The 144179-nt window shown below is 36.1% G+C and overlaps 2 pseudogenes across 2 annotated transcripts; both read left to right on the forward strand.

The window, feature by feature from the left end:
- The first annotated feature begins 52383 nt into the window (after positions 1-52383).
- Positions 52384-60029, forward strand: LOC311601155 (protein DBF4 homolog A-like; annotated as a pseudogene). The gene is made up of 5 exons: positions 52384-52497; positions 52937-53085; positions 53200-53971; positions 54932-55156; positions 59949-60029. The product of its transcript is annotated as a protein DBF4 homolog A-like (transcript).
- Positions 60030-82520: 22491 nt separating this feature from the next.
- On the forward strand, positions 82521-86334 carry LOC311601156 (small ribosomal subunit protein eS17-like; annotated as a pseudogene). Its single transcript has 2 exons — positions 82521-82559; positions 85946-86334. The product of its transcript is annotated as a small ribosomal subunit protein eS17-like (transcript).
- The last annotated feature ends 57845 nt before the right edge of the window (positions 86335-144179 follow it).

The following is a 144179-nucleotide window of genomic DNA, read 5'->3' on the forward strand; positions in this document are numbered from 1 at the left end:
TCAGATTGCATCTTAATTGTTGTCCCTTCACTTGTATCTTCCTGCTTTCCCCTCCCTTCCTCCCTTTTCACCCTCTTCCTCTCCCCTAGGCCTGCTACAGAAGGGGACTTCCTCCCCCACCATATGATCATGGCCTATCAGGTTTCATCCAGGTACCCTGCTTCCACTTCCTCTGAGTGCATCATAACAGCAACAGAAAAGCAAGCTAGAATTGATGGTACTAACCTTCATTCAGGTTGAGTCTTCCCAGTGCAGGTTGAAAACTAGCACAAACGGTCTGCTCTGAAAGCTTCCTTACAAGAAGAGCCAGAAAGAATGACTTGCCATATCTCTAAACCCACCCAGTCAAGTTGATACTCTCAAATTAATCACCATTGAGACATTAAAGCAGCAGAAGTTAAAATCATACTGGAAAGAATGATGGCTGAGGCTTACCATCTATTTTATCCTCCCAGATTCATTCTTTCTTCATAATCCTTCTAAGCCATTATCATTAGTATTTCATTCCATACTTCGAGTTGATGAGAAATATCCCATATAGGGTCATGTACTTGAACACTTGGAGTCTGTAGTGATTTGAATAAGAATGGCTTCCATAGGCTCATCTCTTTGAATTCTTGGTCACCAGTTGGTGGAACTGTTTGGGAAGGATTAGGAAGTGTGGCCTTGTTGGAAGAGGTATGACACTGGATGGCTTGGAGGTTTCAAACTCCATGCCATTCACAGTTAGCACTGTCATTATACTGGTAGATTAGATGTGCGTTCTCAGCTATTCTTCACATACCATTCCTGCCTGCCTGCTGTAATAGTCTCCTTTATGATGGCTATGGACTTATTCTCAGAAACTGTAAGCCCCTTATAAACTTTGCTCTATAAGTTGCCTTGGTCATAGTGTCTCCTCACATAAATAGAAAAATAATTGAGACAGTGTGTCATTGGTGGAACTGTCTGGGAAGATTACATAATCCTTAAAATATGAAATCATGTTAAAGAAAATATCTCACTGGAGATGGACTTTGAGAGTTTAGTCTTTCCCCACTTTCAGTTCATTATCTCTATTTTATGTGCATGCTTTAAAATGTGATCTCTAAGCTTCCATCTCTGGGCCGATGCCATGTCATTCTTACCATTAAGAATGAGCAGGGGCTATCTCTTACATAGACTTTGGTGACCAATATTTGATCACTTCCTCCTGGGTGGGCAGTCTTGCCAGGCCACAGAGGATGGGGATGTAGGCAGTAATAATAGGACTGACAGGCTGGGGTCAGTTGGTAGGGGAGGAGGGCTTCCCATTTCAGAGGACTAGAAGAGGGTGACAATGGGAGGAGGCACAGAGTGGTTACAATCAAGATATACTGTGAATAAATTATAAAAATAATTAGAAATAAAAACTCACCCCTCTGGAAAAATATAGCAAAATAAAGTTTTTCTTCTGGAACTTGCTTTCAGTAATTGTATTTTATCACAGCAACAGAAAAGTAACTAATACGGCATGCAATTGATTAAAAGATCCTGCCAGCTCCATTTCCATAATAAAATAAAAGTCTTTCTACGCTGCAAAGCTTCGAATGCACAATAAGCATCAGATTTAGATAAGAAAAATTTCCATATTGACCTATTTATATTTCTTGTGCACCCTCTCATAATTCTTTTTCCACAAAAGAACAGCAATCAGTGCTTTAAAATATCTATTTTTTCTCCAACATCTTCATAAAGCACTGTGATAAAATGGACACTATGTGGTCTTCAAGGCACTAGATAATATAATACCTACTTTACTTCTTCATCTTTAAGCTCCTCACACTCTTATAAGGATTTGTTAGGCATGAATTACTGGTTCCATTTTTGTTTCTCCCAGCTCTTCATATATTTACCTTCTTGATTTTCTACTTAAATGCTGTATTCTCAAAAAGATCTTCATGGTTGCATGTTTAAAGTATTTTATAAAATCCTCCTCACTTTTTAAATTTTTATTTGCTATATGATATATAATAAAATACAAAATTGTGTATAAACTTCTTTTTTTACCTATTTTCTAAGAAGAAGAAGCACTGTTATGCCTTGTGTACGCCAATAGTCTCAGAATTTGGAATAGTACATGGCAGTGAATAAGTGAATAAAGTAAGCTCATGGGGAAAACCAAGATGGTAGTGACAATAGAATAGAAAGAAAAGTTCCTTGTAAGCTGAGAAAAGTTGAAGTTAGGATGAATACATTGAGTTCTCCAGTCAGGATTTGATACACTTGTTATTAGAAGAGGTGCCCTGGTCATTAGCAGAGCACACATTCACACTGCTTTCTGGGTAGCAAAATACAAACTATTTGTAGCATTTTTCTCATAGCTAACTTTTGTAGGAATTCTATTTATAGATCCTCTTGTGTTAATTTTCCCTCAAAAATGAATAATGCCCTTTATGTGTGTTATACACTTTAAGATCAAGACCCAGCTATTCCACTCCATGAAATATACCCAGAAGATGCTTCAGCACACAAGAAAATTTGCTCAACCATGTTCATAGCAGCCTTATTCATAACAGCCAGAACATGGAAACAGCCTAAGTGTCCATCAGTAGAAGAATGGATAAAGAAACTGTGGTACATATACACTATGGAATACTACTCAGCTATTAAAAACAAGGAGTTCCCGAAATTTGTGGATAAATGGATTGAGCTAGAAATGATCATAATGAGTGAGTTAACCCAGAAGCAGAAAGACTCAAAAGGTATATACTCACTTATATCTGCATATTAGCCCAAGGGGCATGTCCCATGAAAGCCTTCACTTACTAGGAAGCTGGGACAAAGGGGAGGACATACTATTGGGACTCTAGATGAGAGAAGTATGGGAGAATAGCAAAGAAGAAGGATACAAAGGATCCTAGAAACCTACAAGTAGAACATTATGATAGGCAGATTTGGGCCCAGGGGTCCTGCTCAAACTAAGGCACCAGCCAAGGACAATACAGGCGGTAAACCTTAAACCCCTACCCAGATCTAGACAATAGACAGAACACTCTCCACAGTAGAGTGGAGAGTAGGATATGACTTTCTCACATACTCTGGTGCCTCACCTCTGACCATGTCCCCTGGAGGGGGAGACCTGGTGGCACTCAGAGGAAGGACAGCAGGTTACCAAGAAGAGACTTGATACCCTATGAGCATATACAGGGGGAGGTAATCCCCCTCAGGAACAGTCATAGGGGAGGGGAATAAGGGGAAATGGGAGGGAGGGAAGAATGGGAGGATACAAGGGATAGGATAACCATTGAGATGTAACAAGAATAAATTAATAAAAAAAGGAAAAAAAGATTTACAGAATATTTTCCGTAATGAAGAAGATGACAAGTGGCCCAAGACAAGATTCTTTCTCAGGTATCACCTAAGAATATGCTGTCTAGCTCATGCAGGAAGACTAATCGTTTCCACCTTGTATCTGTGAGTATAGAAATGGCTGACTTCCGTGTATTTGGTATTGTAGGTTGTACTTATTCTGGACTTTAATCCTCATGAAAATCCATGCACTCATTGAACAATTTCTTTGATTACATTATTATTTACTGTCACAAATAACCTCACTGTGTCTGTTATTTTCACATTCTCTTTATCTAACCTCAAGCATCTTGTTTTTCCTTTCTTCTCACAGTGAAATAATTTAAAGTTTTCAGAATTTGCTATACTTTTGGAGCCATGTATTGTCTGTGACTTTAGTCATGGCATAATACTTATCTTCTATTTAGCTTTTTAAAAACCATTTTAGAGTCCTTATTATTTTAATCCTTATACCATCATATTTTAATACTGCTTATACAAAAGTAAAGTCCATATTTCCAAATTCGTGTTCTATTATTATTACTACTGTATGTACTAGACAAAACAGATAGTTATTTGATCTGCTTATAGATTTTCTTTTTTAATTAAACTTTTTTATTTTTTACATATACGTTTATATTATTACACATATATACATTAGATTACCTATAGCAAGAAGAACAATGACATGATCAGGAATTATATAAATGTTACATTCTTAGTGTTTTAGCTATTTGTATTTGGGAGCCTTGAAGAAAACATCTTTCCTATCTTAGTGCATCTAAAATTCTGAATGTAAATCAACCTCCATCACATCTTGTGATTATCAACTTAAAACATCTATCTAGATCTAAAATATCTTAACCCCTAAACAACTAAGCTTCATTATAAAATTAAGCTACCTGGTCTTCAACTCCATCAGAGACTTGAGAAGGAATAAAAATCTAATCTAATCTGCCAGGAGTGCAGATTAGTAGCTTTCCAAATGAGAAGACGACAGAGACAATTCGCTACCTGAACAGTCACTGAAAACTCTCTATAATGTTGAAGCATCTTCTTCAGCCTTCTGATCCAATAGTTGTGACAGACATATTTGTCACAATATATCTGACAGGCATATTTGTGAGGCAGAAACTATTGAGGACTTGCTTACCCTGTCTTGGCAGAGTTTGGCCATCAACTCTGCCTCCATCCAATATGCCCTTTTTAAGGCAGGATTTTGTCTGTGGTAAAAATGAGGACATTTTGCCCAGTGGCTTGTTTGCCACATTTGAAGCCATCTCCGTAAGGAGGTTCTTTGATGCTCATCATTCTCCTTCAGGTAGGTTGGTTGTTGCCAGTAGCTAACTTGTCTGGTTGTCAGTGAATCTTTAAAATAATTTTTTAAAAATCCCTTTTAAATCCCATGTTCTGCATGTATCTGAGGATTTTGAAAACCCTATCTAGCTATCCTATAGTATTCAATTACTTTTTTTTATGCAAAGAATCTATTTACTACCTGTTCATAGTTTGCAGTTTCTGAGGAAAAAAGATTAAAACAGACATTTGTAAATAAAAACAGAGAAATTAATAGATGGTAGATAACATACATAACTGATAGAGATATCTGAGGATAGATAGGTAGATGGATAAATACATAGACAAATAGATAAATAGATAGATATAGCAAAATATAGATAGATATAGCTAAAGAGAGATAGATTATAGAGATAGCTAAAGATAGATAGATAGATAGATAGATAGATAGATAGATAGATAGATTTATTTCACATTTTGTGGATTCTACACCCACTCATAAATTTAATGATTCTCTGGAAAGGTTTATATGACACAACATAAGCTTATCTTCCTGGCCAAGATTTATTACAGCAAAGGATATAGTGCAATTGTACCAGCAAAAAATATATCTACAGACAAAGCATTGAAGATAAAAAAAAAGATTTCTTATTCTCCTACTGTGGGGATTACATATATTGTTTTCTCTTGAACTGAAAACTGCAGAAAAAATAGAGATATACTTTTCATCTGGAAAAGACACTTCCGTCTTAAAGATTACAGATGCACCTCTCACATGACCAGCTCTGGACTTTACCAATTAGGTACCCTTTGCACAATAATTTGAGCCACTGCTTCAGAAGTATAGAGTACATATATTACCCAGTAGTTTAATTAATATACTAGCAGTTTTGTTTCCAAAGTTATTGCCAATTTTTAAAGATTTATTTATTTATATATTTTATGTATATGACTGCCCTGTTCATATGCACACCAGAAAAGGGCACTAGATTAGATTGCATTATAGATGGTTGCGAGCCACCATATGGCTGCTAAGTATTGGATTCAGGACTTCTAGAAGAGGAGCCAGTGTTCTTAACCACTGAGCAATCTCTTCAGGCCCCATTGCTAATTGTTAAAAACAACAAAGTAAACAGAATTATAAAGCAGACCTCTGGGTAACTCAGAAAGTTCAGTGGTTAATGCCATTTGTTCTTTAATTATGAAAACTGTACCTCAAGTTCCACCACCTATATCACACAACTCACAAATGCTTATAAATTAAGCCCCAAGAGATTTCTCCTCCTCACTTGGGCTACTAAGCACATGCATATACATTTTCACAAACACATAGAAAATTAAACAAAGATACATGCTCAAAAGTATAATACAATAAAATATAGTTTAGAAAAATCTCTAAACTAACTCCTTCTCATAAGTTTATTTACATGAAAAAATTAAGTCAAATATGTTTGAAAATTATATGTAATATATTGTTAAATGAATATTTAATATACAGCACATCTCATGACATATATAGTATATTACATTGATATGTATATGTATATGATACTTTTAGCTAATAATATTATAAATACACCATATACAAATATTGAGTTTTATGAGCCTCACATTCTTCATATTAATATTAATTCTTACACAATTCTTCAATATCAATATAATCATTCACATTTAGAGATGAGAAACTGAAACACAAACAGACTAATGCTTAAGTGTCTTAAAGTCTTGTGTTTTAGAACTGAAATCCCTGTTTCAAGGTCACATGACTCAGAATAGACAGCAGAGTACAAACCAAGTTGAGATAGAATTACTCAAAAGCATCTCAAAAGCTTACTTGATTTTGGAATAACATGCTACTCTAAGCCACTCGTAAATGATAAGATAGCTTTTATAGTAGAGATACCCAATGCATCCTTAAATCTTCACTTAATTAGGCTACTCCAGGAAAATACCAAAAGTGGTCCAACCTTGAATATCTCTACTAGAGTTGAACATGCTCTGAAACTATGTAAAATTTTCATTTTACTATAAAGAATGAATGGAGGCAAATGGGGTTGAGACAGCTAAACAAAATGGCTGATTTGATCAGGTAAGTGGAAAAATTGGATTTCATGATGGATATATCCTTGCTTGTTTACTGTAAATTAGTGGTTCTATATACAAAGTTAGTTAGCTCCAGCCTAGACCAAATCTCATTAAAGATTGCTTTACAAGCAAAGTCTCACTCAAACACAATCACATCCATTTGGTTTTTCTTTGTCTGTGGCTATTTCCATGCTACAATCTAATGAGAAAGTGGAGTAGTAAGGGCAGGGATTCCAACAAATTCTAAAAATGTATATTGCTCAGAAAATGTTTCTAATCCTTCAATGAAAGGTACATGATCTCACATTGGGTATCTCTGTGACACTACCTCCTGCCCTCAGGCCTGTGAAGTAAACCCTTCAAATGTTTCAAAGTGTTCTTTCTAGTTCTTGTTTGCCTAATTTTACCTAGCCAGGCTTTGCTAAGGAGTCCTTAGACTCATTTTAAGATATTTGGTGTAAATTAAAATGTACTTTAATTGTTATGACACATGCCCATTATCTCAGCTTTTGGAAGGTAGAGACAGGAGGATCAGTAAAAGTTCCAAGTTAATCTAACCTACATAGGGAGTTCTGTATCAGATAAGGCTACATAATTGGACCCTTCATCAAAAGACTAGGAACAAAAATGTACTCTTATTACTTGACATCATATAAAATTCATTGGAACCTTTAAACCAAAATTTACTTTTCTCTTATTTGTATTACTTTTAAAAGGGACATGAGAAGAGTTCTATAGCTTTATCAACACCACTCGGCCCTTGAGTAGTTCTGTACAAGTGTCTTAGCTGTTCTGTCAAAAACTAAAATTAATCAGTATACTCCATTTAGAGAAAAATGTGATGTATTTAATGATGTCTTGGAGTTCCTAAAACTCAATATGCTTATCCTGATGCTGACCACACTCATTCAGAGTTCACCATTGAAACTAATGGTTCCCTTGTATGCCTAAAATTTGGATTTAATCCCAAACACTGAACAAAAGAACAAGGATCACTTTCTCCTGGAAATTACATATGCCCTGATCTGTTGTCGTTAAGATGTATGGCACCAGAGCTGCCTATAGTTGTTTTGTTGTTTTTGTTTTGTTTTTTCTCTTTTTATTTTGTCTAGGTTTAAAGTTCTATGAGAGTTCCCCTGTTCACATTAGCATGTCAATTGATGTCTTTGCTCAAATCTTGCTTAAGCAGCCATGTTGGTGAGTTTTCACCAGTGTACTTTCTCTGGTATTTTTTGAAGATACATCTCATAGCAAAAATACTGTTGTTCATGTTCATACCTAACTTCTTGAGTTGTGTTGGAGAAGTATCAGTTGGGGCTGAGAGCCATTAAGTCACTTGTTCTTTGCATCTTGATCAGCTGAGGTTTCCTCTAAATGGTCTGTGTCTGTTGCAAGGTGACATTTCTTTGATTAGGTGAGTCCTACACTTAACTGTGGTATAAGGATAAATATTTACAATGTAGTTAGGAATTATGCTGGCTTATTCAAGTGGCAGTTATAGGTAAGTAATAAATACTGTAAATGAGAGTAATGATCTGCCCCGGGGAAAAGTCCTCAAGTTTGTTAGTAAATACCAAGTGTCAGCCCTGAAATCGTGGCCATAAAAGAAACATTATCATTATAGTGACTGATCAAGTTTTATTTCTACATATAGGAATCTGTGTGTGTGTGTGTGTGTGTGTGTGTGTGTGTTTGTGTGTGTGTGTGTGCGCGCGCGCGCATGTGCATGTGCATGTGCGTGTGCATGTGTGTGTGTGTGTGTGTGTGTGTGTGTGTGTGTGTGTGTGTGTGTGACCACTTTATCTTTACAGATTTGGTGCTGACTTGTCAAAGCCAAAGTGTTTTAAGTCAGTTATAAGAATCAAGAAGTACTCTGTATTCTATATTCTACTAAAAACATCCATGGACTCCTAATATAAAATGCAGTATATTTTTTCATCACTCTCTAAGAAGCAACTTTCATACAGGCATGCCTTTTGTTGGCCTGCAGTCATTTTCCATATCCACAGGCTTATCATTCAGCAGAACAAACACTCCAGACAGTTCCTTGTCCTTTGGCAACCATTTCAGGAAGGCTATGAATTTCATCACTGGAAATCACTGCTTCTGATCACTTGAAAAACTTGCAACCTATACTGCTTTAGGAATCAACAAGTCAAGAAAGTTATTTCAGAGTTTCTAGACCCCTTTGAAAAATATACATGCACTTAAAGTCATGGCTTCCAGTATTAATAACCTTAAAAATGAAGTTTAGATACTAATCATTCAATCAGAGAGTGAAAAGAAATCAGTATATAAATTACAATTAGGAATGGCCTTATAATGTAATCTTCCATGTATTTAGTTCTCGGACATTGCTAAAATGAACTTTACCATTTTATAAGACTCTGCATGGAAACTCAATGAGGTACCAAGATAAAGCTTCTGAAAGAACCCTAATTCAATCGATCAACTTTCCATCAAGTAGAGGCTTCAAAATTCTTATTTAAGTTTTTTTATTATTCTTCAATTCTTTCCTTTCTGCTAGGGCTGCTGTCTTTTCTAATTAATTCCAACTTTCTATGTGATAAGGATAGTCAGCCTTGTAAAATGATCTCTTTACAAGAGATAAAGGTAATTCTCACCCCAAGCCCTAACCTACAGAATTCACAAAGATGTAAAATAAAGAGTCTCTTCACTTTGTCTATAATGAACTTTTGCATTACTTCTGGAGAAGCTGCCAAAGACTGGTAAGGGGATACTAGGAAAGGGCTCTTTAGATAGAATGTGTACGTGGATCCAGCTACTGACCGTTTTGAAAAATGCAGTAGGAACTGAATCAATCCAAATAACTTTTATCAAACTGGACAGTTGATTCAGTTTTCCTTTGCAATTCAAGCTAGTTCAGGTTAGTAGCATATTGCTCTTTAGAGACCAACATAGCTCTCCTAATTTCCAGAACATGAGCTTTTATGGGGTAAAGTCCTCTCATTATTAGCAGCACTCATTATAAGTGCTTTTCATCTATTTATTTAGCATGCAAGAAAGTGAAACAAATATCTTAAGAAGACTGTATTACAGCCATGTACAAAGCCAATGAAACATACAAAATTTTTAATTTCTGACCTTTTTCTATCAAACCAAACTCAAAATCAAGCATGTAAGTTCTAGTAAGTCTGTTTCCATAGCAACTAAGAAAGACACAAGTCACACAAGATCATAATGTCAACATAAGAAAGAAAAACATAAAATCTTCACATTAGCACATATTAATTCTGAAAATAGCGAAAGAGAAGCTGTAACCACATTCTATCTTTATATTTGTCTTCATCTCTTTGTTCAAATCATAAAAATATAACAAAGAAGTCCATTTCAATGTTCACAATAATAAAAGATAAAGCAATTTTAAATATTTATCCTAAGAATATATTTGATGTTATTGAAACTGTAACAAATGTAGCTCAAAGATTTTATTATGGAAGAAGATAAAAATTTCCAACATATTTTTAATATGTTAATATTAGCAATATATCTGACTAATGTGATAGTAGATTTAAAGAATTTCTCGGTATACAATTTTAAGAGGTGTGTCATTTTCTCTTTGATGACTATGACTTCCTGTTTTTAAAATATGTGATGCCCATGTATTTAATTAGTAAGATTTTAATTGTATGCCTGTATGTGGCTAGAGAAGACAAAGTGTCTACTTGACTTGGAAGGAAAAAGAGATTTTTAAAGGTGAATATTTGATACATGAAATCGTAGTTATACACATCAAAGTGATAATACACTACAAATAAAGATATGATAGGTATTGATTTACATTCAGAAAGATGTTTTCTTCAAGGCTGCCAAATACAAATATCCAAAACCCTATCAATGTAACATTTATATAATTCCTGATTGTTTCATGGTTCTTTTTGCTGTAGGTAGTTTACTGTATATATTGTAAAGATATAAGTGTGTATTACAAATCAAAATCAAAGATATAAAAATCAAAAAAGAAATTGCCATGGCCCAAAGGCACTTGCATCTTTCTGGAAATGTTAAGATTTTGTTAAGAGGCATAAATAAGGACTGCTGATTTGCTCAGATTTTCAAAACAATCATATTAAATTAAATGGAAAAAAGGAGTTATGTAATATTTTAAGTGGTTAGAGTTTTTATAGTTATAGTTCTAAAATTTGAGAAAAAAAGAAAACCTCATTGGTTTCTCATTAAAGCTCTGACATACTGCTATTTTCCCATGTAAGAAAAAGACTTTAGGTCACATCAGAAAACGTTACCTTTAGAGGATAAAGCTACAATTTTTTTATTTCATATTTGAGAATAATTGGGAGGCAAATTTAGCTTGACATTAATTTTAGTGGCAATCTCTGTCACAGAATCAGAAAGTTAGAAGCTTGTCATGAGATTTTTATTGCATTTATACATATGATATTATTATTATTAATTTGCTTAACACATTACTTTCTTCATGGTGTATATCTAAGAGTTTGGAATGATGGCTCATGCCTGTAGATTCAGTACTTGGGACACAGAAGCAAGAAGACCAAACTCAAATTCAAGGACAGGGTGATCTACATAGTAAGTTTCAAGCCCACCAAAGCTACATAATGAGAAAACCATTCTTAAAAAAACAAGCAAAAAAAAAAAAAGAACCAGAATTTATGAAATAACTTAAAAAGAGCAGAGCTGAGAACAAAATAAGATTTACCTTACTATACTCCTTAGGATTAGCTTGCTAATTACTCTTATGGTCACCATTGTTTTTATACATTTAAGAAAGAGATGTAAATAGTTCCATAAAACGTAGAAAGCCATAAAATGACATTTTTACCATCCCGATGATTAAAAGAATCAAATTCTCTTGTGCAATAGTAATTTGGGAAAAAAGCATCAGAGATTCAAGGACAGCAATGAAAGCAAAGTACATAACCTCTCCCAGATGACAAAAAGTTACATGAGACACAATTTGTATATACCTTAAGCATATGTAGACACAAAGGCACAAGCAGAATCTGACAAAATGAAAAGAAAACTTTCAACTATTTGACAGGCATAGCTAAACAAGATGGCTGAGACTTGTTTGTAAGGAGCAACAAACATTACAGAACAAACTTGCAGTCATCACCAATTCACCCACAAAATCTTTATCATGTGCCTTTACTGATAGCACAGATGAACTGTGCTAACAGCAGACACCAAAGCCAAGAGAAAGAAACCACTTGGATGCACTCTGGCTGTCAGTGAATAAACGGAAGGGAAGGCTGATAGTAAAAGAGACAACCCAAGAGCTCCATAGCAATGAGTGTGATGAGGGCAGCTTTAAAGAAAAGAAAATGTCCCATAAGCTTGAAACACTATTAGCAAAGATAAAATGTGTTTGGCAGGGAAGACATATGCTGAGTAATATCAGTGCTCCTATATCAGACAATTCTCAGGATACAGACATGATTTTACAAACAGAACCTAGATATATCTGAAGCAAAGGCCAAGTACCATGTAGACTGACAGAAGTTAATATACCTGTACCTTTCTTGTGCTTCTTCCTTAGTTTGGTCATTGATTGTTTTGGAAGTTATAACACATAGTAACCAATGAGTAATTAAATCACACTGAAAAGGAATAGGAAAAAGTGGTATCTGAACAAGATAAACTGCTAAAAATGGCAAACTAGCAGGGCTAAGGTGATGCATACCCTAAATTCCTGCACTCGGAAGGCAGAGGCAGTCCCACCTCTGTGAGTTTAAGGCTAGTCTGGTTTATAGACTAAGCTTAAGGACAGTTAAGGCAACATGGAATAAATCTTGTCTTGAAAAACAAAGCAAAAATAAGAATGGCAAACAAAAAGATAGCTATGGAGTCAAATTAACACAAAATACTTCTGAAATAAATATTGTATCAAGGGCTCTTTTAGACAGGGCAAATAACATAGCATCCTATACAAGAAGATATATTTCATTAGATATATGTGTAGAAGAACAACACAAAATAAAATATAGAAATGATACGTTAAAGAATGTAAGATTAGTGTGAAAGAGTGAATCTGATTATACGTGCCTGCAACAGGCTGCCTATAACAAAGGAAATCATCATGAGAATGCAGCAACAGTGGAAAAAAGGAAATGATTGACATCTATTGGAATAACATCATATCATATATGCAAGATTAGAGACCCCAGAAATAGAGAGAGAAGAAAGATTTTGGGAGAACATGCCTGAAAATATTTTTTAATTAATTGTAAGAAAATAAAATAAAAATAGTGACTGGTGCCAAGCCTCAAAATGAACAATTTCAGCAACTTATGTCAAATATATGTCCAAAAAAGTACATACTTAGGCAGTCTATGTTTGAGATGCTTCCAAACCAGAGAAAATCCAGATTAAAATTATACTTATGATTAATGCAAAATAATTGTGATGCGTCTCCTTCCCTGCTTTGATGACTATGCATGAGCAGAGTTCTAACTTATTTCTTGCTAGGAATGACTAACCAGAAAACAAAGGGCCCATATTTTTCAAATACTCTGGATGAAAAAGTTACCCATCAAGAATTCTACATTCAGCAAAAATGTCCTTCACATATCACAGCAGAATAAATACACTTTAGGTAGACAAGAGCTTTGGCAATTCATCTTTACCAGACAATATAAGCAATACTAAAAGCAATAGTTGAGGCTGAATGAGAATTAAATCTCATGGAAGGCCAGAGCTGTAGGAAGGACTGCAAAGTAACAGAAAGGGTAAGAATATAGAGAATTACAAAAGATACTTGAAGTTTTCCTGTGCTATGTGTATTTTATTTCTTTAAAAAGAATGTTCATTCAATAAAAGGGAAAAGAATCTATGTATTGGGGTTTTATCTAAATAGAATTAATAAATAAAATAAAAATTTTAAATGCATGACTTTGAGAACAGAAAAAAGGAGAGCTAAATGGAGTTTTCGTGTTGAATGCTATCTGAATTTTTCATCAAATTGTAAAAATTATTTTATTGGATCCTGAAGAAATTAAAGATCAATACTGTATAGTAATTCTAGCCAGTATAAAATAATACAGAACCACACAATTTATTGAGGAGAAGAAATTGTCAGTGAAATACTGTTTAAACCACTGACAAATGTCACAGAAAGAAAGGCTACAGAGGAACTAGCAATGCATAAACAGTCCTCACAACATGCTCTTAGGTTGAAAAACAAAGATGATTTAGATGTACATGAATTAAGTGATGTAACTGAAATGACAATATTAGACTCACTAAAATGGAGACCATAATGCTGATGGTAAAAGATGCAGCCTTCAAATATAAAGCCATCAGCCATACAAAAAGAAAAGAAAATTTATAAGACACTAATACTGAGCCAACATAGTCAACATACTAATTAGCAGACAAGTACACAGAAAGAAAAATAGCATTCTCAATAAATAATCATACACTTCATAATGACACCACCCAACTATCATTAGCATACAATTCTGTGTGTGCACTTAATAACAAACAGGGCTTCAAGAAACAGGAGCAAATGCCAAACAGTTGATAAATCTAAAATCATATCAATTTGTGTTGTCCTTTTAGTAAAGTGCTATAACAAATAAATCGCAATGGTATAGAATATTTTCACAATAATATTAGTAAGATTGAACTATTTGATACCAATCAAGCCTTAGAATTTGTTGCAAAATAAATGTTGTTTCAAAACAATTTGTAGCCCAGCATAGGAGCTCAGGCCTCTATTCCCAGCATTCGGGAGCCCAGGGTAGGAGGATCAAGAATGAATTCAAGGCCAGCAACACAATCTCCCCAATATAAAATAGTGACTAAGATAATGCTATTGTTTTGATTAATGAGCATGAGGTACCTATCAAGTTGCTTTCTAAGTATTTAGGTTGTTGTACATATATTAGTGCTGCTTTGCTCAGAGAATCTTTTTCAGTATCATGAAGCAGTTGCTTGAGACTCCTAACTGGCCAGAGTGTAGAGAATGTTTAGTGCTCAGCGCTAAGCTAGAATATCTATTTACTCTCTTCAAGACCCAGGGAACATCACAGAAGGGGATTCAGAAGACGTTTCCTAGCTTCAGTTGGGTGTGGAATGTTGTAGAAAGCAAGGAAAGTCATGGCCATGGCACAGAAGCCTTGCTTACCTGCACAAGACTGGGCCCCTCTGCCTTCATGGAAGGGAGAGTGTAATTGCAATGCCCCCTCTTCTGTGAAGATGGAATAGTTACTTATTGTTGGGCATGGGAGGAAAGGGATCATCAGGAGTGGGAGGTAGACTAAAGAGGATAATGTGAAATAAATATGATCAAATTATATCACATATATATATACATATATATATATATATGAAAATCCCATATTGAAACTCATTATTGCACATCATTAATATTTGTAAATAAAAAAGCATAAAATGTCTCCTCACAGAGATATATGGAGAACTGTTTTCTAATCAGCAGGAAGACTCCTTAGACTTCTCTTCTAATTTATTGTCTTTTTCCCCTCAAAATGCTTCTCTTCTACTAGGCTTCACTAAGAACCTATTCTTAAAGCCTCTACAACTTCTTACCTGCATTTAAATCTCTAACCACCAACAAGCTCTCAACCCATCCAAGTGTCCTGCCACTGGAACCCTTGGCATCCTGCCTGTCTCTTTGAAGGCTCACCACCTCCTGATACCTCTCTCTTACCTAGTTGGGCATGCATAATCCACAAGAACTAACAAAATCCCCACATGGGAAGCAGAAGATGGCAGAAAGAACACCAAAACAATCCAAAAGACTTGAGTTCTTTCTTTCTACTCTCATGCCATCATTATTTTAATGCTTCTGAATCTCAGTTTTCCTGACATGTAAAAATAGTTCCCATTACAATGTGCTTGAAATCTTTCAACGCTTTAAATGAGTGTCCAGTATATGGATTCATAAGCAGGGAAAAATGAAGTAAAATTACAGATGGCTTCAAAAGGCTATTTGTGCCCTCTGGTGTTTTCCCATAAAGCAATTTCGTATTATCTGAATTTACATACCTGAGAGAAAAAGTACAGAAAAGTATTCCATTGTTCTTAAAAAGTGTCCTTTTACGGCCTGTAGCAGATCAGGGAATGATGGTGATGCCTCTAGATCTCAGAAGGGATGAAGTTCTGTTAAGTTTCCAGACAATGCTCACAGTAATGAAAAGGGAAATGTTGAGTCATAATAAGGAAAACCGGATCTATCTTTCCCAGCCATCATTTTTCACTGGCTGACATTTTGTCAGTTAAATCTTCTTATATATTTTTGATAATTCAATTTTTATTTGTTTTAATTATTCAAAAATATTTTATTAATTCTTTGAAAATTTTATCCACTCATTTTAATCATATGCATCTCCTCCCCCCCTCTCTGAATCCTCCCAAGTCCACTTCCTTTTGTATCCATCCATATTTCTGTTTTCAGATTTTAAATTCATTAAATCAAATGTATGATGTAGATACATTCTTGGGTGTACAAGTTTTTATTAGAGCATGATGGACCTAGTTAAACCCTTAAAGAAAGTTAACTCTTCCTTTTCCAGCAGCCATTAGTTACATCAGCTCCTCAGCTGGAGGCTGGGCTTCTTCCCCACCTCACCTTCATGCTTGGCCTTTGTCTACCTTAAGCTTGCCCAGGCACTGCACATGCTGTTTCAGCTGCTATGGGTGTATAAGTCCAACTGCCTTGTTGTGCCTGAAAAGCACTGTTTTGTTGTTGTCACCCACTGCATCTGGTTCATAACTCTCTACCTCCTCTTCTGTAATAGTCCATGAGCCTTGGAAGATTATAGTATTATATAGCCCTTCCATTTAGTATTTTATACATGTGGAGAATGAAATATGATTATACTGATCTCTATTTTCTCCCTCTGTACTACCCCAACACATGTCCTCTAACATTCATGTCTTTGTTTTATAACTCAACTAAATCCAGTTCCTGCTGCCCATACTCTTTTACAATCCAAAGGGACCAAACTAGGTGCCTGGAACAAAATCTGCTGCATATTAAGCATTTAATAAACATGTAGGAGCCAGAATACCAGGAAGTCTATTATGTGACTGTCTTTCTTAGAAACAGTGTCATAAACAAGACCTGGAAAAATATATTATCAGCAGACATGTTAACAAGGAGGGAAATAGTCACCCTTAAGTTATGAACTATAGTCAACTAATGACTTCTGTGATGAGGAGAATTAACCTCCCCCTGGGATGATCCTCTTTATTGGTTATCGACACAATGCTATCAATCTTGAAACTACACACACACACACACACACACACACACACACACACACACACACACACACACACGCACACACACACTGATTTAACAAACAGTAATCAAACAAAATTTGGCTATCAATTTGAAGTAGAGAGAGCATGAGAGGTGTTAGAAAGGAGGTATCTAGGAGAGTTTGGGGGAAAGATAGAGAAAGGGAAAGTGATATAATTTTATTTTAATTAAAATATAGTAAAAACAATCCACACAAAGCAAAACAAAACCAAAATAACAATTCTATAATATATTCACCAAAATCACCATATAAGTGGTAAATTAATGTTATTAATTTGTTTTGAAATACTAAAATGATAAACAATAGCTTGTATGATCCCAGGTATCCTAGACCAGAACTGAGGGAAAGTGATAATGTCAGCAGATTAATAATGTCAGCAGATGTGACAAAGTAAAGACTTGGAAATTACTCTGCCCTGCCTAGGAGAGCAATAAGATCATAGATGGAAATTGTCAATATCAACATTTTCAAAATTAACAAGAGATGATTTTGAAATTAACAAATCCAGACATCTCAGAGGTATTTGTTCAAAACAAGAAGCTTGGCAAACATGTACCACTTTCACTTTCCTTAATCTATTGCTTTCTCTTTGGAAGCCTCAGAAGTCAGAATAGCATCTCTACCATTGCTTATTTTCCCATTACTGAACATGATTAGACCCATCTGTAAGTTACTTAGAAACCCTGCTTGAAGAATTTTTCTTCACTTGGCTTGTCTTAAAGCTGCCTGATAATAACTTTCGTTTTCCTAGAATATTTATTGAAAACCGTCAGTGCCTGTTGCTTAAATTTTGTATCGGCCGAAGGTGGTGATAACAGTTTGAGCAAACCACTAGTAAGAAATTTTGAAATACTTGAATTACAATTTTATCAGTACACTGGAAAGTGTTAGCCTATTTTTGACAATCTGCATAGCTACACATGTGCGTAACTACATTGCCACACACAGTTGTGTGTGTGTGTGTGTGTGTGTGTGTGTGTGTGTGTGTGTGTGTGTGTGTGTGTGTGTGAAGAATAGTAGACTAGTGGATTCTAATAATCGAAAGACTGAAATTTTTGCCAGGAAAGAAACCTCAGGAGAAACAGATTTTATTGGCAGCTTCACTTTAGGCTCTGTGCCTCAATGCCTATGGAAAAATTTATTTGTTAAGTCACCAAGTCTGTATTGCTGTCCTCTGTCAGCATGAAAAGACCAAGACAGGCCACACCAATGATTTGTTGTTGCTGCTGTTGTTTTAATTATTGTTGCTATCATCATTATTATCATCATCTTTATTATTTTCCATTTTATCTTCTCTTGGGGGGAGGACCAATTAGGGTTCAACTCAAGGACTTGCACTGTGCTAGACCCCAAACCCCATATGTTTATGTTCCAGTTTCTATGACTTTCAAAGAATTTATATATTGTTTTGTTTGCTCTGTTTAGTGAGCTATTACTTTTATACATTATAAACACACATGTATATGTATATGAGTGTGTACATATGTATATATGCATATATGATTTCCTTTATGTATTTGAACATACATACTCCATTTATTATCTTTGTCCAGTAAGTCCAAAAATATAAGAAATAATTGCAATTACAAATGTCATCCTCATCACTGTATATGGACCACATGTCCTTGATTGTTCCATATTTGATATTTTTAGGTGAAAATTGTGAGTTGTAAGCAATGCAACCACCCAGATATGGTGTGCTAGTCCAAGAATTTGGAAGGCTGAAGCAGTAGGAACATCAGTTAGAGGTTAGCCCGGTGAGATTCGATCTGAAAATAGTGGGTAGTCAAATAATGTAATCTGGTAGCTTAGACCCTGGTTTTGTGGCCAAATAAGTGTAGTAAAATGTGGTATAAACCTGGGAATAAAAGGACCAGTTTAAGTGTATAGATGTATTTTGTTGTTTCGGATAGATATAGGCACTGCCAGCTAATTCCCAAAGTTCCTTCTGACAGAGATGAACAAGGTTAGTTTCCATAATGTCTGAGGCTAGGGTAACTATATTATTAAGGGAAGAGTAACATTTTTTCACTCTCTCACATATTCTAAATCATGCTTTTTTGTAATTTGAGTATGAAATGTTAAAATCTCACTTTGTATGTAATTGCCAGACTTTTGAGAAGTGATTGGACCATGAAAGATCTTACCTAAGCAACTGACTAATTAATTCTTTGATTTACTCACACTATGATGCCATTACTTGGAATGCTAACATGTAATAGTTGGGGACAAATTAGAGGAAGTAAAACTTTTACAGCATGACTTTAGGGCTATCCCTTGCTCAATTTCCTCCTTATCTTTTCTTTGTGACCTTTCGATCGCAAAATGAATAAGCTCCTCTACTTAATGCACACTGTGCTGCAATACTTTTTGCTAAAATGCTTTGGTCCAAATAAACATGGACTGAACCTTATTAAACTGTGAGCCAAAAATGCTTCTGTTTTAAAACCAGTTATGGAATGTATTTCATAATAATGATTATTGTAGAGGGATTTTAATCCAGAAACATGGCTGCTCTGTCAAGGGATGATTTCCAATGATCTAGGTCTGTGTGATCTGGTTTGAATATAGACATGTCTTTAGCATACACCTTTAATCCCTTTGGCTAGAATACACACACACCTTTAGTACACAGCTTTAATTACAAACAATGATATCTAACACAGGGACAGACAAAATGACAAATAGGAGAAAGATTTGACAGAATGAATCAGAGATAGGATATACCCAACTCACCTGAGAACAGACAAGAAAGAGAAGCAATTTAATAACATCAAAGAGAAGGTGGGGTTAGGGGAGGGAGAGAGAGTTTGTGAAGTTGATGTAGTAAAGTTTGAGAATATAGTAGTTTAGTGCAGTTCATTTGAGTGCAGTTGAGTTCATACGCTTTAGTTTGTGGTGTTCAGAGGCAGTTTTTCCAAGCAGAGGAAGTCAGTGAAAAGCCAAACATAGCCAGTTTGAATTAGTCATCTTGGGAAGGAATTCTGAGTCCGAACAGCTGAGTTAGTACAGGCAGTGAGAGTTCAGAAAGAACTAGAAAGCATGAGATTATTCAGCAGTAAGTCTTGGAGCTGAAAACACTCTAGGCCTAGGTGCGCAGATGGAAGCTGGAAGCTAAAGTCTTCAAGGTCTAGACTTGCCGAAGTTTAGACTGTACTAAGGTTAGAAGCTTCCAAGTCTAGTTCAAGTGAGAGTTAGATAGAAATGATCTGGGCTGAGGCCAAGCCATGCATTCATAGAGCTTGAGTATGACTCTAATCTCATCTGCTCATCAGAGGGAATAAAAACATTAACAGATGATTAAACAAACTTCTTCCAGAACCTCTATTGGCACTATAATATAAATTTTACTGGATGTTGAATGTGTTATTTCCTCTGTCAATAAACTTTCTTTATTCCTAAAGAGGTTTTGAGCACCTACTACGTGTCAGGAAACTTCAGAAATAAGAAAGGTAAATAGTTTTGGAATCTTGATATTGAGGTTCCTGTATATGAGGGGAGAAATGTATACTGAGAAAATTTCACCCACGGAGTTTGAGTAGAAGGGAATAATTATGTTTATGTCATGTATGATTCCTGCCATATTTTTGTAAGCATAAGAGCAGAATACAACCCCACATGTATAATATTTGCCCAGAATTTTTACTTCTAAGCCCTGGTGAATGGTGCTGTTATGAACATGGACATCCACTTATTTCTAAAAATTATGGATTTTACACCTTATGTATACATACTAGAAACAAGAATTCCTTGTCATATGATAGTTGTATTTCAAATCTTCTAAATATTATCCATATTGTTTTCCATAATTCTTGCATCAGTTTATATTCCTGACATTAGTATAAAATAATTTGGTTTTTGTTGCACCTTTGTCATCCCATACTATATATCTTTTGATAACAAGCAATCTTCTTTAATTTCCTTTACCTGACAGTCTTCATTAGAGACACATATACCACTTTCAGTGTATGAAACAGCCATATTCTCTCTTACCTAGAGGTTTCTACAGTCAATCGTCCTGCAACTTCAAATGTTCTCCCTGTATCTTTATACACTCTAGAGCAGTACTTCTCAATTGTCTTAAAGCTGCGACCCTTTAAATCAGTTCCTTATGTTATGGTGATCCCCATCCGTAAAATTATTTTCATTGATACTTCATAACTGTAATTTTGTTACAGTTAAGAAACATCTCTGTTTTCTGACACTATTACATGACTCCTATGAACATGTTACTAGAAAGCTAAATGCATCCCAAACTACAGGCTGAGAAATGCTGCTCTATACTGTTAGATGCTGATTACGCAATCCCATCACATCCTGACATTCCCTTAGCTTTATAGTCATCATATGGATAATTGCAAACATATGTGTATTTCTGGGTTCCACCAGCATGTGTAAACTCAATGAGATTAGATACTATAAATGTATTACTCACTCTTCAACCTCCAATATCTATCACAGTACATTGCATATCATATCACTAAATTAACAAGTGAAAATGGTAGGATTATATTAACCCAACAAAATTTTCCCATGTCAATACTAGTGATTAACCGCTCAATACAAATTACTGATGAACAATAACTTCACACACATAATCACAATTTAATAGCTTAAAAAGCACTTTTTATCTTTTATGTGCTTATTTATTTCTTTATTATGTATGTCGGAAGACAACATTCAAGAGTCAGTTCTCCTTCCATCATGTTCCTGGAGATTGAATTAAGATCAGATCATCAGGCTTGTGAGCAAGTGTTCTTACTCATTGAGCCATTTCACTGTCCCAGAAGCTTTTATTTTTATTTAGAAAATGGTTCATATGATTAATGGTAATATATTAGTATATTTGTATATATGTTTCTCCTAAGTAGTTCTTTTCAGTTCCTTCAAACACAAATGCAAGAAGATTCCAAAGAAAAGTTGATATTCTTGCGAATGGAATTCATTTAGGCTCTATTATACCATAAAGCACGACACAAGCTGTGAAGAATTATTGTTATTATTTTTGTTAAACCTTCTAAAATTTCCAGAGGTACCATGATGGGCAATTCCAGATGGTCTTTGAAGGCAATGAAACAAGCTAAGGGTGGAATGAAAGGAAAAGGTACTACAGTTTTCCACCTTTATTGGCCCCCAACTGGAAAAAACGCTCTTCTAGGAGTGTTCAATTTAGAAAAAGCCTGGCACCCCATTGTTCTTGTAATTAAGAAATTAAGAGTAACTTCTGAGAGCTTCTTTTGGGATGATTAACCAAGACTTCAAATTATATCAGAGTCCATGAGATTTAGGGAAAAAAAAATCTTACTTTCTACTCATATTAGTTCTATTCATAATAACTGAAATAAATCTACCAAGTTTTCTTTCAATTCTTATAATGTAATAAGGGGCCTTGCTTTCCATTTTAAAAGTATTTAAAGTATTTATAATGGATACAGATGAAATGCATTGCAAAGTGCTTCAGGGAAATATATTACTGTCATTGCATTCCTCCAGATAAAAGATAAGTACTTAGCAGAGCTGAAATGTTTATCTACCTTTTTCACAAATCCCACTGAAGATATTTTGTTCTTGGTGGACATTCATGTAAAGTTTGCTGTGCAAACAAATTTACCCAGAGTCTAGGAAGACTAGCTACTTGGTATAATGGAGAGATGATGTTAACCTAGAGGCATACAAAACAGCCTGAAACCACATGAAGCATGTCTGCATACCAGTCATCAAAACTTTTATGCTTTCCTGGCTAAATCAATGTTATTATCAGAAGTTGGAAGAAGAAAACATTAATTCAGTACCTTGGTGAGTTAGTCTACCTAGTTAGAACAAAAGGGCCTGTGATTTAAGTGAGGAAACAGAAGCAAGACAGTAATTGTTCAATGGATTCTTTTTTTAAAACAGATATTTTCAGAGGCAGCATATTAAGGCTAATTTTAGCCAGGTGAATTTTAATAATGAATATTAAATGTGATAAAGTCTGTGACAATGGCAAACAATAGGTTTTTCTTTAGGTTCCAGGACCTGTATATGAGCTATAAACCTATGTTCCATAGAGAACTATTAATTTTTTGCCCCCAAATACAATGTTATTTTAATTCTGTATATTTATCTTTAAGTGTGGGATGGCAAAGAGAAAGGCCTGAAGTATTGCCCAAGTGAATAGCAAGCAGTGGGAGAGAATAAAGAGAAAGAAGAGTGAAAGAGGAGAAGGAAGATGAAAAGACTGAAAAGGGAAATAAAGTATGGGTCAGAAGGAGGAGTTCATGTAATGGAATAGAAAGAAAATGTAATGTTCTCAATCCCTACTTCAAACTACCTTCAGAAACCAGGCTTCAAGAAGAGCACACTACTATGACATTACTCTAATCAGAAAATTCCAGAAACTATTGCTTCATACCACATCTCAGAATGACAAGAATCATGGTGAGCTTCCTATACTTGTACCAGTTTAATATTGTTCAAAAACCAGCTGCAGAAATGCCTTTTGCCATACCTTTATTCCCCTGGCATCTTTCATTTCCCCTAATTTTCATACTAATCAAAAGGAACCAATTTTATGATCCATTCTATACCTTGTGCTATTAATGAGAAATCATATACAGTAGTAAATTACTGGGTATAAACTACACTTTTGTATCAATTACTTAATCTCACTTTATAGCATAGGAGCATACTATAGCACATTATGCCTTCTGAAGGGCTAGAAAGACAGATATATGATAGTGATTAATTTATCATTTTTATGCCTTCCATCATTTTATTTACAAAATGATTCCCTGAGCATTGTTGTAAAGCCACTAAAGTTTCACCACATTCTGCTAAATACCAAAGCTTATATGCAGTGTTGCACATGATGTGCAAAACAGAAATATTCTATCTTAACTTGTCAAGATTGTCAAGCTTGTAATTAACAAAAGAAACTAAAGATTCACCCAGGAAAATTATCTATAAAAGAACTTGGAGTGAAAATTCTATATAGATAAGAAAACCTTTTCCTTGAAATACTCAAAGGACTAGCATTCTTTGGTTTTGGGTTCATGCTAAAAACAAAATAGTATTCCATTGATGTACAGTAGGTGGTATAACATTGTTCCTTGTCTTTTTAGATTCTCACTTTCATGTACCCCTCAACACATACTTATTATTAACCTCTCTGCTCCATTGGTGTTTGTTCTGTCTTGCTACAATCTTTCTTCACCTCTCATGCTAGATCATTAGCCTAGCACACATGTTTCATATTCTATAGTGAGCAGTAAAGGAAAGGTTAAATGTGAAACATGTTATATTGTCTGAAAAAAGTCAGTTCATAACAATGTAATTTTGACAATTCCTAACATTAATTACAACACCAATTAGCAGGCCAATGTGGATGGTGAAAATCTCTCGGCTTTATCTCTATAAAGAAGAACTACAAAAAAAAATCAGAGAGAAGGAGAGTCAATATTTTCAATGGATGAGTCCCCTAGTAAGTGGCTCCAGAAAGTGGGGCCAAGTGAGAGGAAGTCGGTAATTTCCTTAAATGGTATATAGATCTCTCCCACCTCTCTATTTTTCTCTCTTCCTTCCTTTCTTCATCACCCATCTTCCTCCACACAAAAATCCATAGTGTGCGCAGTCTTGTGCTATGAAACTCTTTCCTGTTGTGAAGATTTGAGTGAGAGCTATCCCCTGTAAATGCAGACATTTGAAAGCTTGATCCCTAACTGGTGGCACTGTTTGGAGAGCTTGCGGAGATGTGTAGCTTTAATGGATGGAATATGCCACTTTGAAAATTTCAGCCTTGATCCACTTCCAGTTTACTTTCTGTTTCATGCCTGTACTTGAAAGTATGACCTCCCAGCTTCCTATGCCTGCCATCTTGCCTTCCACTTGCTGCCATGACTTCCTGACATAATGTAATTTTACTCCTCTGGCACTGTAATCCCAAGTAAATTCTGTCTGTAAATTGACATAACCATGTTATTTTATGAAAGCCACAGAATTATAAGAAATATAGCTGGAAGAATGTTTAGTCTCACTACATAAACAAGAACAACCAAGACAAATGAGCATGGACAGAAACCTCTGGAATACTGAGTCAAAATAAATCTTTTTTCCTTAATGAAACTAGAAAAAAATCACAGTGAATGAGATAACCCAGATCCATATAGATAGATAAGGTTCATATTTACTTCTATGTGGATATTAGCCATTGACTGAATGATAACCAAGCTACAATCTGTAGACCCAGAGAGAATGATTATAGATGAAGGTATTAGTTGGGAAACATGGATTTCCTGAAAAGGAGCAAATAGAATAGATTTTTTTTTCCAGTAGACTGGGGATTGGGAGGACTGAACCAGGAGGATCAAGTGGGGAAGAGAAGGAAATGTAGAAAGATAGCAAACTAAGGGGCAATTGAGCAGTGGTATGGAAACACAGTTCAGTGGAAACTTCCTAAAATATATGAAGGCAATCTTAGTGAAGTCTCCAAATAATAGGGGAGATAGAGTCCCAACTGGTGATCTCTTCTTAGCAAATGAAGCTTCTAGTACCAGGACTAGGTTACATCCATTTGAGTTGTTGGACAAAAGGGTCCCATGGAAATGCTCAAACAACCAAGGCTGTTGCCAAGATAATAGGTTGCTTTCCCCAAACTGACAGTAAGGCTTCATTGCTCAAAACAACACCTACAAAACAAATTGAACATGGAGAGGTCGATCTGGTACCTACATAGAACCTTCATCCCTACATTCTAGTGTTTCTATGTGGGAAAGTACTCTGCAGGCTACCAAAAGAGAAACACAAAAGCAAACCCAGCAAAAAACCTTTGATTCCTGCCTGAAAAATATGCTAGGACAATGGTCGTACAAAGGTTGCCAGAATAAGCCACCGATGTTTAATTTGAAGTAAGGCCAATTCCATGAAATGCAACCCATGCCCTACATTCCTTGGGTGACCAAGAACCATTGGAGTATAGATATCCCAGAGACCGAGGGTAAAAGCAAACTCTACCATTCTTAAAAAACTAAGTAGTGATAAAATAAACCATCACAAATAAATATTTCTAAGTAAATAAAAACAATTATGGATAAAAAAGCCTTCATTCCTTCAGCTTGATATATGTTATATATTTTGTTATAGTAGCAGAAATCTATGAAATCATCTGTAAGAGAAATCATCACCGCTATGTCTTTCTACTTTCATAACTCGAGCTACCTAATTAATGTTTCCAGACAGCTATCAAAGTTATTGTGATGAAAAGTCTCTTACTTTTCTGATTATCTAGTATAAGATATTAAAAATAGAGATTAGCTATTAATTTGGTGGATTTAGCAAAAAATGTATAGACATGGTACATATGTGTATGTGTATTTGTGTGTGTGTTACATATGTGCGCAAGCACAGTATATGTTTTGTTTGTGTGTTAATAGGTTTTTTAAATTTATAGTTTAACTTTCTTAATAATTATGAATCTACCTAGTTTATCTAAGGACTTCTTTTCTGTTTTGCAAATAAAATTACTCAAATTCTCAAATTCTCATTTTTTATCTTTATTTAATTAGTTTATTCAGATTACATTTAAATTGTTATCCCATCCCTTGTATCCTCCCATTCTTCCCTCCTTCCTGCTTTCCCCCTATTCCCCTGTCCTAGATGTGGGACCGAGGGGGGCCTCCTCCCCCATGAAATGGTCATAGGCTATCAAGTCTTTCTTGGTAGCCTGTCTCATTTTTGTAAATGGATTGATATGGTGTTATTATGAGTATCAAATGGTTTCATAATCTTTTATGCTACCTAAAAATGTTATTTTTGTGTTGATAAGAACATTCCTTGACTGGAATGGAAATTGTTTAATGAAATAGTTTCTTTAATCTTATTTTGTTTTCTTATTTCATTTATTTCAGCATTAATTTATTATTTACTATTTTTGTTTATACTTTTGGAAATATTTAATAAGCTAAGAATTTGGTTCATCTATACTATATTTTATAATGAATATTTCTATTAATATATTTTCTAAACATGTTTTATATATAAATATCTGAAGTGTACATTATAATTTTAGATTATAATGATTAAAAGAGAAATCTCCTGATACTTCTTAATAGTTTATGAAAACATAGGAATGACTTTGAATGAAAGTTAAATTGTGTTTTATAAAATCCCTAAAATTTCCTGTTTTATTTAAGTGAAGTCAAGAGATGAAGATAAAGTTATCATGGTAAAGAGAGTTTATGACTCAGATTTACTTGAAATTATTGTTATCTTAAACAACACTTATTGGTAAAGTTTAAATTAAAAGAGTATGTTTTCTGAACTATCTGAAGGTTTTATGACATCATTTGTGAATTACAAAATCTCACCTGTCCTATATGCATAGAAGCTAACTAATAAAAACCTTGGTACTATAACTGTTTTCAAACTGTGCATTTAGCATCTGTTTACAAAAAGTCAAGATTAAAAATGATATAGCAAATAGAAAATCAATTCTTTTAGGACTGTGGTATATTCTATTTATATGCCTGGCATATACCTTGTCCACACAGTTTCTCAGATCAAGGCATCAAATCAATAGCTAATCTCTATACTAATCATCTTATACTATATAGTCAGAACGGTGAGAAGATTTTCATCACAATAACTACAATAGCCATCTAGAGATAGATATATTTAAGGAGGTAGTTTAAGTTACGAGGCTACAAAATCAGTAAATAGACAAATGGACACATTCCCATACACAAAATGTAAACATGATGAGCAGTCCAAAATCTATTCATGCCACTTGCTTTTGTTATCATTTAATTTCATTTATGAAAACGTAGTTCCTCTATAAATACATGCAGTCTACATACAGTATTTCACAATACAGACTAAAGTGACTCAGGAAGTTGCTTCATGTGTCTTTTATTGGTGACATGATTTAATAAAGTAGAATTTATAACAAATGTTGTTTGAGAGAGTTGAGTCAGCTGCACTATTCTCATATCTATGACTCTTCATTTCTCTCTATCATATCAATAGATGTTCATTAAATTATAAGAAATGGCTCAGGGTTTTGCCACATTCCATGTGTTTATAAGAATGATACCCTATGAGCATATACAGGGGGAGGTAATCCCCCTCAGGAACAGTCATAGGGGAGGGGAGTAAGGGGAAAATGGGAGGGAGGGAAGAATGGGAGGATACAAGGGATGGGATAACCATTGAGGTGTAACAAGAATAAATTAATAAAAAATTTTTAAAAAATAAAAAAAGAATATAGATTATCTAGAAAAAAGAATGCTTCCTATACTAAACAGAGAATTCTCAATAGAGGAATATCAAATGGCTGAGAAACACTTAGAGAAATGCTCAACTTCCTTAGTCATCAGGGAAATGCAAATCAAAACAACTCTGAGATTCCATCTTACACCCATTAGAATGGCTAAGAACTTTTAGTTCCAAGCCCCATTTCTTAGTTGGGTTATTTGGTTTGGTGGTGTTTAATTTCTTAAGTTCTTTATATATTTTGGATATTAGACCTTTGTCAGATGTAGGGTTGGTGAAGATCTTTTCCCAGTTTGTAGGCTGTCGCTTTGTTCTCTTGACAGTGTCTCCTGCCTTACGGAAGCTTCTCAGCCTCATGAGGTCCCATTTATTAATTGTTGACATTAAGGCCTGGGCTGTTGGTGTACTGTTCAGGAAGTTGTCTCCTGTGCCAATATGTTCCAGGCTCTTCCCCACTTTTTCTTCTAAGTGACTTAGTGTCTCTGGTTTTATGTTGAGGTCTTTAATCCACTGGATTTGAGTTTTGTGCAAGGTGACAAATATGGGTCCAGTTGCATTTTTTTACACATAGACATCCAGTTAGACTAGCACCATTTGTTAAAGATGCTATCCTTTTTCCATTGAATGGATTTGGCTTCTTTGTCCAAAATCAAGTGACCATATGTGTGTGGATTCATATCTGGGTCTTCGATTTGATTCCACTGACCCACTGGCTTGTTACATTAAATATCCAAGAAAAAAACAAAACGGTGACCATTTTATGAGGAGGAAAAACAGGTCTACATTGGAAACAAAGACAGAAAAGCAACAACTGGTGCTAGACCAGTGTCAGCCTAATAAATAACTTCAGGACAATGGAAGTGATGAGCAGGCCTTGAGCTTTACAAGTTCACCAGAGATTCAGAGTACCATTGTTATGCTCACAGGATAACTCCCAAAAGGAAGAAGAGAATAATAAGGAACATATGTCAGGAGTCTCTCATCCATTTTATTATGTATATCAACAGTTTTCTCATAGAGGCAATCAATAAAGCACCTTTACAAATCATATGGACATATCAAAAGTACACGGAGGGGTGATAAGATGGAGAGCAGATGAAGGACCCACACACCAAGCCTGAGGATGTGTGTTAAATCCCCAGCTCCCACATGGTCAAAGGAGAGAATCAATTTCTGCAAGATGCCCTTTGACCTCTATATGTGCTGTGGCTCTTGGGTGTGAGAACAACACACACAAGTGCACAAACACACAAACACAAAATATAATTTAAAAATTTTTAAGTACATGGAAACTCCAGAAGCACATTGTTACAGACTACAAATTTTGCCATCCTGAATTAAGTGGGAATTCAACAAGAAATGATCAGAGAAAACCAATAATAAGGGAACCACTGATAATTGTAATGTGTCCAAAAAATAAGATGGCTTTTTGTTGTTGTTGTTGTTAAAGCCATAGGCATGAGAACAGAAAAATGTACAGACCACCATTTAAGGATGCTTACAATTAGAGTTGATTTTTAAAAAAAGTCTTGAGCTGGTTAGTGTTTTGTTTGTTTGTTTTATTTTGTCTTGGTTTTGTTTGTTTGTCATTAGACACTATGATCACCTAGAACCTCTATCAAACTAGCCTATAAGCAAGGCTGCGGGCAGTTTCTTGATTAATCATTGTTGTTAGAGGGCCCAACTCACTATATGCAGTGACCATCTGGGCAGATGATCCTAATTTGTAAAGGAAAGCAAAATGGGCAAGCTATGGGGAGCAAGCCAGTAGGCATCACTCATCTCTATTTTTGCCTCTAGGTTCCTGCCTTGGGTTTCCCTTTTAAGGAACTGTAAGATATAAGTCAAATAAACCCTTTCCTCTTCAAGTTGCCTTTGGTTGTGGTTTTTATTACAGCAAGAGACAAAAGTATATGACAGAGTTTCAGAAAAAAAATCTTAGGAATTAATAATGTTTCAGTTTACTATAAGGACATATTATGAATATTTAAGTGAGGCTATTTACAAAATAGTGTCAGTATACAATAGAAATGCCTTCATATCATTGTTTTTCATGATACTAGTTAATCACAATTAAGTTGCAAAATTAGCTTAGATGTCTGTCACTAGATGAATGGATAAAGAAAATATGATGTACATATACAATGGAATTTCATGCAACCATAAAATATGAAATTATATCATTTAAAGAAAATGGAATGCAATATAATCTTGAAAAATAATCCAGATTCAAAATTCAAATATCATACATTTTCCTTTCATATATATAAGCTATACTACATAATAAAAGCTATAAAAGAAAAAGAGTGACTGTTATATAAGAGGAAATAGATTAGTAGGAGTGGGAAGAAGAACCAGGGAGAGTAATAGGGGTGGTTGTGATCCAAATACATTATACACATAAATGAAAATATGTAACTAGCATTATTTTATACAATTATTATATATCAATTAAAAGAGGGGGAATTAAGACATACAGGATACTAGTTGACTGTGTTAACAGTTCTCTAAGCTGGTCATGTCAAAACTTTTGAGCACACCTAGACCTCATCTTCCATAAATGAATTGCAATGTTTGAAATAATATACATTCTTAAGTCAGTCACTCAGGGTTTGAAGGAAAGCAAAAATATTTCATAAGCTCACTGTGACAATTCTTACATTGGCTCTTTTTCTATTGACTTTGGTTACAGAGCATATATGAGTTAATGTTACCTGCTTTCTACTAAAAAGTTATATATTGGCAGTTTGGAGAAAGAAAATTGCATCATCTCCATCCTCACTCACAATTTTCAACATACATTACTTTATAACTTCAGATGTTATTCTCATCTCAAAGGAGAACAACACAGTATCAAATGATGAAAAAGTGATGCACAGAAGAACTCAGCAAATTTCCTATGCCAGAGTTAAAGTCTGAATAAAAGGAAAAACATCAGCCAGGATTCCAGCATTTGCAAGAAACATGAAATTAGCTAAATCACAGTTACTGATCTACTTTTTACCTAAATTACAGTTTCCATGGCTACTCATGAGGCAGACTTTCATGATATGCCACAAAATGAAAGTGTAAAAGGCTAAGGAAAAAAAGAAAGGCCAGCTTTATTTGCCTCATTTGATGTGTACCACATCTTCACTGTCCTTTCCAGGGCTTTTAAGTAGCTACAATGCTAAGAGCTCTGACTGTGGAAGCTTCACTTAAGAAATTATACTTAAAAGGCTTTGCTTTTCCATTTGGTTAATAAAAGGCCTAAAAATAAACCAAATGTGTTCATAAAAAATATATGATAGGCTACAATACTCACATTTGTAAACGTTTCTTTTGATATGCTACTATTTAAAAGACATACAATAAAATATGAATTCCCTCATGAGCATTCAAGCAAGAATAATGGACCAACTTCAACATGCCTAACTTGAAGAAAACTAGGAGGCACCATTATAATCAATGATCCAGTAAAGTTTAAGGAAGAAATTTTCCTTACATTGTGATATTAGGTATTATAAGCTTCCTGACCTTTTATTTATATTATCCTCTATGCATGCAATAAATAACTTTGGATTTGAATTACTTATCAGTAGGAGAAAAAGAAAGTCAAAACAGACTATTAATGTTCAGATAATGGTGAAGTAAAGTGAATAATAAGCAATGACTTTGGAGAAATAAACGGATGTCTGCAGGAAACTGAATTCTTAAGTATTCACTTAGTAACAGTCATGATATGTTCAAAGATAATGTCTCATCAAAATGAGGTTTTTTTTCTCCAGCAATAGCAAGTAATTTCTCTTGGATGCTGCTGCAAAAACACCACCCTTATCTGCAAGAGAAAAATTAACCTTCCTGTCTACTTGACTTAGCATTTAAAAAGCTATGCCTATGGGGAAAAAAAAAACAAGTCCAGCCTATGAAATAAAACACCACTTTATCTATCCATGATTTCTGAACTTCTAAAATAAATTCCAGGGTAGAAATATACTTTGTAAAAAGGCAAAGGAATAGGAGAGAGAATGTTTAAGAACATTTCTGTATTTGGGTATATAGGAGATTTTATAGTGTTTTAGCAATTTTAAACAATGTATAGCTAAATGTATTAGATTTTTATAAGCTCAAAACATTAGTTAAGTTTTTATTAGCCTCAAAAGTTATTTTCTTCCTTGTTAACAAAATGAGCATAAAATATGTATCTAATAGTGAACACAATTCAATGCTTGTAGTCAAACTAGGCCACTGTCCGTAAAACAAAAGGAAATGACAAATGTGATGCTCAAGAAAGAAAACTAACTAGATTCGTCATGGAACTAGGTGAAAACCTACTACAATTATTCTGCTAAAGGGATATACCAAAAAAAAAAAAAAAAAAAAGAACTTCATCTAATGGATCTAATGGAGTGTTGCTATCTATATTCATTGATCAGTGTCTGTCTCAGCCCTCATTAGAGAAGCTTCTTCTTAAAGTATATCAGAATTCAAAGAGACCAGGAAATGGTAAATGTGCAAAGAGTGCAAGATTTTGGCGCACTCCATTCTCAATAGGATGTCTTCACCAAAGCCCTCGTCTCAGGGATCTATGGGAGAAAAAGACTCCAAAAGATTGTGGGAGCCAGAGGTGATTGATGACTCCAAGGAAACCGTATCTTCAGACACAATAGAGCTAATACAAATAAGACTCACAGAGACTGCAGCAGCATGCAAGGGACCTACACAAGATCACCCTATGCATAAATAAATGATAAGTAATTAAACTCTCAGAAAAAGAAATAAGAACAACCTTGTAGTGAGAGCTTTGCAATAAAGAGTACTTGCTCTTGCAGAGGACCCAAACTCAATTTCCAGAATCACATGGGAACTCCAGTCCCAGGAGATCTAAGGCCCTCTTCTGGTTTCTGTAGTTATCAGGCACACACATGGCCTAATTACATATATGACATCAGAATATCCATACACATAAAAGTAAAATAAATAACTTATTAGAAAGAAAGAACAAAAAGAAAATGCCTATAAAGACAGCGTTGGCGAGGCTAAGAGGGTAGAAGCTGAGTTGGGACTGTCTCGGACTCTTTTGCCTGCTGTTGGGACCCTTTCCCCTGCTACTGGGTTGTCTCATTCCAGCCTTGATATAAGGGTTTGTGCTTAGACTTATTGTAACTTGTCATGCCATGTTCAGACAATATCCCTGGGAAGAGTGTTCTTTTATGAGAGAAACGGAGGAGAAGTGGATCTGAGAGATAGGGAAGATGGAGGGGTAGGAGGATTGGATGGAGGGGGAACTTCAGTTGCTATATAATATATAATGGGAGAATAATTTATTTTTTAAAAACCAGACAGGACTAGAGAGGAGAAAGAAAAAGGAAGTAAGGAGGAAGAGGGAGTGTGAGAACAGGAAGATACAAAAGAGGTGATACCAATTGGAGAGCTGAGAGTGGTAAGTAAAACTTTTTATGGCCTCCATGGTTCTTCTTCCTGGTATTATGTCCTTGAATAATCACTTTTTGAACACACTTCTAACCAATGCGTATGTATAAGTCATAATAAATTAAATAAAAAGCATCTGTCCCTATTCCCCACTGGGTGGAGTCTCTCAGAGGACAATTACTTTGGGTTAATATCCACTTATAGGTAAGTATATACTATCATTTTTCTTTAATATCTGGGTATTATTATTCCATTGTGTAAATGTACTACAATTTCTTTGTCCATTCTTCAGTTGAGAGACTAGGCCTCTGACAGAAGGGGACCTCCTCTCCCACCATCTGACCACAACCTATGTCCCTCAACTGAAGAATGGACAAAGAAATTGTAGTACATTTACACAATGGAATAATAATACCCAGATATTAAAGAAAAATGATGATATTTGCAGGCAAATCGATGGATCTAGAAAAGATTATCATGAGTGAGGCAATCCAGACCCAGAAAGACATGCATAGTATATACTTACCTATAAGTGGATATTAACCCAAAGTAATTGTCCTCTGAGAGACTCCACCCAGCGAGGAATAGGGACAGATGGTAGGACTTGCTGCTGGACTCCAGGTGGAGAGCTGAGAGTGGTAAGTAAAACTTTTTATGGCCTCCATGGTTCTTCTTCCTGGTATTATGTCCTTGAATAATCACTTTTTGAACACACTTCTAACCAATGCGTATGTATTCTGGACAATGACTTTTCTGTGCTTGTATCTGTCCAGATATCTCACTGTCACTATGAACCCCTTAGTTTGCACACTTTTAAGGAGGCTAACCATTAAACATGTCCATTTAACAAATAATTGAACGTAGATCCTAGCAACCAGACTGTGAGATACTGACACCCTTACTTCAAGAACCATGGGAAGATGGAATCCTGCCAGGAGACATTAAGCAAGTCTTTTCTCAGAGAAGCCTATACCAACACCTTGATTTAGGCTTTGAGGGAAACCTTAAAACCCAGAAGATTTGCACATGTTTTACTTCTGCTCATATAAAGAGCAGAGAACCAGCCTTAATTGTTCTGTGCAGCCAGCACACCTCATACATTTTTAATTTTAGGAATGTATAATACTTATTATGTTTTCAGAACAAAAGAACCAGACATTAAAGTTGGATCAGATCTGATAGGACTCATTCCTCTCAGCACAGTGGATGCAGACATCCTGAATGCTTCTTGTTCCAACCCAAGGCATTTCAGTTGCTGTTACTCATCAGAACAGGATAGCTTCTAAGACAGTTTCATAGAAAGCTTCTGATCTCAACTGGTGCAGCATTTCAGACTATCCCACACATGACTCCTTTGAAGCCTGGAATTTCTCAGCATGTAGAAACAGGACAACAAATGCTATCCCTGACTTGTTTAACCATTTTCCCCAATTTTATCTAGGCCCCTACAACGGTATTACTTACCCCAAATAAGCCTGAAGAAACCTTAAGAGAACAACACCCCATTTCCCCAAAGGGGGTTGGGCCTCTTGGAGTACAGATGCTTATTTTCATTGAGAGTTGGTTATAAGTTATTATTGGTCTTATACAGAGAGAAAACGAGGTTGGGCTCAGAGATGCCTCTCTTTTCCTTTATCTTTCTTTCATAGGTATGGAGACGAGGGTTGCAAAGGAAGAGGAGGGATATAAAAATATAAAGGGGTGATAGAACACAAAGTAGATTACTGACTCTACTCCTCAACTTAAGTCCTTAATTGTTACTCACAAATAGGTTTTTTTAAATTCATTATTATAGAATTTTGTATATCGATGCAAAATAAGTTTAATTTTGATACATTGGTATAGAATTCAAATTTAAGATTATTCTTCATATATATATATATATATATATATATATATATATATATATATATATACTCTAATTAGAGGTATTGTATCCATACAGCTCAATTATAATACAAGGTTTACTTCCAATAACTTGAAAATGGTATTGTAGGCTGTTTAGGATAATTAAGTAATACAAGCTAATTGCTAGTTGATCAAATCATGGTCATGTCAATTACTAGTCTATTTTTATCACAAGAATATATATCCTAGGTTTAATAGATAGATACGATTCTATAGATATATAAGGTAAAATGGATAAGGTCTTCAAAAGCCTCAGAGACCTACAGAATATGCTATTTAAAAATGTATTTATTATTTTAAAGATTCTTGGACAACAAGAATTATATAATTATATAGGCAACATCCAGCCTACCTCAAAGAAGATGATGAACATCAAAGAACCTCTTTAGGGAAATGGCTTCAAAGGTGGCAAACCAGCCACTGGGAAAATGTCCTATTTCCTACCACAGACAGAATTCTGCCTAAAATATGGGCACATTTGGATGCAGGCAGAGTCCACAGGCAAACTCTGCCAAGACATGGTAATCAAGTCCTCAATAGTTCCTGCCTCACAAATATGTATGTCAGATATATTTGGCCAGAAATCTGAAGATGATGCTCCAATATTATAGAGAGCTTTGGGATGACTATTCAGGTAGTAAACTGTCTCTGTCATTGTTTTTATTTTGGAAGTTGCTAACCTGCACTTCTGGCTCACTCAGGTAATTAATTTTTATTCCTTCTCAAGTCTCTGATGGGGTTGAAGACCAGATAGTTTAGTCTTACAATTAAGCTTAGTTGTTCAGGAGTTAAGATGTTTTTAGGTCTAGATGGATGTTTTAAGTTAATAGAGATGAGATATGATAGATACTGATTTTTCATTCACAATTTTAGACTCACCTAGATAGGCAAGATGTTTTCTTCAAGTTTGCCAAATACAAATAGCCAACTCACTATGACTGTAACATTAATATAATTCCTGATTTTTTGTGGTTCTTCCTGCTGTGTGTAGTTTATTTTACTTATGTATAATAATATAACCATATATATAAAAAGGAAATATAATTAAAAAATAAAAATATATTTGAGGCCCTTTAAAAAAGTTTTCCTTATTGTATAGGATTGTTTTTGCTATTCTGGGTTTTTTATTTCTCCATATGAATTTGAGAATTAATCTTTCAATATCTTCAAAATATTTTGTAGGTATTTTGATAGTGATTGCATTGAGTTTGTAAATTGCTTTTGGTAAGATGGCCATTTTTACTATGTTAATTCTCCCGATCCATGAACAAGGTAAATCCCTCCATCTTCTGATGTCATTTTCAATCTCTTTCTTCAAAGGTTTGAAGTTTTTTTCGAATAAGTCCTTCACTTGCTTGGTTAAAGTTATTCCTAGATATTTTATATTGTTTGTGGCTATCGTGAAGGGAGTAGTTTTCCTAATTTCTTCCTCTGCCTGTTTGTCATTTGCTCAACCATGTTCATAGCTGCTTTATACACGATAGCCAGAACATGGAAACAGCCTAAATGTCCCTCAGTAGAAGAATGGACTAAGAAACTATGGTACATTTACACTATGGAGTATTACTCAGCTATTAAAAATGAGGAATTCCCGAAATTTGTGGACAAATGGATTGACCTAGAAATTATCATAATGAGTGAGTTCACCCAGAAGCAAAAAGAGACAAACGGTATATACTCACTTATATCAAAACACTAGTCCAAGGGATACGTCCCATGAAAAACCTTACTTACCAAGAAAGTGGGTCAGAGGAGAGGACATCCTATTGAGTCTTTAGGCGAGAGTAGCATGGAAGAATGGGGAAATAATAAGACCCACAGGGTCCTGGAAATCTACAAGAAGAACTTTATGACAGGCAGATCTGGGTCCTGGGGTCCTCCTCAAACTAAGGCACCAGCCAAGGAAAAATAGGCAGTAAACTTCGAACCCCTACCAAGACCTAGCCAACGAACACGATATTCTCCACTGTTGAGTGGAGAGTGAGATCTGATTCTCACGTGAACTCTGGTGCCCCTTTTTTGACCATGTCCCCTGGATGGGGAGGCCTGGTGGCACTCAGAAGAAGGATAGCAAGTTACCAAGAAGAGACTCGATAATCTTAGAGCATACATAGGGGGAAGAAGTCTCCCTCAATCACAGACATAGGGGAGGGGAGAAGGGGGAAGTGGGAGGGAGGGAGGAATGGGAGGAAACAGGGGAAGGGCTAACAATCAAGATGTAATATGAATAAATTAATTTAAAAAAAAAAGAAAATACAGAATATTATATACATACATATATCATACAAACACTTGTCTATGAATGGATGAATAAAGAAAGTACTATTAAAAAAAAAAGTTTTCCTTCCCTGGTCTGGAATATCTTCATCTGTAAAGATAAAATCATTAGATGGTAAATGTTATCTAAATTTCTTAACAGCTCACACATGCTTTATACTTTTCCTGGGTTTCAATATTCTCACCACACGGACAGACCCTCTACTTTATAGTTCTTATATAAAGCATTAAACATGTGATATATTTTTACATGTACATTGTTGTCAGCTAGACAGACAGACAGATAAATAGATCACTGCACTTTTGATAGACATATGGACAAACTTTAGCTTGTAATGAAATTACTAACTTTGGCAACACAAATATCAAGTAATGGTAAATATTATTTCTAGAATCTCAGAATTAATGTACTAAATTTCTCAAATTTTCACTTTTATGATTTTTATCACATAAATAACTCAACTGCATATATATAAGCCTACAAGAGAAATGTATATTTTCAGCTGCATAAAATCTCAACTTTTAAAAGTGAAATTGTTCTTGGGGCTAGAGAGAAGTTAGCAGCACTGGCTGCTCTTCCAGAGGACACGGGTTCATATCCCAGTTCCCACGGGACATATAACAATTGTTTGTAACTCCAGCTTTGAGGAGATCTTATTACTGCTTCTGGCTTCTGAGAGCTCTGTGTACCCATGGGGCATAGAAATACATGCAGGCAAAAGAAACATACATTTAAAATAAATAAACAAATTTTAAACAAAAAAATCTCTAAAATATTTTGAATGTAGTATGTGCTGCTTTGTGAAGACAAGTCTCTCATCACTGATATTTTAGTAAAGACTGAAGGACAAAGACTGGTGGTGTACCGAAGGAATAAAGCACATCTCTGAGGCCCTGGATCAATCTCCCATTATAATATAAAAAGAATGAGTAAACAATGAAAGGAAAGAAGGGAAGGAGGACAGGAGAGGGATTAGGTAAGAGAAAGGAAAACAGAGTGACTGGTATAAAATGATACAAAGCTGATGCATGTATCATATAGAGTAATGATAACAAACTCAAGGGTTCAATGGTCCTTTCAAATGAAACTTCTGTGAATCTATTTACTAAGATTGTACAGAGAGTATCTTATTTTTTTAGGAATCTCTATCAACTAAGAATTTGGCCTTTCTCGGCACATATTTAGTAAAACTAGAAGGAACACGGTTCATGTGAAATTGCAATGGTGAGTTTAGTAGATGATAGTATATTTAGGTAAGTTTTCAATATGATCGTATTTTGAAGGTATTGTCCTACTGATAAAGATGATCAAGCTCTTAAATTTGATCATATGAGATTTTTGCATGGTACAGGATCAGAGGAAAACACATAATGATTAGTTTGGATATTAATGATAACAGTAAAATGATACACAGAAATTAGAGGTGAAGCAAATGTGAAAATATTATATTCCTCTGAACCATAATCAGCAAAGTATAATAATGTGTGAATATACACTTTAGGAAGTATCTAATGAGCTCTGTGTAGATAATGCAGTCAGAAAAGCTTCAGGACAGGAAAACCTTGAGGATAAATGTGATCTCAAGATACAAGGCAGAAATGTGATTTTAATTTACTTAAGTAGTAACATAATCAACTGAATTTTATCTTGTCTTAAACTTAATGAACTGTACAGTACACTATTTAGAAAGACTAGATAAAAAGTAGAGTCAGCCTCAAACATTTTCTAGGATGGGGAGTTTCTGTGGTTCCCTCCCTTTGTGTAGATCCCATATGCATTCAAGTGTGTGTGTGTGTGTGTGTGTGTGTGTGTGTTGACCAGTAGTATTTGATTTTACCGTAGGTTTCTGAGATATCTGGTCTCTGATTCTTGGTCATCCAAGCAGTGTCTGTATATGTTCCATCTCATGGAGTGGTGCGCATGTGTAAAGTATTATAGATATTTTATGCTTATTACATTTCAATAGATATGCATTAAAAGAACAGAAAATATGATTTCACACATGAGCCCTAATGTGTCAATTATTTCCTCATCCCTTTAATAAACATTTAATATATCAATTTTGACTTAGAAACTCATTTTTAACAGAAATCTAAAAAAAAAAATAATTTTATTTGTAATAAAACATTTACAATATCAAGTATGTCTGGGTGTTTAGGAAATTCTTATTTTATTTTTGAGATAATGTATAATTACATCATTTACTTCTTCCTTTCCCTCCCTCCAAACTCTCCCATAATACCTTTCATGACTCTCCTTCAAAACCATGGCCTCTTTAGACAATTTCTCCAGCTACCAGCATTCCTCAGCTTCCTACAGTTTTTTGTATAAGGTTGAGGTCTCATGGGCTTTTTTTTTCCATCAATTGTTGGTATGTCTATTGTCATCCTTTTTGTTCAGCTCATGTTTGGGCAGTCATGTTGCTGAGACTTTTGAATGTAGCGTCCTTATGTTACTAGGAGACAGAGTCTCACAGCAAACTTCAATCTTTCTGTCCCCTTATTATATGAAATAATCCTTGAGCTTTATATGTGGGAGTGTTTTGTAGATGTATCCATTGAGACTGGGCTCCACAACTCTGCAAGTTTGCGCTGGCTGTGCTTTTCTGTACCAGTCTCTGTTGCAATAAGGATTTCCCTTGATAAGGGATGAAAACTACACCTATCTGGGTATAAGGATAAATGTTTATAGACTGTTGTTAGGAATTAAGCTGGATTAGTAAAATAGAGGTTTTAGACTTTCTCCTCTGGTGACCACAATTTCACTAGCACTGACTGATTAGCTAGGTTTCCATTACTAGGCATGATTTTCTATTGGTGTGTGGGCCTTAAGATGAATTAGAGAGTTGTTGGTTACCACCAAAGAAGCAATCATACATATTTTTAAATTTTGAATGTTTGTGCTGACTACAAAAAGAATGTTCCTGGACATCAGGGTTTTGTTTTGTTTTGTTTTTTTCTGGCCTTTTTCCCCCATTGACGATAGTTGGGTTTTGTTTGTTTGTTTGTTTTTCATACAGTATATTCTGATTGTGGTTTCCCTTACTTCAGCTAATTCTGAATTCCCCTAATTTTCTCACCCATCCAAATCCATACCCTTCCCCTCCCTCCCCCCCTCTCTCTCTTATTAGAATACAAACAGGCATCTAGTCTTCTTGATATTTTTTTTTTACTGTGAATAGTGGTTTTAGTTCTTATTTGATTTTATTCTCTTGTTTGATTTTTCTCTCTACTTAGTGAATGTTAATCTAACCTCCACCTCCATACAAACCTCATCAAAATAAAAACTACCCTTCATGTGATGAATCAGATTTCTGAAAGCCAAATTGTGGACTGTAGTGACTTTATTATGGGAAGGAGTCACTAATGAGGCCTTTCATTATATCTAATGTGTTTGAAACTGAGATCTGCAGCAAGCAAAATTTTCTTTTACAGAAACGAGAGAGAATAGAGAAAGGAATTGTTTCTCTCCATGAAAATACTATATGCATTAAGTCATAACTCATCAGTCCTCTGCTCATAACCTATGCCCATATAATTCTAAAACCTTTGATTAACACTTTACCAATTAAAGTCTATGTATTAGAATGAAGGAAAAGATGCTGATCCAGAAAGTGACACTCTCTACAAAGTGACAGATGACAGAACAGAAGGAAACAGAATATAGAAGTGGCAGATGTAACCTCCATTTCCCCTCACAAAGAGAAAAAAATAATCTGTCTTAATTAAGTTGCTTATTACTGAAGTGAATATATATGCGCATTTAATGAAGTCTAAGGGGTGTGGCTATGCTTCAACAGCATGTAAGCTTGATTTCATAATGACAGCTGTGAGTCCTTAGGAAAAGAAGGTTAAATTTTAAGAATATATTCTTTTTAAGATGACAGTAAAGGGAGTCACATACTATAAAAAAAAATATTTGCTACAAAGCTTAGAAGAATGCAAGGAATATGTGCACTCTAGAAGGTAAATTGCAAGAGACCTTCTAAATGACTGCTTAAATTGCAAATAGAACAAAGACTGATGGCAAGCCAAAACGTTTAGACTGCCTGCTTTGAATTAAAGTAAAATGTTATATTTACCAATACATATAAATATATTGGGAAGTATGCTATTTTCTACAAGTATTCCAATACAAGTTTCATAGACCCCTTTCAGAAATAAGATGGTAGGCGATATTTGTGTTGCTTTCAGTTTTGTTTAATTGCCTTCCATGTATGTGATTGTTTTAAGAAAAGAATCTAATACATTGTAATTACTTTACTGGGGAATGAGTAGAAATGCACACTAAACATTTTATAATCTAACATACAAACCTAACATATAGGTATCTATGATACCTGCAGCACAATCCAATTGTGAATGTATAATTCTTTTAAAGTCTTTGCCAATTTTGTGTATATGAATACCAAATTTCTGCTCATTTTTATCCCCTATTGCACTATCTCATTCCCACACTGAAACATTTTTCCCAAGTCCTATTTTACTTTGATAGCTTTCTCTGTAATTTTTGTTTTGATCATTGAGTTTATTTATAATTATTTTCATAAACATGACTGAAGAGTTATTTTTTAATCATATCCAACTTATAAATGCCTATGTCATTTAAAAACTATACCGTCTCTCTCAGTACCTACTAACAGATCACGGCCCATTGGTAGGTGATGTCCTCTCCACCCCCATTCATGATAGAACAGCGATTAGGCCAGTATTGTGCAGCTCTTAGACAATGAACTACAACGAGTTGATAAATGCAATGACTATCTTTTTTCCAGAAGGCACAATTTTTCAGCATCCCTAACCACTGGTTCTTACATTACATCTACCCCCAGTTGTGCATCTTTGATATGACTGTTGCCAGATACTGTAAGAATGATCTTTCATGAAGGGCAAAAGCAGCACTAATCTATGGGTATAAACATAAGCAGTTGGAATTCCTAATTACATTCTAAAACTTACCCTTATACTCACCAATAAATGCAATTGCAATCCCTCATCAAAGATGCTTCTCTTTAAAACAAATGGAGATCATCATAGAAAACCACACTGGACACAATGTAAGATCAATGGATTGAGGGAATCCAGCTTCAATGAATACAATCTCAATACAACTCCTGCACCTAAGGCTCAGGGAACCTCACAAAACAAGGGAGGGAGTAGGATTGTAAGGTCATAGTACCAGGAAGTCTACTGTGAGACTATATATCTTAGAAATGACTGCCTAAACAATACCAGAGTAATGACAATTATCAATGGAGATGCTAACATGGAAGATGAAAAATATGAAGTCTCACCCCTAAACTGACTGCTGGGTAAAGGAGAATTAACCTGTCCTTGGGATGAAACCCCTGAGATTATCCAATACAAATTGGTCAAACATTAAATCATATACACACAAACAATAGCAACAAAACACTCAGAATGTTGAATTTATATAGTTCTCTATATATGTACATAAAATATATATAAGTATATGTACATATATATTAAAACAAAAATTGAAGAAAAGAGCAATTGGTTTGAAAGATGGGGAGAAATAATAAAAGGGGCTGGAGAAGGTAATTTTATTCTTTCTCAAGTCTCTGATGGGATTGAAGACCAGGTAGCTTAGTTTTACAATTAAGATTAGTTGTTTAGGGGTTAAGATGTTTTTAGGTCTAGATAGATGTTTTAAGTTGATAAAGATGAGATATGATAGATAATGATTTACATTCAGAAATTTAGATGCACCAAGATAGGAAAGATGTTTTCTTCAAGGCTGTAAAATACAAATAGCCAAAATACTAAGAACATAACATTTATATAATTCCAATTGCTTTGTGGTTATTCTTGCTATAGATAGTTTATTGTATATATGTGTAATGATATAAATATATATGTAAAAAATAAAAATTAAAAAAAGAAAAGGGCTAGAGAGACAGATAAGGGTAATGGTGGAGAGAGAAAAAGGAAAGAAAAAACAAAATTATATTTTAATTAAAATATACTTAATTAAAAATGATCAAAAATTTTTTGAAAAAGAAATCCTTGTAATGACAATCATCATTGCAATTTGTAAGCTATTAATCAAAACACCAAACAAGTTATAATTGAGTATAAAAACTTACATCCCTCAAGTGTACCCCCCTCCTTCTGCCTCTCCTCTCCACCAGATTCTTTACTTGAGGCATGAGAGATTCTATTCCTTCATTTGAGCACATAATTGACCAAAAAAGACTGCTTGTACATTTCACATATCTAGGTGCTACAGTAGAGTTAAGAATTGCATACAAGGAAAGCACAAAATGGGAAAAATAAACACGTCCTCTAGATTAACCAGGAAGCTATTAATTGAAAAAAATAAAATTTAGACATGAAACAGAAATCAAGAGTAGTTTTCAAGTCAAAAGCCACAGTGATACCAAGCTTCCCGATGTGATTTGGGGTTGGCTGGTTATCTGGAGAATAGAGTGGAGATGGGATTGCAGTATTACTAAGGACATTTAGGATGGCAAAGAGAATGACACTGGGAAGCCACTGAAGATGCAGGCATAATATTCAAGCAGAGACATAATGATAGTCATATTCATATTTTTAAAGCTCTTAAAATTAAGTATCTACAAGCTACCAAAGGGAGCTACGTAGTACACTATTAGGTAGAAAATTTTGAGCTCAGATTGGAGGGCAAGCTACTACATGCTCAGAGGTAGACAGATTCACAAGGAAAAGCCCTTGTAAAACAACACTGGAGTGATTGGGGGAGAAAAAATATTGATTAAAGATATAAAGTTCGAGAATTGTGCCTGAGAGAAAAGGAAGACAGCAAAATGATTGATTAAAGATATAAAGTTAGAAGAAAATTATGTCTGCCATGGAAATAAAAAGTGAACAAAGATAAGAGGATTTCTGTTTGCGCTCATTTGTTTTATATAGATGGGGAAATTTTGGATGAAAATCCACAAAGATGCAGTCAATGAGAAGCTGATGTGCAGCATGCTGGATTTCACAATTTCAATTTAATTATGCTTTTACTTATTCCTTGGAAATTTCATACACTATGTTTCAACCATGTACATTCCTCTCCCACAACTCCTTCCACATCCACCCCCAGCCTCCATACCCTTCCATTCAACTTCAACTTCTTTGTTTCTCTTTTTAAAAACAAACATGTGCTCTAGTTACTGTTAGCTGACATCTCCTGAGTATGGGAACTTCCTTGGAGTGTAGTTGATGTAACCAGTGTCACTCCATTGAAGAAAACCAAATTTTCCTCACCCTCTATCCATTGCAAGTAACTCCTTGGCTGAGAGCCCCTTGACTACTGGTGAGACTTCATGTCTACTCCCCTCCTCCATGCAGTGTATGTTCTCTGTCTAACTCCTTTTAGAAGTAACTCCAGATAAAAGTTAATCAAGCTTAGTTGTTAGCTCTTTTTCACAAATGTCTTGATGAACCACTGAGCCTCTCTCCCCGGATGTAAAATCTCCCTTACAGTTAGCGACATTTTCTAATTATTTCCCATAGACCATTCCAATGTCAATCCTCATAATACTGGGCCCAAAGACCATCTATCTCCTCAAAGCAGCAGAAGTTTCCTGAATATCTAAGGAGATGGTTTAGGTAAGAATTCTGAGGAAATGGAGATAGTGAGGAACATAGCATCCATGTATCTTGGTTCCAATCTGAGTTCTTCTATAACTTTGTAACTTTGAAAGTTCTTGCAGTTCTGTAAGATTCATCTTCATCTGTGAAATATGAATGCCAGTATTACACACTAGCAGTTGTACTGAAAATTCATTTGGTTAATATATGTAAATGGCTCAGAGCAGTGTCCATTGAATTGCCTTTAATAAATATGGATTGCTGACATATTGCAGTCTCATTTAATATGCATAATCAGCTTTGTTCAAAACCTTAGTATTCCATGTCTACACAACAGACCACACAACCTACATTGAAATGTGGTCCACAGTTGCCACTTTTACCAATTCTGTGGATCCTCAATTAAAAGAATTGTTAAGTCTTTACATCACTCTCACTCCAGTAAACACACACGCGCACACACACACACACACACACACACACACAGAGAGAGAGAGAGAGAGAGAGAGAGAGAGAGAGAACTTAGTTTTCCTTTTATTCTTATCTGCCTTACAACTGATTCAAGCTTCACTCTCTTGCTCACCTACAGGTGACACCAACTATTTTAAAGATAATTCAGTTCCTAAGTACCTCCTGTAAACATGGACAAGACCAACTGATAAGTCTTAAGCAAATAGGCTTACTGAGACCACCCACATATGTTTGGTTAGGTTGAAACCAACTAATACTTAGCTACAAAACAAAAAAATATCTTTGATGTTTCTCATCAGTGTTTGAATGAATTTTACTTCTAAAGAATTTTCAGATGAAAAAGAAAAAAAAAACAGAAAGACATCATTCTTTAAGGACTATAATCAATGAAGTACTTTTGCATGTCAGACCATGCAAAAGGTCACTATGATGTGACATGGGTCCAAAAGTTGCCTTTGACTACTGAATAACAAGGGACACAGTGTTTTCTAAAGCTCTAGTGGATTTTAGTGATGAAAGTTCTTAGAGACAGAATGACATTTGCTATTAAAGCATGTGAATTGCCGAAAGAGAATTGTCTGTGTTTGTAAACCAAAAGAAATCATGACCAGGCATCTATCAGTCCCCCCACCCCCTTTTTGACATTCCTATGAAAAGGACAAGGTTTGGTATCTAAAATGTGCTTTCTAACAGGAATAAGATTTATCTTTGTGATACGAGCGGAGAATTTAATCATGGACAGAAACAAATATGCACTTTATTAAACAAATGGCAAAGAGTACATGGCCCTAAGAGTCTAATAAAATGGGTTCCTGCTAACTCACTGCATTTCATGAGTTAAGTTCTACTCCTCGTGATGGAATTTTAATCACATAAAATCAGAGTGACAAAAGCATTCAAATTTTCAAGTATTTTATGAGGAGAAAATTCACGTTTTCTGATGTAGCCTGGTGGAATTACAATTAAGATTTAAATCAAGAAACTTTTAATCTGGGCTCAGTAATGCATATTATTTGAGTATAAATGGGGCTGAAACATAAGGACCCTAAAAGGCAACCGAAAATACATAGTGCACAAAAAGAAAAGGAGTAAAATAATTTCCTATATTTAAAGCCCTGAGTTAGTATGCATGGTATTTGCTAATTTTATTATAATTTCATTTAAATGATGATGAAAGGATAGCTATTGCAAAACAACTCTTTGATGGATTCCATAAAGAATAGGAAATTCCAAATAAAACATAATTATGCTATCCAATTCATAGAAAATGAAAACATAAACTTAAAACATTCATATGGAAGATCTTCATAAGAAAAACTGAGATAATTTCTTTTAAAATCTGCAAAAAGACAAGGGTGTCCACTCTCTATTCTTAAAAACAGTGCCTGAAATCTTAGTTGCATCAATAAAACTAGAGGATGCCATAAAAATATACAAATAGGAAATAAGGAGGCAAAATCATTTTTTTGTTCTGGTTACATGATCCTCTTCTTAAAATATCCTAAACACTTCATGAGAAAACACTTAGTCCTGAAAAACACTTTCATCAAAATAACAAGACAAGGGGCTGGAGAAGTGGCTCAGTGGTGAAGAACACTCAAGGCTCTTTCAGAGGACCCAAGATCAACTATCAGCATCTTCATGGCCACTAACAACTGTAATTCTATTTCCAGAAGTCCAATGCCAACTTTGGTGTCTCTAAGCACTTCACACAACTTCTATACAGACATAAATGCAGACAGAACACACACCCATACATATAAATTAAAATAGATAAATCTTTTAAAAATATGCCAAGATACAAACATCAGCATAAAAGTCAGTGGTAAGGCTGGAGAGATAATTCAATGCTTAAGAAGATGTGCTGCTCTTTCAGAGGATCCAAGTTCAATTCCTAGCACCCACACCAGGGCAACTCAAAACTACCTCTTACTCCAGCTCCAGGAAACCCAACACCCTTTTTGGGCTTCCATCAGCAACCAGACATGTCATACACACACACACACACACACACACACATACACACACACACACACACACACACACACACACACACAGAGAGACAGACAGAGAGAGAGAGAGAGAGAGAGAGAGAGAGAGAGAGAGAGAGAGAGAGAGAGAGATTTAAGTCATATATACATGCATAGACATATATACAGACATATATACATACACATGTATACATATACATGTATATGAATTTATCACTGATAAATTCACCAAGAATGAACATAGGGAAAACCTATTCACAATAGCTTCAGACATACCCAAAAGTAAATATAATGAATGTGGTAAAAGATCTCTCCAACAAAAATTTTAAGACAATGCAGAAAAAAATTAAAGAAGATATTAGAAGACAGAAAGACCTTTCATGTGTATGGATAGACAAAGTATTGTAGCAATGTCTATACCTCCAAACATAGTGTACAGATTCAATACAATCCTCATCTAAATCCCACTGCTATTCTTCACAGAGATAAGAACAATCTTAAAATGCATATGGAAGGTGTAAAGTCCCTGAACAGCTTAAACCATCTTTAACAAAAAGAGCAATGAAGATTAGGTCTAGATAGATATTTTAAGTTGATAAAGATAAGATATGATAGATATTGATTTACATTCAGAATTTTAGACACACCAAGAGAGGAAAGATGCCAATTCAAGGATGCCAATTACAAATAGCCAAAACACTATGAATGCAATATTTATATTATTCCTGATTGTTTCGTGGTACTTCTTACTGTAATTAGTTTATTGTACATATGTGTAATAATATAAATGTATATTTAAAATGCAAAATAATTTTAAAAATAAAAAACAAAGAGAAATGAAGGAGATATCACAATTCCAAATTTCAAATTACATTATACACCCATAATAACAAATGTGGCACAGTGCTATCACAAAACACTGTTGTATACTGATAGAAAAAAAAAGGACATAGAAACAACTTCAAACCATTATAATCATCTAATTTTGGCAATGCTGCCACAAACAAGCATTGGAAAATATAGCCTCCTTAACCAATGCTTCTGGGACAACTGAACTCCCATAAGTAGAAAACTGAAACTTGACACAAACATGATCTCAAAAGCAATCAAAGGACTTAATTTAAGAACTGAATCTTCAGAACAGCTAAAAGAAATCAGGCAAGGCAGTTCAACATACAGGTATAAGCAAGGATTATCTGAACAGAACTCCAATATCCTAGCAAATATCCCTAGGACTTGACAAATTTGATTACAGGAAATAAAGAAGCTTCTGCACAGGAAAAGAAACAATCACCAGTGAAAAGAGACAGCCTAGATATTGAGAAAGAAATCCTTGCTAGCTCATATCAGATAGGGCATTAATATGCAGGGTATATACTGAAATGAAAATTGTAAATACCAATTATTAAATAGATTAGTAGTAATGCAAATGGATAATTAATATTTCAAAAAATTCAACAATTTTAGCCTTTGGGGAAACAAAATTTAAAACCAACTCCAGATTTCAGATTCTGTCTCTTCCAAGTCAAAAATGTCTATCAAAAAAAAAAAAACTCAAAAAACAGAAAAAATGCTAAAAAATTTGTAAGGAAGGAAGAACTTTTGTACACTGCTGAGGGGAATGGGGTCTAGCCTAGAAACTGGTGAATCACTGTGTAGCCTTCTAAGAAAATAAATTACATTAGAAATACATGACTCTTGTGTGTATTTCTGGAGATTCTAAGTCAACATGAGAGAGGTGCGTGCCCATCCATGTTGATTGCTACACTATTCATAATGGTGGAATCAGGCTAGGCATCCAAACATAGATGAATAGATAAAGAAAATGTGCTAAAAATAGAGCTCATCATTACAGAAAACCATAACTGGTAAAAATAAAATAAAATAAAACATCAACTGGTCATGGGCTGCCTAAACCAGACATGCCATAACTAGAAACCAGTGCCCACAAGGTGGAGGCAGTAGGAGCAGTGCATCAAGGTCATCCTTTGCTTCAAAGCAGGTTTGACTAAGAGACCTTTACTCAAAGGGGGAAAAAAGTGACCTCTTCTCCAAACTAAGCTTATTTTTCTAACATCAGAACATAGGGGTTTTAATTTTCCGTAGTGTTATTGAAGCAAAAATTACAATAAAACACTTTTAATTCCTTCCAGAATCCCATTCAAAACACATGAAAATTGTCAACACACTAGAAAGATGACTTAGTGATCAAGAGACCTTACAGCTTCTACAGAGGATGCAAATCAGTCCTTAGCACCCAGCTCAGGAGGTTTATAGCTACCTACCATACTGCCTCTAGTCAGTGGATCACCCATCCTCCTCTGGCTTTCTTGAGCACACATGAAATACTCTCACAGATCACACACATACACAGGAATAGAAATAAAAGTAACCTTAACAATAGAAAATTATCCAAAAATATGGTTGTTATCATGGAGATCTTTTACATCATTACTTAGATTTTAAGCTACTGTAAATGTGATTATTTTCCTTATTTATTTCTCAGGGACTTAATTGTTGGTATATCTAAAAGTTCCTAAATTTTGCATGTTGATATTGAACCCTTATACTTTGCTGAAAGTAATAGAGTGAGTTTTGTGTGCAAACTTTAAGGTAATTAATTTGTTGAAATTCTGATAATTGAACCCAAGAGCTTGGCAGTATTAGAACATATTATAATGTTGAGCTATATCTTCAATCAACATTATTTATAACAAGTTACATTTATTTTTAAAACTAAATAAAAGACCAAGAATGAAAAACTGTGACCTAAAACAATAAACTTCAATTAATGTAATAAATGGCATGGATTATCTGGTACATAAGAGATAATTCATTCCAACAACTTAATAAGCAGTTCTGAGAAGTCAAATTGCTGAGAAATATTTGAAAGAAGTTTAGAGACTCTAAAATAGAATAGGAAGCCCATTAAATATGTGATAGAGGTCATGGGAGTCATGGGAGATAAATGAAGCACAAAGAAACAGAAACAAGTGTCCCGAAGGCAAAGACTCAACTGCTAAACTACACCACAAGTAGGAAAAGTTATATGTCACAGAGTACATAGATCAAACTCAAACTCCAGCAGATCCAAAGCTGTCTTCCGGACTCCATAGACACCTTCGCTCCTGTACACGTACCCGGGTACAACAGATTATGGTTTTAATTAAATGTCTAGGCAGGACCTGAAAGGAGAAGGCTGATGATGAAGGAGGAGGTCAGGAAAAGGAGGTAAAGGAGTACCAAACCAAATGCTCCATATTTTTCTTCAATGTGGAATCTAGGTTTCCATATGTCTCCCTTGGTGCTCTCCTTGTTAGTTATAGGGAATCTAGTGATATTTCCATGTTGATTTTGGATCCTAGTGTTTTGCTGAAAGTGATTATAAGACCAGAAGGATTTCTTCACAGACTTTTAAGTATAAGACAGTATTATCTACACAGATGAATAACTTTTCTTTCCTCTGTATTTGTATTTTTGATATTTCTTTTGCCAAGAAAGAAAATTGCAAGCTAAAGGTAAGATCCTGGGAAACTGGAAAGATGTATATAAAACACATGATAGCAGAAAAAGGAATGTTTGGAAGACAAAGACAGCAGTAGAAAGGGGAGCTAAAGTACAAGGGAAGATGACAGAGGTCAATATGACTAAATTACAACAAGTATGCACATACAGAAATGTCAAAGTGTAGCCTATATTTTATATGATAAAGAAACTGTAAAAATAAACTCTTGTGCCCCCGATTTGATCACTTCCTCTTGTTGGGGATACCCGGGGGCACACAGAAGATGTATCCAGATGAGACCTGATAGGCTATGGTCATATGGTGGAAGAGAGGTACCTTTCTGTCAGAAGTCTAGGGGAGGGGAATAGGGTGAAAGAGGGAGGATGAGTGGGAACAGGAGGATCCAAGTGAGGGGATAACAATCCGGATGTAATCTGAATAAATTATAATAAAAAAGAGGAACGAAACAGAAAAAAATACCTAGAATAAGCCTCAAAAAAAGCATTTGCTAGATTAGCCTTGAAACTCAGACATGAACTCAAGGTGCCCCATATTTGACTACCTCCCCTTGGTGGGGAGGCCTGGTGGCACTCAAAGAAAGAATAAGCAGGCTACCAAGATGAGACTTGATAGCCTATGACCATACAGTGGGGGAGGAGGTCAACCTTGGTCACAGACCTAGGCTAGGGGAATAGTGTGAAAACGGGAGGGAAGGAGGAATGGGAGGATACAAGTGATGGGATAACAATTGAGTTGTAATTTGAATAAATTAATAAAGAAAAGAAAGGAAAAGAAAGAAAGAAAGAAAGAAAGAAAGAAAGAAAGAAAGAAAGAAAGCACAGAACCAAGGTAAAAACAAATTAAGTGTTATAATACCCTAAAGTAAAGAAATACCATTAAAAGAAGAAAAAAAAAAGAAAAAGAAAAGAAACTCAGCCAGTCTATTCTGCCCCTCACTGTAGAGCAGAGGCATGGGCAGGCGAGCCTTGGAGCTTTATGTTCACAGCAGTCACATGAGGCACTCAGTATGGACCCAGCATGTAGGTGCATGATGGCTGCCATGAACCTTGAGACCATGAGGATCCTCAGCAAAGCACCTATTCCGGTTGGCATTCAAGACAATATTAAGAACATCATGACGGGTGGATCTGGACCCAGGGAGGTCTGCTTAAACTATTGCCCCAACCAATGACAACATAGGCAGTAAACATTGAACCCTTACTCAGATCTAGCCAATGGACAGCACATTCTCCACAGTTGTGTGGAGAGAAGGGACTGACTCTGACATGAACTCTGGGGCTCCATATTTGACCACTTCCCCTTGGTGGGGAGGCCTGGTGGCACTCAGAGGAAGGGGAAGCAGGCTACCAGGATGAGACCTGATACCCTATGAGCATATACAGGGGAAGAGGTCTCCCTCAGTCACAGTCATAGGGGAGGGGAATAGGGTGAAAGAAGGAGGGAGAGAGGAATGGGAGGAGCTCAGTGAGGGGAAAACAATTTATCTGTAATCTGAATAAATTAATTAAATAAAAAAGAAAAATAGTTTTTAAAAAAGACAAAATTAAAAGAACAGACCATCTTTGAAATTCCTGAAAACTGATAATCGACTGGAAAAATCCAAATATAAGCCACTTTGGGGAAAATATATATTTTACCTTGACTTGTATTCTATAACCATATTCAAAAACTGCAGAAAGATATAAAGGGTCTTGGAGGGGAGCAGAAATGATTCTAAGACAGCTGCATCACTAAGCCCACCCCTGCATGAGAGACAGCTCACAAAAGCTGGAAACTGTGGAGCACACTGAACAGCCTGCAGGCTGCTCAACAGCGAGTGGAAGAATTTCTCAGCAAAGATATTAGTTGTGTTGTTTCAAATAAAAAGAAAGCAAAGTCTGCACAGACATTGGGTCGAATTTCTCCTGTACTAAATTCAGAATCTGCATACACTGCAGAAAGCACCTCACCTCATCCCAGCCGTGATGGGAGTTCCTGTAAGTCTCCAGAGTGTGTTTGAGCTGAGGAAAGTTATTAGCTGAAAAGCTGTCAAGAATCATTTCATTTCTGCTAATAGTACATTATCAGATGCGTTATCATGGGGAGTAAAGACTCTTCGTATGAAAGACATTAGATACTAGATTGAACTGAAGAAGAAAGAGTTATGTGCATTCAAGAAATCAAGTACTTCTTGATGGATGCGGAGAAAAAAGGTGGTACTAGGACAGAAAAGTCAAGAACAGGGAGCCTCACAAAGCCTTTTTTAAAAGGTTTAAGATAGGAAACGCTCTAAGAGGCCATGTTACCTTCAGCTGACCAATATGCCTTTTATAAAATACTTTATTCAAAAGCCTTGCAGTCCATTTGATGTAGAAAAGCCATCCAGCATCCAAAAGCAAGCACAGCCTGAACTCAGAATTAATGTGGATGGAATAAATATGAGAGAACTCCAATTCGACTCCAGTTGGAGGAAAAGAGAGGAACAAAAGATATTGTGTTGCTTACAGAAATAGGAAGATCTGGAAACTTACCTTCCAAGTGAGAAACACAAAAACTTTGCACAAAGTAACCACTATCAAGTTGTTGATGGTATTGTATTTAAGTTGGTTTTTTTGTTTTGTTTTCTTTTGTTTGTTTGTTTTTTTCTAGAACATGAAAGTGGCACATCTAAATAGAAAGGAATAAGATGCAGTGTTACATCCCTTTCTTCTGTGTCTGCAAGTGTCCTGAGGAACACTGAAGCAAGGGAAAACTACCCTTACAGCCCATTTTCCAGAAGGACCTGGGTAAAAGCAACTGCTCCTGCAGAGTTTTCAGTATGAAGAAACCCTGAAACCTGAACACAAGCTTGTGTTTGCTTCAGAAGCTCTTCAACAGGACTGAAAGGATGTGATGAAAAACCAGTAAACATGTTAAATGCAAGTAAACATGACATAAAATACAATTTTACACAGCTTTCTCCATGTAAAAATAAGCAGGAAAGAATTCTTGATGTTTCTAAACACAAATTAAGTATAAATAGAATAACATTATGATAGGCAGATTTGAGCCCAGGGGTCCTGCTCAAACTATGGCACCAGCCAAGGACAATACAGGCGGTAAACTTTAAGCCCCTACCCAAGTCTAGCCAATGGGCAGGGTATTCTCCACAGTTGAGTGGAGAGTGGGGTATGACTGTCACACGAACTCTGGTGCCCCATATTTGACCATGTCCCCTGAATGGGGAGACCTGGTGGCACTCAGAGGAAGGATAGCAGGCTACCAAGAAGAGACTTGATACCCTATGAGCATATACAGGGTGAGGAAATCCCCCTCAGGAACAGTCATAGAGTAGGAGATTAAGAGGAAAATAGGAGGGAGGGAAGAATGGGAGGATACAAGGGATGGAATAACCATTGAGATCTAATAAGAATAAATTAATAAAATAAAATTAACAAAAAAGAAATGATGTCAAAGAGAGGGTAGGTGCCACTCCAGATGTGCCACAGTCATGTGTACAAGTTTCTTTTTTTCAATTTATTTTTTTTTATTAATTTATTGTGTACAAGTTTCTTATCTCAATACAGAAAACAGTCCACTCAACAAAAATCAATGGCAGACACTACACATTTTTCAGCAAAAGATTTGCAGGGAAAAAAGACCTTCACTTTGTGTTTGGTCTGGTGACATTAAATACAGCAAAAGAGCGCTTAACGATAAAGGCTAGAACTCCATCCTGTCGTCCTCAGGAATCTAATACATATGACATTGAGAATATGGATAATTTGTCTTGTGGTAAGACCCAACAGAAAGTGAGAATACTATTAGGGCAAAAGAAAAAAAAATGAGGAACCATGTGCTGAATTGGATTTTTAAAAAAGAACTGAGTATCTGCCTGCAAATGAAGACAGAACTTATGGATCACCAGTAACGACTGTACTGGTGATCAGACAAGTGGAGAAAAAATCAGAATTTTCAGGTTTTACAAGCTACACTGATAACAGTAGAATATGTGATGTTTTAGATGTTTGAGAGGAAAAAAATTCAAGTAGTCTACTGTCAACATTTTTCTCTTCCCTTTCAACTTCTACATTTGTTGGATTTTAGTATTACATTTGTTGGATTAGTATTTAGCTTTTCAGAAGTGATAGTTATATTCTTGTAATTTTGTAAATACATATATAATTCTTAGGAGTTGTAAGATTGTTTTGTTTTGTTTTTGCTAACTTTGTTTATAGAGTCATCTATAAATATTAATTAAAATGATGTTTGGAATTTTTATGGAATTGAAAAGCTGTTACAAACTATACAATGAAAAGTTGGTTTATTTTACATACTATGGTCATAATTATTTCATGAATATAATTTTCTTTATCACTCAAAATAATTTCAAGTGAGATTTTAAACAGATTAAAAGTTAAGCATTATATATTATGTAGTATTAACCATTGTCCATTAGCATAGATTTGCATGATCAACATGTTATTGCCTAAAAACAAATTTCAGATAGGAAAAATGTACTAATTAGTATATTTGGATTCTGGAAGTTACTGGAAATATTGACTCTAGACACAGACTCAGCTGAATTTTGCCAGGCTTCTGACACTACAAACTGAGTTTATTATTGGACTCAAAATAGTCCTAAAAACCATAAAGAACTAAATTAATTAATTGAATAAATTGAGAATAATTTCTTCAAAAAAGATATTTGTTAGCTATCCTTTGTGTTGTCCTTACTGTTATTTTTTTTTTCAGTTTCATGGACTTCAAAAAGTTAATTAAAAATATTTTAAAATGTATAAAAGGAATGACTGCTTAATAGAAAATGGACTTTTCCAGTACAGCAATGGAAAAATCAATATAACAATAAATTTAAATGGTAAGAGAATTCAAACCTTAATGTATTATCTGACATTGAAATAGTCTTTCATTCAAAATTCTCTTTCCTAGAAAAAAATCAAATAGAACTTAAATAAAGTCGACCTTTTCTGAAGTAAATTTTAAAGGTTTTAATTCTAGAAGAATAAAAACTGTCCTCAAAGAAAGGCTTAAAACACAAAAGAAAACTAACTAGGCCTTTTAGGCCCCTTGTCTAGATATGTCCTGGAGACTTCAAACGCCTGCCTCAGCTAGAAATACAAGAAAATGTCGTGTCTATTAGTCCAGTTAGGTGATGTTAGTCAACCTTAGACTCATTTCTTCTTGTCAACAACACTCCTCCCCCACCTAATCCTTTCACAGGGGACCTTAAAAGAGCAGGTTCTGCATTCCCCAGACAGGTTGGACCTTTCTACATCAGTCCCCTGTCATGCTAGGCTGCCTGCCTGCTGGTGTTCTGAAAGCTCTTGCCTGAAGGATGATTCAACTCAGTGCTTCTCTCTAACCCCCACTAATCCTCTCAATCCCTCAAATCTAACAATTATATGCTTGAACATTGCAACAAGTGAAGTTTAAGTCTTCTCACCACTAAAAGGTTAAGTATGTGAAATAATGCATCTGTTAATGAGGCGCACTTAATCATTTCACTATGTACCAAAACAGCAATTTGTTCTCCATAAATTTGTTATTTAAAACTAGATAACATTCATTCATTGTCGTGTTTGTTTGTGCCAGTCTCTGTGTGCGTGTTCATGTGTGCCTATGAATGTATGTATGTGTGTGTGCGTGTGCATGAGCCACAGAGTTCTTATGGAGGTCAGAGGACAATTTACAAGATTAGGTTCATTTCTACCATGTAGGTCTTGGAAATGATCTCAAGTCCAGCAGAGTTAGCAGCAACTACCTTTACATGATGAGCCATCTTAATAAACCCACAAGCCCATATGGTTTTTATTTCTATATATAAAACATCATGAATAAATTTGAAAAAGTCAGAAATATCCATTTGGAGGGGATGGACTCATTCCATAGAAGTTACAGACATGCATGAGCCTATTCATTGATCAATTTGTGTATCTCCACACTGCTACCACACTGCCTCTATTACTACAGTTTTACTCTAACAAACAAATTCTCCAATTTCAGTTTGTTTTCTTTGTGTTTATTTATTTTTAACTTTTTTATTTTTTATATGTACAGTTATATTATTACACATATATACAATAAACTACCTATAGCAAGAATAATCATGACACAATTGGGAATTATATAAATGCTACATTCTTAGTGTTTTGGCTATTTGTATTTGGCAGCCCTGAAGAAAACATCTTTCCTGTCTTGGTGAAGCTAAAATTCTGAATGTAAATCAGTATCTATCACATTTTGTCATTATCAACTTAAAACATCTATCTAGACCTAAAAACATCTTAACCCCTAAACAACTAATCTTCATTGTAAAGCTTGGCTACCTGGTCTTCAACTCCATCAGAGACTTGAGAAGGAATAAACATGATTACCTGAGTATGCTGGGTTTTTTTTTCTCTCTTATGGGAGTTGGTTTGGCTACTCTCAGTTCTTGAATGAATTGTCACATTTGGTTTTGTTGTGCCCATTTCTACATAAAAATCAAGTTGAAGTTTGAACAAGCATTGATTTAAATACACAGGTCCATTTGGGAGAACTGATATCTTCCTAATTTTGAATATACTGATATATAAATTATAACCATTAAGAATTTTGCTGCCTAAGTCTCCTGTTTGTGGTGACTACTTTGGCTGCATCACCCCATTTGTGAGAAGCATACACTCTCATTCTGCTACTCGGAGCCAAAATTGAAGCATTGACTTCGTTTTGTTAAATACAAGCTTGTTTCTGCAGGATAAAAGTCTTTAAAATTTGGATTCAAACAAAACATATTGACATGTTCAAAACACCCTTATTCTTATTCTTATTCTTATTCTTATTCTTATTCTTATTCTTATTCTTATTGTATTCTTATTGTATTCTTATTGTATTCTTATTCTTATTCTTATTCTTATTCTTATTGTATTCTGAGACTCTATCTCCACAAAGGTCACATTTTCTTTTTTCTTTTTTCTTTTCCAAGACAGGGTTTCTCAGTGTAGCCTTAGCTATCATGGAACTTGCTTTGTTGACCAGGCTAGCCTCAAACCCACATAGATCTTCCTGCCTGTTTTCCTGAGTGCTAGGATTAAAGGCATGGGCCACAGAGCCTAGCTAAAGGTGACAATTTCTACTTCCCCTGCCTTCACTTTGTCCTTGACCCTCCCATTTCAAGTCCCCCTCCTCTATTCACCCATAATTATGTATTCTAAATGGGAGGTCTCCATGAAACCTCTCCCCTAAGGGCTCAAGGAATGATGCATAATAGGAGGCAGAAAGAATGTAAGAGCTTGCAGGGGATGGAGAACACCAAGGAAAGAAGTACTTCTGAACCACTAGAGCAAACCTCATCATGAAATCCCAGAGACTGAGTTAGCAAACACAGGGCCTGCATGGTCTACATGAGATTTTTTTCTTTGTGGGGAGAGGGAGTCCTAAAGTTGAAAACAGATGTGGACCCATGCCCTATCCCTAACCTGGAAGTAATTTCCAATTGATAGCCAATTGAAAATAAAAAAGGTTTCTCAAAGGACTCACACTGGAAGAACAAATTACATACTGAGCAGTAGATGCCCAACAAAAAACAAACTCAACAGCATGTTTAGAGGATCTTTCTCTCATAATGTATGTATGTATGGATGGATATATGTATGGATGTATGTATGGAGGGATGGATGGATTACCCTACAGATTTTCCATATATATATTATGGCTTTTCATTTTGAGCTCTTTATGGAATTCCTGAATGTGCGAACAAGAATATCTGTGTGTCTATATCTTTTTATTTTTGTACATTTTCATGGACTCTTTTGTGTTTGTTTGTTAGTTTGTTTTGTCCTATTCTTATTTGTTTGTTTTTGTTTTATCTTATCATTTTATATTTTATTATTATCCCCTAGATGCTGGTTTGTTTTCTAATGAAAGACAGAAAGGGGTGGATCCACATAGGAGGGAAGGTAGGAAAGAACTGGGAGGTGTAGAGGGAAGGGAAACCATAATCAAAATATATTGCAATAAAAACCTATATCCTCAAAGAGTAAGCTAAAACCATTTTTAAAATAATGAACTATTTAAATGTTACATATTTCCATTGAATAAAATTAGCTTAATTGATTTGAATTTTGTAAAAATATGAGAAAATAATTTAATTTTGTTTTTTATGCTGAATAATATCATTCAAAATTTATAAAAATTTATCAGTAACATTTTCATTCTTCATCTTTGAAAGCAGAACTGAACTAACAGTAGAGATTATGTGAAAATCACAATATTAACAAACTATTAATAATCATTTTGTAATGAAATTTTAAAAATTATTTAATGGCCTAACATATAATAATTTATGGGTTATCTGTGTATTTATTTAATTATAACATTATTGAATTGTATCCAGATATGCAAATATGTAAAGAACAACGAAATTCAATATATTTCATCCTTTTACTATTTTGAGAGTTTTAAAATCAAATTTTTATATGGTTTGATTTTTACCACTAGGAGAGCATAGACACTGATGTTGCATGTAGAATATTATTCACCCTCTACTTAGCTTCCTGTACATTTTTCTGAACACATTAACTTAACTTTTTTATTTCTTTGCAGATATTTATGATCTGTGGTCTAGAAAGGAACCTTTCCTCTGATCAAATGATCATGTTCTTGGAGAGGTTCAGAGGACTCTGAAGAAAAAGAGAGAGAAAAACATGATAAAAATATATTTATTATATGAAAGAGAATAATTTTTAATTGAGAAAAATAAAGTGAAGCTAGTACATATACAAAGCTAGCACTTTACATGCTTTCTCTGGACTCTGGATATTTTTAGAATAGTCTGACTTTCAGAAAGCACATTGAGTGAAAAAAAATGAGGAGAGATTTTTTTCTTCTTAAACAAGAAATCTTACAGTTGGGTTTTCTTCTTCATATAAAAAAAAGAAGATAGATATTCATGAGAGGAAAAATATTGCCCTTTATACAGCCCAAAGTACATAAAAATATGACAGGCATGCATCTTTATATAAAATGTGTATGGATGTATTCTAGTCCTGCATATAAGTGAGCTCATGGGGCCTTTTTATCCATTAAATGAAATTTTCAGTGAGTTTTGTCTTAATCTAAAATTGGAACCCAAGTTTGCCTTTGGCTTTACCATCAGATATATTTCTATTCTGTCTCTAATCAGAATAGGAGCTGCTAATTTTTAGCATGCCTGTGCCTTTCTAACTTCATTCTATTTACTGGTACAGGGTTTTTTAAAATTAATTTTTCACATAATTTTTTTCATAAGACATAATTTGATCATGTTTTTCCACTCCCACAACCTCGCTAACCACACAAACTTTTTATGTTCTCCATCTCTCTCTAAAGCACACACAACAATGAAAATCAAAACAGTAAGATGAAAATACCAGAACAAAACTAAATGAAATGCTATGTCCACAAAAAATAAAGGTAATTTTGTTTTAAGCAACTATTTCTAAGCATGAGGCTTGTCCTGGAGTGTGATTGATATACTCAGTAACATTGCATTGGAGAAAAATGGTTTTTCTTTCCTGGCAAGTATCAATTACAAATAGCTTCTTGGTTAAGACTATGGGCCCCTGTTCATCTCCTCTCTCTCTCAGTACTTGGAGCTCCATCCAGCTTGAACCTGTGTAGGTCTTGTACATGCTGCCACAGTCTTTGAATGTTCATATACAGACCTGTCTTATGTCTGGAAGACTCTGTTTCCTTGGTGTCTTCCATCACCTCTTCCTCAAACAATCTTTCTGTCTCCTCTTCTACATGATCCCTGATCCTTGAGATCCCATTTAGAACTGTGTACTGTAGTTGTTCACTGTTTGTACATTGTCCAGGTGTGGGTCGCTGTGTTAATTCCCATCTATCACAAGATGGGGCTTCTCTAATGAGGGCTGAGGAAGGCACAACGAGTATAGCAATGTGTAACAAGAAGTCATGTAATTTCTCTGTTCTTTTAGAAAAAATAATAATAGTAAGTTTTCTGCTAGACCCATAACCTACCTAGCTTCAGGTTATTGGCTTCTTTAAGAGTATCAAGTATGAGTTCTGTCTCATGAAATGGGCCTTAATTACAATTATTAAAAATGACTTGGTTACTTCTATAACCTTCGTGCTTCTATTGCATCAGCATATCTTGCCGGAAGGTCATTGGGGTAGTTCATGTGTTTGCAGCTGTGTGATATTAATTAATGAGTGTCTTTCTCCTCTGGCAGTGTGCAGAGTACATTCCAGCACCACAAACGCTAGTATTGAGAAATGAAGTTGAGCACAAGTTTGACTTCTCTGTATTTGATGATATAAATAAGTGTTGTCCTCAACGTAGGACCTTGCCATTAAGTTATAGGGAACAACCAATGGTCTTGGCAATAACTTGTGGTGTTTTACTCAACAAGATGTAATCCGTTCCTAGCACAGATTGAGACAAATTCTCACTGTTTAGTATAGGCTAACCTCCAGTTCCTGATTCTTATGCCTCAGCCTCTCAAATGCAAGGACAGGTATTTAGCTGTATATGTAGTCTAATTTATTCATATTATCATTTATATATCTAAATTAGGAAAGATTAAACTCATGGCATATGTGTTTCCAAGAACTTAATTTTTGTTTTCTTTTTAAACTATGGAAGTAGCTTCTGGAAAATGTACTTGTATTTACATCATTTCATGAATTTTCCCACTTTTTATTAGGATCATACTCTGTTGTTTTCAAAATTTGTAATTTGTAAATTTTTCACACATAGTAAATATTTTAATCCTTTGTCATTGTTTGACAAAAAAACAATCCCCTGATTTTCATTTATCACTGAGTCGTACTTTTTGCCCAGTGAGATAGACAATATTTGACTTTATATATTCATTTTTAAATTATAGTCAAATTAAAAGTTTCTTTCATAGTTATTACCTAAATTTTATTCTACTGTCATTATATGATTTCATTTAATGTTTTCCTCTCAAAATAAGGAACACTTTGTTTGAAAGACTTTCAATATCTGCACTTCCTTCAAATAACTGCAAGAAACTATAGCGTCTACCCATCCATTTCTACCTGTAGTGAATATTTCAAAGGCTCTGTAATGTAGATGCATTATTCTGATTCCCTATTTTATGACTAATTGAATATATTGCACAAAACATTTTGCACAACAGCTGGAGAATTAAAATATTAAACTCCCACTGGTGATTGCTAATTATTTTCTTTTTTTCTTGGTGACAGACCCCCAACTTGTCAGAATGCAAAAGGAATGTGTATTATGAATAGAAGTCACCTTACTGTGAATTCAATTTCCACACATCATTATTAGACAAGCCACTAATCATAACTTACTAAAGAAAACACTGTAGCCTGAATAATTTGTGTTTAATCTTGAATGTAAAGAATGCCAGAATGCTCCTGAAGTTTCTTTCTATAAAGTGCTCTCCCCATGTGAGAATTAGCACGTATCTGCTAGCTGGCTTCCTCCCTGAAAAACAAACCATATTACTTGTCTAAATCCAATTGCTGGTGCCTTCTTATGGTGTCTGATTCTCAGCTATATTACCACTTTGAGTTTTCAACATTTTACTGCAGAGTTTCATCCCCAGGTTTCCTTTCCTTTTGGATGAGATAATCAACACAAGAACCGGATTCAGAGCTAGAAATAAAGCATTAGAATCTCGGCAATCAATTTCCAGCTGAGTAACTTTGATCGACTTACATAATCCTTCTGAGCATTAGTATCATCACAAATCTCTTAGGATAATTACATATAAGAACACATGCTCAAACACTAAGACTAGGACACCCTGCCTAATAACAAAGTGGTGTTGATTCCATGTCAAAATTTGCCGCTTGACTTTTCGAGAGCACCGTGGCTCAATATTAATCTTTTCCTTTTTCCTTCTCATAAAATTAATTACTTACATGGTTTTATGGCATGCCTTTTGCAAAGTCTGATACCCATCAGAGGTCACATTCATTGCTACCACTAGTGAGTTCGGCCTTGAATAGGGGCCCAAATTGTTATAAAACCAACCTATATTTATTGATATCTTTATTTATTAAACAATTCCTATTTTGTGCTCATTAAACCAGGTAGCTGATCAGCTTTTGAGAACTAAAGCCATGGCACAAATTTCTGCAGATGTTCTATATGTATACTGCCTTCTATAGCATGTACTTAAATAAATAGCACAGCATTCTCTCAATGTGCAGATTTGATTTAACTGATATCATAGGCACATCTATCAAAACCAATGAGATCATTACTCTTTTATACTAGCTTGATTGATGTAAAAGTATACATTCAATTCTGTGACAAGGCACAAGAAAATCCAGGTAAAATATGCCTAGTGAAGAGCAGTAAGAAAGGAGGTAAGCTGCAGAAGGAAATTTGAAGGACTTCTTATGTTTTCAGTTCGAACAAACAAATGAGAACACGTCATGTTCCTTACCATCAATTTTTCTTCATGAAAATATCTCTCTTGACCTCTATGCACCATTATAGGTAGGCTTGCACCCTGCTGTTTCACCACCTGCTGCTTCAGCTGCTGCTAATAATCAGGTATCACAGCCTTTTAAAAAAACAGGTCAAGAAAAATGACAGAAAGGGACTGAGAGATGGAGCAAAGTATAAGGAAAGGGAATCTGGGAAGGCAGATGGAGGGTAAAGTCAAGGTTAGAAGCCTAGAAACCATGATAGGGTATGGAGTAATAAGGGTAGAGATCTTCCTGGTTGCACTGTATTCAGCAGTTGCTTCCTGGTGTCTTTACAGCTTCTTGTTCTGGATTAAATGAAGTGCCTAGCTCCAGGATCTAATGACACCCTCTTTCTCAGAGAGAGGTAAAATGGCAGAAGGCAAATGAGAATCCAAACACATTGCCTCTCCAGCACACTGCAGCCCTCTTTTCCACCGTACAATCTCTCTCCACTGCTCCTCATTTTCTCTCCAGTTCTACATTTTGTAATTTTCTTCAGGCCTGTCTGCAAGAATGTTCTGAGAACTGCTGAGGCTGACAAGGTTGTATTCTTCTTATTAGCTGGGACTGTTTAGCTATGAGCACTGACTAGGTTAGAAGGTGCGCATAATCATTGTCCAGCTTCCTTCCAACCACTTAAAACACAGGGTTTGTCCAATACAAGAGTAGTATGAATAGTGGAAGAAGGCTTCCCATTTGGAGTATCCAAGTTGCAAGTAATCAAAGAGAGGATAGCACTTACCTTTAAATAACTTAGTAAACACTCATAAAATATGAAAGTAGTAAAACCACTATAACTGGCACAAATAACTGTACTTCCAAAGGAAAAGATCTTCACATTCTCTGTAACAGGACTGTTTGAAGAAATATCATCCTCAAAACTGATACTTCATTTTGGAATGAGAGTTAAGACTTATTTCTTTGTCTCCTAAGAAGCAACTTAATTAGCTGATAGCACATATATATATATATATATATATATATATATATATATATATATATATTCTAATACATAAGTTAGTATTCACATCAAGGAATGGCAATTATCTTCATGAAATACCATATCTTATCCAGAAATGTGAGATCACATCAGTCAGACTTCATACACAAAATACAAATTATCCAAAAAATGCAAATTATAAGATATAAATGTTTAATATATTTTTTGACATGGATCTAGGGTAATAATTATTATGAAATAGTTTATTCAAATACTCCAAAAGGAGTAAAGTAAACATTAATCCATTTTCTCACAATTTATGCAAAAATGTCAAATCGAATGAACTTAAATAATTAGCATACTTGTAAAGTTTTAAATTAAAAAAATGAATATGGATAAACCCCTGGTATATCTATAAAGTAATAATAATTGCAGTCATCATGTACATGGCCTATATTAGACACTCTTGGGGGCACAATCTAATACCATTTCTTTTCCTCAAGACAATCTATATGCTGGACATACTTGATCTCCTTATTTTGTACAAAGAGAAATTAAAGCACCAACAAAGTCTAGAGCAGTGGTTCTCAACCTTCCCAATGCTGCAACCTTTTAATACAGGTCTTCATGTTGTGGTGACCCTCACAACTATAAAATTATTTTGTTGCAACTTCATAACTATAACTATGCTACCGTTATGAATCATAATGTAAATATCTGACGCACATGAAATCTGATATTCAACCCTCACAGGGGTCACAACCCACAGGTTGAGAACTACTGAATTAAACTAAATACCTTATACAAGACAATGGCATAAGTGATAAAGTCAGACACTGATTGTAAACTTCAGTTTCCACATCAGAGATTAACAGAAGACCAGTTTGATGCCCAGGCTAAGGAGTCAAGAATGAGCACCTGAAATAGTGTTGGTTGCAGTAAGAACTTAAATTAGTTAGGCCTGGTGGCACTAAGAGGAAGGATAGCAGGCTACCAAGAAGAGACTTGATGCCCTATGAGCATATCCAGGGGGAGGAGGTCCCCCTCAGTCACAGTTATTGGGGAGGGGAGTAAGGGGAAAATGGGAGGGAGGGAGGAATAGGAAGACACAAGGGAGGGGAAAACCATTGAGATGTAATATGAAAAAATTAATAAAGTATCTTTTTAATTAGTTGTGAAATTTTTTGTAAAGAATAGTAGGGCTTGAAAGATGAGAGTTGTCTTTTCATTTTCAGTAATTTAGTGGGTATATTAAATAGCTATATTCATTTTATTTTTATCACTGTGACCATAGTTCCTGATAGAAAGATGTTAAGGAGGAAAAGATTTATCTGGCTCACAGGTCCAAGCTTTTCAACTCTTCATGGTAGAGAAATCATGGTGGAGGAGCTCAGTCCATAGTGACGGCCATATGAGATAGAGCTTTTGTACTGTGGCAGACCAGAAAGCTAAAGATGAAGCAGAAACCAAGAAGAGTGAAGGTAACCTTCAAAATTCCACCTCTAGTCACCTAATTCTGCCAACTAGGTCTCACCTATGTAAAGTTCTAAAGTTTCCCAAGACACCATTTGGGAAACAATCTTTCAAACATGAGCCTTTGAAGCACATTTCGTAATCCAACTATAGCACATACCTAGGAAAAATGAATAGGAGCTGGTTTTAGGAAAGATGAGTTCAATTTCAGACATAAAATGCTGAAAAGCAATAAGGATGATGTTATGTATAAATAAATACCCAGGATACATAAAAATACAGGACTGAATCCTAGGAAAAGACTAATGATGCAATTCAAGTAGAAAACATGTCTTTATTTATTAAATTATCTGCGATGAACTAAAAGAACTGAGTCAGAGTTAAAGAGAAATTTAAGAAGAAGACCAGGAGACTTCAGTCTTGTAGGAAGCAAGCAAAAAAAGAGCCAGTAGTAAGAGATACTTAAAGGTACATGTATACATGTATGAGAAGGTAGTAATGAGGCCCATTATTATGTATAATTAGTATAGACAAATAAAAATGTAAAGGCACATAAGACTGCAAAGGAATTCAGTGGGATGAGAGCTAAGGAGATGCTGTTGCATTGTCAGAGTAGTTTGAAAGACTGTTTTCATTAAAGTAGTGAGGGCAGAAGATGTATTACAAGTCACTGAGAATGGGGAAATGTTAGCTGTGATAAGAGATGATACACAGCCCTTTCAAGACATCCAGGAAGGAAGATGTGAACGATAAAGTGCAGTTTTAAGAAGAAAAACAAGGTTGAATAAAGACTTCTTTAAGCCACGAACTCTTTTAGCATAATTGTAGACAGAGACAAATGACCTAGTGGAAGGTATTTAAAAAATAAAATATTGAAGGAATAATTTATTTTCTCTCTGAGGAAGACGTGACATGAATATAAAACCAGGTGATAACACCAGGGTTCATGTTTCACAAATGCCAGCTCATGAACTAGAAGCACTGGATCAGAATTATATCAACATCTACCCCCACCCCCAGCTTTATTAGCACATTATTGTTATATGAGTTTAGACATATATATGCACATGAGTTATTACCACAACAACTGAGGAAATAAATATATGAATCACCTGCTAGTGCTTCCTTGTTTCTTTTTTCTTGGTTTCTTTTGCTTTTGAGCTGTGATTTTCCTGCCTGAGAAAATAGAGGGAATGCTGTCTTGCTATGTGTCTTGAAAGTGAATATTTGCATATAACACCAGTAACAGAGGCCACAAAAGACAAAAAGAAAAGCAGAGATTCATCAAGGAAGCTGTTCTGCAGCAAAGGAGAAGCAATATAGGAAGTGGAAGAAAAGATTACAAACCATACATCTAAGAATGGGCTAATTTCTACCATGTATATGAAACTCCTAAAGTAAAAACATTTTTTAAGATAGATTTCCTTGCTCATCTCCCCCGGGATCATATTTAATGGGCTATGGTTGTGATCCACAGATGCATAGCACAGCTATAGAATAGTCATCCTGCCTCCATCAGATCAATATGTCCTTGTCTAAGTAACTATTTTTATAATGCCTTCTGTTTGATTCTAAAATAAAAAGTTATAAAATTATAATCCATCTCCACACAGAGTTTCATAGAATCAAGCATTGAGGCCTGCATATAATAGAAAACTTAATGAAGTAGTCAGGTACTTCTACTTAAAATGAAGGAGTGTGGATTTAAGATTAGTAAGAAAAGACTAATTATCACTACTTACATTTAGATTTAACATTTCAAACATTCTAAATAAGCATATCCACAGAATTATCATGAACATGAAAAATTATCATATATATGAAAACTACAAGTACAGATTTTATTAACAGCTCAAAGATCACAAATGAACATAAACAGTGATGACACAATACTCAGAAATGGCATGTGATCAAAGACAAAGTTCAAACTAAACAAAGTGAAAAAGAGCTTTCATTGGTTTACAAAATAGCTGAATTTTTGCAAGGTTAAAATCACACATATAGACTTTGCCTTCATTGGAAATGGTGCTACACTCTAGGTCCAGATAATTTTATGATTTCTCTCTCCATTTTAGAGTTTCCCTCTGAGGGAACTACATGAAAGTCATGTACATTACAGGGAGTAAATGCTGCATTGTAATGGTTTCTGTGTAGCCAGCTCTGGTCTTAGGTTTCCAGCGTGGCTCTTTAGCTAAGTTTGAGAGAGAAGCCATAAAGAAGCATGCAATTCCATTCAAGGAATGGAGCTCCATCAGGAAGAACGCCATGCTGGAAGGGTTCTAGGACTGGCTCCTGCAGGAAGTGAGGGGCTGCATTTTAAAGGCAGCAAACACAGCTTTACTGGTGGCTTTTGCACACTCCTCCGGACTTCTGCCTCCATCTCATCTGACCTTATTGTCTGCACAAGGATCCATGCTCAGGTGAAAGCGACTCATGTGTGTTGGCTTTGCAGATTTTGACTGCTATCTCAGGAAAATGAGAGTGTGGCATTTTGTGAATGTGGAATCTGGAAGCAAGTCACTTTCCAAGCTTTACAGGAACAGGTGGTACAAATAAGCATGTCCAGCAAAAATTTGTTTGACCTCAAACATAGAGGTGAAATTGGTCTTTATCTTGTCACAAGCATATTCTGTCCCATGTATTGCAGGGTTTCTGGCATCCCAGGATTCCTTTTGCCTTGTTGACTGTCAAAGTCATCCCCAAACATTGTGACAAAACTAAAAGCAGTCCCACATACTCCAGTTTTCAACACATACCTTAAGAATGGTACTCTCTGAGGCTGGAAAAATGACTCAACAGTTAAGAGTAGGTGATGTCCCAATAGGATGTCCTCAGGTGAGAGAATCATGGGAGAATGGGGAAATAGAAGGATCCAGAGGGTCCTAGAAACCTACAAGAAGAACATTGTAGTGGGAAGATCTGGGCCCATGGGTCCTGCTCTAACTATGGCACCAGCCAAGGACAATACATGCAGTAAACTTTGAACCCTTACACAGATCTACCCAATGGACAGGACATTCTCCACAATTGAGTGGAGAGTGGGGTCTGACTTTCACACATACTCTGGTGCCTCGTATTTGACCACATCCCCTGGATGGGGAGGCCTGGTGGCACTCAGAGGAAGAACAGCAGGCTACCAAGAAGAGACTTGATACCCTATGAGCATATACAGGGGGAGGAGGTCCCCCTCAGTCATAGTCATAGGGGAGGGGAGTAAGGGGAAAATGGGAGTCAGGGAGGAATGGGAGGATACAAGGGATGGGATAACAATTGAGGTGTAATATGAATAAATTAATAAAATATATTTTTAAAAAAGAGTAGGTGCTGTTCTTACAATGGACCATGGGCCAGTTCTCTGCACCAACATGGCTGGGAATAGAATCCCAGAATCCATAGGGAAATTTATTTCAATTTTTATTTCCATGGATGGGTGTAGGTCTGGATGCAATTCTATTACTTAGGAGTCTGAGACAGTAGGATCGGCACAACTCCAAGGCCTCTCTGGACACACTCAGTCAAGACTAGACTGAGGAGTAATGAAGTGAAGGCAACTGACTACAACATAGTAGAAGACCATTTCCAAAAGTTGTGCACCATGGCACATGTATATATATAATGACACATTCACACACACACACACACACACACACACACACACACACACACACACACACACACGAACATAACATAAAAACACTAGCTGTAATAAAAATTAAACTCATGAATTAGAAGAAGTAAAAGTATCATTATTCACAAGATATATAAGTGACCCAAAATTTCTACGGTTGATAAACACCTTCAGCAAAGTGTCTAGATAGAAAAATTTTCATAAAATCAGTACCCCTCATTTATAGAAATGATAAATGATCTGAGAAAGAAATTAGGGAAACAACTGGGCAAGGTGGCTCATGCTTGCAATTCCAGCACTCAAGGAGACAGTGGCAGGCAAATCTCTGTGTGTTCAAAGCTAGTCTTCTCTACAAAGTGAGTCTAGCATAGCCAAGGCCACAAAGAGGAAACCTTGTCTCAAAACAACAACAACAACAACAAAAAACAAGAAACAAAAAACAAAAACAAAACAAAACAAAAACAAAAACAAAATAAATTAGGGAAACAACACCCTTCACTATAGCCACAATCAATATAAAATATCTTGGTGTAAATCTAAGCAAGCAAATGAAAGACCTGTGTGATGGGAATTTCAAGTCTCTTGAATAAAGGTATGATGAAATTTGTGGACACACATGCTCAGGACCGTGCTTTAAAAATATCACCACCATATCAGATTTACCTAGTAGACTAGGAAAATTAGAATGAATGCAAATGTTTCAAACTTGTACCAAATGTTGTGTTCCCATTCTAGAAATTCTTTGGAAAGTCTAAAACTGTCCTATTTGTATTGGTTATCTACGGCTGCGTAACAAGTTGCTCTAAAACTTGGCACCTGAAAATTGTATTTATTATCGAACAAGATTTCTGATTAGCAAAGATCATTGACTAGCTGAGAAATGTGGTTTAACCTAAAGCTCCCAGAAGGTGGCAGTCAAGCTCTTGACAAGAAAGGCAATCCCTGAAGAATCCATTTACAATCACATGCGACTGTGACCACATTTGGAAGTCTGTCTAATTAGTGTGGTGATTAAATGTAGAGTTTCAACAAAGCTGGCAGTTTCATTCCTATGTATGTAACAAAGAGAATAAACTATATCTCTACAGAGGAACATGTGAATTGATGTTCATAGTGGCTTTTTTCATTCCCTCTCCAAACTGAAAGCATTCAAAATATTTTCTTAGGGATGAATGCTTTAAAAAATTATTGAGAAAGTGTATTTATAGAGAAAGACCAAAAATAGGAGATAAATTAAGTCATTTATGACTAGAAAAAAGAAATAAAAAGAAAAGAAAAGACATGAGTGTTCATAGGTATGGTGGAGGATAGTTTATTGTCGATGTGTGGGAGAGCATAGCCAGAGGCAAGGGCATCTGGGAGAGTCCAGAGTGGGGTCATTACCCTGAGCCAAATGAAGAGAGGGAGAAAGGAGAGAGAAGGAAAGGAAAGAGAGAGGAATCAGGTGCAGCAGTCAGGAGGCACAAGGAAGACTGGTATCCAAAATGGTTGGATTATATAGGGAAGGGCATCTGGATGAAAGGTAGCCCAGGTCCTAGGCTGGAGAACTTTAGGGTACAAGGCAGAGTATGTCAGCCAGAATCCCCTGTAACAGCTGGCACTGAGGGATAGTAGAGAACCTGGTGGCCAGTTCTGCTTTGGTATGTTAAGTTGGCACCTCAGCCATTAGTCCCAGGTTTGAAACCTAACCATTTATAACATAACCTCTGTAGTATTATAATTTCTGTCATGCTAATGGCCACAAAATCTATCCCTTGTATAATAAGAAGAACCATCAAGTATGTATGGAGGTAGGAGTATCTCTGGTAGGATCACTTTTGAAACTGACTGTCAACACTTTTTACTTAAGCTTCATTCACTTGAAATAAAAATCTAAGGCAAGCATATCAAATTCCCAGACATAAATAACTATTACTCTCTGAGTACTGTGAATAATTAAATTAACATTAATATTTTTGAAAACTCAGCAATTTTGTTAGTGATGCATGATTTCAGTTTACTTAATAAATTGTATATCCCTATTAGAAAAATCTTGTACAACCTGAGAATACTATATTTAAAAGAATATATGTATATATTTTATATATTTAAATATATCTTCATGGTTTCTACTTAGTATTTGGCACTTTAGATAGGAAGATAATTCCTCTGGATGTATTTTATTGTATTTTAAAAGTAAAATGAAGAGAGGCATCTTCTTCTGGATATGCAATCACATAATAACAAAGGATTAAGGCTGCAAAAGTGAAGATCAATGAAGGTTTTTGAGTAGCATAAGACTTTTGAAAGATCATACAGGTAGAATGTGAAATGTCAATGTTATTAATGCCAAAACTTTGATAGCAGCAAACAATATATTAAAATAATTGCTAAAAAGATTTTAATCACAATATAAAAAGTGAAGTTCCATAGTTAGATAATGTTAATGAGAAAAAAATAACCAAAAGCAAATTGAAAAATCCACACTCACTCTTTAAAAATTACATCAAGAAAGCAGTTATTTCCAAAGTGTTATGTAAATTAAGAAAATGTTTATAGTTTTACAGGTGTGAGAGCATATGCTCAAAACTTCAGTACTCAGGAAACTAAAGCAAGAAGGTTATAAGTTCAAGTCCATCCTAAGCTCTAGAATGAAATTCTACAATGATGAATAAATATAATAAATACCTTTAAAGTTTATCTTGTTTTCACTATGACTCTGAGGCAATTTATGTTTCTGAACTAATAAATTAGTTCTGTTCATAAGATGTTTTTCTTTGATTTTTTAAATTCATGCCATTATTTTAGAATTTTGTGCTTAAGTTCTATATTTACATCATTCTGTTTCTCCTCCCTCCAACTGTTCCAGTGTTCCTACCACAGCTCTCCTCAAAATCTTGTCCTGTTCATCTATAAATATTGTTACACACACACACACACACACACACACACACACACACACACACCCTGCTGAGTCTTTATTTTTGTCCTTATACACATGAGTCTATGGTTGACCACTTTGTCTGGGAACATTTATCACAGGGCTCATCCCAGAAGAAAGCTGATTCTTCATCCCTGAGCAACCATTGACTATACTCAAAGAAGTTATATAAAGCACAGATGCAAATAAATAGTAATGTGCTGATGAAGCAGACAAGAGGATGAATGAGCCACTGGTACCCTGTGAGGGTTATTCCTAGGCATCTGTGGGCCCACACCAAGTCTGATGGCAAGGTGCAATATATTCTGCGTACAGAATGATCACATAGAGTGACTGAGCAGGTGGAGGAGTTCCTCCAGCAGCTGCTTTCTTAAGGTGAGGAGAAGCAGGCCCAGGACACTGCCCCGAAAGAGGCACTGAACAGAGGCAGAAGCAACAGTCATCCCTGGGCCTTCAACAAAGTGACCGCACAGTTTCAGCTCAGGCTCCCCAGCCAACATTGTGAGTGTGTTAATGATGATGAGAGTAAACTAACTCAGGAAACACCCACAAAACTTTCAGTGTGCTAAAGAACAGCGAGGACAGGTCTGTAAATGTGACAGTGATCTCCAGAGGGGAGATATACCAGTTCACCCTTTCCCAGCTTACTATGCAAGGAAAGGGCCACTTAGGTCACAGCACATTCCTGCTGTATGGTTGTCCTTGGGGATTAGTTTCAGCTTCTTCAACTTTGTCTGGGACTGGGGCCTAATAGGGATTTCCTCATTCTTTTTCATCCTGTATGTAAGGATCTGGAAGAGGTTGGAGGCCTAAATAAGGAGGTGGTGAAAATCCCAGCATCATCCAGTGCAATCAATATGTTGTTAAAAACAGGATTTGAGGCCTGGCATGGTAACCCAGCACTTGGGAGGGAGAGGCAGGCAGATCTCTGTGAAGTCGAGGCTAGCCTGCTCTACAAAGCAAGTTTCAGGACACAGAGAAAACTTGTCTCAAAACAAAACATGGTTTGGGACCATTGACATGGCTCAACATCTGAAGGAACTTTATATTAATCTTGAACACCTGAGTTCCATCAAAGAGAGAGAGTGTGTGTGAGAGAGAAAGAGAGACAGAGACTGAGACAGACAGAACAAGAGAAAATAAATGTAAAATAAGCTTTATCTACTAATGGCATAGTATTTGCAAATAAACTGCAATTCTTGTGTTCACCATAAATCATCTCTATGTTACGTATCATAAGTGTTACAAAGTAAATGACATATAAGGAATCAATATACTGTACTGCTTAAAAAATGATATCATGGAAAAAGGCCCTTATATATCCAGCAAAATTTTTAAATTTTAAAATTAAAATTTTTTCAGTGTTTAGTTGTTGGAATACAGAGATGTCTGTATAGAAAAAGCAATGATATAGGTGATGAGAAAGATCATTAGACACCTACATAAGACTTATCTAAACACAAGTACTATCATGCCTAGAAGGTTAATATCCTATATCACTAAGTAACTAATGGACAAGTAAAATATATTATATAGATAATTGTCTCAATATATGAACATGCACGGAAAAATAAACTATCTTTGTTACAGTATCTACTATCTATAAATTGGTACTGTTTAATGGTATGAAATATGACAAGTTTTAATTCTATTTTCTATACCTGTGTATTTTTTGAAGTTTGCTTTGAAAAGCAAGTATTATATTTTTGTTTAAATTTGTGAGAATGAATACAAATAATTAAGAAAATAATAGGTGTTTTCTCTCTTCAAATATATGCATATATATGGATCTAACAGGTTTTATTATTTAAATAATAGGAATTTGAACAACTCTTTAATATTTACAGAATCTATGTCTTTTAAAAAGATCTACCTTGTACATAAATGAATTAAAAAGTCCATACTTAATATATTAATACTAAGTCATAATCTTTATTTTCAGTGAATTTGTTGATTATAGCACAGTAATACTGGTGACAAGAATGAAATGCAAAGGCAATTTGTGGAGGAAGAACATGACCTCTGCAGCTAAAATTGCAGACATTTAGATTTAGTGTTTAGTATGCCCAGCACTTGCCTCCAAAATGATGTGACAGGAGCACATACTCCAAAGAGCAACAGTGAAAGTCATATCTTCACAGGGCTGGGAATAAGCATGTTATACTGCCACTTAGATTAGTGTAAAAAAAAAAAACGGTGGCTTAGAGGGATTACCTACATGAATTCAGTAAGTGAGTAGTTACACACTATGCATAGAACCCAATTAGAAAAGAGATGGTGCATCACTAATTCATATATCAAAATCAAGGCTAAAATTAAACTGAAGGTGAAAAACGCCATAGTGGGTTACAAGTGGTACCCTATAGAGTGCCCTTGTGAAAATTACTATGAGACTCTCATTCTTTTAAACCATAGTATATAGAAGAATGTTAATTCAGAACATGGCTGTTCTGGCAAGAATCACATCCAAAGGCCTTCTAGGTATATGTGATCCAGCTGGCAAGAGATCACATCCAAAGATTTTCTAAGTGTATGTGATCTGCCTGTAATACACACATGCCTTTTATCCAAGAGAAAGAGACAAACAGATCTGAGTTCAATGCCAGCCTGATATATAGCAAGTATCGGGTAAAGAAAAGCTTAGATCAAGGTATGGTGGTGGTACATGCCTTTAATCCCAAACAATGAAGGTGAAGTTAGTTGGTAGAAGGAACCACTCATGTTTGAAGGCGATGCCTAATTGAGGGGCACAAGAGGTGATGAATCAGGGATTTGACAGAATAGAATGAATATGCCTAACTCTCATGAGAAGACAGAGGAAAGGAAAGCTACTGAGAAGTTAGTTGTTTTTTTTTTTTTCAGAGAGAGGAGGCAGTTTTTACCAGGACAGGAATGGAGTGATGGGTTGCAGAGAGGAGAGAGAACTCAGGTGAAGATGGAACATGACAGAAAATAAGAAGCCAGAAGACTAAGGGAGATTGCTGAGTTAGTTTGAGGCCAAGCAGAGCTGTTCCAGTGCCAAGAGAGAAGTCAGATTAAATAAATCAGCTGGGAGATGAGTTTGAGCCAAAATGGCTGAATTGAACCAGCCAGACCAGAGCTCAGAAAGAACAAGTAAGGGTGAGCTTAACAAACAGTAAGACTCAGAGGCTGAAAACATTATAGGCCTAGGTTAGAGTGTATGGACCTAGAAGCTTCCAGAACTAGGCCTAGGTTAGCAGTAGGAGGTACTAAGCCTCTCAGACAACAATTGGGCTAGGAGAATAAAAGTTACCACTACAATAGGGTCCTTTTCCAGACTGCTGTCCTCCATGTCCTGGCATTTTAAAGCAAATAATAGTCTTTACAGCCAAAGAGACAGTAGTTCTGAGTCAGGCCCAACAACACAAAGAAAAGCTGGGGCATGGGAGCTTCAACATGAAACTAAGTAGCTCTAGTAGGGTCAGCTGTTTGCAAGTGACATTGTACTGAGGCAGCCTGAAGCAAGGTGGTAATAAGGCAGGAGTGCATCTTCTTTAAAGAGATAAGTACACATGAGACGGTATTGTTCTGGGTTGACATGTAAAATTAGCCATCACAAATTCTATCAGAATTAGTTAGGATAATAGCTGAAGGAAGATAGTTCTGTCATATTCACACAGACATGACTAAAATGTCCCAAATGAACTTGGATTGAACCTAAGACTACACAAAAATTTGAAACTTTATAAAGCTAAAAGTGAAGAGAACTTGTCACAACAAACCAAAAGAAGAGTTTGGTCATACTTTTTTAAATATTGCTGATAATGTTATGCTCCTAGGATAAAATTTTCTGTAGCACTATTCATGGTGTATGCCTGATGGTCAATGATGAGATGATGAATTCAATAAAGATTCTCCATTAATCACACATCCTAATGACACATCCTTCAGGACATCCAAACGTCACATTTGCTTTCTCAAATTTTCACATAGTTCCTGTCATTCCAAATCATTTTTCATTCAAGCACTTTGATTAATCAATCATTTAATCAAGTACCTTATGTGTGAGTATATGCTAGATGCTATAGGGAATCACAGGACATTAAAAAAGAGAAATGTGTCATTGTAGCAGTTGAACACTACCAGAGGAACCACAATCATTAAACAACCCCAAATTGTGAAAGTATATATTAAAGTGTTAAAGTCCATTGTTTCAAAGGCAATTAATATGCTAATGTTAATATGATAGTGACAGCAAATACAAGAACAGAGTAAAGGAGAAAGTATTTGCCCAAAAAGTTTTCAGTACTGAAAACACATGACTCAGAGTGAGTCTTTTATTGAGCATCACCTTTCTTCTTCCGTGCTAGAACTTTTTGATATTATAAAATTTGCATAGAAAAGTGATTTTTTTCTTAGTGTAAACTGACTATTAAGACAAGCCTTTCACTTCTGGAAAATATTAATGCATTTCTAGCCTTCGGTAGCAAGGCAAGGTCTCAACTATCTGCAGAGAAGACTTACTTAGGTGCTATTGAGGGAGAATCTTCTCAATACTATTTTGTATATTAAAATCTTAGCTTACTTGTGCTTTATTATAGCTAGATATTTTAAGTAAGTACAGCATTCATATTATTTCTCTATGACCTATTTTTTCTGTCATTTCTGAGGTCATATCACTCCTTTAATAAAATCCTTCTCGATGATTTGAAAATTCAGTATGTATTTTCTTCTCTATATAGTAAAAGCTCTTGTTCACTATTTTATCATAGAGGCAAATAAGACACAATTTGAAAAGCATGGTCCAAATACCCATCCTTCAATTATGACAAGAATGAGCCCTCCTCATTCTCATAGTCTTGCCATTTCAGTAGGAGGAGTGTTCCCAAATTTCCAAGGGGGGTTTGTATTTGATTGTTAGTATTTTTTTAAGTAAAGGAATGCTTACCAGTGCATGTTGGTTCTAACCTTTAATCCCAATACTCCAAAGCATGAGGAAGGTGGATCTCAGTTTTATATCAGAAATCAGACTGATAAGCAGACAAAAAAAACTAGTAAACTGATGAAGTCAAATAATATTCATGCTTCAAAGATTCATTGTTCTGTGTTGCTTGCAAAGAGTAGAATTGCTGGCAACCTAGAAAGTACATTCATTTTTCTCCCAGGTCTTTCCAATGCCATAAGTTATTGGAAACAAATAAATAGAAATTATATATGTTTTTAAACATTAATATAGCAATTAACTCTTGATGCTACTGTAATGTTGATATTCCCCCAAGGCCAGTGTGTAATGGCAGTTCTTTAGACAGGTCCCTAGGCATGGTCAGTAAATGAGTTTATAGAAGATCCACATACACACCTTTCACTTCTGTAAGACATTTGAAAGTATGTTGTTGCTCCCATCACTGCCCAACTTGGGCCTTTCTTCATAAACTATAGAAATTCCACGTCTTTTCATTACTTATCCACAAGGGTGACAACTAACCTTAAAACATATATACATGGCAAGCAATGAATCCCATTACTAAAACTTCGTGTTACTGGAACCAAAACATAGAGATATAATTTATAGTCATATGAAGGCATAAAAACAATACAGATAACTATTTGAATCAGTTGGGGCACCCCTTACACATAATAACAAACTATAGCTATATAATCTTCAAAGTAAAGCAATTTACTTTGGTTAGTGATTATATTTTAAAATAATCCTAAGTGAATATAAGTAAACCAGCTCATATTATGATTTTAGCTCACTCAAACTATTAATTTTGTCCATTATGTTCACTTACAATCTGTGCTTGGATTTCTGAGTTATAATCCAAAGCCATGCTGGGAATGTGCTCTTCCACTGAGGTACACTCCTAGATCAATTTGTTAGACATAAAAAGAGCTACCGCAGAGCAGCATTTGGTCTTGATTTATGGCACACTTCTTTTTCTTTGCAAGATAGGGAAGCAAGAAAGCCATGGGAAGGGTAGAAAACTTCCCGTGCTTTACTCATGGGAAAGGATCACTACCTAGTTCCTGAATACAACTTTGTTAAAGATCACAAATAACAGTAAGCCTCAGGAAACTGTAATCTATGACTTTCCAATGTGACATCTTGGTTTCAAAGAGTAAGATAAGTTGAAAGAATGTGAAAGTTTTCTAAGCTGTAAGGCAAGAGATATGGTAATATTTATTCTGTAGCTATCACAGACTCTTGCATTATGATAAAGTGTACATAAACAATCCATCCAAGAAACCATCGTGAGAGGGGTGATTGTGTTATCTATAGTTTCTCTTCATCTTCAACTACTTTCTCAGGGAATGAGAAATACTACTGGCTGAAAAACACTCTGCTTCTGCACAGCAAGGATTTTTAAAAAGCATCCTTGGAGGGCAAATAAAGTCTTTAATGCAAGCTGTTAAAGCTGTGGAATCTGAATTTTCCCCTTGTTGAACGAGGTTACTTTAGCTCACTTCCCAGGACACAGGATTCTGCATTTATGCTATAAACCCAAGGCAGTGGCCAAAGGACAACAAACCAAGCTCTTTCATAACCTTTTGTTGGCTGACTCATCCATTCATGCAGTCAATAAAATGTTATTGCACAATTATGCTTTGATACACACCAAGCTAGATTTGGGCAATTACATTAACTATGTGGATAGTAGTTTCAATCTCTTGGTAGAGGAATTAATAATACAACATTATCAGGAAGAAGAAAAATGCATTTCATGTTTACTTGTCCTCAGTTCCTCAAATTGGCCCAAGCAACTTAGCCCCGCTCAACAGTAGAAGGATGAAATACTTCCTTCCAGATCTTCCCTACTGATTATTACAGTATACCATAAGTGCAAATACAATTTCAGTGAGCATCATTGGACACAATATTTCCAAAGAGGCAACAGTTGAGTTTAATGCACAATAGTGAGAAGAGGAGCACGATGGGACTCTCTGGAGGAAGACTAATCCAAGCAAAGGAAAAAACAAACTCATAGGCTATGAGAAAGTAAACAGCTGGATGTGTTCAAGCACGTAAAAGGTCAAGAAGAGCATATCCTGTGACGTTTACAAGATAGCAGACTAGACTTTTACAGTCAGTGCTATGGGAGCCACTGAGAGTTTTTAATGAAAACTTCTAATCCTAGAAACAATACAGAGAAGGAAATATTAACCTCACAGGGTCATCACTCACATTTAATAATTGCCAGTGTTTTGTGATATTTACTTTATTTGCCCTTATTTTCCCTTTGCTTACATATTTAAAGATAGAATAAACTTTGTATTATTATTTTAATTATTTCTTTTAGGTTTAAAGATTATAGTATAATTTCATCATTTATGTTTTCCCGTTCCTTCCTCCAAAGCCTCCCATACACCCCTTCTTGCTTTCCTTCAGATGCAGGGCCTCTTTTTTCATTAATTGTTGCTGCTTGCCTTTGTATATATGTACAGTACATATATATTCTTAAATATAATCTGCTCAGCTTGTACAATGTTACTTGTGTGTATGTTTTCAGAGTTGACTTTCTGGTATTGGATAACGATTGATATGCTCTTCCCTGAGGAAGACAATTTTCCCCACTCTCAGCGTTCCTTGGTTGCCTATAGTTCTTTATATGGAACTGAGGCCTCTGGACTCATCACATGTCAATTGTGATCTTTGTTCAGCTCATGTTTAGGCAGCCACGTTGGTGAGACATTATGTATGTAGCTTCTGACATTTCTAAAAGCGACAGTGTCACAGCAAATGTTCTATTCTTCTGCCTTGTAAAATCTGTCTTCCCCCTCTTCTGAAATGAGTCTGAAGCCTTCAGTGCAGTAGATCTATTGTGGATATATTCAGAAAGACTGAGCTCCACACTGTACATTCTGATCAGCTATGATTTTCTGCAAGGGCCTCTCTGTCTGTTGCAAAAAGGAGTTTCCTTGGTGAGGAGTGAAGACCACTTTTGTCTATGAGTATAAGGACAAATATGCAGGATGCAGTTAAAGATTGCTCTGGATTGGTAAAGTACTTTGAGTCTATATACATAAGTTAGAAGACATCTCTGAGAAATGTGAGTTTTTTGTACATAGGCATAATCCCATTATGACACATAATACAAATAATAATGAGTCTTTCTTATTATCTATTTACAAATAAATAATCAAATGAATCCACTTATCCAAATATACCAAAAGTGCCTTTTCATCACTGATGTGTAGAAAACATGAAGCAAAAAAGTTCCATCAAATGCATATTAAATGTATTCTTTTTCATTATACCACAGTAGCCCCTCCTTTTTTCCTTGTCACTATCTGGTAGAAGAGCAAAAATTGTTTTCCTTGGAAAACGTCCAGATGTGCTGGACTTATTTCCTTATAATGACATTCAATTTGTTTCTCAAACTCATATGATTTTTTAATGGAAGTCAGTCCTGACAATAGTTAGATTCAGGTTCAATTTTATAGGTTGTACTGTGTTTCATCTTGAGGATAATATGCAATGCCTCTGTACCATGATAGATCAATGTGTCTTTTGATGACATCGTGTCTTTTCTATTGTAAAATCTCCACAAAATTCCTCAATCAGTGCCTTTAACCATGAATCTGATGACAGTATTTCCCAAATCAATGATTGTATTACCTAAGACACAATAGTAACCTTATAGCTTCTTTCTTCCCCACTTATTACCTGAAAGTTTTCCAAAGAGAATAAAATACAGTTGTTTTTACAAATTAAATATGATTATTAAGATAATAACAAAATGTTTTATGACTGACTATTAAAAAGACATATTGCAGGCTCTGAAGTTATAAGGTGGAAAAACTAGTTAAAAAGCTATTGTCTGGCAAGATAAGAGTATCTGTAGCAATATTTTTAACCCTGGAAGTGAAGGAAGATCATCACAGGAGGAGCAGCTGAAAGGCTTGATTTGGAATGCGAAGGAAAAGAAAACAGTTTAGGGTGGAGGGGCCAGAGAGGTAGTGAGATGAGCAGTGTTTCCTGGGCTCCCAAAGGACTGGAGTGTGTTTCTAGCACCTGTGTTGGTTGGTTCTCAACCATCTGTAACTCCAGCTCCAGAAAATCCAGCACTCTTTCTTGCCTCCATGAATACCCCCACACATATCCAGACACAGCTACACAAAAATATACATAAATAAAAATGAATCACGTGTAAGGAGAATGAATTTGGAACCAGGTAGGATAGATAAAACTCATTAGTTCTTGTTAATCTAAGCAGTTTGTTTTGCCCTTTAAAGTGCTAAGTGGTAGTAGCATTAAGTACATAATGCGAATAGGAGCTCATCAGGGCTGTAGTCATATATTTTTAAAATTATTATATCATGTACACATAAACCAAAATTCAAACATGGTAAGTACTCAATTTCCGTAAACATTAATATGGTCCATAACCAACACTGGCAATAGAAAATTATAGTCAGGCATAGTTGGACATATTTATAATTTCAGCATTATAGAGGCCAAAACATAAGGATCAGGAGTTCTAGGACAACTATGTTATACAGATAGATCATGACTTTATAAAGTCAGGAAAGAAAGGAGAGAAGAGAAATGAAAGAAAGGAGAAAAAAGGAAGAAGGAGGAAGGAAGGAAAGAAGGAAGGAAGGAAGGAAGGAAGGAAGGGAGGGAGGGAGGGAGGGAGGGAGGACAGGCCACAGAGACATATCTCTTAATCTTTCCTAAGTAGTTCCACGAACTGGGGAACATGTGAGCCTATAGGTGTCATTCTCATTCAAACAACCACAGAGACCTTTACTCTATGAAGTAAAAAAGAAGCAGGTATGGTGGCACATGCCTTTACTCTTGGACAACAGAAGCAGGTGAATCTCTGTGAGTTCAAAGATGCATAGTGGTATACACAGTGCATTTCTGGCCAGCTAAAGCTACACAGTGAGGCCCTATCTCATAATTTTCATAAATTTTCAAAGCATTATTTAACATTTTTATTCTTATGTTACATAAGCATGATGGAATTATCAGAGGCTACATAATTGTTAATGTACTACGAGATTGTGCCTGCTCTTGGGGCTCTTTTCCTTGTGTTGGGTTGTCTTGCCCAGGCTCGGTATGATGCTTTATGTTATTATATTTTATTTTGTTGTGTTTGGTTGTGCTCTCTTAAAAGCCTGTTATTTTCCAATGAGAGACAGAAGGGGACTGGATCTGGAGGAGATAAAAGATGTAGAACTGGGTGTAGTAGAGAGAGGAGAAACCATAACCAGGTTAAATTTTTATGAGAAAAGAATCTATTTTCAATAAAAGGAAAAATAAAAATAAAAGATGTTATAGAGACTTTAAGTGTATTAATTAGCAGAGTACTTAATATTCTTCTTGCAAACCACAAGGGAAGATACAGCTGAACATTGGCATCTATGCAGCCTGAGAAGTTTTTCTCATAGACTCTTACAGCTGGAATCCTCACTTATGCCACATAAAATAATTCAGAGCATGTCATTGTGAAGTGGTGTCAAGGTTTATTAAGCAAAGTATGCACTCAGAGACAAAATCAAAGAGGGCTTTAAGATAGGGATGTGTTTAAGTGCTATATATGGTGTATATAAACAAATGCATGCATATATGTATATATGTATCAAAGTCAAATTGTTTAAAAGATACAACTTATATCTAAATTTAAAAGATTAAGTCAAATGTTTGGAATACTTTTTATCTAAACTTTTCTAAGTGAGATTATGTGTTAGTTTATGAAGAAGTTAAGTATGAGTTACAGATAAGAAAAGTGTTGATAAGATAAAACTATAGTTTTGTTTTTAACTCTCACTACCTGTAGATTACAAGGAGGTCAAATTATATGTTTTAACTGTAAACATAGCTCATAATCTTGACTCTGAGGTTTTTCTCAGAAAAGCAAATCCAGTTCTTCGCAGGTGGTTTGGTCTTGTGTGTTAAAATTCTTGACACTCAGCCAGGAAAAGACTTAAACCAGATCTGGGGGAAAGACACTTTTCCTTTCTCATAGTTCTCCTGATTTTCCTTGTCTTTCTATCTTGCCTCATTTCCCTAAATTAATTTTTGCTTCAAAAAGATATTGTTATCCGTGTATATAAATGGACATGTATTCATTTGACCCAGTGTTTATATAAATACATATTGTATTAGTTTCTCAGCTTTAAACTTAATTATGGAAGGGCTGACAGACATAACATACCTAACCAGAAGTCCAGTACTCAAGAATTTTAAGAGTTTAAAGAAAACCCTAATATTAAATGCTCTGTAAATCATTCAGTTAAATATTTACTTAGATTAATTTATAAAATTAACAGAAATTATGATAATGTAAGAAAATTGAAAATATAAAAGTACTTAAAATTTATTACAAATGAAAAAAATAAAGGTGGGTGCAGTGGCACATGCTTGTAATTCCAGGACTCAAAGAGTCAGAGACAAGTGGATCTACAAAGCAAGTTCAGCACAGCCAAGGCTACACAGAGGAACTCAAAAACAAAAAACTGTTTTTAGTATGTGTAGAGATAGCTTAGCAATTAAGAGCACTAGATGCTCTTCCAGAACAACTGAGTTTGGTTTCCAGCACCCACATGGTGGCTCATAACCAACTATCACTCCAGTTCCAGGGATCCTAAGCTTGTTTCTGGCCTCTGAGGGCATCAGAATGGTGAACAGACAATGGGAGAACTTTGATGAATTAAATAACATCATTTGCTGCCTGTTCCAAGAGTGAGAGACAGACAGAGAGAGAAACAGAGACAGAGACAGAGAGACAGAGAAAGACAGAGACAGAGAGAGACAGAGAGAGAGAGAGAGAGAGAGAGAGAGAGAGAGAGAGAGAGAGAGAGAGAGAGAGAACTATATTAATTAAATAAAAGTATCTAAGATTCAAAACATGATAGAATTAAGTGGTTATCTGCAAAGGAGCAAAAATTAAGGAGTTGAGCAAGCACAGCATCAATAGACATGACAAAGTCTTCATGACAAAACTTAAGAGGCCTCCTATACAAAGAACTATAGGCAACTGGGTAAAGCTGGGTCCTGGCTAGGCAGCCCTCCCCAGGAATGCCAGAGAAGAGCACACCACTTAGTTGCCCAGTGCCAAGTGTTCAGCCCTGAAACACACACATCCAGGTAGCCTTATACAGACCAAACACGTGATAATTGAGAATATATATGTATATTCATGTACATATGTATATACATGTAATAGCAATTTTGAAAGAGCTGTGAATTTGAAAGATATTGCAGAGGAGTTTATGAGAGGGTTTGGAGTGAGGCAAGGGAAAGGAAAAATGTCTTACCTACTATAATCTCAAAAAAAAGTATTTAAAATACTCAATAAATTTACTTTTCTGTCTTTTTTTCCATGAATAAACTAGTCAATTTGCATGGGCTTTGATATTATTAAGTCAAAGAACAAGGACAGTTAGTGAATTTAGTACATTGTATAAGCTCTTGATGATGAAGTGCTTCAGAATTTCTTTTAAGTAGCACTAGACAATAGCAAATGATGTAAGTACTCCAAAATAATTATGGTAATTTACTTTGCCAAAAAGATAATTTAAAAAATCAAAATGGCCAAACTATATTAAGACAATCTAATTAAGAAGATTCTTCTCTCTTTGATTTAAGAATACTAGAAACAACTGGGAATAATATTTTAACCAAGGTTCTTTATTTGCCAAATAAAACTTTCTTAGTCTATATTATTATGATTATATATTATTATTTAACCTATAATTTAGGTTTTAACATATAAAATGAAAAGAGACAAGGCATATCAATAGAGAAAAATACAAAGGAAAAATTAGTGGAAAAGTAAAGAAATGAATGCTTTCAATGGTCATAAAAATGCTTTGGTTCTAACAGCCACTATGGCCACTATGTACATCAATGTGACAACTTCTCAAAAATGAAAAATAGATGCACTCTGTGACCTAGTTATATTAATTCTGAACATATAACTAAAGAATTCTACGTACAATGCCAGAGATATTTGCTCAGCTATATTCTTTGTTGCTTTATTCTTAATATCCAGGAAATGGAATCATCCTAGATGTCTAACAACAGATGAATGAACAATGAAAATAAGGTAGATATTCACAGTAGAATTTTATTTGCCCACAAAAAACCATGAAATTTCTAGGAAATGAGTGTACCTGGAAGATGTTTCATTGTTAAAATACTAGGCTCCTCTCTTTTACCAAGACCTGTTACCATGGGCTGAGTTCACACCAAGACTGTGAAGCAGGCAGCCCAGGTCACCATTGAGAAGTTCTACATGCATCTGGGTAATGACTTTCACACCAAGAAGTGCGTGTGCGAAGAGATCACCACTGTCTCCAGCAAGAAACTCTGCAGCAAGATAACTGGCTATGTCATGCATCAGATGAAGCGTATTCAGAGAGGTCCTGTGAGAGGCATCTCTATCACGCGGCAGGAAGAGGAGAGAGAGAGGATAGATAATTATGTTCCTGAGGTCTCTCAGTCCTAGACCAGGAGATCATTGAGGTAGATCCTGACACCAAGAAGATGCTGAAGCTTCGGGACTTCAGCAGTTTCTTCAATCTGTAGGTCACTAGGCCTACAGTTGAGATGAATTTCAAAACACCACAAGGAGCCATTTAAATCTGCTCTGACATATTTTCAAAAAAATTGAAAACAAAACAAAACAAAAAAATCTATACTTAGAAAGGCAAAGCCTCCATACTCTTTTTTATACGTAGATCATACCTTCTCATTTTTACATATGTGTATTTATATGGAAGCATGTGCAGCACCGATGAACCAGAAAAGAGACCAGGAAATGGGGAAAAGAGACTTCAAGGGAATTTAGGGGTAAAATAGTAGAAAGAATGGAATGTAAAAGTAAAATGGAGGGGTTGGAGAGATATCTCAGTGGGTAAGAGCAATGCCTGCTCTTCCAAAGGTCCCAGATTCAATTCCTAGCACCCACATGGCAGCTCACAACTGTCTGTAACTCCAAGATCTGACACCCTCACACCAATATACATAAATTAAAAATAAAAAAATAGAGAAAAGTAATATGGAGAAAATAGGGAATGGAAGACAGTGAAAAAAAGGGTCCACTGAAACTAAGTATACATGAAAAAGACATAAGGACACCTGCTACTTAATAAGCTAATTAAAAAATAAAGTTTTGAAAAACCTTTGAGTGATGGCATTCTGCATTGGTGGATAAACCCATTTCCAGAAGCTGCAAGAGTATTAAACAAAGCTCCCAGTGCTAGGGTGGAATATCTTTCTATAAAATGCTGACCAGTGGGACTCTTGAAATATCACATCAATGCCAGCTACTGCCATGGCTCTTGGTTGTTCTTCAGTCTTGGAGGTAGAACCCTATTGTTGAAGACACCACCCACACAGGAATCGTCTTACTCAGCCATGGACCTTGGAGGCAAAATTTGTCCACTGCTCCTATAGCAGCCTGACAAGTATGGAGTAATCAACTGCTTCCTGGTTAAATTAGAGTTCCACCGCACAGAAAGAAATTCACAGCTGGTGCTGTTAACCTGCTGAAAACCGTGTGGCTGGGTAGCTCATAGGACCTACTGAGAAGCTATTGTTTTGTTAAGTGAACATGCTTTCTAAATATTTGTCTACCCATAAATTAGTACTAATGACAACTTTGTTAGTTACTACAAAATTTCATAACTGGTCAAAATGCTGCTAAAATCTAACTATTGAATATGAAGATTTAAATGGAATATCTATCTCAGGAGACAATTACAGGTGAAGTGAATGGAAACAATGAGCAAGATGGGGGGTGAGGTGTTGTGGAACACTGTCTTCTGGACATGTCATAGCCATTGCACTCTACAACCCACGTTAATCAGGTCAACATTCTGTCACAAAGTGGCAAACAGCTCACAAAGCCTCATCATTCTTTAAGAATCCCTAAGCAGTTAACAGTTTTTGGAGGAGGGAGACATGTTTTCTTCAGTGGTGGAGCCACTGGGAAGTTACACATGTTCCTGTGAGTGAGTGATCCCTCATATGTGTACCTGTAAGCTACCTGAACTTACTTGAGCATGCATGCGTGCGCGTGCACACACACACACACACACACACACACACACACACACACACACACACACACACACACACACACACCATAGTACAGCAGGCATCCCACTCCTCTGAGACCTCGTGTATTCTTCAATATATTTGTCTAGTTGTTTTCCTGAAATTTACTATACCGTGAAGGCCCAAGCCACTTTCATTTGTGAAAATAGCACCAATTTCCAAACCTAAATACTTCCTTTGACTTTTAAAGCCAAGCCTTCCCAGGTATGGAAATCAAACTTGTCCTGCCTTATTAGGTTTGTAAAGTGGGTTGCTTATCAATTACTCCTCACTATTCTCTTTCATCTACCCACCATGCAATTACAGGAGTTTAACACACCTGGCACTCCCGTGAGTTTCATTTACTTCCACTAAAATTCTATGAATATAAATATTAATAAAAAATGTGTGTATTTTCTCTTAACAATTTGTTTAGCTTTCATAATAATTAGACTCTCAGATATTGAACTTAAGAGGACAAAGAAAGCATTTTCCTTGTAAACATGACTAATTCAATTGCTATTTATTCATACAACGTGCTAATATTGTAAATCAAGTAATTTTTAAAATAAAAATACAGGTGTATTGGAAGCAGTGAGGGAAGGGAAGAGGAAGGGAGAGCACGCGTGAGAGATGGAGGGAAGGGACAGAGAGGACAGGGAGGTACGAAAGGGACAAGAGTGGCAAAAATTGGCAGTTAAACAAAAATGGGTGATATAGTGAGTCTCTGAAAGAGGGGAAGCCTCACCCCTAGGTGGAGGGCATGCCATGACAGCAACCCCCAGCACCGCTATCATCTCAGCCCTTTGCTGATAATAAAAGGATAACAGGTGAAGAAATCTGGTCTTTGACTGCTTCCTGCTGATGGCTGGCATAGGGGTGTTGATTTGGGTGTGGTGTGCAGAAGACTGGAATGGTAGCCAAGTCCAGGAAGGACAGACTGGTGTATTTGCTGTTCAGGATCTGTGAGACCATCTATGGCTAAGAAACTGCAGGTCCAGCTGATGCCGTCTGTGAGGTTTAGGCAGGAGCACCTGCGTTCTGGATGCAGTACCTGGCAGGATGCTTGAACATATATATATGTTGAGGGCAGAAGAAAAAGTTAAGGAGTTTATATTTGAAACTTTTAGGCCCATGATCTTCACAGTTTAGAGAGTCTTAAAACCAGGGAATGGGAGAATGCCATCCTTTGCAATAGGAAATACTTATAATCTGGAGTGTGACCTGTGGATTTAAGTGGATTTCCTGAAGCTTACAAAAATCTTTTAAGTTTATAAAAAAAGAGATGAATTGGCTTGTGAGACAATTTAAAATCTGATTAATGTTAAAGCTCTGAGCAGTCTAAATACAACAGTAGCATTGTGGAGAGAAGTTTTTATATACCGTCACAAACCTTAAAAGACCATCTCAGACGCTCAAACACTTCCTTAGATTCTCGGACCTTATATAAACTTTGTACTTTTCTGAGAAGGCAGCTGAAGCCTTCGGTTTTGTTGTTAAACTTATCTGTAAACCCATCAGAGACCAGTGAAGGATAAATTACTGCCAAGAGCATAATCCAAGCGGCCTATGAATTGATTAATATGACAGAGGTTTACCCATTATCCAGAAGGCCTTCCCAGTAGGCTCCTGTGGAGTCAGTGGCTTTATTCTGGGCATCATAGCAGCATCAGTCCTGGCCCAGCAAATCCAAAAGGCCTTTCCATGGAAGAGGAATTTTGGAAAATGACAGATCTTATCTTGTCTAGGCAAAATGGGACAGTCAACTCTCTAAGGTGTCCACAGTTTGGGCAAGGCCTTTGCAGCAGGCCAGTGGGGGCAAACTTACCCAGCATCACACTCCAGGAAATGTCATCTGTCATTGTTCCCAAGTCTACTTGGAGGCCTTGGGGTCACCGATAGAAGCTGGCATCTCTGTCACACTAAGCTTTTTAAATTAAACATTTAAATGTATTTATTCTACAGATTCTCTGACAGGCTTGAAGATCATCATCTCTAAAGGATAGCTGATCTAAAATAATGGTGGTTCCAGGTGAGGAGGTTGAGGCAGTCCTCAGAGATGCCAGGAATGTGGAGGGTTTCCTTGAAGGGGGCAGGCAGGGTTGGAGAGAGGGAGTGGGATTTTATTGGACCTTGTTGGAGAAAGATAAGAGCAAGCTTTTTTTAAAAACCTGGACAGATGTAGTTTGAAATTTCCATGTAGACACCCAGTGGCAGCCCTGTCTTCCAACCTTTGAAAACCACAAGAATATGGAAGTGGCTTCCCAATTCAACATTCTTGGGTTGGTATGTTTGGTAAGGTTAATCCATGAACAGAAGTCTCTGAAATGTGAGATTAGCTTGGAACAAAATCTTGTGACCATATCTTCACAGACACCCCCCCCCCGAAAGAGATACTTAGTGTCTCTCAGCAGCAGCTGGGGCACAGGATAACTTAACAAGTGCAAAGTTGCATCAGGCAGAGAGGGATGGCAGAGAAGCCATCCCCATGTGGTCCTGAGTCTCCAGACTGGGTACTTCTCCCAAATTTAAAGATGATGGGATCAGACCAGGTGGAGAAAGATGAAATATGGAGAGTGGCCTCACGAAACCAGCCTGCCAGGCTATGTGGGGTTCAGTTTCCTTCAAGTCACAGGCACCAGTTGATTGGTTAAATAATCAGAATGAGGTAATGGCAATGAGGCTGTAATATAAAATTGCAGGTTTATTGAAAGCACCATGGGAGGAAGGGCAAGGGAAGGAGAGAGAGCAGGGAGGTGGGAAAAGGGCGAAGGCCGCAAGGGAGACCAAAAGGAACTAAATCAAGTATTTTAAATAATTATTCTGTCTAGACTCTAGGCCATAGGGTCACTAGAAAAATTTGTATTATATGTCTCCAGTGCTTCATAATCTTCTTGAGGTGAAAATACCAACAATGTGTCACTTTTGATCAGAAGTGTGGCATCAGGACAAATGTTCCTTTATCTGCATGGGCATTCAACTCCCTGATATAACCAGTGTCCTAGAAATCAAGAGGGAACAATGTCACAAACTCTAGAAATTCCTAGCATTTTACTCTATTTCACTTTACTCCATCCTACTCTCAAGTGGAATTGTGTTGGTCTGAGATAAAATGCCAAATAAGAAGAACTTTTCTCTATAGCACCCTATCTGCCTTCACTTGGCCCTCTGCCATTTCTTGATGACCCTTGTGGAGTCAGCACCAGGACTCCCTGCTCTCATACTGGACTTTCAGAGTTCCATGAAGTGCATGTTTTCACTTAGATTTTTTTCTAATCTTTTCTGTCAACCTGATCACCCGAATCACCATTGCCCTCTAATCAAAGAATATCCTCATCTCAAAACAGCTGCTCACTGTCATTATAAAAATCAATCCAATATAAGTTAATCACAATAGGGAAGAAATGAAGATGATAGCTGCCCTCCTTCCCTAGCCTCTCTAGGAGTATTTGCCTTTGGCAAATTAGATAAATCTCTAGCAGGTATGATTACAGAATATGTGATAAAAATGAGAAGATTGTGGCAAGTTTAGGGAGGATTCAAAGCTAATAAAATGGATGAAGTATACAACACTCTTCTTAAAATGTGAAGTCTACTTGCTAAAGGACAAGCTGGGTCAAGAGAAGATTTTCTGTGTTACTTTTATTTTATTTATTGTTACCTGGAGAGTGAGCCAATTTGACTTCATTTGCTGTCTTCAAATAAATATCCAAGAGTAGGAAAATTAGGCGTAGGATCAAAGAGATGTGAAAATTGATATATCAAGATCAAAATGGCTATTATCAAAACAACAAACAATAGTGAATACTGGAAACAATACTGAGAAAGCCAAAGTATTATATGCCCTGAAGGAAATGTAAACCGATGCAATGACTATGGAAATCAGCATAGGGGTTTCTGAAAATAGAGCTACCATATGACCAACCTGTAATGATTTTCATTGCCAGTCTGGCAGGGTCTAGGATCACCCAGGAATGGATATAGAAAATGTGCTTTATACACACAATGGGTTTTTCTTTGCAGCTGTAGGAAGAGTAAAATTATACCATTTAAAGAACAAATGGGACTATACATGGCCTGAAAGAAAGTAGAAGGATGACTATGAGGAAGGAGGGAAGAATAAAATGTGTAATGAACAATAAATATCTAATTTTTACATATGTAGAAATTATGTGTGCATGAATAAATATATGTGGGATGAAAGTAGAAAGGAAACTATTTGAAGAGAAAAAAAGAATTGGTGAGAAAGGCAGAGTAGAGATGGGGGAGAGTAGTGAGGCAAAGAGATGAATCAAACGATAAGAACCCACGACGGTCTTATACACTGATTAAAGTAACTGGCTAAAAAGGAAAAATAGATCCTGAAGGAATTATAGAGTGATTGGTGGCAGATAGGAAATGAGTTCAAGGGCACAAACAAATCTTGGAACAGAATGAAGTAGAAATGGGAAGAACATTGTATAAGCATGAATAAAGATGAGAAGAACTATCATTGGGAGCATTTTTCTTCTATGGTGCAGGAGTTAAAATATTTTTAATGGATTGAGGTCATAGTGAATATAAGAGAGAGGAACCTGAAAAAGTGATATTGCAAAGAACCATTTTGTAGAGTGGAGAGAGGTTCACCAGAAGCAATCAAAGAAGGGCTGACCAGCAGTAATAGCTAAATCAAGATGAAAAAGCAAACAAAAAAGAAAATAAAAAACAAACCCAGGATCAGGATGTGAGAGAGATCTGAGGATAATACCAAGAAGACATAGGGTACAAATGCCTACAGAAGTGACCACATTTGTCACAAAAGGAGTTGAAATTAAAAGTAGCTGATATTGGTGCTGGGAGGATAGTTCAGTATTTGAATCCCCAGCACCCACATATAAACTAGATGTGAGTGTCTGTAGTCCTAGCACTACTAAGGGAGGAAGGGAGCAAGAGACAAAGGCTCTTTTCTGAAGCTCATGGGACAGTTAGCCTGGCATACGCAGCAAGAGTGAATGTGTGACTCCATCTCAAAACATAGTTACACAATCACTATACTCACGAATGCAAATATATAAACACAGTGGCTGATTTTCTGGTAAAAATATGAATTGCCACATGTTGGTGTTTTTGTGAAACTAAGAAAGCCTTTAGAAAGGAGAGAATGAACATGCAAGGACGTTAAGATCTAGCAGTTCCTGTAGCACCAACCCGTAATCACAGGTCTTGGCTGTTTGAGGCAGGAGGACTAGAAAAATTGAAGGTAGGGTGGGGTACATAGTACATTGTCTTGAAAGTAAAAAGATGACATACTATATGCTTTTGTAGTTGAAGCAGAGTTACAGTTTACAGAGTTTGAGTCAGCCAAATCTTATTTCACATTTTTAGCTTCTTCATCTGAAGGTAGCTGTAACTTTTGGATAAAATTGCCTTATCTATCTTGCCTCTGTTTTCTCATCAGAAAAAAAGGAAAAATAAAAATAAAATAGAGAAGTAGTTTAGTTTAATAGTTAAAGTTAACATATAAGTTATAGAACCAAATGATTTATAAGATTTTTAAAATCACTATTAATTATTTAAATTGTCAAAATAGTACTTTAAGTTTTATTAGAAAAAAGAAAAACAAAAAGTATTATGTAAGCTTTAAATTGAGATTTGGGACAATGTAAAATTTTGGCACGTAGCCAAAGACGAACTCAATATATTGAGGAGAGACGTGCATTGTCATGTTCACTGATACAAAACTGAATTGCTAGATTATAGAATCAACCTAAGTGCTAACAAATAGACAAAGAAATCATGGTACATATACACAATGGATGCCGTTCTACTATAAAGAGAGTGAGATCCTGTTACGTGTGGAGGACATTTTAAGTGAAGCACTGTACAGAAAGAGAAATACCACATAGCTCACTCATGTGGAAACTAAGAAAACATGATCCTACAGGAGATGAGAACAGAATACTGGTTGTTAAGCATGAAGTGAAGAGTGGGTAAGGAGTTGAGACAGGTTGGTCAATGACTACAGTATTAAAGTTAGACTTAATACGGGATAATTTGACTATAAGTGACTATAGTCAAAATAGTCACAAAAGAGGATTTATTTAACATAGAGTGAATGGTGAAAGTTTAAGGTGATACATATCCTAATTAGCCTAATGTGATCAGTGAGCAATATACACAGGAATCAAAGTATTTTAATATATATACTTGAGATGTACTTAATGGGATGCCTTATGCATACACATACACATACACAATATCAATCAAAAGTAGATCTTCCAGGGGATGTGTCTCAGTTGGTAGAGTGTTCTGGTACCATACATGAAGCCCTGAATTCAAATTGTAGTGTGGCCTAAAATGTGTGAAGTGACATACTGCTATTCTCAGCAAACATTTTATAGAAGTACCGTAATGGTTCAGATTATTCTAGACTATACAGCAAGTTTGAGGCCAGACTGAGTTACATGAAACCCTTTCTTTACAAAATAGGATTAAGTTTTCAAATGTGGAATAAACTAAAGGTGGAAACTAAAAGCAGTATGTTGTAGAGTCATTATATGGTTGCTTGTATTTATTCATGTAGCCCCAAATCATCATGCACCTCTAGAATCACCTATTGACTCAGAGTCAAATATATGAGGATTATTTTATAGAGCTGTATATTAATGCTGGGTGGTGGTGGCACACACCTTTAATCCCAAGTCTCAGGTGGCAGAAGTAGGTTGATCTCTGAGTCCAAGCACAGCCTTGTCTGCAGAGTGAATTCCAGGATAGCCAGGGCTATTACACAGAGAAGCCCTGTCTCATAAAAACAAAAGTCATTGTCAAACTTATTCGCTCACAAATATAATGTGATCATATCAAAATTCTATTAATATTAATATGTACTTGCATTTGAAATCATATCAAAGTTAACTATTTAGGTGAGCTCATATATATCACAAATACTTAATTTTTGTATGTGGTACAAAGTCCAAATACTTAAAAGTCACCTGGAAGTATTTAGTAGAAAACTTAGTCTTTATTAGAGTTCTAACAGCTTTTCAGAAGAGGAGACTTGATTTGGAAAGGGATAAGCAGTTCTTAGCAAGATTAACTCAGTTACTGCTATTAGCTCCCTCGGTTACATTAATAAATAAAGCATATACTGTATTCAGAGAGCTGATACATGCACACAAGTATACAGGTACAGCTGTTCTGCTTTGTGCCTACTGGAGGTAGTCATGAAATCAGCAATGTGGAGTTACTATAAAACCTAAAACATATACTTCAAGTATGAGTTTTCTTGTGACCATACTATCTCCATACACAACTACATGCCACCGACTAACTGTATAAAGGTCCATCAGTTATTTGTCATTACACATGGTCTGAAATAAGCCATTTCATTTTTCTAAATTCACAGCTATCATTTACAGCTGAATGCTCCTCAATACCATATTATTATTGTATGGATTACAGGTTGTTTTGTTGTTTTGGAAGGTAGAATCTCATTTTCAGTGAAGTCTGGACTTGAACATAATAGCATTTTTCCTACTCAAGTCACACACGCTAGAATCACAAACAGAAGTCATCCCATATTTCTTAAAAATAGATTTAAATAGATAACTCATAAGAATTTATTGGATCTTCTTAATGAAATAATTTAAACTATTTTTTAAGCTATGGACTATATTCATGTCAAGTATTTGTCTTCCAAATACTAGACGTAATGTTACACAATTCTGATTTAAGAGTTTTTTGAAAAAGGTTCAAAGGATTTTTATGTCAAGACTTTGCTCACAATTTATCAGTTTCATAAAATTACCCATCTCATTTTTTCAGTCTAATCCTATTTATTCTTCAAATTCCAGTGCAATTTTTGTAAATATATCTTTACCACTGAGCATGTACACCTTGAACTCTGTAGTCCTGTGTGTCTGAAATTTGGGCTTTCCTACCACTTAACACTCTCTAGTTAAAGTCCTATAATATAAGAGAAATGCCTTATTGTCTCTACCATGTTTTAAATTGTTTCCACTATTAAAGTGTAAGTTTTTTTCCCTACAGTGCTAACCACTAATTTACACATATCAAATATGATAGTAGATCCTTGAAATTTTTTCACCAAGAGATAATATGATAGCTTTAATTTTGAAAAACAAGAACTTTAGCTTCTTTGGGATGTTATAAATTATTTTGTTTATTTACTTATTTGTGTATTTTTATTTAATTAATTTATTCAGATTACATCTAAATTGTTATACCATTCCTTGTATCTTCCCATGCCTCCCTCTCTCCAGCTTTCACCTTATTCCCCTCCCCTATGTCTGTAACCAAGGGGGACCTCCTCCCCCACCATATGATCATAGGCTATCAAGTCTCATCATGGTAGCCTGCTTATCCTTCCTATGAGTGCTACCAGGCCTCCCCACCAACCCAATATAGCCCAATTGAGAAATGGGGCTCAGAACTAAACAAAGAATTCTCAACAGAGGAATATCAAATGGCTGAGAAACACTTAAAGAAATGCTCAAAGTCTTTAGTTATCAGAGAAATGCAAACCAAAACGACTCTCTGATTCCATCTTATACCCATCAGAATGGCTAAGATCAAAAACTCAAGTGACAGCACATGCTGGCTAAAATGTGGAGAAAGAGGAACACTCCTTCACTGCTGGTGGGAATGAAAACTTGTACAACCACTTTGGAAATCTATCTGGTGCTGTCTCAGAAAACTGGGAATAGGGCTTCCTCAAGACCCATCTATTCCACTCCTTAGAATATACCCAGAAGATGCTCCAGGACACAACAAGGACATTTGCTAAACCATGTTCATAGCGGCCTTATTTATAATATCCAGAACCTGGAAACAGCCTAAGTGTCCCTCGGGAATGTTATAAATTATATATTTATATTTTGACTTTGTGATAATTTTATTCTTCTTTAAAGCAATATAATTTAAGCTGGCAGTTTCTCTGGGTATTGTTTTTGGTTGTTCTGTAGCCTTCTCACTTACAACATTCCCACAAACACTGCCAAAACTTGTGAGAAAAACATCACACTCTTTTCTATGCTATGAAAAGTAAAGTAATAAGGAAGCTAAATTTCAGTTATATTAGACCTTGTGACATGGTCTAATATAACTCACTTCTTTCACTTAGCATATAATATGTTGAACTCATATCATTGGTTTAGCAGGTTGATCAATATTTCATTCCTCTTATGAATGAATGAATGATGTACTATTGTGTGATAAACTGGATTTAATTAATCAGTTTTAGTTGAGGTTACTAGTGCTGTGATTAAGTACCATGACCACAGCAAGTAGAGGAGGAAAGGATATATTCAGCTAAAGAATACACATCATAGCTCATCATCAAAATAAGTCAGGACAAGAACTCAAAGAGGGCAGGAACCTGAAGACAGGAGCTGATGTAGAGGCCATGGAGGGGTACCGCTTACTGTCTTGTTCTTCATGGCTTGCTTAGGACCAACAACCCAAGAGTTGTACTACTTACAACGGTCTGGGCCCTTCCCCATTAGTAAATTCTTAAGAAAAATGCCCTAAGTCTTGTCCAAAGTGTGATCTTAGTGAGGCATTTTCTCATTTGAGACTCCCCCCTCTTTTATGACTACCTAGCCTGTGTCAAGTTTACATGAAATCTAGCCAGCACACAGTTCATCAGTGGATAGCTATTTGGGTTGTTCTACTTCAAAACTATTATAAATAATGTGTTGTGGACATTTGGTACAAATTTTTATTTCAATATATTTAATTTACTTGTACATCTAGCCAGGAGTGGGATTGCTGGATCATGTGGCAACTAACATATTTAACATTTTGAGGTACAGCCAAATTTTTCATCACAACAGATGAACCATTTTACATAGTCAATGTTTTATGCTTATTTTATACATCCTTGCCAATCTTTGTAATTTCCCAAATTATTAAGTGAAAAGGAATACAGTGAGTGTGAATTGGTATCATATTGTGACTGTTATTTTTATTTCCCTCATGGTTAATGGTTTGTGTATCTTTCTAAATTTATTTATTCACTTTACATCCTGATTGCAGCCCTCCTCCTCTCCTTCCCAGTCAATACCCCTCATGCACTCTTCCTCCCATTCTCCCCTCTTCTTCTCCTCAGAGAAGGGGGAAGCCCCAATGGGTACCATCCAACCCTGGCACACTAAGTCGCTGTAGAACTAGGTGCATCCTCTCCCACTGAAGCCAGACAAGGCAGCCCAGTTAGGGGAAAGGAATATAAAGGGAGGCTTCAGAGTCAAAGAGGATCCCTGCTCGTTGTTGGGTGATCCACATAAAGACCAAGCTGCACATCTGCTGCATATGTGCAAGTAGCCTAGGACAAGTCCCTGCATGCTCTTTGGTTGTTGGTTTAGTCCCTTTGAGCCCCCTATGGCCCGAGGTTAGTTGACTCTGTTGGTCTTCTTGTAGAGTCCTTGACCCTCAATGGTTTTCCCAACTCCTGTGACTCCCTAAGCTCTGTCTAATGTTTGGCTGTAGGGTTCTACATCTGCTTCCATCAGCTGCTAGGAGAAGCCTCTCAGAAGAGTTATGCTAGTCTCCTATCTATAAGCATAGCAGAGTAATATTAATAGTGTCAGGGGTTGGTTCTCTCCCATGGGATGGGTCTCAAGTAGGGTCAGTCTTTGGTTAGCTATTCTCTCAATCTTTGCTCCATCTTTGTCATTGCTCACCTTGTCTTCAGGACAACTTTTGGGTCAAAGGTTTTGTGGGTGAATCTGTGCCCTTATCCATAACTAGCAGTCCTTCTTGGCCACAGGAGGTGGTCACTTCAGGCTTTAGATGCCTTGCTGCTAGGAGTCTCAGCGAGGGTGACCCTCCTTAGAGTTCCTGGGGCCTCCCTTATCCCTGGTCTTTGGCAAACCCCAGAGATGTCCCCTACCTCGGATTCTCCTTCTCTGACCTTATCCTCTCTCCTCTTCTTTCCCTAATCCTAAAACCCACCACTGCTCCCTCCCCATTACTCATATCCAGTTACCTCCCTCCATCTTTTTGCCTTTATAATGCATGTTATCTGCTATATTTTTTGGCAAAATGGCTATTCTAGTTCTTTGCTCATTTTGAATTGTGTTATCTCTTTGTTGTATTAAGATTTGTTAACAGACACACACAGAGACATATATATATATACTTGTGTTTATATATATTAACTTGTGTTAATATATATATATATTAACTTGTGTATATATATATATATATATATATATATATATATATATATATATATATATTAACTTGTGTTAACTGGCAATCCCATAGATAATGGAGTTTTTTCCATATTCTTTTATCTTACTCTCACCCTGTCAATTACTTTTTCTTCTTCTAAATCTCTATCCACATTCATTCTTTTTTTTTATGTCTTTTGTCAATGAGTTTAACAGGGTTATTGGTGTGACTATGTACTTGGTGGGTTCAGCCTTGGCTACCCTATCTCCTCAAATTTTCAGAAGGAGGGTTCCTCCATTTACCATAACTGATTTTTTTCACAAGTACAGTCTTGAGAAGGCCAATGCCAATAAGTATATTTGCTATGAGTTCAAGACTGTAATAGCTATTATAGGCCAAAAATATAGCATTTTCAGTTCTTCTATCTTTTATCTCTTCCATTATCCCTCTTCTGAGATATTGCCTATGCCTGAGAGGAGAAATGTATGTGTGTATTCTTCAATGCCAGTAGCCTGGGCTACTCAGGAAGAAGAAGAAAGGAAGGAAGGAAAAAGGAGGAGGAGGAGGAAGAAGAAGAAGAGGAGGAAGAAGAAGAAGAAGAAGAAGAAGAAGAAGAAGAAGAAGAAGAAGAAGAAGAAGAAGAAGAAGAAGAAGAAGAAGACTCCTACCATTACACCTCAGCTCATCAAATCACATCAAGACTGGCTTCATCTTCTTTCCCCGTGGACTGGCAAGGCAGCACCTCCAGTGGGAAGTGATAGAAGAGCAAACAACAGAGTCAATGTCAGAGGACCCACATGAAGCCTGTGCATCCCATGGGCTACATCTGTGTAGGAGACCTAGGTCTCAGATATTTTGATTAGAGAAAAGTGTTTAGTGAGAATCACTGGGGTAGTTACATCATTTGTAATAAGTTTAAACAATGTTTTGTATAGCTATACCTAGATATTATTGATTTAAAGCTATCAACTATATGATATAGTGTCTATTTCCCCTCAAACTTGACTTTCACAGGCGGAGTACCACGTAACAACTCTATCTCACTGTCGTTAAAGTAATTTAATTTTCAATTTAAATTTCAGTGTTCCATAACATCAAATTCTGTCTCATTTATTTAGGTGTTTTTTCATTTTCATTATGCACATCTCAAACATTTTTTGCTTAAATGAATTTCTAAATAATTTGTTGCTTTTGGTGGCATTGTAGCTAGAACTACTTCCTTATATTATTTTTATTTTTCATTGCTCATGTATACAAATACAGCCAATTTTCATATATTGATCTTGTATCTTAAAATTTTGCTACTAATGTTCATAGCACTTTTAAGAATTGTCTCTGGGGATATCTCTGTCCCCTGAAAGTCTTCATTTAGCTGGAGATTGGGATAGATGCTGGGACTTCCTATTGGGACTCTAAGTGAGAGAGGCAAGGAAGAATTGGAAAATAGAAGGATCCAGAGGGTCTTAGAAACCTACAAGAAGACCATTAAGGCTGGCAGATCTAGACCCAGGTGGGTCAGCTCAAACTACTGTACCAACCAAGGACCACACATGCAGTAAACCTAGAACCCCTGTCCAGATTTAACCTATAGACAGCACTTTATCCACAACTGTGTGGAGAGCAGGGACTGACTTGGACATGAACTCTGATGCCCACTATTTGACCCTTTCCCCTTGGTGGGGAGGCCTGCTGACACTCAGAGGAAGAGTAAGCAGGCTGCCAGGAAGAGACCTGATCTTGTAGTGGGTGATGAGGTCCTCTTTTGTCACAGACCTAAGGGAGGGGAAGAGGAAGAAAGAGGGAGGAAGGGGGAACGGGAAGATACAAGTGAGGGGATAACAATTGAGATGCAGTCTGAATAAGTTACTTAAATTTAAAAAAAAGAAAAACAATTATGTGAGCTTGAACTGGACACAGTTCAAGTTTGATTGAAAAAAAAAAAAACCACTCCTCTTCTATTTGAAAATTAAATCTCTGTATAGCCAAAACAAAAAAACAAAAAAACAAAAAAAGGAATTTTCTGTATATACTTACATGATCTGTAAATAGATAAAATTTTTATTTATTTCTTTCCAATTTTAATGCCTTTAATTACAGTTTTTCAAACCTAATTGACATATGACATGTTTTTAAAACATACACATTATTATCATCTTTTTGTTGTGGTGCATGTTTTATTATAATCAGGGTACTGGGGTGCATGCAGCAGGAGGTCGCCCCTGAGTTGAAGGCAAGCTTAAACTACATGACGAGATCCTATCTTTTTAAAAAATCTACCTTTAAAAAATAATTTTTAGGGTAAATATATATTCTAATAATGGAAATAAAGAATTATTGTTTTTCTATAACTAAGTTTCACACCCCTTTATACTATAACTGTGATTTACATCTATAAATAACTGAATCTGTTTACCTGTCCTTTTAATTTAATTTTCCATTTATTCATGTTTAGTACCAGACCTCACTTTACTATCCAGGCTGGCTTCGTTGTCCTGCTTCAACCGCAGAAGACTCTATAACTGCAGTAATACATCATGCTGGCTGCTTAATAACAACTTAGCTCCAAAGTTTCTTCCATATAACAGATATTAAGCTGTATAAGAATGATTATACAGAAAATCAATAAAACATTTGTCATTTAAAATTAAATGATAATTTCAAGGGACTGGAGAGATGAGTCAGTAGTTAAAATCACTGGTTGTTCTTTTACAGAACCTACATTTGATAACCAGCACCAATGTGGAGGCTCATAAGCATCTGTAACTCAAGTCTCAAAGATTCTGCCACTCTTGACTGGTTTCTGATATTTCATTACTTAACTAAATGAGAAAACTTAGTTTCTCATTTACCATTGTCAAAAAAAAAAACAAACCTTTCTTAGTATTTCCAGAAAGAGTTTGGCAATAAAATGAATGAATTCATCTTTTCTAAGTGAAGTTTAACAAGTGAATTGAGAATTTTTTCTACCTTTTGTTCCCTAATGTAGGCATGTTCAATATGACTGTCCACAAGTCTTTTAAGTCAGCCTCATGCCAGATTCCTGATATATTTTAAGTAGCTGTACTAAATTTTATTTTCTTTTTTATAAAAATAACAGAGCAATGAAGCTTTGGGTGCATGAAAATGTAATATTTGTATATGAAAAGTTTCTTTGAAAATCAAGACATCTAAATTAGTCATTATCAGATCATAAAAATTATAACTATAAAAATCATTTTTAAAAAGTTTCACAATACTAACTTTGTTCTGTTTGATTGTTTGTTTGTTTGTTTGTTTTTCAAGATAGGGTTTCTCTGTGTAGCCTTGGCTGTCCTGGGCTCACTTTGTAGACCAGGCTGTCCTCGAACTCACAGCAATCTGTCTGCCTCTGCCTTCTGAGTGCTGGGATTAAAGGCAGAAGCAACCATGCCCACCTCTTTGTTCTGACTTTGTAATTACTGAAAAAGAAGCATTGGTTTCTAGGTCAGACAGGAACTTTCAGCAACACTAATGTTGACTATGTCCATTGTATTGAAAAATGTATAGTGTGCTTTAACAGAAATCACAAATTATGCATTTAAAGACTATTGTATCTTTAATTAAGTGTATATGCTATTGTATGTGGCTAGGTATGTGCCAGTCAATGCAGTTGTCTTTGGAGGTCAAAGGCATTGAATCCCCTTGGAGCCTAATGTGGGTACTTGGGGATGAAATTTGGGTTCTCTACAAGAGCGACATATGCTCTTAACCATTGGACCACCCCTCCATCCCCAGATCTCATAAGTTCTTAAGAAATCGTTTATGGAGATGTACTAAATGTGCTTTATCCTCATCACTAGGAGTTCAATTAGCAGAAATTCAAAAATGACTACAGCGATTATGATGTGTGTACCATTCATTTCCTAAGAGCTGTGATGTGTTCAGTAATATTTTTCTGCTATTGACAATATAAAGGTCACAATGAAGGAGAAATCTGTGGCCACATAAATCAATAGTTATGTAAATTTAGGAGTTCTTGACCTGAGGCTGGTGATTTATCATTTATTGATCTTCAATACAGTAAAGTAAAATTTTTAATTTCTTTAGAGAAGTGTTTTTGTCTCACTTATATATGGAGGTAAAAAGCTAATGTCAAAAAAGATGGGACTAGAACAGCAGTCTAGAAATAGTGTGTGAAGAAGGACTAGAGGGGGAAAGCTTAAGGCATCCTGGAATGCAGCTGGATAGGAAGAGGAGCTTCTAATATTCTATAGCACAGTAGGGTAGTATACTTTACAAGATTTCACTATATAGTTTAAAATAACTTAGAGAAACCATTTTAAATGTTCCAAACAAAAAGAAATTATAAGTGTTCCAGCTGAAAGATATATCAATTAGATTGAATGCCTGTACTGAAATGTCACACTGTAGCCTATCTATAAATACATTTAATAATGCCAGCTAAAATGAAAACATTTTGGAAAAGAAAAACTCAGTTCTTTGAAAGGTGATATTTTAAAGATATATTGCTTATTCTGATATATATATATATCACCTCCAGCATTGAAGAGAATTTCTACCACAATGCAAAATATACTTATCTACCAATGTGATCTTGAATAAGCCAACAGCATAATAATACAAAGGCATTATTACTACTAAATCAACTTAAATTGCTTATCATAATTTAAAGGTACCTATATACACATGAAAGTTGTCTTCTTCTACTTTCCTTGATGATTTATTGTATGGAATAGAAGTGTAAAAGGTAGAGGTTTGATTTAAAAATATGCAGATAAATTTGAATTTATAGATTCCAGCAGAGTAAAACTTAGATTGAAATATTTAAGAGCTTTCATTTAATTGAACTCAGAGAAACTTAGAAAATACATTCCTGGAATAAGGCAACTCAAAATTCAATTATTGGATTTGAAATATTCTCTTGGAACACTCAGCCATACTAAGAGAAAAAAAAAACATTTTAACAATAGATGTATTAAAAATGCAATATGATGGCTGGGAAACTAATTTCACAGTATTTTAATGATTTGAAGCTAAAGAAAGATGAGTGCCAACTTAAAAAATAAGTTTCACTTCTCTGTTGAGGAATACCATTTTCTCCAGTGAGTTCAAAGGCCTCAATCGAAATTTTATGATCTATGAACCAGAGAACTTGGATTAATGCCCAGGAGCAGGGGTCACTGCTGGTGCTTGAATTTATGAGGACTGTGTTTATAGTTCTATGGAGAAACATCTTATCAGAAAAAAAATTTATGAAAGGAAAGAAGATTCCATTTCATGATAATGCTTTCCTTATAGTCCATGTCTCTACTAGGAAATATATAATCTACTACATAAATATAATCTGGATCCTTATTACTTTATACATGAGAATCAAACCTATGGAAGCAAGGCATTGACTAGTCTAATGGTGGCAAATGACATAAATTAAAACTCTGCATATTTTTGTCTGATCTCTGCTGAAATTCACTGTTCTCCTGATTTAATCACCAGCCTTTATAGCTTGTTGTCCAAAGCTTTTTGAATTTTATTTTACTCTAGCTATTCTGTCTTGATTCTTCTACTCCTCAGAATCCACTATTTTCTTACTACCGTGTTGGGGCCTGTCCTTCCTCTTTCTTAAAAATGTTGCTCTTGCTCAACTCTTTCTTACCTTCTAAATTCTAATTAGGACCTAAGCCCCTAAGAAAGTATCCTTGATTATTACAATCCTTAAAGTTCATTTTCTAAAAATCTGCTAGCACTTAAAACGCACTGTGTAAACTGCTCTTTATGTCCATATACACTTAGATTGGTATCATAAGTTTGTGTGCCCAATAATCATTTATTGAATATGCCTCAGACTGAACAATCTGGCAAACTTCAAAGCACTCAGAATAAGACAGTGCTTTCAAATGTAGCTCCTGAGGCCTGTAAGATAGCCTTGGAATAGAGGCGCTTACTATCAAGTCTCATGATCTCAGTGAAAGGGGTAAACCAAGTCTCTCAACTTGTCCTCTCCTCTCCTATGCTACATTCAGGTTCCTACACACGCATGAGTACATACACAGAGTTTTACCAAGTCTTCTACCACTGAGCTGTATCTCAGCCATTTTGCAACATGTCAACATGCTATCACTAGCACAGGTCAGCAGTGCTGTTCAGCATCCTACACAACCTAGGATAGGCCATATACACAATACACAACAAAGCAGTGTAAGTACTGTTAAGGTTGTAAAAACTTACCCTAAATGGAAATATTAATTTTACATAATGTCCTAGAGGACACATAACTAAATGTCACTAAATATGAATGGTAGCCTGGGTCTACAGATGGGGAGAAACAGTCAAGTTAAAGGGCCATTGAGGAAACATTGTAGGCTGATAGATGATTTTCTGCCTTTTCTATGTATGTATAATAATTATAATTATAAAAAGCAAAATATATGAAGTTATGCAGTTAAGGGCTATTTCTAGATTTTTGTTATCACATCTTCAAAACTATCACACTAGAAATAAAAAATGATGAAGGAGAAGGTAAAGGGGACCTGATTCAGGAACCTTAACATTCAATTGGCCTGATATTTCCTTGTGAATAAACTGCCATTTGGTAGACCATAATAGCAGAGAGTTAAAGCATATTCAAAAGAAAGAATTAAACCAGTTGTTCTATGGAGGTCTGCAAGTGATGGCTAATAATAAAAGTCTTATCCTCTTTTAGATCTTTTAACTCTTCAAAAAAATCCCCCCATTAACAAAAGTTCTAGTTCAAGATTCTTCCCCTTAGTACTTGTGAAAGATTATTCTTCACAGCCAGCAGAGTAATTCACACAGCATTTTAATGAATTTTTATAATGTTTGTTATAGAGTTTTCATGCTAAATGAAGGCAAGTTTTCCCCCAAGATCTGAGATGAATTTACTCCTTTGAATCTTTGGAAACACTGATGTTATCATAATAGAAACTTGCATTAGCTCCACAGCCTTGAGCAGAGGCACCTAGTATAATTCCTTAACAAATGGTGTTTTGACTGAGAAACAAAGCGTTACAGTTGATAAAGCTTGATCAAATGATTCAGAAGTTCTTCCTCCTTCTGGAGTTAGATGAGATTTTTTTTTCTTTCACCTCGAGTCTTGTTGAGACAGTTATGTAGGAAATAGCCCCTTCCCATGCTATTAGGAAAAGTTATTTTCCCCATCTGTCCCATTAAACCCTTGGACAAAAACCATCCTAGAAGCAATAAAAGGCATTACATCCAGCTCTGTGTAGAAAGTGTCTTGTGAAGGCAGAGAAGTAGAAAGCAAGGTTACCTCCTAGAGTCCCTGGAGGTAGCAGAGGTAGGTATGAATTCTGGCAATACTAGTAGAGCTATTAAAAAAAAACCAGCGGGAAGAACATGAGTGTGCTGAAAGCTCATTTCTAGGATCTCAACCTCTGAAAGAGAATGTTTTTAATGCTGACTTTACAATGTATTAGATTTACTACCTTCATATAAATGAGTGTGTTTCTATGTTAACAGCCTATCTTATGTGTTCCTAGAATGACCTTCAAGGTCTCATCTCATACTGGTACATTTCTAAGGGTTTTAACTGGGGGCTTTCAAATAATGACTTAAGATAGTACTGTACTTTGCACTGTCAGGTACTCAACATGGCAAGCCAAATGACATATAACTGGTATTTGGAAATTGAATCACTGTCATATTTCAACATAAGTACGAATCAGAAAAAAAACTAGTAAAAATAATTATTTATGTCAACCAAGAAAATATTATTTATATAGGCTCTTGTTTTGTGTTTGTGCTTCTAGAGATCCGTTCAAATTAGTCAGAATCTTTCCAGCAACAGTTTCTCTAGGAAAAGGGGTCTACAAATACTTAGATTAGCTTAAGTTGTACTACTTTCTCCACTGCCTCTATCTCCATCTCTGTACTAACACTAAGAATTGATATAGAAGAGAATGGATTTTTAGAAAAAAAATCTAAAAAGAACTCAGAGATGGGTAAAGAATGTGGCTTGCCTTGGAATAGTAGAAGAGAACACTTTAGAGTAAGAAGATACATTATTAAAACTAAAATTTTTTCAGGCTGAGAGGATTGCTCAGTGAGAGGAAACTTACTTATTATGTCAGAGGCCCTAAGATAGCCCCCTATCAGTACAAAAAACTAGACTCCTCTCAAAGTACCAGTACATAGTATCTAAATCATACATGAATGTATATTCTGCAGAAAATTATGAAGTTATCTGTAAACTGTTAGCTAAGAGGAAAATGCAAGAATTGCTTATATTATCATATATAGTGATATTACTGTGCAACAAATGTTCAAATATGGATAATTCCCGCATTCTGGGGCCTCATTCCATGCTGAACATTGTTGTTCTTTTGAAAAAGGTAGCAGTAGGTTATAGTAAGACTTGTAAGCTTATAAGTCATATATGACCCACAAATGACTCTCGTTCTAAAGGGATTTCTATTTTGACCCCTGGAATTTCTCCAGTCACACCAGTTTTATAACAACTGAAGCCAAGACAGGCTTAGAGCAAACAAATTTGGGTTTTCTTCCATATTTCTATTCACATGCTGTGTCCTTGGTACTTTAATATCAAGAAACTTAAAAACACTGTTTTTTCTCTCCCCTTCCTTTCCTTTGTTCCTCCTTTCCTTCCTTTCTTATCCTTCACTTACTATTTTCATTATTTCCTATATTGTGTTCCCCATTTGGCCATTTCTCTCAACCAGAAAAAAAAATCCCCATAATATGGAATAGAGTTCATTCAAATGAATGCTTACTAACTGTTAAACCAAGCAGCCTAATACATTTTAACACTACTGAAGAACCAGCTAACTCTTTCCTTGTCAGGATGAGTCCAAGACAATTTGTAGTAAGTTATTCCAGTTAATCTTTCTTTGATCTGTCAACAAAATTTGAGCATCCTCAAGAGCTACCTGTGAGACAGGCACATTGTGACTGGAACAAAAGCAATCACTATCAGCAGGTCAGCAGGTGTGAGTGCAGCACCATGCCTTAAGAAAATTAGTCTAGCACAGGTCTAGAGAGGTCTCACTTTGGCCTCTCTAATCAACAGATAGGGCACAGTCTCTTCTTGAATAATCCTCTTATCTACTCTTCAAAGCAAAATAAAGCTGCTGCATACCACAAACATTTTTAGGGAGAAATCCATCTCTGTACTTGCAAAGGGGGAAATGGCACACACTAAAGAAATAGTTCTCAACTTGTGGATCACGCGCCTTGTCTGTGTCTATGGAGGTGTTAATGCCCTTTTCACAGGGGTCACATAAGACCATGAGAAAACACAGATACTAACACTACCATTCACAACTATCAAATTATAGTTATGAAGAAGCAGTGAAAATAATTTCCGGGTTGGGGGTCAGCACAACACTAAGAATGCTATTGAAGGGTTGTAATGTTATGAAGGTTGAGGACCTTACGGCACTAGTGGAAGATTCCTTGCAGTAAAGGCTAACTAATTTAAGTACTCAGAATGAGTGTTGTAAAAGCCACGTTCAACAACAAGAACAAATGTTGGATTAAAGCAAATTATGTTACAATAATGAGATGATGAGCCATCAGTTTCCTCTGAGCTCATTCATCAGTGTAGATTAGGGAGATTCAAAATAATTTAGCATCTATAATTTGCACACAATAGGGACTGTGAGATTTTTCATTTTGTGTTTTTTTAATAACGACACATTTTCATGCAATGGTTTGTGCCCCTTCATTTTGTCACTTAATTTTATACTTTATATTGCTATTAAGTTATGTGAGTAGTTCATTTTGGAGGGGTCTAATATATGTGTATGTTGAACAGATAAGATTTTGTGCCTGTGAAGTCTGCAAATCCCTGGTGAGAGTGTTCAATAAACAATTATTGAGCTGACCTGAACTAAATTGAAGAAAACCAATAATGTAAATAATCCCCAACTCATCTTTATTTAGCATTTTGATGCATGTTTGTATTTCCATTTTAATAGAGATCTGTCTGGGACTTTAGGACTTTGCATAATTTCAAATAATGAAGTCACACTGCAAAGAGGCGATTTAAAACAAACTTAGGAAGCAACTCAGTATATACCCATGCTGAGGCCTGAAGAAAAGACACTAAACCTAGACATAGGGGCGTCCAACAGTTACAGGCTGAATAACTCATCAGGGACTAGAAAAATCAATCACAAATTTGTTGAAAAAGACCTTTCCTGACCACTGAGCAAGGACATCGGAGGACCAGGTGACCAGAGGTTTGGAAGGCAGCACACAGTCTAAAGTCCTCCCTTCCCCCTGGCCTGCTTTCCTGGAGGATCACATCTAATTAGGGCAAAAAAAAAAAAAAAAAAAAAAAAAAAAAAAAGAAGTTCAAATAAATTAGGGCAGTGTTGGCAGAGAAAATGCAAACAGAAAAGAAACAAGAAACCTGCATGGTTTGTGGCCTTTGCCAATCACAGAGGAAAGAACTGAAAGCTTTGCTTCTGATAAGCTTAAATGCATGGAGTTGACTCTTTCAATGATCCCACATCCATCTACCTCTTACCACACACAGACACACAAATCCTTCCTAAAAACCTGTGCTAGACTAATCTTCTTAAGGCATTGCTTTCAGCATTGTCGCTCTCCTACAAGGCCATGCCTGTAGTATCAAGTCAAAACTAATCAACTGGAATTCCAGGTCTTCTATCAATTGTCTCCACCCAACCTATTCATCCAGGACTCGAACTAATCCCAGAATAAACGCTAGCCACAATTCTGTCACACTTGTCTCCTTGGAGTCACATTCCACATTCCTGCCTCCATCCCTTCACTCATTCTTCGTCTCTGTACCTAAAATGTTTTCTTTTCTCCTCCTCCGCTCATCAAAACCCCAAATCTTCTTCCTAAGATGTTTTGCTTAACAAGTTTAGTCTTAAGGTACACGTTCTTGACTTAAAAGTAGAAACAGGTAGTTGGGGACCGGGAAGGAAGCAAGAGACAGGAGGAGGGTGGGTAGGGATAGAGACAGAGAATAAAAAGAAAGGTGAGCATGATTAGAACAGAGAATTCACATGTAAAGAAATTCGTGAAAGCCACTAACTTGCCCAGTTAATGCTTGTTAATAAAAATGAGATGAAATCATAGCGATCACTCTTCCTTAAAAGTTGCCCAGACTAACCTCTTACCTTGGAATCCATTCCCTTTCTTGAGATGCCTATATTTTGAATGTGCATGTCTGCACCAAATGTACCTTACCTGCCTGTACCTTAAATGTCCTCAAGTGTATGAGTTGCTTCCATAGTTCTAGTCTAAGGATAAAGAACCATTTTGTCATTGTCAGTTTCAGAAAAGACAGTGTTCATGACTCAATCATCTCTTTAACGATATTTGCTTCAGAAATAAGAAACATGAGTGTTTATATGAATATTCGTAGTTTATAAATAGGACACTCTTAAGACTTAAAGACAATCTAAAATTAATATGACATAAAAATGCTTGTGTACTAAAACATTCCCCTTTCTTCATAGTTCATTTCCATTTTTCAATTTTCCAATCTTTTAATTGCTTTTGTTTTCTACATCAAATTCATTTATGTTGTGCTTTCTTTAAAAAAAAGAAGAAGAAGAAGAAGAAGAACCCTTTTGTCAGGCCCTGTTTTTAAATCTGTTTTCAGGTTGGTTCTGAGGGCATGTACAGACAACAGCCTTAAACGTTCCCAGTGAGGTGTCATAGTTTAGCTTTTACACATATTTGTAGCTCAGTAGCTCAGACTGAGGAAAGGGGAGGATCTAGCCAACCGGAAGGCCTGGAAGAAAAGAGTCTCTTCTTTTTCTCAGTCAGATTCTCTTTCTCTCCCACTTAGATATAAGCTCTCTGTGGTGTCTGCAGGATGACTTCCTGACTCAGGACACATGGGCTTTCAGTCCTGTAGGTATTACTCTTTACTTTGAGAGGTAAAGAACAGCTGTTCTAATGGCTTTCTAGCCTAGTATTTTCAAAAGTACAGGTTCTCTTTTATCTCCCCTGGGTATTTGAAATTCCATTCAGGAAAAATGGTTGTTTTATATCCAGCCCATCCCTCTCTTTGGTTGTTTTTTTTTTTAAACAGTTTTATATCTTTTAAAACCACCTACATAGGGGCTGTAGCAATAACTTCACAGTTAACTAACACTGACTGCTCCTCCAAAGGACCTGCACTTGATTCTCAGCACCTACATGCCAGCTTAAAAATACCTGTAACTCTGGTTCCAAGGAATCTGAAGCTCTCTACTGTCCTCTTCGTGCACCAGCCACACACTTGGTACACTGACAGTCATGCAGACAAAACGTCAGTACACGTACAACAAAACTAAAAACAAAACAAAACAAAGACCACTGCTTTTGTTTCCCTACTCCTTCCAGAGAGAGTTCTGTAGGAAAAAAATGAATTAGAATGGAAGACGGAGACCATGATGGTATTTTTTAAAGAATAGGATAAGTGTCTAGAAACTCCTCAGTTTAATTCCAATATACTTGCCAGGGTCAAAACTTGTACTGATTTATTTCTCCCTGGGTATCAACGCTGTAAAATTTAAATGTCCCAAGAACAGTAACAAAAGAGTTATATAGTTTGGATTGATTTATTACATTTCCCTTTTAGCTGGGCAAGTGACAGCACACACCTTTATAAACCCAACACCCAGGAAGCAGAAGCAGGCATATCTCTGTGAGTTCGAGTCCAGCCTGTTCTACTGAGCAAGTGCAGGATAGCCAGGGCTACACAGAGAAGCCCTGTCTTGACAGCTCCCCCAAAATCCCTTATCGTTGTTGTTGATTGTGTGAATGCAATTTATCATAATGTGTTATGTTAATTAGCTCCTCAGGAAATCCATGTTTTGTGAGTTAAAATTCATTCATTTACTTTTTGAAGTTGTATTAAACACCTGCCAAGTACAAGATTGAAACAGTGAGCAGCAGAGAAATCAACTTTGCCTGCATGAAACTTACCATCATTCCAACAGGGAAAGTTAGTAGGAAATAGAGAGAGGATAGAAATGAAAATATCGATTATTGATAAATATATAAAGCAAAACTATAAAACTAAGGATGTGACCCAGTAGTATACTACTTACCCAGCATGTCCAAGGGCCTGAGTTTGATCCACATTACTAAATAAGAACATTTTTGTAAAAAGCAATGTAGTTGGGGTAGAGACATGGATCAGTTGTGAAGAGCACTGACGGTTCTTCCGGGGGGACGTGGGTTTGATTCCACATAGCAGATGACTACTGTCTGTAATTTCAGTTCCAGGGGGTCTGATTCTCTCCTCTGGCCTGCACAAGCAGTGAATGTATGTGACACACAGACCTACATGCAACAAAACACCCATGCACATAAAATAAAAAAAAATACAATCTCTGAAAGGTTTTTTTTTAAAAAAAAAATAATGCACCTGCAGAAGAGTACAAAAAAGAAAAAAGGCAGAGAGTGATGTCTGTATCATGAGGAAAAAGTTGGAGTTAACAAGTGCAAACCCCAGAAGGGAAAATAAACCTGATAACCAGGCAAGACTGAAGCTATCGTGACTGGAATGGAGTGAATTGGATGAAGCCCAGAAAAGGATAAAAATCAGAGAAGTAACAGGGGTCTAGATCATATACAATGCTGAAGGAATGAACAGTGTCGGGGGACATTATTCTAGGTCTGATAGGATGCCAGCTGACAGCCCTGATCATGAAAAGCACATGACTACCCTCATATGTTTTTATGAAGAATCAACCTGGAATATTGTAACAACATATCTTAAACTGTTTTAAATGGTACAAATTTCTTTTCCTGATTTGGAAGCCTGGAAGCCTAAGGTCAACGTGCCATAAAGGTCATTGTCTTGTGAAGGCTCTTTGACTGCAGAGTTTGTTTCTTCTTGTATCCTTACATGGCCCTCCCTCAGTTAATACACTTAGAAAGAGAAGAAAGGAGCTAGGATTTACAATGTCTCTTCCAAGGACATTAACCTTATTATAAGGGCTTCACTTTCATGACCTCATCTAAACCTAATCAACCCGAAGACCTCATTTTCAAATATATCGCTGGAGTCAGACATTCAGAGTACAGATTTCCTATGGAGGAAAATGGACAGAACTCAGAAAAGATGTTCACGGAGCATGAGAACTAGTGAGAAATTAAGTAGGTGCATTTAGGTGAGATGTGACAGTAGCTAGCACACAGGTTATAGTTTCAGAATTGATACAAGGTTATTTTACAAACTCTGAAGATGGGACACATTGAAATTTCTTTGACTTTGTTTTGTGGTTGTTTATTTGTTTGTTTAGAAAGACTCTCATATCCCAGAGTGGACTGAATCTCACCACATAACTCAGACTGGCTGGCTTGAACTGGAAATCCTATAGTATCAGCTTCCCAAGTGCTAGAAATAAGACATGCAATCATACCTAGAAATCTCTAGCACACTGAAAGTTGTTGAAAGAAAACTGAGTTTAGAATTACTGTCAGGATTCTGGACTGAATAAGGTTCTTCTTACTAGAGTGAAAAAGAAGAAATAGAAACTTAGACAAGAAGTGACTTCGGGAAACCAGAGTGGATAATTTTAAGTTTGAGCTGTGAATGTATATTAGCCAGGAATTCATGATGAAGATAAGAGTCAGAAAATAGTCGAGTATCTTTAATGCCATAGGGTGATAACACCTATGGAACAAATATAGACAATGAAGAAACTAAGCACAAGGACGGTACCATGGGCTTCTCCAAAAATAAGAGATGAACTACAGTCAGATATGAGAGAAAATAATACTAAGAATAAATAACTGTTAAGTAGACAGGAGAAACAAACCAACCAATAAAACATCTGCAGAAAGTTGCTTATCACATGACCCCATGAATTTTATGTGAAATTTAAAGAAGATGAATTCATAGAAGTAGAAAAGTCAGAGAGGCTGGGCAAAGGAGGGAAGGAACACATTGGTCCATGGTTATTGAGTTAAAGTAAAATTGAAAGAATGAATCTGATCCAGATTTTGTACTAAGATTACACTTAGCAATCTATGTTAAATTTTAGAACACTTCTACAAGACAGGCTATTGAATATTCTCATCACAAACATATGATAAGTGTGCAGATATGATCTGACATACTATATGCATGTATCAGAGCACCACAATATAATCTACAAGTGTGTACAACGTTTACATGTCAGCTATAAATAGAACAATATAACTTTCAGTTGAAAGTAAAACTAAAAATAGGATAGTTCTGTGTACTGGAAAACAAATGAAGGACAGATTTCAGTTTGAAATGTTATCACCCCAGGATCCAGTAATGTTTTGAGATTAAGGAAATGATAGCTGAAAGTTGACTGCTGGAGTTAAGAATATCAGCTTCGTGTCTTTTTTGTTTTTGTTTTTGGTAACAGTTTTCAGAATGTGAATGAACTTCACAAGCATAAGCCACAAGCATGAGAAAAATGAAATGGCAACACACTGAAGTGGTAGATAAGATAGAAAAGAGAATTTTATCCTGAGATAGTTTATGGAACATTAAACATTAATGGTACAAAGTTGTCCCAAAGCCTTCTCTAGAGTTCTATAAAACACGATAGGTAATGATTTAGAGTCACTAGGGGAGGAATTATTCAAAGGTAATCCTGCAGGGAGGCTAGGTTGTCTACAGAGCATTTCTAGCTTTCAGGAAACTACTGTCCTTTGTGCAAACCAACAGTTTTCAGGGAGCTGCCAATTAACACGGTGGTTCACTTTTAAAGTTCTCTTTGTGCAAGAAAGGCTCATGAGGAGCACTTCATATTAGAAAAAAACAGGGAGATTCAGGAAAGGGAATATTGGGAAATACTGTGCAGATAATGAAGAGAACTAATGAAAATATTGGAGATTTTCTTTCTACTTATTGATCCTAATGAGACACTGGCAAGTGCAGAGTGAGCACTTTTAATCCTACCTGCATTGGGAATTTCTTGTTGATTATATAGAGATGACAAATTTTCTTAATAAAAATATTAAAAGATGTCATTTTTACTAAATACTAGTCAGTCTTGGGACACTATAGAACAGTTGGTTTGAGATATAAAACTACATTCCTCTGCTTGTCCTTTTCTTTTCTGAGACAGGGTTTCTCTGTGTAGCCTTGGCTGTCCTATACTCACTTTGTAGACCAGGCTGGCCTCAAACTCATAGTGATCCACCTGCCTCTGCCTCCCAAGTGCAGGGATTACAGGCATGTGCCACCATGCCCGGCTATATATTTTATCAAGGATAAGGAAGATTGTGATGCCACATAATGTGTTCATGGTTTGGGTACATTACTAGGAGACTAAGAACCAGAAGACTCATTCACTATTATTCAACTACATGACCACAAATTTAAAATGCTAACAGTCTGGAGAGATTGCTCAGTGGTTAAAAGCACTGACTGCTCTTAGAGGAGCGGGGTTCGATTCCCAGCACAACAAGCTAGCTCAGAAGCACTTTTAACTTCAGTTCCAGGGGGTTCTCTACCTTCTTCTGTCCATTGTACATAGCATGCACACACATGGTACAAACAAAAAGTAAAGCAAGTAAAGTCCTCCCACACATAATAAATAACAATAAACGTTTTAAAGTTAGTGGTATTTTTGCTGGCAGAATACATTTCCTTAACAACATATTTTGTATGCAGTCTGTATTTTCCATCCAACTAGAATTGTATCCAAAGAATATGCATGTTCTCAGACCTACTGTTTTTGTAAACAAAATAAAACCTTATTGAAGAGTTTTACTTAGCGTAAGACATCTAAGTTTTATTTACGTCCCCTGCTTCTGCCTGGATGAATCACAAAATTTTAAAAATGCAGTGACAAACAAAGACATGTGTGATAATAAATATCAAATAAGCCAGCCATGCATGGTGGTGCACACCTTTAATCCCTGCACTCAGGAGGCAGAGGCAGGCGTATCACTGTGAGTTTGAGGCCAGCCTGGTCTACAAAGTGAGTCCAGGAAAACAAAGGCAACACAGAGAAACCCTGTCTCAAAAAAATTAGCAAAGCTAGGCATGGTGGCACATGCCTTTAATTCAAGTACTTGGGAGGCAAAGGCAGGCTGATCTCTGTGAGTTTGAGGCCAGCCTCTTTACATAGAGAGTGAGACAGAAAGAAATAATCAAGCATCACTATATACCTATTAGAACAGTAGATATCAGAGACTCAGCACCAAATTTTAGCAAGGAAAAGGAACTTCTATTCATTTCTGGTAGGAATAGGAAAATTTGGCAGTATTCATAAAGCTAAACATACTTTGATCGTATGACCTTGCAATTTTTTTCTTTGTATCTACTCAAATAAACAGAAAATATCCACACAAAGATTCATAGTATTACATGCTTATTGAAAGTTAATTTTTATAATTGTCAAAGATTGGAAACAATCAAAGTAGTGCTTCAAAGATTGCCAAAGAAAGGGCCCATCAAATTGAGACAGTATTCTATGATTTAAAAATCTTAAATGTCCTAAGGTCTGGTATATAGGAAATAGCTGCTATATCAGCACTGTAGAGGCTGAAAGAACAGATTGATTTGTCCAAGGCCAGCCTGAGCTACATAGCAATATTGCATCTAAAATTTAAGAATAAATCTCAAGCCATGAACAGACATGAATAAAACAGAAATGCATAATCCTAAATGAAAAGAAACTATATATATATATATATATATATATATATATATATATATATATATATATATATAACCATTTGGCATTTTCCAAAGGGTATAACCATTAGTGGGTATTCAAAAAGGGAAGATTATATACTGTCATTGTTGTGGTTCCTAGATATTCCAGTTAGTTTGAACTATTGATTGCTTTACTTCCTTGGCAGCTTGAATGGCTCCTTCTAATACTATGAGAGCTAGTCGTCAGAGAGAAAACTTCTGTGTCAAAGGATCTTAACTTTGTAACAGATGGAGATCATTAAAGAATGCCATTGTTAAAATGAGGAGATCCACTGACCGCGCAGCGCTTGTCCTCAATTACTACATTTTACCATGCAAACCCTTCAACTCAGCCTCACGTAACATGGTGGAAGAGGAGGCAGAAAGATTCTAAGTGCCAGAAGTTCATGATGCCTGCTTCAAGATAGTTTCTTTTAAGAAGTTGAAAAAGGCATGGAGAAAAAGGGTAAGGAGGATCTATGTGAAATAAGGGGGAGAAGAGAGAATATGATCAAAATCCATCTCATGAAATTCTCAAAGAATTATTAAAAATATTACAAATAAAAAAGGAATTATTTGACCGTGCTCCACTGAGTATATATATATAACACAAATTGAACTTCTTTTTAACTCTTACTTTTATTTTAACTTTTTTTTAGAGGAGAGATCAAAAGGGTGGGGGCACACATGGAAAGGCCGGAAAGTGACTATGATCAGGGTGCACAATTTGAAAGTTCCAGAGAATCAATAAAAAATATTGTAAAAGGGGGAATTGTATATGAGATTGAAGACATAGTAGTATATTAAGACGCAGTAGCACATTGTTTGTCTAGCATACAGCAGGTCTTAAGTTTGATCTTTCATACCAAAATTTAATGTAGGTTTTCGGTAGTAACCTGTTATCAATTTGAAAGAGTTAGTCCCCCTTTTTGTTGCTTGTTTGGAGTACAGGCTGATAGATTTCTAACACACCATGGACAGAAAAATATACACACAAGAAACCTCAACAAAATGACAGTAAAGCAGGTCAAATTTTAAATTACAAGTGTGTGTGTGTGTGTGTGTGTGTGTGTGTGTGTGTGTGTGTGTGTGCGCGCGCGCGCGTGTGAAAGAGAGAGGCAGAGAGACAGAGACATAGAGACACAGAGACACAGAGAGGGACAGAGACAGAATTTTCAGGGTGTGTGTGCAGCTTGTGTATCCAATCAGAGGACAACCTGTGGGAGTGGGTTTTCTCCTTCCACTATGTAGGTTCAAGGATCAAACTCAGGTCTTCAGGCTTGATGGCAACAGCTCTCACTGCTGAGCAATTTCCCTGACCAGGTTTTTCATTTTAAATTCAAATTCCTTATTTCTGTATAGCAGAGTGGTTGAGGATAATCTAGTAACCTTGTGTTTATATTTTATCAAATACATTTAATGCCTATTAATATAATCACATGACCTTTCTTCTTGAGCCTGTCAATATGATGGATTGCATTAATTAACTTTCAAATGTTGGACTGTCCTTACATATTTTTAATAAATCTTATGTGGTTGTGGTGTATAATTCTTTTTATATGTCATTGGGTCTGATACATCCATATTTTATTGAGGAATTTTGCATCTATCTTTATGAAAGATACTGGTGTAAAAGTTTCCTCTCACTTTATCTTTAGTTTGGTATTCTTATAATTCTGGTCTCATAAAATGAGTTGTGCGGTCTTATCTCTGATTTTATCTTCTGAAGAAAAATTGTGTTGTGATTTTTAGTATTTCTTTTCTTATTTTTATTTAAGAAACTTCTTCCTCTGTCTAAAGTGGAAGTTTGTGTTATTGATTTTAAATCTTGTGCTTTTTTTTAAACACATAAATTCAGTGCCAGAATATTTCCCCAAAGCATTGTTTTTTATTACATTTCAGAAATTTGATAAATTGTGTTTTCACTTTTCCTCAAAATACCAGGGTTTATTTACTTGGTTTTGGTGGTAAGTGTCAATACAAGGCCTCACATATATCTAGTTCCTCCTCCACTCTTGAGCCATACTCAAAGCTCTAAGCACTATTTACTTGTGTGGTTGGTTTTTTTTTTTTTTTCTGTGTAGCCTTCCCTGTCCTGGAACTGAGTTTGTAGACCAGGCTGGACTTAAGGACTCACAGAGATCCAGCTGCCTCTGTCTCCCAAGTGCTGAGATTACAGGTGTGTCCCACCATGCTCAGCATGCTCCAATTACTTTTAAAAGTCCCCTTGAGATTTCTGGTTTGACCCATGTCCTATATAGACTTATTCTGTTTACTATCCATGTTTACAATATTCCATACATCATTCTTTTACTGAGCTACTGTTTAATCCATAGTCATCTGTGATGGCTATTCTTGCTTGTCAACTGCACTATATCTGGAAAGAACTGCAATCCAAAAATGAGGGGAATACTTGTGAGAGATACTTTTCTTAGCCTGAAGTGGGTGAAGCCACATCTATGCCTGCCCCTTAAGGTAGAAAATCACAGACTTTTGATGAATCTTGAGGTGGGAACACAGGCCTTTAATTTGGATCTTGAACTGGGAAGACAAGTGTCTTTAATCCAAATATTGAGATAGGAACGCATACCTCTCTAATATGGGCACTACCTCCTGCTGGAAGTCTAGATAAGGACATAAAAGAAGGATGTTTTTGCTCTTTGCCTGTTTGGCCTCACAACTTGATAACACATCCATTCCTTCACTGGCATTGGAGACTACTTCTTTGAGATTCCAGCATATACAGAGGATCAACTGAGATGTAGAGCCTTATGGGACTGAAAAGCTAGACGCTTGGACTTTATCTTCATATATATGTATATATACATATATATATATATATATATATATATATATATATATATAGAGAGAGAGAGAGAGAGAGAGAGAGAGAGAGAGAGAGGGAGGGAGGGAGAGAGCTTCATTCCATAAATTCTGTGACTCTAGAGAACCCTGAATAATACATCATCTTAAAAATGAATGTATATGGTTATCAGTCTTTTAGAATTATTATTTGAAAAGCCTTTGAGTATTTTCTTATTTTTGGTGAATACTCATTATGAACTGGAGACAAACATGTCATCTGCTCCTGTTAGATAACATATTCTGTAAATGTCACTTAGCTCCAGCTGATGACGATGGTGAGTTTACCTATATCTTTCACAGATTTTCACTAGATTTATCAATTTATGACAGAGGGTGGTGATTTTTTTTCAGTTATAATGTACTATTTCTCTCTATTTTTGCCATGTTATGCTTTGCCTGTCATGTTAACAAACCATTGTTAGGCATATACAGATTCAAGACTGTTATGTCTTGGTTCAGTTCTATTTTTATTATTCTTTTCTTCATACCTAATTTTTTATCTTGTTTTGATGTGTGGATATAATATATAATATATAGAACTTCTCCAGATTTCTATTTATTATATAAGTCTGTTAATTGTTCTTCATCTCTTTGATTTTTGTATGAGTCTACCATTGAGATTTCTTATGCCTAGCAAATTTCTCATCATCCCTGAGCTACAGGAGAGACTCTGAATTTTTTATATTATATCATATGGAAGTATTGGTGCACACAAATGAGAAAACTAAATAATTTTAAAATGAATAAGAGAATATAATCAAGGAAGAATTAAGATCAAGACCTTTAGTTAGGGTGATTCTGTTTGGGCGAGCCACACAGACACAGTAGAGAAGGGAGAGGTTATTAAAGGTCTGACCAGTCTCAGTCAATTGCTATGAGGGACATGTTTCTCATCATTTCATGCCATAAGTCCCCGTGCTAACCAAAAGCAAAGGTTCAACCAGCATGCTCAAGCTGAAGTAATTCATCAAGGACATCCTTAAGTGGAGGCTGTCTGGGGAGCAGCAGCCAAACAATGACAATGAGCTCATAATGGCTGAAAACATTTTTCTTTAAAAATATGATTAAATATTTGATAATTTTTTACATTTTTACATTTTATTTTCAATATTTTCATCTCCCTTCTCATCTCCTCCCAAGTCCATCCTCATTCCATACTACCCAATTGTTGGATATCATTTTTTTTAACATATCAAATTTGATTAGTATAGAGTAAGTACTCCACATCCTTAAAGAGAACTGACTCTCCCTCTCCAGGCATCTATCAGTTACCAATAGCTCCTCATACATGGCTGCCCATCTCCCCACTGTTCTGTGGGGAATAATTAATATGAACTCTTCTGGAAAAAACTCAGAGTGATTATGACATCACACACAGCACCCATGCAAGTTCAAGGCTGAAAATATTTAGAGAGTGTGCGTTCCCTTACCAGATAGCATATACATAAGTTCCAGCCACAGTGAGCGTGGTCTTCCATGAATATGATGCTTTTAAGGCTCTGCATATTAAACCCTTCTCCATTCTACTGGAGACTCCAGATGTAATAGAGCTTAATGACTCAAGCTGTGCAGTGAGGGTCCCAGACCTAGTCTTGGGACTCATTGCCTTCAATAAAAGAAATGTCAACCTCAAAATAATTATGCATAATTAGCCAGGTATAGTGGCTTATGTTAGCAATCCCAGTACTATGCAGGACAGAAGGATTGCCATGAGGAGTTAGCCTGTACTGTAGAGAAAGACCCCATCTCAATACTGCAAAACAATCCCTCCCCCTCAACAGCAACTATGCTTGGATAACCATGTGAGGGCTAGAGAAGAGAGAGAGAGAGGAGAGAGGACAGAATAGCTACATAGGAACTACAGTAAAGTTTGGACAGTAACTCTCACTAAAGGGCATTTCTTTACCCAAATAAATATCCTTAAACTCCTTGTATAGTTCACACTGGCATTAAACTAGTGATCCATCTGCCTCAGTTTCCTGAATGCTACAATTATGAGTATGCACCTCCATGCCTAGCCCTCCAGATGATACAGATCAGCACTACACTTTTAGAACTCTTGAGTGACAAGCTTATGGAGTGACCAGACTTTTGATATCCTTGATGACAATTAATTGTCCTTTCTTATGTGAGTCAAGACTCAGATAATACTCTAGCATTGTAAGTCGGTGAATCTATCAAAGTGAATGACGTCAGTGCCATTCATACTTATACATGGTAGTGTTCAGAAGGGACTGTGTCTGCATACGTTCACCTTTAAAAGAAATAAACCTTTATGTAAAAGCTGAAGCTACGACACACTACAGCAAACTCTTTGCCAAATAACTTTATAATAGTATGTGCTTTCAAGATGTAAAAATGTTTCACTCTCAGAACTTAATTGCCACATTACCTTGCAAGCTAAGGAAAACAAAGCATTAGGTTGAGTAGATCAGAACATCCCCCGGGTGATGTTTATTCACTTCATTTGACAATTGACTGGTCACATTTACTTTCTTCCTTAAAGTATGCACAAGGAATTATGTTCTACAGAAAAAGACTTACCAGACATTCCATTAGCTCACCTGTCGCACACCTGTTGCTATCTCTATAAGTGTTGCAGTTCACTGGTAATTACTCTTCTGATAGTAATAATGAAAAGCTTTACACCTTTTTTTATTGTGTTAGTCTGTTGCATTCTCCATCCAAACTACCTCAGTTGGTGACCTTATTTGTGTCCAAAATTCCAGAGCGTAGACAATGGGTTTCTTTGTTGTTTTTTTGTAGGGTTTTTTTGCTTTTGTTGTTTGGGGATAATTTGGGCTTTTTTGTTTTTGGTTTTGGTTTTGGTTTTGGTTTTTGGTCCTCTGGATGAAGGAACAAATCTATTATTATTTACATCTGAAGAATAATTAGGTCGTTTCCATTTCCTAGCTCTTGTGAATAGGGTGGCAATAAACATGGCCTAGTAAGTGTCTGTGGAGCAGAATGTCGAGTCCTTTAAGCACATAACAAAGAGTGATAGAGCTGTGCCATATGGTAGATTTATTTTTTGAGGGTTTTCCATACTAACGAGTCTCATTGCCTTTAAGAGAAAGTCTTTAATTTGTTTATGAAAAGAAAGAAGTAGTAGCAGTGAATGGTGACTGGGGTTATAATTCAGTGTAAGAACATTTACAAGTGCCTAGGTTCAATCTTCATTACTATAAAAAAGAAAGTATTGAGCAACAATTGGACCAAGGAGGTGGAGCAGTTGATAAAGTTCTTTCTGTGCAAGCACAAAGACCTCAGTTTAGTCCTCAAAGCCCACAGTAAAAAATATAAGTGTGGTGACACATGTTCTAGGGCTAAGGAAATAAAAAGCAGATCCCTGAACCATGGTGGGTAGCCTAGCCTACTTGGTGAGCTCCAGGCCAGTAAGAGAGCCTATCTCACAAAAATGGTGCATGGCACCTGAGGAAAAATACCCAAGGTTGTCCTTTGGCCTTCACACATATGTATCTTACACACACACATACACACACACACACACACACATGAAAGAGGGGGAAGGGAGGGAGGGAGAGAGAGAGAGAGGCATAGACAGAGAAAAACAGAGGCAAAGAGATAGGGAGAGAGCCAGAGACAGAGAAGCAGAATCAGTACTCAAATCATAGCCTGACATGATGACTTAGGCTTGTAATAAGAAGGCTGAGAGAGAAGGAATTGCTGCCTTAAGGCCAGCCCAGACTACACAGGAAAACCTTATCACAAACAAGAATGACAACAATAATTTAAAAAAAGACTTATATCAAAGTTGTTGTGCAGATGGAATGAGATAAGGCAATATCTATATCATGTTGGACTAATAGAGAACAGAACACACACTGAGAACTCAGAACAGAATATACTTGGGTTGGAGAGATGGCTCAGCAGTTAAGAGTACATGCTGCTTTCCCAGATGACCTGAGTTTGATTCCCATTAAACATTAGCTGGCCCAAAAGTACATGTAACTATATCTCCAGGTGATCAAAATCCAACATGCACCTCTGGCCTCTGAAGGCACTGCAACCACATCCGCAAATCTACACACACACACACACACACACACACACACACACACACACACACACACATATATATATATATATATTTAAAATAATTAATTGAAATTAGAATAAGTATATTCTATGGAAATTAGAAATGAGATCCATAGTGAGAATTTTGAAATCAAGTCATTGAATTTAATCTGGCTATATTCTATGAATTGTAAACTTTCTAAGAACTTAACTTCAAGGATATAATGTTCAATAAAACTGATATAACTTTCTCCATGTAACATAAGCCAGGTAGGACCAAAATGGGAAGCAGAGAAACCACTTAGTTATTACAGTTTTATACTAATGTCCACTGGTGAGCAGTGTCTGTTTTAAAAGGTGCATAAAGAATAGACATTTATTATTATATTATTGCCATGCCTGTAACTTCATCATTTAAAAGACAGAGGGAAGAGGATGAGGCATGTATATTTATCCTTACAAGCTGTCTTGAGGGTTGGGGGGAAGGCTCAGTGTTTAAGAGCACTGATTTCTCTTACAGAAGACCCAGGTTCAATTCCCACTATTGTAGGAGGCTCACAACCATCCATAACTATAGTGCCTCTGTAAGTATGAGGCATGCACTTGGTACACACATATGCATGCAAGCAAACATACATACACGTAAAGTAAATACATCTTAATTTTCAAATATTTATGGTACTGAAGTAGTAGATAGGAAGGTGTCTATTTTACTCTGAAAACTGATTATCAGGGAACACTGTTCAAATTACTCATTTCAAATGAATAAAAAATTTACAGAAGAGAAGAAGGAGTACAGCTCAGTGCTAGAGCACTTTGGAGTACTTAATTTCCCAGCACCTCTAAAAAGAGGGAGATGGAAATAAAAGTGAATGAAAAATATAGGATTATGTCTGTTTTTAAAGATGCCTATCTAATTACTCCCTTTGGGGCAGCAGGGGGTGGGGTGCTAACACTAAAGATGTCAGAGCCTTAACGTACTACTGAATGAATGTGTAAAGTATCAATTAAGATTTATAATGAGACATAACTGCTTAAGGTAGCAAGGGTCAAGAAAATGACCAATGCAATTCCCTTGTGATGACTGAACAAAATGTCTTCCTGTCACTCTCAGCTTCTTCCATTGTCTGAAACTCCCGACTATGAGCAAAGATGTAGAAACCTAATTGCTCACAAAGGGACCTGCAAAGAAATTGAAGTCACAACTTGAACCAATGTTATTCAACAAAATATATTCTGATTTAAGATTGATTTAGGATTTTGTTAACTTTGTCACAGGACAAAAGATATGCATTCAAGTCTGAGTTTGGATATTTTCCCCAGCTGGAGATACAATGTCTGGATGTCTGATACTCTCTTTTGATGCTGAACAGAGTCAGTGGTCCCCAGGTCCCAGTCCCTAATGGGAAACGACTGATGCTCCATGTTTTGTGTTTGGAACAGGATCTAGCTATATAGTCCACACTGGCCTAGAGTTCTAGGGTCAAGCTAGCCTCACATCTATAATCCTCCTATCACCACCTCCAAAGTGTTAGGATTACAATAGACTTGTTGGGAAATAACCACATTACAAGTAGAAAATCATGTGACTGTTTTCCTCAGGGGAATAATATTCTTTGTATAAATAGAATTTCTTAAGAAAACCTTTTTGACCTCAGAAGTAATAAATCCATTTAAGGCCTCTGTTACTCACTAACCCTGTGCTTTTCACCTTAAACTAAATGATAACTTTATGTTTTCTTAGGCCAGAAAGCCTGCCTTGCCAGTCTGGTTGTATTCAGTGGAGTAGCCCACAGGTTTCCTGCAGACTATTTCATAATTACAAGCCCCAAGCAGCTAATTAAGCAGACACTGGAGAAAGGCAACTTATCATCATCTGGACTCCAAAAAGAAGACAGCTAAAGATTGGATCATCTATCTTTGTCAACCTTACATTTGTCACTAACATTGTGTGTGTGTGTGTGTGTGTGTGTGTGTGTGTGTGTGTGTGTGTGTGTGTGTACATATATAATGAGTATGTATGGTGCTGACCACCCATCTTTCACTCTGGCCATAATAAGTAAGAACACTACCGAGGAGTTATGCCCCAGCACCACTGTGGCTATTTTCAAAAGAAGGTCCTAGGGCTAGAGAGATGGCTCAGTGGTTAAGAGCACTTGTTGCTCTTGTAGAAGACCCGTATTTGGTTCCCAGCACCAACATAGAGGTTCCCAGGCATCTGTAACTGCAATTACATCTGGCACTTGGTTCTGACATTTGTGAACACTAAATATGCATGGGAATTACACATACACACACACACACACACACACACACACACACACACACACACACGCAAGTAAAACATTCAGATACATAAAATAAATCTTTAAAATTCAAAATCAGGCCCTTTAAGTCTAAAATCATCATCACGCCTCAATCGCTAATTTCTCCTTATAGTTTATTTTTCCAGCATATACTAATACACTTTCATTATTAGTGGTGGCACTAGGGATAAAACCCAGACCTTGTACATGCCAAGCAGACAATCTACTGTCAAGCTACATTCTCCAAGCTCTAAGGCACAACACACACACACACACAAAGATTGAATTATATTCTTAAAAGTTTCATTTTACTTAACTCATAAACTTTAAAATAAATTATTTTTCTGGGTGTAGTGGCACACAGATGTCTAGTACTGAGGAGACTCAGGGATAATAGCTTGAGTTACATGTCAAGACTGTGTCTGCAAAAATATTAAAAATAAATTAAAATTTTGAAATAAATAATTTTGAGCTTCCAACATATTGCCTTTCACATGTACTTTATTGTTTAATTTAATAATTTCATCATCTATTTGTATTTACATCATGTTAAAGTGTAAAGCAGATCACCAAGACAATAAAACTACTCATAGCTGCGAATTTTCTGGACCCAATAATAAATGAGAAACGCATGCGTTTTATTTTTGAGGGTTTCACTATGCAGTCTTGGCTGGACTAGATAATTTGCCAACTAGTTTATATCCCAAAGGCACTTGCTATCACTTTATCTCTGTAGGTTTGCAAGTTTCGCTTCCAAGTAGTGGCTGTCTGTTTCTCTGTCTGCCTGTTTGAAAATATCTAACCCTGCTATGACAACAAAGCACCACAAGAGGGCAGTTATGAGCCATAAGCCCCAGGGTATAAGCAAAGGGACGTGTTTGATTGACATGAGACATTCTTTTTCACCTTGCTCTTATCAAAAGCATATACTATATAACAAATGTCAGATAAATGAACTCAAGGGTTTTCTAATCATTTCTCTGAAGTTATAATAGAATCTAACTATCTCCAGCAATATACCAGGGTTTTAGCAGAATGTAAATCTTCATACCTACAATTGTTTGGAATTATCTGTCCTAGACTTTCTTACCTTCTGTGGATAGTCATATTCTGCACACATTTGACTTAGTTAAGAAAACTAACTTCCCTTCCTAGCTGACTAAACTGAAGAAAATTTTAGGTCTCTTCATCTCCCTGCCTCATTTGGCCTCTTGCCTGGTTTCTCTTTCTTCTCCTTCACAAGGAATACAGAATTGACTCTCCATAATTCCTTCAAAGATTTATTCCACTCTGTTTCTTATAGTCTTAAACTAATTTTATTTTTATTAAAATTGAATTAAAATGAGCCAAAGGGATGGGTATAGACAGAGGCAGGAGGATTTCTGTGAGTTCAAAGCCTGCCTGGTCTACATAGCAAGTTCCAGGAGAACCAAATTTACATAGAAAGACCCTATCTCAAAAACATGGGGGAGAAAGAAGGAAGGAAGGAAGGAAGGAAGGAAGGAAGGAAGGAAGGAAGAAGGAAGGAAGGAAGGAAAGAAAGACGACAAAGAAACAAGAAAAGATGAGGCTGGCAGAAATGGCTCCATGTTATTGCAGAGGACCAGAGATCAGTTCACAGCACCAATGTGAGGTGGTGTAAATCCAGATCCAGGGGCCTTCACAAGTACTCACTGATGCACAAATATATACAATAAACACAAAAATAAAAATAAGCCCCTTTCAACGAGAATGAAGAAATCATGACAGCTCACAATTTTAATCCTAGCACGCACTGGGGAGGCAGAGGCTGGGAAACTGCCTTAGGTGCAACCTGGTCTAAATCATAAATCTAAAGCAGTCTTACCTAAAAAAAAAAAGTTTTAGCGAGCAAAATGCTTAACTTTTTCAAAGAATATACACAAACAGCTGGTAAGCATACAGAAAAAAAAAATGCTCACAATCATTAGCCATGGGGAAATGCAAATCAAAACCAGAAGTACTGCAAGTCTATTGGGCCTATATAATCTTTAAAATGTAAAATATGTGTTGTCAAGGATAAGAAAAACTGGAACCCTGCACGTGCATGATAAAGGTGTAAAATACAGCAGCTGCTGATTCCTGAAAAAGTTAAATATAGAATTTGCATATGAATCTTCTCCTCCTAGGTTTATACAAAATATTGGAAGCAGGGACTCACTCATATAATTATGCATGCACATTCAGAGCAGCATCATTCAAAATAACCTAAGGATCACAGGACCTACCAGCGGATGTATATATGGATAAACAAAATGTCCTGTATACATAGAATGAAATGATACTGAACCTGCCAAAAGGAAGGTAGGCCCAGTACATGTTGCATCACAAGGACATTCTACTGAATAAAGTAACCATGGCACAAAAATGGACAAACATTGTCTGATTCCACCTATACAAACTATTCAGTGTAGTCAAATTTCCAGAAAGGCAGCGCAATCATGGTCACTAGAGCTGAGTTTTTCAATTGCTGTGTGACTTGTGATTTATTCTGAGAAATAAAATAAATTGTCTGGGTTTGGTGTTTCACCTGTAATCCCAACATCCAGGAAGCAGAGTTTCCTCTCTTTGAACCTGAGGGCAGCCTTGTCAACACATGTAAGTTGCAAGCCAGCCAGGGCTACATGATAAGACTGTTCCCCAAATTTAAATAAATAAATAAATAAATAAATAAATAAATAAATAAATAAAAGGAGTTGCTTAGATTTTTACTTGGATCAATCCATGTTAAATGCCAATAAAATTGATAAATGTTTTCAAATCAAACCTGCATTTACAACTAAAAATCAAAGCTCAAAAAAGTAGTGCCCAGGGCTATTTGCTGACAATGAAAGCTTAAACAGAAATTGCCCCTATTTAAAAGCACAAAAGACATTATGTCATAAGGAAGGGAGGAGAAACACAGCTTCATCTACAAGTATTATAAACCTTTTAATTCAGGATGTGTGATAGAGCCAGGCGTGGTGGCACATACCTTTAATCCCAGCACTCTCTGTCTACAAAGCAAGTCCAGGACAGGAAAGGGTGCACAGAGAAACTCTGTCTCAAAAAACAAAACAAAACAACCAAAAACCAGAATGTGTGATAAGAGCATTATTGAAGTTTCCTTATCCAGGAAACCGTATCTTTCCATCAATGCAAACAAGGGGAAGAATCGATCAATTCTTTACTTTTATTTATTTTAAATCTCTCTCTCTTTTCTTTTCAGTGGTGCCAGGAATCAAGCCGAGAGCTCCATCCATGTGACTCATACACTGTACCAACTGAGACACAACCCTAGCCTAGAACAGATTGGTTTTAAATAATTAGCTATTAAATAAAAAAAAATCACAGGAGGCCATTATTTGGGGCTGGGATCCTGTACTGGACCCCAACAAACCAGACTAAAATTCAAAATTCATGTTGCCAAAGCAAAACTAATTTGTTAGTTTGGCTTTTTGTGATGTTAAGAATATGATAACTTTCAAGCACCTGAGCAGGTCATTTTCTATCTCTATGATGACAATCCCTGTGCTTTAACCTGAGGGAATCTGATATTAAGCTATAAGTTATTTTTCTATTGTCTGTATCACTATCCTGGCTTTACAAGGAAAAGAACTTTGCAATGAGCTCATCTAGTTTTGCTCTGTTTCTTCCTCATTCAGATCTTCTCTGTTCATAAAACTAACTCTGCTCTGCCCATGAGGACATTTATTCTATTTTATGGGAGAAAGTGTCATTTAATTCTTCAATTACAAAATGGAGCCAACCGTAACCCTGAAATGAATTTATTGTAATTTTCCCTCTTAACAAAGTAGTTTGTGTTTTGAACATTATAGGAAATGCCTATTTTTAATCTCACATGACGACTCCACAGCTCTTTATGTGGATCTCCCGAGCTCAGCAAAAAAGCAATTTAGTGAATGAATGAAAATGTCTTCTGTAGGTTTGGAGAGGGAAGCAGGAAGCCAGCAATCTCTCTGGCTCCTTACTGCCTGCTGTGCCTGGAGGAGCAAAGGAACTAGGAAGTGACAGAGACACAAAGAAAAGGAAACTTCCTAGAGAGTCTAAAACGAACCAAGAAGAGATAACATGTTGGTAGAAAACACAACCTTTGGATGTCCAAAGATCAAGTCTCACACACTGTTTTTTTCTTTTCTTTTTTTTTTTTTTTCTTTTTTGTCTCTCTTCATCCAACAGTTACTTCTCATTCTACTCTTGGACTCTAAGTTGTTCCAGAGCTAATAAATAGTTGGTGATTAAATACACTATCATCCACCCTTGTGGGAGACCCTTCTCTGGTACTTCCTTAACACAATTCTTGTTTCCCAGAATCCTCCTAAACAATGTCAAAATGTACTCTTCCCTGTAACATATTCTCAGCTAGGAATTCTCATTAAACTCTCTTGGTCAATTAATCTAATAATAATGTCAATGATTGGTCATGATTAAATCACAAAAAATATAAAATATCTTGGTGTAACTCTAATCAAGCAAGTCAAAGAGATTTAATGCATAAAAATCTACCAGATTACACATTTAGATTTCCCAGGGATTTCTAAAATTTGATGTTTCTCCTAAATTATTTCATTCCATTCCTAGTCTTGTGAATCCATAAATTCTGTTATTGAGTTTTTAACAACTTCACCAACACAGCAAAGGTAAGAAATTAACTTATTTGTAAAACAGTCCCTTTTTATAAAGGGCTTATTATTTACCCCCCAAAAACAAAACTAACACATAAGAAAATCCAAACAAGAGAAGCAAAGTCTAGTGTTGCCTTTCTGGATTAAGTATGCAAAACCCTAACCAGTGATCTGACACTGGCCATTAGAGACAGTTGAATTCAAAAAAAGACTGAACATAGTATATTAATGTTTGTGATAGCCGCACTGGTTACTTAGAGGGTGGATGAGACAATGTCACTGACGCACTGTCACAGCCAGTCCATAGACATGGAACATACACTTATAAATCGTTGGGAGCAACAAATTGTCCAAGTGCCGAGGATACAATCTGTATAGACTACCTGTACAAAGAACTGCTTTGCAAACACTTCTGCACAATTGAGCTCCCTCGTTTCTCTGTAGAAGCATTAGGCTGATTTTTTTAAATTGATGGTTTATTCTTTAACTCTACATCTAATATTTATATGGCAAATTCAACAACTACATAAAAACAATTTCCTTAGAGTGCAGCTCTGAAATCATGATTTAGTAATAGAATTTTTCAGAAGATGCCCCAAAATACTCTTGATGGCAATGACACCTAATCAAGGCCAAAAGATGTTAGTCATTTGTAGGAAAAAAAGGCACACACACACACACACACACACACACACACACACTCTCTCTCTCTCTCTCTCTCTCTCTCTCTCTCTCTCTCTCTCTCTCACACACACACACACACAATTATCTGTTAAAATTGTCTATCTTTCTGAATTAAACAAACATAAAAAAGAACACTGCATGCATCCCTCAAGACATGGAAAGACCAAAATCATTCTGATTTTCTTTTTCAAATAACTTCAGTTCCTCTCCAGTTTAAGTTAACTATTTTCTATAGGACTTCCTTCTTTTATACTTCCTACGATGACACTGAATATAGTGCCTTTCATTAGAAGACAAAGTTTAGCACATACTTTTCCATTTATTCATTTGTTCTGGAAGAGGTCCCAACTCTTGAAAGAAATTTCTGGTATAAAATAAAACTTTCCTAACCTTTAACTCTTTCAAAAAGTTTATAATCCTATCTTTCAAACCAGCAGAACTATAAGATTTTTTTTTCACTGCAAAGCTGGTTGGAAGCAAACCACCAGTTTGTATTAGCTGAAAATAAGATATTGGCCAAAAGGTAGGGAATAGTTTTGGGGTAGAATTTCCCCCAAGGGAAATACAAGATAATAAATGAATAAAATAACCAAGTCAAGCAACTCATGATGTATCAAGGAATGTTCACAGAATTTAGATTGCCCATTCCAATAACTTTGAGGGGCTAGCTTTATTCAAATAAGGACACCTTGTATGGTGTCAGTTGTAGCAAAGTGTTTCATCACAAGCTTCCTATGAAAGCTCTATATAATTCCACATCATCCTATGCAACCCTACATGTCATAATCCTTCCTTGCATATTTTCTATAGCATTTATCAATATAAACACTGCTATAACCTCCTTTTATTGTTTCTTTTACTATCTGTTTGCCACACTAGAATGTCGACTCCAGGAAAACACATTCACTACTGTTATGAGCACAATTTAACTTGTCTGTTATGATGTTCCTTAAATTCCTTATCTATAATTCAAATTTAATATATAAACCAAGGTAATGTTATATCAATGCAACAAAAACATTTGGTTTCTAATATTTTCCTTTAAAAAGAGACTATTTTCAAGAATATATGAAATTACAATTCTCATTATAGAAGCTTCCTGAAATATGCACAAATCTGTATGAAAAGAGGTTTGAATGAAGTTATTCTGCAATGAGCAAAAATCCCTCTCCCAGATACCATAGACTATCCAATAAAGAACCTGGAGAGAGTATGGGGTACCACTTTTCATAGTATAGAACAATGGAGTCCCACAGACCTATTGCATACAAGCATTGCATACTACTATCGTTGTTCTTCGTTACCCTCAATAACTTGATGAAAAGACTCTATTGAAGATACCACATACTTAAAATATAGAGCATGGAGGAATCAAGCTGGTACTAACTGGGCACCATAGTGCTATAATTGTCCATGCATGCTACCAGGATAGCAAAGTAATTAGCAGTTTTACCTATTTGAGATCCCAAGCGCTACCATAACTGGCCTGGCAAGATATGTTCACTGATACAATACTGGTATAAGCATTGTGAGAATAACCAATCACTTTCTGAGTGGACTTAAGGCCTGGTCTACAAGACGGAGCTTATCTTCGACCTCTAAATGTTGAGAATGAGTATAAGGCTGACATTAGATAAATGTAGAATAAATTAGGTTGGGCTCTGTTCGACTGGTTGCAAAGATTTTGATTGGCTGTTGTTGTTGTTGTTGTTGTTGTTGTTGTTGTTGTTGTCTTTGAAATAAGGTCTTATTGTGTAATTTTTTGCTAGCTTGAAACTCATTATGTAGACAGGGTTGACACTGAAATTCTGATAATCTTCCAGCCTCCATGTTTGCTTGCTTGTTTGTTTATTAAGACAAGTTCTTTTATGTAACCCTGGCTGGCCTGTAACTACAATCTTCTCATGTTTACCACTTATGTGATAGAATTACAGATGTGTACCACTATCTTACATATTTTAACCTTTATTAAACATTTAACCTTCTTTCATTGCCATAGTTTTTCCTTACCACATGATCAGGGTCTGTTATGTGGTAAGGATAAGAAGTTGGCTACCCTTGGACACTGTCATTCTCTTGATCTTCAATATATTCTTGCCTCATCAAAATTGACCTTTTACGGATCTCTCAGTGAACTTTTACATGGAGAAATATCTAGTAAATTCTTTACTTATAAAGTATGACTTATTTATTGTTACAGAATTCCCTTTTCAATGAAAGTTTTATTTTTATATTCTTTAAGACAAAAACTACTAGCAAGCAAATTTCAAGTAATTGGGTGCTTTGGGAGCTATAGACTTTCCCTTAAGATGCAACAAATATGCCTGCTCATGGAGACAAACTATGATTGCTATAAAATACACTGGTTATAAAATTGTCCTGAAAATTCAGGTTAGTTAGATAAAGTTTAATAGAGGTTTTAGTCTAGTACAAGACATAATATACTGACTTTCAGCTGTGAAAAAGAATTGACTAATCAGTTGTTAGGCTTGAATACCAGCTTAATGGATCTGTTTGAATGAGTCACACTAATGGAACTGAAAATGTGTTGCTTACAGGAGCACCTAACACTAAAAATAATGTTCCCTACATCATTTTGTCAAAAGACAATGGAGCTTTTGTTTTATTAAAATTGTAAAATTTCAGGGGTCTGATATAAGCTATTGAACCCAAGGCCTTCCAAGTCTACAAGGAAAGACTCTATCTCAAAAAAAAGTTACAAGTATTATTTTACTAAATTGAGCATGATGGCTGAAATCTCAGAACTCTCAGGATGATGAGACAAGAAGATCAAGGGTTCTAGGTCAGCATGGGCTATCGGTGGAGATTTTGCCTAAGATAAAACCAAACAAACAAATAAGCAAACAAAATTTTAAAATGTATATGAAATGCATTTTGTATATACACTAACTTTCAAACTTTTATTTCATTTAATATATGCATGACTTTAACACATCAAAATGTGAGCTGATTAAAATAATTAAAAAGTAACATAATAAACCAGACATGGTGGAACATGAATGCAGAGCAAGAGACAGAAAAACTGCTGTAAAGTGAAGCCTGTTCTAGGTAATAAAAAGTAAAAAAGTGAATGTTTCTTATTTATTTGTTATTTTAAGACAGGGAATTACTAGGTAGTCCTAGCTGTCTTAGACCTTACTATGTAAACTTACCGAGATCTGCCTGCCTCTTCCTGAATGTTTCTCAGAAAGTTGGGAATAGCTCTACCTCAAGACCCAGTTGTACCACTCCTGGGCATATAGCCAAAAGATGCTCCACCATACAACAAGGACACTTGCTCAACTATGTTCATAGCAGCTTTATTTGTAATAGCCAGAATTGGAAACAACCCAGATGTCCCTCAACTGAAGAATGGATAAAAGAAACTGTAGCACATTTACACAATAAACTACTACTCAGCTATTAAAAATAAGGAAATCATGAAATCTGTAGGCAAATGGATGGAAATAGAAAAAAAAGCATCCTGAGTGAAGTAACCCAGACCCAGAAAGACACCCATGGTATGTACTTTCTTATAAGTGGATTTTAGTCATATAGTACAGGTTAAACATACTACAATACACAGAGTACAAGATAAACATACTACAGTACAAAGACCCAAAGAATCTAAGTAACAAGGAAGATCTAGGAAGGATGTTTAAACCTCACTCAGAAGGGGAAATAGAAGAGACAGACATAGTGGTGGAAGAGAAGGAGCAAAGTGTGAGAGGAAACATAGAGATATGAGGGGAAGATCAGACCAGGGTGAGGAGACAAAAGGCCTGCAGAGAAAAGAGAAACTGTGATGGGGGAATCTCTGGGACATTCTGGAGACCTAAGTAGGGGTAGGCTCCCATGGGCGTATGAGAAGGACTCTAGCAGAGACTCATAGTAGCAGGGGTCATGGAGACTAAAGAGGACACTCTCCAACTAGACAAGTCTCCTAGTAGAGGGAGAGGAACACCAACTTACCTATAAAAACTTTGACTCAAAATTCACCCTGCCTACAAAATGTTCAGGGATAAAGATAGAGCATAGAGAGGAGAGATTGAGGGAATGTCCAACCAACACCTTGCACAACCCAAGACCCACCCCATGAGAGAGAACCAACTCCTGACACTATTAATGATACTCTGCTAAGCTTGCAGACAAGAGCCTAGCATAACTTGTCCTCCAAGAGGCTCCGCCCAGGAGCACCTTGAAACAGATACTAAGACTTACAGCCAAACATTGGGTGTTGCATAGAGACCCTTGTGGAAAAAATGGGAGAAATGAAAAAATGACCTGGAGGTGACAGCATATTTACAAGAAGACCAAGAGAGCCAACTAACCAGGGCCCAGAGGGGCCTTCTAAAACTGAAGTACCAAACAAGGACCTTACATGGACTGGACCTAGGCCTCCTACAAAGATGTAACCAATGGACAGCTAAGGCTTCATATGGGTCCTCTAGTAAGGGGAGCAGGGCGGGGGTTCTCTCTGATAAAGACTCTCTTGCCAGCTGTTCATTTTCTTCCCTCTGGCAGGAGTGACTTGCCAGGCCACAGGGGAGGATGCACTTAGTCTTGATGCGACTTGATGAGCTGGGGTGGATGGGAATGGGACTCCCGTTTTTCTGAGGAATGGGGGATGAGGGAGAGAGAGAGAGAGAGAGAGAGAGAGAGAGAGAGAGAGAGAGAGAGAGAGAGAGAGAGAGAGAGAGAGAGAGATGGGAGAGGTGAGGAAGGATGGCTATGACCACATGTTAAGTGAATAAAAACAAATAAATAATTTCTACTTTTTAAAAGAAAGTCTTGTTTTCCTAGTGAGACTCCCTTGGAGAAAACTAATTTGTCATTTGCAAGTGGTTTTCAATTGGAGATAGCTTCTGGGTTAGGGATGAGGGCTTATGTCACATCTCTCACCTCATTTGGCCTAGCCCTGTGTAGGCCCTACACATAGCTGCCACAATATTTGTGAGTTTACATGTGTTTTAGTTCTGCTGTGTTCAGAAGGCTTTGTTTCAATGGTTTCCTCCATGCCCTCTGGCTCTTAAACTCTTTCTACCTCCTCTTTTGCAAGGTTTCCAGAGCCCTGAGATGAGAAATTTGATGGGGACATCCCATTTAGGACTAAATGTTCCAAGTCTCATATCCTCTGCACATGGAGCAGCTGTGAGCCCCTGTATTTATTCCAATTTGCTGCAGGAGAAAACTTCTCTGCTGATGCCTGAGCAAGACACAGACTTTTGAGCATAGCAGAGCCTAATTAGGAGTCACTTTTTTACTGTGTACTTTAGCATAGCAGTAGTAGTTGTTTTTTTCCTAAGGTCCCTGGCCATTCTATTCTCAGGATCTTGGCCCTGTAAGCAGTTTGGATAGAAGTCCATCTTTTGAAGTGGGACTTCAATCCAATCATATTTTGCTTGGTAACTCCTGCAAGCTTTGTACCACTATTGTATCATTTTTTGCACTCAGGTCACCATTATTGAATGAAATGTTTGCAGCTGTTTGCCTTTCTCCTCAGGTTGTATGCACAGTTCTTCCCAGTACCATGAACATTAGTCAGTAGTGGATAAGGCTTTAGGTAGGCACCAGTTCAGCATCCCTTTATTCAATGTGTTCTGTAGGTGTTGTGTTCAGCAATAGGGGCTTACCATCAGTTTGTGGAGAGCAACCAATAACCTTGGTAATAGCCCGCATTGTTTGGGGGAGTTAAATAACTTTTCAAAAAAAAATGATAGACCTGGAAGCATAGCTCAGAAGTAGAGTTCAGGAGTCCCTGGGTTAGATCTCAGCACAGCAAAAACAACTAACAAAGGGAAAAAAAATAATTTTATTCATTTTAGTGCCTTTGGCATGTTTTCTGCATGCTAACTCCTTAGAAGCACTACAACGTTTAATTTATCAAACTTGATGATATAGTGGTCCTTTCCTCATCTTACAAATGAGGAACAGAGGCATGTAGAGCACAAAGAACTTGCCCAAATTCATGTAACCAAAGAGCAACGATTTTCATTTACAATTCTCTAGCCACAGACATTTAAATTATATACTATGTCTTCTTTCTTTCTAGGAGATTTTATATTACAGAGTCTCCCCAAGAATAATAGAATCAATAAATCAAGTACTTGTAGAAAATATTCTATCTAACAGTGTCAGTGAATTCAGTAGTAGATTTAAAACCAAGTTTATAATCTAATTGGCAATAAAAGAGAAGAAATTGGAGAAAATAATGAACATAAAATTCATTTTTTGTGAGAACATATAAGCATATGAAATGACTGCAATAGATATTCTTTAATTTTACAGTTGTAAAAGGGATTGAAGGTATAATTTAATTGGAGAAATGAGTTTAATTCTTAATACCACAAAAATAAATAAACCCAGATTTTTAAAATTAAAAATAAAACATTGCATCATTTCTGACTTTTTAAAAATACCTGGGCATTTTATTGAAGTATGATTTGTATTTGCTCAGATTCTAAAATGCCAATGAAAAATGTCTTGAGTTGTATAACTCTGCTCACTATGGTCATTACACAGAATGTTCCCACAGTAACTGAGCATTTGCTTTTGTCCTTAAGTAGTCATTACTCTTTCCCAGTCTCAGTTACTGTCATCTACTGTCACTGTAGATATATCAAAATTGTGTAAGTTGAACACTCAATTATACCGTCTTCTGTGTTTGGGTTCTTTCATGTTACATAACATTTCATAGAAAAATCCATGTTTTGAGTCTGTTAACGAATGGTTTGTTTGTTTTCTAGATGATATACTATAATTTGTTAATCTGGGTACTCCTTGTTATACACTTATGTTGATTCCAGGTTTTGACTGTTGAATAAACTCCCAAAATATTTGAGTAAAAATTTTTTCTTGTTTGGTTGGTTTTGATTTTGTATGGCATGGTCTTGCTGTATAACAAAGAGAGGACTGGAGCTCACAATATTACATAGTATGGCCTCGAACTCATGACAATCCCAGTTTTTAGCCTTCCAATGGCTGGGAGTCCTGGTCTGAGTCATCACACCCAGAAGTACATCTCTGTGGGAAGTATGCTTTCAATTCCCTATGTAAAACTTTATAATATACAGCAGAAATTCACATAGAAGGAAATCTAAAACAGAAAAGTTTTCAATATACAGAAAAAAAAAACATAAGCTGATGGAAAGACCTAAAATGACAATTAGAGAAGTCGTCATACAGAATAGTATCAGAACATTGGAACTTTAGAGAATTCTGTTACAACTGTGTAGTAAGGAATGAAAACATTACTCTGTTTTAATTTTTTACAATTATTAATTGTATGTGCATGAATTTTTTTCCTCCATGAATCTTTGTGCTGTGCATCTTCACCTAGAACTGCAGGAATCAGAAAGTCCTGGATCCCCTGGCGCTGGAGTTGTACATGGTGATAAGCTACCACGTAAGTGCTGCAAATCAAAGCAGAGTCCTCTGAAAGAGCTACAAGTGTTCCAAACCTCTGAGCCATCTCTCTTACCCATAGCCTACTCTTTTAAACATACTGAAAATAAGGAACATGGAAGAGAAATGACATGTAATTTTAGGAATTGGCCAATTTCAGGGAACAGTATGAACAATTAATTGTTCAAGGAATGATCTTACTTGTGGGAAGGGAAGGTAGAGTGACATTGCAAGTGGGAGGCTATTGTGGTAGCAAGGTATGTCAGAGTAATGGGAAAAGGTGAGAAACAAGGTCTACCAGTTTTGAAAAGATTCTTTTCTAGAACGAAGACAATATGGCAATGATTAGATACATGGGGAAAGGAAGATGGGGCAATAAAATTTTGACATAAAGAAAAATCAGAGAGCCTATAGCCGATGGTCTCAAACTTAGTCAAGGAACTAAACAACTGCATGGTACAGAGTTTCAAGTTTGGCAGGGTGCCTTTGGAGATTTTCAGAAAAGGTCAATGAATGATAGAAACAAAACTAAGAAGCAAAGTGTAAAACTCAGCAGAAGTTCCATAGTGCAATTGTGTGTGTGTGTGTGTGTGTGTGTGTGTGTGTGTGTGTGTGTGTGTGTGAACTTGCTCATTGTGGTTTTATGACTGCAAAGTACTTCAAATCCCAGAAGTGAAAGTAGAGAAATGAAAAGACAGGAAGTTTCTCTCCTTGGTTGAAAAGGAGCTTCCTAGTCTTAACAAAACAGTAAAGAAATGGTCGATTATTTGATTTAATAAGGAGATAGCATGGGTCCCAGTACAAGTAGGGAAGCAAGTAAAGAGAATAAGATGAAAATGTCATCAATAGAGATAATGAAGTTGGAGACTATTTGGGTGGAGAAATGGCAGTGAAAACATTCAATAGCAATAAAGGAATATAAAGGAGTATGATCACATAGTAATGGTAGCTGGTCCTTAAAAATGATACACGGAGGAAACAGCTAAATTGTCTGAATAAAAAACACATTGCTGAGCCATTTGCTGGAAACGAAATCACCATGGATCTTCCATTGTAAAAGCTAAAGTACTGTAAGATACTGTGCAAGAAGAAACGTGATGATAAACTCAAGATCTATTAAGATAGGTTACTTCTAGAGAGAATGAGGTTCCATCGTCCGCACCATATCAAATCAGAGTGGAGACAAGCAGTTGCCAGCTCTTTGATTGTCTATGGCTTCCTTTTACAATCCATTTATGTGTTTTAGTGCATACTGCTGCTAGACTTACCCTTTCAATTGCTACCACAGCCATAAATCAGTTGCTGCATGGTACTGTCTGTCACTTTCCCCAAGTGTACACTTGCAACTCAAACAGAAAAGATTTAGTCTGTAAAACTCAGCTAGAATAATGCCCTTATTAAAAACAACAGCAACACACTCTTGCTGATGGTAGCAGGAAGAAAAGCAAGATGAGACCGCAGTAAAAAACAGTCAGCTGCAAAGTAGGAGAAACAAACTATAAGCTTACATCCAAATATCACAAATGAATTTCTGCTCATTGAATCCACATAGAAAGAATTAAGATTCGATGCTGCAACACAGTACCAGTGAATGGGTTCAATGGGGATGAGGAAAAGGAGAGGAATACACAAAATCTACAGAGTGATTGTCTCTAGAGGTTAAATGAAAGGAGGGGGGAGGAGGAGGAGGAGAAAGAGCCTGAAGGGGAAATTTTTTCATAAGATTTAGGCTTGTCACAAACTTCAAGAATGTCTTAAAGTTTAAGAAAGAAAAATACGAAGAGTGAAAGAAAAATTTTTACCATATGTGTAACCTTAATCAATATATTTAACTCCTTGGATTTTTAACTCCTTGATATTGTCAGTTGTAAAATGAGAATATTAGGAATTATTCTGCCTATTTATTCCACCAGTCAGGAATTATTGAGTAGAATATCATATGTGCCGCACATTGGTAACCAGTAGCGTGGCTGTGAGGAATCAAATGAATCTATTTAGGTTATGCATTTGGCACAGAGAAAAGAACTAAAGAGATGTCATTATGTTCCTTCCATTTCTCTTGCGTGAAAGTAGAAGTGGTCTCAGAATGGGAGGCGAGGTAAAACTGAGTGAATGGTAAGTGAACAGGTAGAGTCACCAGGCAAATCCTACCTGGACAGTAAAAGTCCAAGCTCACATTGCCCAGAAGCAGGCTTCCTTAAAGTCCTGAGAAAGTTCCAGTGTCCTTGTGTGCTCCAAATCCATTTGATTTTGTTTGGTTTGGTTTTGTTTTTGTTTTGCCTTTTAGTTAGGGTCTTGCTATGTAGCTCAGACTGGTGCAAATGTAACAATCTTCTTCCTCTGTCTCCAGAGTGTTAGGATGAGACACAAACATCCCACCATATCCAGCTTTCCAAACCTCTTCTTGCATCCTCAGGAACAGCTGAAAGCTTGGAATCATTTTCATCCTGAAGAACTTGCTTTTTGGAGTATATCAGATTTTCTGCATTCAATCAAAACCTGCTCCCTACAATTAAGTGTATAGCTTCTTCCAGGCTACAGAGGAAGAGGACACAGGTAGTACAGATGAGACTTGATAGGCTAAGGTCAGATGTTAGGGGAGGAGGGCTCCGCTTTCTGAGAACTAGTGGAGGGAAGGAGAGTGGATGAAGGAGGAAGGGGGATTGGCAGGGGATGAGGGAGGGGTCTACAATCGGGATGTGAAGAATTTAAACTGCAGAACAAGCTGATAGCATGTTGCTAATCCCACTATATATGGGAATAGCTCTGAGACTGGCAGAGACATGAGCGTCTAGGCATAGACAATGTTTCTTGTTGGTCAAAGAATCCCTGACTTATTATTAGATGCCATTCTTCGTGTGGCATGAATGAAGATTTACAGATTTTTTTTCTTCTCCTATGAAGAGAGGAAAAGCAGCCTTAATTGTTCTGTACATCCTGCACACCTTACACATTTATAAGTTTAGGACTGGATAATGCTTGTGCAAAACTGTATGCTTTCACAACAAAAGAACTGAACACTGACATTGGATCAGACCTGAGAGGAATCATTCCTTTCGGCATGCTGGCCACTGACATCCTGCATCCTTCATATTCCAGCACCAAGGGCTTCAGTTTCTGTTCCTCATCAGAACAGCACAACATCCATGATAGCTTCAAAGAAAGCTTCCAATATCAGTTGGTCCAGCATTTCAGAATGTCTCCCACAGGACTTCTATTAAGCATGTAATTATTCAACAGCCTGGACCACAAATGCTATTCCTAGCTTGTTTAACCATTTCCCCAAGTTTATTTGGGCCCCTACAAAGGTATTATTCATCCAAAATCAGCTAGAAGAAACCTTAAGAGAAGGACATCCCATTTCCTTTAAGGCTGTTGGGGGGGGGGTCAAGAAGGCTTTTGGTTGCTTTCTTGGCCTTTAGATGGTTATTTTCAGTGGGAATTAGTTATAAGTTATTACTGGTTTTATTTAGAAGGAAAACAAGGTTGGACTCAGGGATGTCTCTCTTTTCCTTTATCTCCCGTTCTTAGGTTGGGAGATAGAAGTTGAAAAGAAAGAAGGAAGAATATAGAAATATATAAGGAAGATAGAACAAAAAGTAGATTAGTGAATCTACTCCTCAACTTAATGCCTCAATTGTTACTCACAAGGTTATTTTTAATTCACTGTTATAGAATTTTGTATATAGATGCAAAATAAGTTTAATTTTAGATACAATGGTATAGAATTCAAATATGAGATTATTCTTCACACAGTAGATATATTTCTACTCTAATATGAAGTATCGTACCCATATAACTCGATTATAATACAAGGTTTACTTCCAATACTTTGCAAGTGCTATTGCAGGCTGTTTAGGGTAAATAAGTTATACAAGTTAATTGTTAGTTCATCAAATCATGGTCATGTCAATTACTAGTCTACTTTTTTCACAAGAATATACATCTTAGGTGCAACAAATAGATATGATTCTATAGAAAGATAAGGTAAAATAGTTAGACAAGGTCTTCAAAAGCCTCAGAGACATGCAAAATATGTCATTTAAAAACATTTTTATTAGTTTAAAGATTCACTGACAATGAGACAGGTTAAATCCTGGCAAGATCCGGCCTATCTCAAAAAGGATGATGAGCATCAAAGAACCACCTTACGGAGATGGCTTCAAATGTGGCAAACAAGCCACTGGGCAAAATGTCCTTATTTCTACCATAGACAGAATTCTGCCTTAAAAGGGGCAAACTTCAATGCAGGCAGAGTTGACAGCCAAACTCTGCCAAGACAGGGTAAACAAGTCTTCAATAGTTCCTGCTTTACAAATATGTTTGTCAGATATATTGGGCCAGAAGACTGAAGATGATGCTCCAACATTATAGAGAGGTTTGGGTGACTGTTCAGGCAGCAAACTGTCTCTGTCATCTTCTCATTTGGAAAGCTACTAACTTGCATTCCCAATATATTCAGGTAATCAAGTTTGTTCCTTCTCAAGTCTCTGATGGAGTTGAAAAGCAGGTAGCTTAGTTTTACAGTGAAGCTTAGTTGTTTAGGGGTTAAGATGGTTTTAGGTCTAGATAGATGCTTTAAGTTGGTAATGATGAGATAGGATAGGTATTGATTTACATTCAGAATTTTAGATGCACTGAGATAGGAAAGATGTCTTCTTCAAGGCTGTCAAATACAAATAGCCAAAACACTAAGAACATAACATTTATATAATTCCTGATTGTGTCATGGTTCTTCTTGGTATAGTTTATTGTCTATATGTGTAATAATATGAATATATGTACAATAATATAAATATATATGTAAAAAATAAAAATGTTTAATTAAAAAATGTATAGCTTCTTGAAGTACTTCGCTTACTAACTAGATGAAGACACCCCAGTTTGTGGGTGCATGTTTCTAGATTTAAATATTATTTAGTGACAGCAATGGATAGAAAGTAAGGTTAAAGAATGCAAATGTCTCTAAAAATTGAATGCTGTTTATGAAAATAAAATGAAACTTTTCTTTAAGTTTGCCCTCATGTGGAATGTAAAGATAAGGGAAGTTGATTCATGATCTGTCAGTCATCTCCTCAAATTGATTTATTGTGAGAAATCAAATGATGTCATTTGGGTAATGTATCTAGTACACTAATTACTACTAAGCTTCCAGATTCAGTATGCTAAATTCAATCCTTTCTTCAGTTACTTATGATTTTCTAATAAAACAGCATTTAAATCACATTTTTGCAGTCTGGTACAAACATCTCATAACTTCACTGGAAAAATTATCTACTACCATATGACTGTGTTATCCTGCTTTTCAGACAATGGGGAGGTCAAAGTTCCAAGCTACCTAGATTTATGTCCAGAAACAATGCGACACAAAGAATATATGTAAATTTCAGAAAAAATATGTTAGATTGAAACTGTTAAATAAAATTTGTTTTAGGAGGATCAAAGACTTGTAGATAATTATTTTGTTCATGACAAAGTTGATCTCTTACTAACACCATTTCTCCTGGAGCCAGAAAACATTCTATTAGCTAACCACACACTCCTGAGCAACTCACAGGCTGTGTTTCTTACTTGTGAAATGAGCGTAGTGCTAGCTACCTCAAAGCATAAATGTGATAATATTTATTAATGTATTTA

This window comes from Acomys minous (assembly GCF_964271855.1).
Source record: "Acomys minous genome assembly, chromosome: 7".
In the NCBI taxonomy this organism is placed as follows: Eukaryota; Metazoa; Chordata; class Mammalia; order Rodentia; family Muridae; genus Acomys; species Acomys minous.